General features: G+C 44.6%; 3 protein-coding genes and 1 non-coding gene across 7 annotated transcripts; 1 reads left to right on the top strand and 3 right to left on the bottom strand.

Annotated features, from left to right (window-relative positions):
* Positions 1-12,682: 12,682 nt before the first annotated feature.
* On the bottom strand, positions 12,683-16,992 carry PIN4 (peptidylprolyl cis/trans isomerase, NIMA-interacting 4). Its single transcript, XM_045839462.1, has 4 exons — positions 16,873-16,992; positions 13,696-13,769; positions 13,234-13,353; positions 12,683-12,862 (listed from the first exon to the last, which is right to left on the bottom strand). Exons 1-4 carry the CDS (start codon positions 16,913-16,915, stop codon positions 12,704-12,706), a joined length of 396 nt encoding a protein of 131 aa, XP_045695418.1. The 5' UTR covers positions 16,916-16,992; the 3' UTR covers positions 12,683-12,703.
* Positions 13,931-14,037, bottom strand: LOC123819152. The gene has a single exon (XR_006785790.1). It is a non-coding gene; the product is annotated as a U6 spliceosomal RNA (small nuclear RNA).
* Positions 16,993-40,257: 23,265 nt separating the features above from the next.
* On the bottom strand, positions 40,258-106,500 carry NHSL2 (NHS like 2). 2 transcript variants are annotated; one of them, XM_045839340.1, is made up of 8 exons: positions 106,134-106,500; positions 61,106-61,261; positions 58,178-58,305; positions 57,675-57,870; positions 55,715-55,846; positions 52,081-54,387; positions 50,224-50,356; positions 40,258-49,400 (listed from the first exon to the last, which is right to left on the bottom strand). In XM_045839340.1, the coding sequence occupies exons 1-8, from the start codon at positions 106,174-106,176 to the stop codon at positions 49,076-49,078; spliced, it is 3,420 nt and encodes a 1,139-aa protein (XP_045695296.1). In that variant the 5' UTR covers positions 106,177-106,500; the 3' UTR covers positions 40,258-49,075. The 2 variants fall into 2 exon arrangements, with proteins under 2 accessions (XP_045695296.1, XP_045695294.1); XM_045839338.1 differs by lacking the exons at positions 55,715-55,846; positions 57,675-57,870; positions 58,178-58,305; positions 61,106-61,261.
* On the top strand, positions 61,339-66,103 carry RTL5 (retrotransposon Gag like 5). 3 transcript variants are annotated; one of them, XM_045839342.1, is made up of 3 exons: positions 61,339-65,083; positions 65,323-65,418; positions 65,526-66,103. In XM_045839342.1, the coding sequence occupies exon 1, from the start codon at positions 61,790-61,792 to the stop codon at positions 63,470-63,472; it is 1,683 nt and encodes a 560-aa protein (XP_045695298.1). In that variant the 5' UTR covers positions 61,339-61,789; the 3' UTR covers positions 63,473-65,083; positions 65,323-65,418; positions 65,526-66,103. The 3 variants fall into 3 exon arrangements, with proteins under 3 accessions (XP_045695298.1, XP_045695297.1, XP_045695299.1); XM_045839341.1 differs by lacking the exon at positions 65,323-65,418; XM_045839343.1 differs by lacking the exons at positions 65,323-65,418; positions 65,526-66,103 and adding an exon at positions 65,171-65,306.
* Positions 106,501-135,235: the final 28,735 nt, after the last annotated feature.

Raw genomic sequence — 135,235 nt, 5'->3', positions numbered from 1 at the left:
TTCCTCTGCAGCCCCATTTCTGACTTCTCCCACAATTGGCTACACTTGCTAGCACTCCCATATCCTTCCAGCTGTACTGGGCTGCCATAGTGACTCTGGGTAGGTGTGGCCCCATGTCATGGAGCCAATCTTCTCCAAGTTGTCAGGCAGGCGCTGTAACTCAGGGGACCTGCCCCCAGTTATGTCTTGGTGGGGAAGTCACTTACATGCCCCTGGCTCAGAGTGTGGCCACAGCTATTTAACATATCTATGCAACCAGTTAAATGTTATAGATATGTTAAATGACCATGCCAGAGGCTAGCTGCAAAGCTGTTGCTATTCAAAACAGCTCTCAATGGCCCTGCTCCATGTGTCCCTTCCCCCAACCCACACCTGTGAGGGGTGGGTGAGGACATCCTAATATTTCCTGGACACCTTGAGTTCTGGGCCCTATTCCAAATCTCTATTTGGGGCCCCCCTCTTGGCTGCACCCTGTAACACTATCATTAAAAAATCTTGGTGGTAACTGACTCAGCAATTCATACTCGGCATCTAAATCCAGCTCCCCCTTTCCCTATGTAGACTTTGTTTATCAGTTCCTTCCATCAAGCATAGGAATGTTTTTGGAAATCAGCTGATGTTTAAAACAAGGCCTCAGCCTCTTACAATTTATTTGCCTGCTAGGGAACTTTAGGGGCCTGTATACATTTGATTGACATTGAGGCATAAGTCCTACATGTACAGTCATGCACTGCATGTTTCATTCAATGACATACTACATATATGACATGATGTCACAGGTGGGCACAGGTAACCAGGTTCTTGATGATCAGAACAAAGAATTGAACTGAACACCCAGAGTTTATAGCAGAGAACATGGTGATAGGGGAATCAAAACTTGGAAAATTTTAGCTTAAGGTAAATAGCCATAAATCTAGCAAGTAATGTGTATGTTAAGCTTTTTGTTTCAGAAACTACAGATGAGGCCCATCTGGCGCCTGAGGGAAAAAAAAAACTGACCTTCTGGAGTGCTGGCTAAAGATACCACCTGGAGACATCCCTGCCAGGCGACTACCCCTCCCCTTGGAATTTCAAAGACTCTCACTAACTCCTGTTTGCCCTCCCCCAACCCCCTTATAAAAGATCTGGCTGGGAAAAAAGAGGAAGATGGTTTGTTAGGGTATGAACCCGCCATCTTCTCGGATCGCCGGCCATCTGAATAAAGCGCCTATAAAAGATTCAATCACTGTCATTGCTTATTGGGTTTGGTAGTGACGGGCAGCCCGAACGCCGGTGTCTTTTCTGGTTACATATTTTGGCGACTCTGCCGGGACAGACTTTGGGACTCTCCGGTAAGTTTGGGTGTTTGGCGGGGAGTCCCATTGGCTGCCTGGACTGAGGGGCTCTGGGGGCTTGGAGTCAGAGAATCCTAAGCAGCTGCCAAGTGATTTCACTTGGGGATTCTCACCCCTTGCTCCCAGCACCTCTTGTCATGCATCACACTGGATTGAATCGTTGCGCTTTCTGGTTCAGGTTGAAATCCCGGGTCACAACTTAAGTTATCTGTTCTGTTTGGGTACCATCTGTTTGGAGCTCCGTCTGGTCCGAAAGGACATCTGTTCTGGTCCCGAAAGGGCGTCTGTTTGGAGCTCCGTGGAGTTCCGTCTGGTAATATGGGGGGAACCCTCCATTCCAAAAAACAGCCCGCTGGGGTGGGTTCTGGTAAATTGATCGCCGTATGAGTATATATCGGAGGCGTATGTTGTTTTGTTGTAGTACTGTTCTGTTTGTGTCCTGTATAATTTAGACTCAGGAGAGTGCTGGTCACTGAATGGGTCTTTAAATTACTGTATTATACTGTAACTAAAGTTGTTTTGTCAAAATCAAGGAAGTAGGACAAATTGCCTTACCTAGAAGTGTTTAGGTTTACATGATAAAGATGCATGCAGAGTTAAAAAGGAAAGAGAGGAAAGTCAGTTAATAGCTCTGAGAAAAGGGAATTTACATATGAAAGATAGAAGGTCAGAGGAGAGGGGCCAAGAAGATCTAGGTATTAAGACCAGCTGCAGGCTGGTCAGAGTTCTTGCAGCCCCAGGGGATCCACTCCTGTGAGTGAAATGGGAAAAGTGTGCCTGAACTGGCATCGCTATCTTGAATCACTCAAGAAACCAGATTTGGTGGAGGAAAATCCCCTACTGGGGCAGGGCAATATCCTTTTGGAGACTTTTTTCAGTGAGAGTAAAGCCAGAAGGCCAGTCTGCTAGATGTTATCTGGCACATACTCTGTTTTGTACATTGGATCTGTTAAACTGGAAAAGCTCAAACCCTTCTTATGGACATAGCCCTGCTAAAATGACTGATTTGATTGTGTCAGTTTTTGCCACTTATCATCTCAATTGGGCAGACATAGGAGCCTTATTGAATTCTTTGCTTCAGTAAGGGGGATGAGCAGAGGCTGGTGTTGGATAAAGCAAATGAACAGGCTCGGAGGTTAAGCCAAGAAAATCCAGATGGGGCTCTGGGCCTTCCCAGGGCAATACCTATAACTGAGCCCAATTGCGACCCTTAAGGGGATGGCCTTTCTCTCTTAGAGCATTATAAGAGATGCCTCCTTGAGGGAATGGGAAAGGTATCCCTGAACAGAAAGTCTGAGTAAGTGCAGGCTGTGCAACAAAAGTCCACAGAAGACTCCTCCCAACACTAGGAGACAGTTAAGGAGATTCCTGAGGATGGCAAGTGACTGCTGCATTGAATTCCAAGCTTTGGGCTCACTGCTAATCCACTGTGTGAGGCTCTGAAGGGACCGGAATATTGCCCTTTAGAGTGGACAAAGGAGCGCACTCTGGCTTTTGAGTCTCTGAAAGTGCACCTGGCTTCAGCACCAGCCTTGGGGCTTTCAAGCCTACTGGAGCCCTTTCAATGATATGTGTGTGAGAAACAGGGTGTTGCCCTAGAATTCCTCACCCAAATGCTTAGTGACATTTGCAATCCATCGCATAATTGTCAAGAATATTAAATCACACTGTCCTGGGGTGGCCAGCCTGCTTGAGAGTGGCAACCACCTGCAAGCTCTTGGAGGAAACTAAAAAGTTTGCCTTGGGGCAGCCTATGCCAGTTATGTGTCGCAGCAAGTGTTGAGCCTGCTGGAGCAAAAGGGACATATGTGGCTGACTGCTGAAAGAACGGGCAGGTACCAAGCCCTTTCTTCTTGACAATCCCAACGTCTCCCTCAAAACTGTAAGTAAAGTAATTCCTGCCTTTTTCTCCCAAACCCTGACTCGGCTGCACTAATACATGACTATGCTGAAATAACTGATGAAGTGTATTCTAGCAGAATTGATTTACAAAACCATCCTGTAGAAGAAGCAGACTGGACTCTCTGTGCAGATGGAAGCAGTTATATGGACAAAGGAAGCAGAGAAGCTGGATATGCAGTTGTGACTCTTCAAGGAATAGTGGAGGCCAAGGCCTTGCTGCCAGGAACCTCTGCCCAGAAGGCTAAACTGGCTGCATTGACAAGGGTACTGGAATTGTCTCATGGAAAGAGAGTGAATGTGTGTATCAACTCAAGGTAAGCTTTTTGATTTTGCATGCACAGGGTTCCATCTGAGAAAACAAAAGACTGTTAACCTCCAATAAAAAGGAAATTAAGCATGCAGCCAAAATTCTAAAGTTATTAGAGGCTGTCCAGGCACCCTTACAGGTGGCAGTCATGCACTGCCCGGGGCATCAAGGAGAGGGAACTGAAGTGGTTGGAGAAAGCAATCTGGCTGAGCGGGCAACAAAAGAGGCTAATAAAGGAATATTTATGATGCCATTAGTACTTGTTCTGGACTTGTCAAAAGTTGACCCTGAATATTTGACTGCAGACTTAGAAAAAGTTAAGGAATGGAGTTTTAATGAAGAAGGTCCTGATAGCCAATAGAAAAGAATAAGAAAGAAGCTATACTGTTTTCCTGAACATTTAGTAGAGCCAGTCATAAAGCATTTGCACGAGGCCACGCACTGTGGAAAAGACGCATCAACCACCTATGTCAACTGTGGTTCACAGGTCCTGGAATTTCTAAAGCAATAAGAAATATAACTGCTAGATGTGTTGTATGCCAAAAGAACAACCCCAAAACAGAACCCCACCAAAAGAAAGAAAGAAAGCAATATTAAGGACAGTGCCCATTCGAGGACTGGCAAATAGACTTTCCCCAGATGCCAAAGCTCCGAGGGAGGAAATATTTGTTAACCTTTGTGGACACCTTTTCAGGATGGGTAGAAGCCTATCCCAGTAGGACAGAAAAATCTTCAGAAGTAGTAAAAGCATTATTAGAGGAAATAATCCCTCACTTTGGTCTCCCTGACAGCATTCAGAGCAATAATGGACCTGCTTTTGTTTCAGAAATCACACAGAAGGTTAGTAAAATCCTAGGAATTAACTGGAGACTCCACACGGCATGGAGACCCCAGGCTTCTGGGAAAGTAGAAAAGATGAACCACACCTTGAAGAAAAATATAGCCAAAGTGTCAAGAAGCTCATCTTCATTGGGATCAAGCTTTACTTATTGCCCTGCTCAGGATAAAGGTGGCTCCTCGAAGTGGGATTCAGTTGAGTCTCTATAAAATTGTGTACAGATGACCATTTCAGGTCACAATTGGGGTGAAAGATATGTATATAGATAAAAATCTGAAGGTAAGAAAAAAAATATGTGCAATATTTAAATCAGACCTTAGCTGTGATGATTAACTTTGCCTGTATTAGGGACTTCTCTCCCATAGGTCCACTGCATTCGTTCAAATCAGGAGATCATAAGGTGCTGCTCAAGATTTGGAGAACAGGATCCCCAGAAAATCAACTAGAGGAAAAGTGGACTGGACCTTGGGATATACTCTTCACCACCCCAACTGCAGTGAAGCTGGCAGGAATAAAACCTTAGATTCATCACACCAGAATAAAGAGAGCACAGGAAGAAGATCTGAAAGTCATCTTTGAAAAACAGTGACTTGTGTTCTCTTCATTACCTCCTGTTTGACCCCTTGTTATGGACAACTTATTCCATTCAAACGGGATGAAAACATCTGGGTATATTTGGGGGAAAATGTCCTGAATATTTCTGACTTTTATCTTGCAGGAAGAACTTATGTAAAACAAACTTTCACTTCATGTCTTATAGGCATCTGTGCCCCTTTGGAAAGCTTTAAAAACTATACTGTGCTTGAGCATATTGAAAAGAAAATGGCCTACTCTGACATTTATAATTGGAGACCAGTGGTAAATATAAAAGACAGGGAAATGTTTTCATTGAAGGTTGCTAATGTAACCCCAGCTAGAGAATATGTAATTTTTGTCAACTGCACTAAAAACTGTCTTGTGCTCTCAGCAGGTGTGAAGATGAATTGCACCACCACCACTGATGTATGTTATGCTTATGCCCACGTTAAGCTGCCAATAGGATGGTTCCTGATATGTGGAATAACAGTTTATTCTTATGTTTCAGCAAACAGCTCTGGGGGACCGTGTTCTCTGGGAAGACTAACGGTGTTTATGCCTCAGAAGCCTCACTTAACCCGGGTTCGACAGGATGTCTCTCTTACACCTGATTGTATCAATAACTTACACCTTTTAGCCCTGCTGAATATGTGTCCTTAATTATGTTTATAATGTCAACCATGGTAACTTATTTAATGTAAAAATAAGCAGATTAGCCTGCGCTATGGTAAAAGCCTTAAATGCTACCTCTCAAACTATTAGTGCCATTAGTCAAGAACTAAGACAAGTCAGAGAAGCAGTACTGGAAAATCGTGCAGCTATAGACTACCTTCTTTTGAGACATAATCATGGATGTGAGGAATATAAGGGACTCTGCTGTTTTAACCTAACTGATACTTCACAGCTTATAGAGCATAAAGTAAAGCAAATAAATGATGTGGTGTCCAATATAAAACAGGAAGAAGGATTCTTTGGCATTGATTGGTCTAACCTAACCTCCTGGCTGCCCAGCATATCTGGTCTTCGAGAAGCTTTTATTGTTTTTATCCTTGTCATCTTCTTCAGTATCATAGCTTATTGTTGTATACAGTTTGCCCCCTTATGTAAGCCCACAGTTTCATGTATTCCTAAAACCCCCACTGAACAATCCAGTGTCCAGCAACAGGCATGGCAACAAAGTGAATACTTCCATAGGAAGCTGATCTCATAGAAATGAGATAGTTTAATACTAATGGTGGGGAATGATAGGGGACTCAAAACTTGGAAAATTTTAGCTTAAGGTAAATAGCCATAAATCTAGCAAGTAATGTGTATGTTAAGCTTTTTATTTCAGAAACTACAGATAAGGCCCATCTGGTGCCTGAGGAAAAAAAAAAACTGACCTTCTGGAGTGCTGGCTAAAGATACCACCTGGAGACATCCCTACCAGGCGACTACCCCTCCCCTTGGAATTTCAAAGACTCTCACTAACTCCTGTTTGCCCTCCCCCAACCCCCTTATAAAAGATCTGGCTGGGAAAAAGAGAGGAAGATGGTTTGTTAGGGTATGAACCCGCCATCTTCTCGGATCGCCGGCCATCTGAATAAAGCGCCTATAAAAGATTCAATCACTGTCATTGCTTATTGGATTTGGTAGTGACAGGCAGCCCAAACGCCGGTGTCTTTTCCGGTTACAATGGGAGCAGGCCACCTCCAAGCAGAGATTGACCTCATGGGCTGGAGAGGCTCTATTCTTATAGGGCAGATCCTTCCTGGCTAGTTTTGGTGGGCTTTTACTGCGCATGTACAAGTAGTTGTATTACTTTAAAGCTACTGCACATGTGGTCTCCCATGATTTTCCCTGATTGGCCACCAGGGAAGAGGGTCTGACAGTGCTACTGAATTGACCCCTCTTTCTCCTGGGGTCCCCCTGTACTAGGTTCACCTTTCCCTTCGCCAGAGAATTATAGCTGTCCATGTTAGAGACTGGTGAAAAGGAATTATTCATTCAAGTTACACAGACTTAAGAGTAATGATTTAATGTCTTCATCAAAATCCTAAAGTCCCTTAAAACGCCCACAAACACACACAGTCCTTCCTTCCCCCCTTTGCCCAGTCTGGGGTACCGTATCTCAGGAAAAGAAATAGAAGTCCACAGCTCAGGCAGCCCCTGGTTCTTCGAAGTAATCTGTGCTCGGCTGGGAGGCCTCCCTTGGTTCCCAGCACTACCAGCTGTGTCACTAGGATCTCCAGCTAAAGCCGCGTGGTGGTTCTTTGCTAAAGCCGCATGGTGATTCTTCTCATGGCTGCGGGGCGGGGGTGGTCCCCACTCTGCCAAAAGTGCATGGCTCTCCTCACTGCCACAGCCGCATGGTCCTCTCTTCAATGGCTGCTGAGTCTGGGTTTAAATCCCTTCGCCAGTCTTCCTCTGCAGCCCCATTTCCGACTCCTCCCACAATCAGCTACAGTTGCCAGCACTTCCATATCCTTCCAGCTTTACTGGGCTGCTGTCCTGAGTCTGGGCAGGCGTGGCCCCATGTCGTGGAGCCAATCATCTCCAAGCTCTCATGCAGGTGCTGTAACTCAGGGGACCTACCCCCCAGTTACATCTTGGGGGGAAGTTCCTTCCATCCCTCCTGGCTCGGAGTGGCCACAGCTATTTAACATATCTATGCAACCAGTTAAAGGTTATAGAAATGTTAAATGACCACACCAGAGGTTAACTGCAAAACTGTTGCTATGCAAAACAGCTCTCAATGGCCCTGCCTCCTGTGTCTCTTCCCCCAACTCACACCTATGGTGGAGGATGAGGACATCCAATATATCTTTCTAATGTTTCCTGGACACCTTGAGTTCTGGACCCTATTACAAATCCTTCTTTTGGGGGCCCCCTGGCTGCACCCTCCTACAATGGTACCATAAGATTATAATGGAACTGAAAAATTCCTGTTGTGTAGTCACAGCTAGCCTAAAACATTACTCAGGTGTTTGTGGTAATGCTAGTGTAAACAAACCTACTATGCTGCCAGTCCTATAAAAACATATAGCACATACAATTATATGTAGTACATAATTATTGATAATGATAAGTAACTAGGTTACTGGTTTATGTATTTCCTATTTACTATTATTTTATGTATTTATTTTTTATTTTATTTTTTTGAGAGGGGCAGGGAGGGAGAAAGAGAGGGAGAGAAACATCAATGTGTGGTTGCCTCTCATGTCCCCCTACTGGAGACCTGGCCCACAACCCAGGCATGTGCCCTGACTGGGAATCGAACCGGCGACCCTTTGGTTTGCAGGCCGGCACTCAATCCACTGAGTCACAGCAGCCAGGGCACTATTTGCCATTATTTTAGAGTGCACTTTTGCTACTTATAAAAAAAAGTTTGCTGTAAAACAGCATGTTGTTAGGCTGGGAGCAGCCTTGTACACCTCATGTTTACATCTTTTGACTGCATCATGTGCTCTTGGGCTTGACTTAATCTTGCTTTGTTTTATAAGTTTAGTGTAGCCTAAGTGCACAGTGTTGATAAAGTCTACAGTCCTGTACAGTAATACCCTAGGCCTTCACACGCACTCACCACTCACTCACTGACTCACCCAGAGCAACCTCCAGTCCTGCAACCTCCATCATGCTAAGTGCCACATTCAGGTGTACTATTCTATATCTTTTTAAAAAGGTTTTATTAGTTTATTTTTAATGAGAGGGGAAGGGAGGGAGAAAGAGAAGGAGAGACTGATGTGAGAGAGAAATATTGATTGGATGCCCCTTGCACGTGCCCCGACTGAGGACTGAAGCTGATACACAGACACATGTCCTGGCCTTGCAATACAACACCCAACTGAGCCACACCGGTCAGGAACATTCTATATCTTTTATACCATAATTTTACTCTAACCATGTGTTGTCTACAGTATTCAGTTCTGTAACATGCTGTCCAGGTTTGTAGCCTAGGAGCAGTACTCTGTACCATACAGCCTAGGTGTGTAGTAGGCTGTACCATTTAGGTTTGCACAAGTGCACTGTGATGTTCATGCAACAGTGAAACTGCCTATCAACGAATTTCTCAGGATGTTTCCCCGTCATACGGAGGTGCATGACCTTCTCAATGAAAAACAAAATGGTTCTTGTTTGTGTATTACGGCAATTTTGGTAGTGGAAATGCCTGCACACAGTAAATTATTCAAACTCTAAGGAAGGCAGGGATTTTTAAACTGGCATTCATGGATAGAATTCAGATGTCTGAATGTAGACAACAAACTGCAGAAGTATTAGCATTACCTGTGACTTTGTCACCGATAGAAATCACAGATTTCATCATTATTGCAGCTACCTTAAATACCATTGACAGTCATAACTACAAAATCAGAGTGGTTTTTCTTTTTATTTATTTTATTTTTTAAGTATTTTTGTTTATTTTTAGAGAGAAGAGAAGGGAGGAAGAGAGGGAGAGAAACAACGATCAGTTGGCTCTCGCACGCCCCCAACTGGGGACCTGGCCTGCAACCCAGGCATGTGCCCTGACTGGGAATCGAACTGGCGACCTTTTGCTCTATGGGGTGAACCCAACTCATCGAGCCACACTAGTCAGGGCAAAATCACGGTGGTTTTTAGATTTACCACAAGATCCTACTTAATAGAGTAACATGTATATTTTTATATTTATATATATAAAGCAACTTTAAAACTTTTGATTACTGTATTTCAGTATAATTGCTGTCCTTTGTAATCTTATGTATTTTACTTTATTCATTTAAAATCATTCTGAGAAGGGATCCACAGGCTTGGGCATGAGGCAAAAAGTCTCTGACCTGCCCCTTCCCCAGTTCTGGATTGCCATTTCCAGAGACAGTCTATGTATAAGCACCAGTATCTGTTTTATATTTTTACCGAAATGGTAATATACTATATACAGTTTGCACCTTTGTTTTTAATTTTTACATAGCTGCATACTGTTCTGTTGAATGGGTATACCATAATTTATCATCTACTGATGGACATTTTCTTTCTAGATGATGCTGTAACGAATACCCTTGTACATTTTATACATGTGATTACATCCACAGGATGAATTCCAAGAAATGGAGTTGCTGGGTCACAGGGTATATTTATAATGTTTTAAAGTTTTTTTAATCCTCACCCAGGGACATATTTATTAATTTTAGAGAGAGGGGAAGGAAAGAAGAGAGAGAGAAACATTGATGTGAGAAACATTGATCAGTTGCCTCCTGTACGTGCCTCAACTGGGGATCACACCTGCAACCTAGGTATGTGCCCTGACTGGGAATCAAACCCGCACAACCTTTCTGTGCACAGGCCGATACTCTAACCAACTGAGCCACACTGGCCAGAACTATAATTTGATAGGTACTGCCAAAATGTTCTCCACAGAGGTTATAACAATATACATTTGCACTATTAATGAATGAATTCTTGTTTCCCCATACCTTTACCAATGTTAAATTTTGAACTTTGCCAATCCAATAGGTTAAAAATGGGATCTCACGTTGTTTTCTATTTGTATTTTACTATGAATGGGTTTTTAAATGAGTTTTACTCTTTAAGCATTGAACTTAATGAAAAAGATGCAGTTTCAGAGCAGAATTGAATGCTTATGCCATGCCTTAATTTTTTCCCTTACCAAGTTCTTCAGAACCTTAGTTGCCAGTCAAAAGCTAACTTCCCAAAGGTTTACTTGGTGTCAGAGGCTCATTCCTACCCCACTTCCTCACAAACTAGCTGTAATTGTCATGCCACAGAAATTACTTTGCTTTTTTTTAGCACTCCAACTTCCTTCCTTTGTGGGTGACATACATGCAAAAGGCATGCACTTGGTATCCTGGGTAGGACTCTAGTTCGGGAGCGTCTCCTACGTATACAGCTTATCAGAATTTCATTCACGATTTTCAGAATTGATCGCCCATATTTATACCTTTTCTTAAATATTTTTATTTATTTTTAGAGACAGGGGAAGAGAGGGAGAAATAGAGGGAGAGAAGCATCAATGTGTGGTTGCCTCTCATGTGGCCCCCACTGGGGACCTGGCCCACAACCCAGGCATGTGTCCTGACTGGGAATCAAACCAGTGACCCTTTGATTTGCAGCCCACGCTCAATCCACTGAGCTACACCAGCCAAGGCTTATATCTTTTTAAAAAAGATTTTGTTTATTTATTTTTAGAGAGGGACAGGGAGGGAGAAATAGGGGGAGAGAAACATCTATTGGTTGCCTCTTGCACACCCCCAACCCAGGATCTGGCCCACAACACAAACATGTGCCCTGACCAGGAATTGAACTGGCAACCTCTTGATTTGCAGGCCAGCACTCAATTCTCTGAGTCATACCAGCCAGAGCTGATAGCACTTATTTAGAGACATTGTTTCAAATGTGGTTTTTAATGCAGTTTCATCTTATATCTACTATTTTGAATACTTCTATCATACTGGTATATCTGGATCCCAGGGGCAGCTTTTAGTCTGCTCAGTGGGGAAAATAGGAAGGCATAGCCTGCTGGGGTGCTCAGAAACCCTTCCAAAATGGGAAACATAGGTCTGGAGGTGAAGTTGCAACTATGTGGCATATTGTGGGCATGTCAAATGAGTGTCAAGAATCACACAGTTGTGTTGGTGAAGTTTCATTTTATTTATCTATTAATTAACTTATTTAAGTCCTCGCCTGAGGATATATGTATTGATTTTAAAGAGAGAGGAAGGGGGGAGGGGAGAGAGAGAGAAAGAAACATCAATTGGTTGCCTCCTGTATATACCCCAACCAGGGATCGAACTGTTTGGTGTATGGGATGACGCTCCAACTGAGCCGCCTGGCCAGGGCCAACGTTTTATTTATTTTTAGAGAGGGGAAGGAGAAAGAGAAGGAGAGAAACATGAGTGTGTGGTTATCTCTCACACACCCCCATGGGAGAGACCCAGCCCGCAACCCAGGCACATGCCCTGACTGGGAATCAAACGACAACCCTTTGGTTCGCAGACCAGCAGTCAATCCACTGAGCCACACCAGCCAGGGCCCAAAGTTTTATTTGTTAAGCAGTACAGTATTCATAATATTCTTTATGCTTTTTATATGTGATATAAATATGGGATTATAAAATAAAAAAATGTAGACACACAGAACATTAGTCCTGGAAAGGTTGGTCATACATAAACTATACACTTGAAGATGAGCAAATGTTTTCATACTGACATTTCTCCCTTTGACCAACACTTGGTGAATGGCTGCTCAGTCTAGTACAAACACCCAATAGAACTGAGTGCCTCTCTACCCCACAATAAACATTTATTTTAAAACACAGGAGTTAATGCTGAATGGCCATTTGTGTTCCATTAAGGCAATGGAGCTAATAATTGTCCTGGCAGATCACAGCTGGCTAACATATAAAAGAAGTGTTGTCTAGGAACCCATGTTATGATTTTCATATGCTTATCTGTCTTTTTGATGCCCGATTCAATGTGTGAATAGTGGGAGCTGATACCTGACTCCCCTGGAGATGGTTTCTACATTAACTTATGGATATACTGAGAATCAGATAAATTAGTTCTAAGAGGAATGACAAGTTAAAAGGAGTCTGCTTGATCCATCTTTGAGAACCACTGACTGAACACCTACTGTAGTGTATAGAAGCCTTTACCCGCCCAATTTTGCACTTACAAACCCACAATGACAGAGTTCATAAAATATAAGGATTATTTAACATCTTTTAAAGAAATAAATAGAATGTATAAAATATAATCTGCATTCCATACAATTTTATTTTCTCCCTTCAACCATAATGATATGATATCCAAATTTTGTCTTAACTGGAGGGTCTGTAAACACAGGCTTGTCCAGGCCACTTACAGGCAAAGCAAATGCTGCTTCTTGAAATGGTCCCACCATGGACCCTCTGGTCATCCAACCCAGGTCGCCCTGAAAAACCCAAAAGATATGTGATGTCAAATGGCTCTGCAGAGGGAACAGTTCTACCGTAGCTTGAATGCTAAGGTTCCTAGGTTTCTTCATTTGGGCTGTAAAGAAGTAGGCTAGACAGGACAAACGGACAGAGGTCCTACTCTGCACTGAATCCACAAGCAGTCACAATGTTGCCGGGTATCTGTGAGCTGTGCAATTTTGGTCATACCTAGGTTTAGACATAGGTGACCCATATTCAACTGTTTACAAGTTGGACATTTCTGTTTTTATGATCTTTAAACCCAGATATGGCTACAATTAATGGCAAAACATAGAAATAATCCCAAGTGTTGGGGGACAGCTCATATTAAATGATAAGAGTAACATACCCCTTGCCTGGCTTTATCTTCACTATATTGTGTGGCCACTTCATTGAATCTCATCCCAGACTTTAACTTTTCCAAGGCTTCCATGATTTTGCCGTGTTTCTCACACAGAATGTGCCTGACCTACAAGGAAAAAATACGTTTGTATAATACCTGGAGATCCAAACGATTCATTTCTTCACAGTACAACAGTCAGTACACAGTGGACTAGGAATCCAACCGGCGACCCTTTGGTTCGCAGGCCCACATTCAACCCACTGAGCCACACTAGCCAGGGCACATTTTTAAAAGGAATTACTTTTTGTGAGACTGGTCTGTAATTTCCAATTGTGTGTTATCTTGATTTTTCTATCAGTGTTGACCTGTTCCCTTAGAATGAGTTAAGCAAACTGTCTTTTCCTTTTATGTGTACCAAAGTAACACATGCTTACATTTAACGTGGAAAAAAAGGAACTAGTAACTCACCTTTACTGCATTGCCACCACCTTTGGGACCCTGAGACTTCTTGTCAGAACTGTCACTCCCAGATGCTGCTCCCCCTTTAGAGAAGAGATGACAGGTACTCATTTAAATGGCACCTTGATTACAGAAAGGTCTAACATAACAGTTGATACTTGTCACAGCACCAAGTTTCAAAAGGGAACGCTGCCAGATACTTGACTACATCAACCTAAATTAATGACTCACCTCCCTTTTTTACAAAAATATGGATTGCTTCATGAATTTGTGTATCACTCCTGCACAGGGGCCATGCTAATCTTCTCCATATCGTTCCAATTTTAGTGTGTGTGCTGCCAAAGCGAGCATTCACTTCTCTTAAAACAGGAAATTTGTGCCCCACATAAATCCTTTACTGGAAAATAGGTACATAGGTAAGTGTGCTGATGATTGAATGCGAGTTCCAGAAGCTGGGTGCAGTTCTCTGGACTCAGTTTGATATCCTGCCTTCTAAGTGAAAACCCCTGAGCTCTTGTAAAATGTCTAATAAGCACAGCAACTACGTATTTGAGTACTAACAATTCCAATATGTAAAATCCCTAGAAGTATATATTAAATAAAGATCAAATTCCCCACCACCCATAATTGCCTAAAGAATACATTTATGTCTGAATTCTCAGAGTCTGCTACATTGCTTATTGATAGCTTCCTAAGAAAAGTTATCAGTATTCTGATTAATGACTGGCAGAAACTTATGTTTTACTAGTATATCATTTTACTACATTGTCCACTTCTGTGCCAATGGCAACACACGTACTGTTAGAGGCTGATTTTCCTAAGAACTATCACTGGATTAAATGTTCAGTTCAATAAACATTTCCTAAATATAAGTACTAAGGTCCAGGCACTGGGACTACAAAGACAAATAAGCCATGGTACCTTTATTCACAGGGCTCATTTGCTCTCAGATATGCAAACAGATTGTTTCAGAATGATTTATGACCTATGGACAGGGGGCTGTGGAAGCACAGAGGGACATTTGAGCCAGTCAGGGAAGGCTTCCTGGATGTATAGGCACTGACCAGGTGAAGAAAGAACAAGGGTGAGGGGACTCTCCAGGGTGGAAGAACAGGAAGGTATGTGTTGGAAACTATGGACATAGCGTAATCTGAGGTGGGAGTACTGTGAGATGAGCCCAGGGGATGTGGCTGAGGGCTAGGGTGTGAGGGCCTTTAGGTCCCGTTACGGAACTTGGAATTTATCCTTGAAGTAACAGGGAGCCATTGAAAAGTTTTAATCAGGACACTCCAACATATACATAGCTCCAAAGGCTAGCACAGTGCCTGGCACACAACACTTGTTCAATAAATTTCAACTGAACTGAAAAAGCAAAATACTGTACTGACCACCAAATGCTGAAGAGCATATTACCATTGAAGGAGTTTCACTACATCCAACTCTTCTTTAACATTTATTTTTAAAGAGCAGGGAAGGTGGGGAGAAAGAGAGGGAGAGAAACGTTGGTGCATGAGAGAAACATTCATCGGTTGCCTCTCACACAGCCCGACCAGGGACCTGCCCGCAACCCAGGCATGTCTGCTGACTGGCAGTCAAAGCAGTGACCTTTCAGTTCGCAGGCTGAGCCACAATCCACTGAGCCACACCAGCCAGGACTCCATCAAACTCTTAAGTGGATCTGTTGCATAGTCACATTGAACAATGATGCCTTCTGATCATCCTATCCTCTTCCCTACTGGATGCTGTCATCTTCTGACTGTCACCTCACTCTGACTGACTGAGGACTTTGGCATCAGCTTCAGGCTTCTTTTCCACTCTCAATCCTGCCATCATCTTAGATGAGCTCACCATCTACACCGAGGAGTCATCCAACAACCTAACTGCATATTTCTGGACCTCCTTCCCAAATGTGCATACTGTCTATTACAGGCCACTTGCTCCCAGAGGCACATGATGAAACCAGTGCAGCTCAGAACCAGTAGTTCAGTCTTTGGCTCCAACTTCCTGTTCTTCCAGCTTTCTCATGCCTCATTCCCACAACACTACTAGCTCTTTGACTTCACAGAAATCACCCCCACCTTCAGTCCCTTTATCCAGCTATGCTCCCCTACACTCTCAGACTTCTCCTTCCCTTCCCAGTCTGGACCCCATGCTTGAATCATCTGAACTCGATCCTTTCCCACTAGCACCCTTAATTCCCTTGGGTGGTGACCCTTCTAGTATCATTGCCCAACAAAACCTTAACCTTGGCTCAAGGCTATTCCTAACTCTTTTCAATCCCATATTGTGCCAGTTGCCTGGTAGTAGGTAAATCATGACTGTGCAGAATGTGTCCTCTACAAATTCATGGCCTTCAATCTTGGGCTGTCAGCCCTCGAGGCAATCCTTTTATTATCCCTCCTCACATCACCTTCAGAGACTATTCCAAATCCTTACCACTCTCGGGACTTCTACTCAGTCCCTGCCCCTCAGTCTTAAAAATTACTCTTGCCTTCCACTTTATTAAGAACTCGAGGCCATGCCCTAACTGGTGTGGCTCATAGGTTGGTCGTCATCCCATAGACCCAAAGGTCGCCAGATGGATTCTGGTCAGGGCACATGCCTGGGTTGCGGGCCAGGTACCCGGTTAGGGGCGTGCGAGAGGCAACTGATGGATGTTTCTCTCGTGTATTGATGCTTCTCTCTCTCCCTTCTCCTCTAAAAGTAAATAAAGCCTTTTTAAAAAGTAAACTGAGGCCACTAAGTACAATCTCCTACGAACTCCACCTCTTCCCCACTCTCGGGGCCTAATTTTTACAACCACACCCATCCCCATCTTTATCCTTGTGGCCTCAAGCATCAGGTGTCCCTTCTCTTCAAAGCTCAACTGCTTCGCCTCTGTCCCGGACCCCGTTTTCTCCTAAATCTCACTCTTCTGTAACTTTACCTCTCAAACTCTACTGGATCCTTCACATCGGCCTCACTCCCAAGTTTTCCCCAAACAAAATTTTCTCTTAGTCCTTTGTCCTTTTCTACCTACCACCTAATCTCCATGCTTTTTTAATTAAAGCTTTCCAGAGACGTCCACAATAACCACTTCCGGGTCACTGACCACCCGCTGCCTCCTTCCCGGACTCCGGGGATGGCCGGTCAGGTCCCACCCCTCTTGCCCGACCTCTTTCTCCCTTGTTGCTCTGGCCGCTCTACCTTTTCCCCCTTTTCCAGAACCGCTTTTTCCTTTAGGTGGCATCTGCGAAACTTGACGTAGAACTCTCAACTGTCAGTTGCGGCGCAAAGCCCCCTTCAAGCCCCCCGGGCTTGTCCCACACAAATGCCTGAAAACGGCATCAAAATGGACCCTTTTTGCTGCGGCTCCGGAAGCAGGCATATCTTGGGGCAGGCCCAGGCCCAAGACTCTTGGACCAGTATGGCTGATGGTGCCTGACCAATAAGAAGCTTGGGCTGGGGCGGGGCCCAAGGTAAAGCGAGGCAGGAAACCCCGCCTCTGCGCTTTTTGTTCCCTTTTTCACATTCCCTTATTTGCGCGAACCCCGGTCTCCCGTTTCCCGGCTCCCCCAACCCTACACCCTTTACGCGTGCGTAGTGAAAGCCGCAGGCCTCTGCAGTCTCTCGGCGCCAACTCTAGCGAATCCCGCGTGGTCCCCAGACAAAGGGAAAGCGGGAAGAGCCTCGGTGGCTGCCCCCTCCTCCTGCCCCTGCTACACACTAGCCCGCCCACTCTTGCGATTTTTTTCATGTCTAAATTTTATTTTGCAGCTGTAGCTGATTGAGTTGAAAGGATACTTTTCAAAAAAAGGCTCTCACCCCTCTGCCTCTTGCAGAACTCCGTCATGGAGAAAAATCGGAAGCTGTAGGACATTGCTTAAAAAATGTTTCAACCACAGAAAAGGCTGTGTGCCATTTACAATAACGAGAGTAAAGCTGTCTGTATAGACACAGGAAATGACCTTAAGGAAGATTACTGACCAAGCTATAGAATATTCCTTTTTAAAAAAGTATATAGTGTACAATATATGCATATAAAGGACAGGAAGGCTACCTAGCAAAATATGACCAGTGGTGCTAACACAGGTTCTCGTGTTTGTTTCTGTGTATTTTCCAAAATTACCATAATGATGCAGCATAGAATAGTAGTTAAAAGCATGGATTCTTGAGCCAGACGCCTGGTTTCAAATCCCTTCTGCACCATCTGGCTACTAGCTCTGTGACCGTGAAGTTACTTCAGTCTCTTTGGCTTGGTTTCATCATCTGTAAAATGGAGTTGATGATAATAGTACCTACTTACAAGATGTTATGAGAATTAAATAAGTTCATATTCATAAAGCACATAAAACAATGAGTAGTTCATAGAGTATTAGCTTCAGATAAATGAGTTTTCAATTTGTGTCCTCACACTTTCTCCCCTAACCCGAAACCCCTTCCCCCCAATTTATATATAAGGTCAGGGCTTTTCCTCCACTCCATAAGATAGCTGTGCCAGTTTCCACTGCCAGCTAGATCCTATAGGTGGTTCAGCTCAGCAGTTAGTTTTTGGAGACAGCCACAGCCTTGATGGACTGGGATGTTTTGTGCTGACACCAGTGCGTCAGGTATTTCTGAGACCATGCCCACCTCCAACTCATACATAAGAAGCAGCCCCCTCATTTTGTGCTGCTGTGATTTCTGGACACGACACATCTTGGGTACACCTTATTTCAGATTGGTAGTGATCAACTGTGGGGAGCACACCCAGAACAAAAGGAATCATTGCTCCCCCACTTCTGAGGTGGATCCCATAGGAGACACGTACTGACCTGCCAAGTCCAATTGGGAGATGTGGGCTTTGACAATGACAGTGTGGCCTGATGTTTATCTGCTCACCCACAGCCAGGAGGCCTAGGAGGCGCCTTTACTTGTGGGTGTTCATCTGGAACAGTGTTTCCTGAGACCACTGGCTATGCAGTCTTGGTATGGGAGTGAAGCAGAGTTCAGATCCCAATGAAGAGCCAGTGTTCAATGGCTGGTGTGCTTAGTGCAGGGAACATTGTGAGAGCCCGTGCGGTCCAGTAGACAACAGCAGCAACAATAATAAGCGAGCCTGTGCAAGAGGCTGAATTTGCCCAAAATAGTGCCTAAAGGGCCAAAACTCAATGGAGAAAAAGATAGCCACAAGTCTGTTGGGGGGTTTCAGGGTTAAAAGCACTTTAGAGACAGATACAAAAGCATGTTTGATCTCAACTATACAGTGTGTGTCATAAAAATATGGGGAGGGAAATATCATAAAATCTTGTGTTCTGGAATATGATGAGTTTGTGGCTAATTTTCATTTTTTCCTGTTTATGTCAACTGGCATATTTTTTTTACTACCAAGAAAAAAGGCAATAAATGTTATTTGTAAAACAACAAAGAAGCTAGCTTCTATACAGGTTTAAGTCTGAACCAGTCTGTGGAGGCCAACTGTGGAGGAGTCTGTGGAACAGAGTGACGAAGGAACAGAAGAACAGGCGGGGGGCAGAGAGGAGAAAACTTCAGTCTTGAAACCATGGTAACGACTGCAGGAGTGTGCACAATGAGTCAGAGCCAGGAATGGCTGCCAGTTGTATTTTCTATTAATTATCTCCTCAAACTGATTCCTCCATGCATTTCTTAAACAAGCAAAAGCAGGAAGGGAAGCTGGCAGCTCTCTTCCCAGAAGAGAAGTTCACAAACCTTCACCCAGAGTTACTGTTCTGCCCAATCTGGTCTACAACCAAAGGGCTGTAGTGTCTTTTCCATTTGAGATTCCAGCAGAGCTTATTCTGAAAAGGGAGCTTGAAGCAACAAAACAGCAATCTAGTTGATCCCATTAAGAGGTAGTCAATGCATGGGGAGCTCTGGGTCCCAGACTCTGGGGACAGGGATAGAAAAAGGCCACACTTTGGAAATTGAAACCAGGAAAAATAAGTACACGGTGGATAAGATCAGCCACCTGCAAAAGTAGCCACCCATTATGGCAAATGGATTCGGGTATATTGCTGATTGGATAGAGGCAGCTCCTGAGCCTAGTCAGTGGCTGGAGAACTTTCTGTCCTTCATGATGTTGTTACATGCCTGCCATTAGATAACGGAGCTTTGAACAACTGGTTTTTAAGAAAGGGCTTTACCAAAGAACTTATATGTACAACCCATGGACATGAACTAAGGGGCCGGAATGCTGGAGGGTGGAGGGTATACAGGGTGGAGAGCGATAAAGGCGAGAAAAAACTTGGGACAACTATAATAGCATAATCAATAAAATATACTTTTTAAAACGGGGGGCTTCAGAGAAGATTCTATCTATGTTTATCCAGCATTGTCTTAAGCAAAAGAGCTGCAGTTTCTGGAGGCACTAATATTCCAGTATCTAGTGAGGTGGATTTTGTCAAAGGCAGTGTTCATTTGAGACAATGGAAAACAGCCAACACAAATAGCATATGTAGCATGACCCTGGAGCTTTCCCTTCATGATGTCTTTCAGTTTTCACAAGTCTTGTTACAGAGAATCACCGTGGCCATTTTAGAGCTGAAGAAACAAGCTCAGAGAGATTAAGAAATGTCTTTTAGGTTTTACAGCTAAGGACTGTGGCAGGGTTGGGCTCTGAACTCAGGTCTGTCTGACTCCCGAGCTGGTACCCTTGCTTTTTAGGGGATGATGACTTGCCTTGCGATCCCCTAAATGAAATCCAAGAACACCCAGTTCCCTTTGTTCTGAGTGCATGTTCCCCAAGTCAGCTTCCCGGGGATCTGAGGCCTCACAAGGGAACATGGTGCTCAAGTGGTGTCAAGGCCAAGTTACTCAGCCACCGTGGGACAGAGATTAAATGCTCCTCTGGCTTATGCACCAGTGTGTGTTGGTTCCGAGCAGTGAGGCAAGGAGAAGGAACACTGCCTGGGTGGGGGACAGTGGGCACAGCATTGTTACAAAGGCAGAGAGGGGACAGTAGGGAAGAGGTCTTCTGTATCCTCACCTTCAGGAACTGGTCTCCATGTCCAATGGATTCTGCCCCTGAAACAACTCTTCTCCACTGCTCCTCAACATTTTACAGTGAACAATGAACACTTAAGTAGGATTCACCAAACGTCTCCTGTGCTCATCCCCCACACTCTTTTCTGCTGCTACAACCCTTTGCACATTCTCTGGACCATTGGAACAACCTCCACATTGGCCTCTCAGTTGTCAAGTCTTACCACCCTCCAAACTACCTTCTCCAGTGTCTGACAGAGAGCTTTCAAAAACATAGATTTGATGCTCACTTCCTTAATTAAGTCTCTTCAGTAGCTACCTGGATGTTGAGAAGCTGCTTAGCCTGAAGACCCTAAGGCTATTCTGCTGCTATCTGCAGGCTTATCTCTTATTGGTCCCCAGTGGTCTCCAACCACTTTATTACCATTTATAGGCCCTCAAACGTGTAGTGCTGTCTTCAGACTTCATGCCTTTGCATATGCTCGTCTGTCTACCTGAATGCTCTTCCCCCATTTTTGATCTAGCTAACTCTTATTTACATTTCAAAATCCAGCTCAGCTGCTTCTTTCTCTTGGAAGCCTTCACTGATCCACTTCTCTACCTTCTCTCAGGCTAGGCTAAGTACTCCTCTGAACTCCCAAAGTGCCCTAGGCTTATCTTTAACATCTGTGATTTTGAGTAGTAGTCCATTCTATAGATGCAGCACCATTTGTTTAACCATTCACTCATTGAAAAACATTTGGGTTGTTTCCAGGTGGGACTACAACAAATACAGTGTCTATAAACATTGTGTACAGATTTTGGTGTGGATGCATATTTTCATTTCTCTAGGATTATTTCCAGGAGTGTAGTTGCTGAGTTGTATAGTAAATTGCATGTTTAATTTTGTAAAAAACTGCCACACTCTTTCCAGAGTGGCTATACCATTTCACAGTCCCACCAGCAATGTGTGGGTGATCTAGTTTCCCCATCTAATCAACAACATTTTGTGTTATCACAGTTTTTTTTTTATTTTAGCCATTTAGATAGAGGTGTATTGCTATCTCATTGTGATTTTTAATTTGCATTTCTCTAATGGCCAATGATGTTGAACATATTTTCATGTGTTAATTTGCTGCCTGTGTATCCTTTTCTGTGCAATGAATGTTATGCCTTTTGCCCAGTTTCTGATTGGATTTTTTGTAACTGTTGACTTTCGAAAGCTCTTTATATACTCTAGATATGAGTACTTTGTCAGGTATGTGGTTTGCAAATATTTTTTCCAAGTTTCTAACCTTGTCTTTTCATCCTCTTTAAGAGGATATCCTTCTTTTTTGTTTTCAAAACAAAAGTCCTTAATTTTTTTTATCATGGCTATGGTGACATATCTAAGAACTTTTTATCAAGTCCCACATCCCAATAATTTTCTCCTATGTTTTCTTCTAAAAGTGTTCTATTTTACACTTAAATCTGTGAGTTAGCCCTGGCTGGTACGGTTTGTTGATTGGTTGTAATTCTGCAAACCCAAAGGTTGCAGGTTACATTCCTGGGTTTAGGCCAGGTCCCCAGTTGGGGTGTGTGCAAGAGGCAACCGATCAATGTTTGTCCCTCACATTGTTGTTCCTCTCCATCTCTTTCTCCTTCCTTTCCTCTCTCTCTCAAATCAAACAAATCCTTGGGTGAGGATTAAAACTATTTGTGAGTTAGTTTCATCCATTTGAATTAGTTTTTGAATAAGGTGTAAGGTTTACATTGAAGCCCCTTTTTTGGGCCTATAAATGTCCAGTTGCTCCAACATCATTTGTTGAAAAGCTATCCTTCATTAAATTGCTTTTGCACTTTTGTTAAAAGTCAACCAGCTGTAATTGTGTGAGTCTGTTCTAGATTCAGTATTCTGTTTTGTTGATCTGTGTGTCTATTCCTCCACCAATATCACATATCATACAGTCTTTTAAAAAATATTTTATTTATTTCTTTTTAGAGAGAGGGGAAGGGTGGGAGAAAGAGAGGAAGAGAAACATCGATGTGTGGTTGCCTCTCATGCGCTCATCCCCCATGGAGGACCTGGCCCACAACCCAGGCATGTGCCCTGACTGGAAATTGAACCAGTGACCCCTTGGTTCACAGACCAGTGCTCAATCCACTGAGCCACACCAGCCAGGGCTGCAATGGCATACAGTCTTGATTACTATAGCTACATAGTAAGTCTTAAAATTGGGTAGAGTGATCCTTTTTCCACTTTATTCTTATTCTTCAAAATTGTTTTTAGCTATTATAGCTGTTTTTACCTTTCCATACACATTTTAGAATAATCTTACTGGTATCTACAAAAACATGTTGCTGAGGGATTTTCTTTGCATTTTTTAATAGGGATGGAGTTAATTCTATAAAACATTTTGGAGAGAATTGATATCCTTAATTAGTTGACTCCTCCAATTCATAAACAAAGTATATCTCCCATGTAGTTAGATCTTCTTTGATATTTATAGTTTCAGCATAAAAGTCCTGTGCATTTTTTAGATTCATATCTGTGTATTTTATTTGATGATTGTGGGTGATATTGTGGTTTTAATTTAGGTTTTCACATGTTCATTGCTACTGTTTAGAAATAAAATTGAGGTTTTTGTATGTTCTTATATCCTGTGACCTTCCTGAACTCATTTATTAATTCTAGGAGATTCTTTATTTTGGGTGTGGGTTTCTTGTGATTTTCTATATAGATCATCATGTCATCTCCAAAGAATTCACTTCCAAACTCAAGTGATTGACAGTCGTTTCCTTGAACCTGTAGGACCAAGATCCATGTTGTGTTTGTTTTTTCTGGCTGACAATCTGAGTTTCTCAAGGCTACTCAAATTCCTTGATACTTAGGCCTCTTTATCTTCAAGTCAGTAATGCTATGTTGTATCTTTCTCACATTTGGAATCTCTCTCAGTTCCTTCTCTAATACCAGGGAGAGAAAACTCACTACTTTTAAGATCTCAATGTGATTAGATTGGGTCTACTAGGAAATCTCTTTTGATTAACTCTAAGTCAATCAATTAGTAATCTTAATAATATCCTTTGAATCACTTTTGCTATGAAACTTAACATAATCATGAGTATATTATCAAACCATAGTCACAGTTCTTGGAACTAGGGTAGGAAGTCTTGGGGAGCCATTTTGGAATTGTACCTTACACTGTTAATATTTAGGTAGATGCCAGACATTGTGAATTTTTATACTGTGTGTGCTAGATTTTTATATTCCTTTAAGGACTCTTTTTAAAAGTATATTTTATTGATTATACTATTACAGTTTTCCCATTTCCCTTTATTCCTCTCCACCCTTCAACCCCCTCCCACCAGCATCCCCCCAACTTCAATTTGTGTCCATGGGTCATACATACAAGTTCTTTGACTTCTCCATTTCCTATACTATTCTTAACCTCCCCCTGTCTATTTTGCATCTACCATTTATGTTTCCTATTCCCTGTACCTTTTCCCCCATTCCACCTCCACTCTGCACTGGTAACCCTCCATGTGATCTACATTTCTGTGATCCTGCTGTAGTTGTTTGCTTACTTTGCTTTTGTTTTTTTTTTTAGATTCAGTTGTTGATAGTTGTGACTTTATTGTCATTTTACTGTTCATATTTTTGATCATCTTCTTTTTCTTAGATAAGTCTCTTCCACATTTTATATAATAAGGGCTTGATGGTGATCAACTCCTTTAACTTGACCTTATCTGGGAAGCACTTTATCTGCCCTTCCATTCTAAATGAAAGCTTTTCTGGAGAGAGTAATCTTGGATGTAGGTCCTTGCCTTTCATAACTTTGAATATTTCTTTCTAGCCCCTTCTTGCCTGTAAGTTTTCCTTTGAGAAATCAGCTGACAGTCTGATGGGAACTCCTTTGTAGGTAACTGTCTCCTTTTCTCTTGCTGCTTTTAAGATTCTCTCCTTATCTTTCATCTTGGGTAATGTAATTATGATGTGCCTTGGTGTGTGCTTCCTTGGGTCCAACTTCTTTGGGACTCTCTGAGCTTCTTGGACTTCCTGGAAGTCTATTTCCTTTGCAGATTGAGGAAGTTCTCCTTCATTATGTTTTCGAATAAGTTTTCAATTTCTTGTTCATCCTCTTCTCCTTCTGGCACCCCTATGATTCGGATGTTGGAATGTTTAAAGTTGTCCCAAAGGTTCCTAAGCTCTCCTCCTTTTTTTTTTGAATTCTTGTTTCTTCATTCTGTTCTGGGTGAATGTTTATTTCTTCCTTCTGCCCCAAATTGGTGATTTGAGTCCCTGCTTCCCCCCCTTCACTGTTGGTTCTGTGTATTTTTTCTTTATTTCTCTTTGCATAGCCTCCACCTTTTCCTCTATTTCATGACCATACTCAACAATTTCTGTGAGCATCCTGATTACCAGTGTTTTGGACTCTGCATCTGATAGGTTGGCTATCTCTTCATCGCTTAGTTCTATTTTGGGGGTTTTGATATGTTCTTTCATTTGTGCCATATCTCTTTGTCTCAGCACACTTGTTATGTTGTAAGGGGCAGAGCCTTAGGTACTTGCTAGGGCAGAGCAACCCAGGTCACTGCATTGTGATGCTATATGTGAGGGAGGGGTTAGAGAGGGAGCAATTCCACTTGCTCACTCTTGGCTGCCTTTCAGTCATGTCCCCCACTTCCCACAAGTAAGTTAGGCCCTTTTGGTGCTGATTCCCGGGTGGGTGGGTTTGTATATGTTTAGGATCCTATGGGTCTTTCCAATGAAATCTCCTGTGAGGCTGGGTGTTTCTCTCATTGCTGCAACCCCACAGGTTTTTACAGCTAGAGGTTTTGAGGTTTTATTTCCCTGTGCTGGAACCCTGGGTTGCATGGTCTGTCTCACTCTCCAGTTACTATTCCTGGTTTATTCACACACAAATGTGGGACCATCAGCCACTGCCTCGCCTGCTGGGTCCTCCAGCTGCCATCTTGACTCAGTTCCTTTCCACCCCAGCTGCCTCTTTCCGTCCCTCCTACCAGTCTGAATGAATGTTTTCCTTTAACTCCTTGGTTGTGGGACTTCCATACAGTTTGATTTTCTGGCAGTTCTTGTTTTTTTTTTTTTGTTTTGTTTTAAAATTTGCTGTTGTCCTTCTTTTGGTTGTGTGAGGAGGCAAAGTATACCTACCTGTGCCTCCATCTTGATTGAAAGTCTCTCCTTTAAGGATTCTTAAACTTTGTTCTAGGATGCAGTCAAGTTATTTAGAAACAGTTTGATTCCTTTGAGGTTTATTTTATTTTAGTTAAAGATTTTATTCATTTTTTTCATTTTTGGAGAGAGGAGAGAAGGAGAAAGAAAAGGAAAAAGAAACATCAATGTGTGAGAGGTACATCTATAGGTTGCCTCTCACACGCCCCCTACTGGGGACCTGGCCTGCTGTCCTGGCATGTGCCCTGACTGGGAATCAAAATGGCAACCTTTTGGTTTGCAGGTCAGCACTCAATCCACTGAGCCACACCAGCCAGGGCTGAGGTTTATTTTTCAGCTTTTTAAAGTGGAACCTAGAAAAGCGTTTAGTCTAGATCTAACTTAAACCCACCACAGATGCAATAGCTGTCTAAGGACTCTTATCAATTTCCCACAAGTCAGGAGTTTTTCAGCTCTTATTGGTGGGAACAAGAACTACTTAGGGCCCTTATGTGAGCTCCAGCAATTGTTGTCCCTGCTCCTTTCAGGCAGTTTCCTTCAAACTGATCAATACCCATCTGAATGCTTGAGAAATACCATCTACAGATGTCTAAGGTTTTCTCTTTCTGTACAGTGCCCTCCTCTCTGGAATACTGTCCTGCTAACTCTAGCTGCCTTGAATTCTCAGCTCCATTTACTCAACTCATAAAGTCCACTGGGCTGTAACTGGGTTCTCCCTTGTTGCATGATTGGCCTGGAAACTGTCACACAGTAGTAAGCTGGGGCAATGGTCGGGCTCACTTAGTTTGTTTCCTGCCTCTCAGGGATCACTATCCTTCATTTTCTAATGTCGTGTCTTGAAAAACATACTCCATAGATACATATATTCTGCCTTTTTTTTGTATTTCAGAGAGTAGGATAAATCTGGTCCCTGTTATTCCATCTTGACAAGACAGGGTAGTTCTGAACTTCATATAAATGAAACAATATAGTAGGTAGTCATCTGTATCTGGCTTCTTTTGTGAGTAGCAGCAGTTTGTTCTTTTTTAAATTGCTGGTAATATTCCATTCCATGAATATTTTCTCCCTTTTAAATGACTGCATAGAATTCTGCTGTAAAGATATATTATAATTTATTTCATACGTTTCCTATTGGTTGACATTTAGAGATGATTTCTGGTCTCTTGACAAACAGTGCTTCAACGGACATCTTGAATGTACATTTTGCACATATGTGAGTTATCTTTAAGATAGATTCCCACTCATGGAACAGTTAGGGGCAAATGATATGTGCATTTTGCATTTCGGTAGTAACTGTCAAACTTTCCTCCAAAGACAGGACCAGTCATTGTTTTCACTGACTACATATAAGGATGCCTGTTTCTTCACTCATGTGTTATTGTTAAAAGAACTGCCTTAGTTACTTAATTAGTTTATAGTATAACAAGATCTTCTTATAAAACATTTTCTCTGTGTCCAGGCCATGGGACCACTGCAGAAAGGAAAGTCACTATCCAGCAGGGGTTTCGGATTAGTTCAGGAATAAGCCTTCTTTGGATGCCATCCAAAGACTCTGGCCTAATACTAAATTGGCTTTATAAGGAACGCAGTCATGGCAAGGTTCCAATGTGGTAGTTCTTTGTTCTGCTGAAACATCTTAAAAAAATAAATTAATTGCAGGCCTTTGGGGAGCTTATCTCCTCTGAAACTAGAATTATACCTAAAACATTTCAAGATAGTGATTGTTTTTACTGATGCTAGACATGTTTCTCTTTTGTAACTTAAACAAAATGCTTCCTCCCAAAACAATATAAAATTTACATGGTTTAATGAGTCATTTTGGTGTCTCAAAGTTTTGCCTCTTCTAATTTAATGATGTGAAAGTACGCTAATGCTGCTTTAAGGGGTCAGTATAAACCAGGTAGTAATCAATGTTAATGGACTTAAAATAATATAAAAACTGATATATGATGTGCCTGTATATGTAAGTTTATAGTGAGTATAGTGCAAGTGGCGCTAGAGTCCAACTCTCTGGGTATGAATCCCAGTTTCATCATCTAACATTACAGGCAAATTTCTTAACATTTCTGGGCCTCATCTGTAAAACAGAGTAATACTAGTATCTTTCTCATAGGGTGTTGGGGGCATTAAAAGAATTAATTTCAATAAAGCACTTACAAAAATGCTTGACACATGGTGTGCTTTCAACAAACATAAACTATTACTATGTTTGCATGAGCCAGTACTTTTCTTCTGTGGACAAATGTATCAATTAACATAAATCTCTGTGAGTTGAGTTCCTGGTGGATGGTGGGTGTTTTACAGTGTAAGTTGCATTCTTCTAGCAAAATATATGACAACCCTTAGGAGCTATCAAAAAATAAAGGGGAACAACAGTCACACATACACAACAAACACATGTCCATAAAAGACAGTTTATGCAGGGACGCAGAGAAATCACCTCTGTGGTAGAAATTCCACTGCAACCATTTATTCCATGTATTTGCTGGTGGGGTTTGTTTATCCTAATTGGATACATAAAAAGACTAGCTGGAGGGGCAAGACTAGGGTCACAGCTGGAAGCAGGAAGGACCTGGGTGGAAGCATGCAAGTGTAAACAAACAGGGATGAAAGTTCAAGGACAGACTGAATAAGAGAGATTAGAGGGGCCGTGGATCTTGCGAAAGGTTTACATCTCTATCTCCCTTTGTGAGCCATGTGACAGCAGAGACGCCATATACTAATAACATCTCTAGGCTGAAGATGATTCAGTACATATTTGTTGATGGAACTGAATGGAATTAAAATTAAGCCAGTCAGGAATGGTGTCAAGGATCTTCAAACAAGTAGGAAAGAACAGGCAGAGTGGATTCTTACAGTGTGTCCGGGAACAGTATCTCTGAATGCAGCATAAAGTTGGCAAAACATCATTAGAAAAAAAATAGATAACAAAACACTCAGAAATTTTGGAAAAGCTTTCTTTAATCATATCTCACTACTAACAACTGCTGTCAATTTTGTTTATTCCCTTGTTGTGGTTGTGTTGTGGTTGTTGTTCCGAAGTTTATTAATTTTTTTCATTAATTCATTCAACAAATGTTTACTGAGCATACGTACCAGGCATTCTCGGTGCATGGTTGTACACGGTTGCAATCATAATTTGCATATCATTTTGTAGCGTGCTTTTCAACTTACTGTAGCATATGCCAGGATTTTCCTAGTGTGTTTTCCTGAGCACAAGCTGCCCCATGATCAAGAAGGCTCAGGAACACTGTCATTTAGAGCCCTTCTCTTGGCAGCTCACAACTCAATTTCCTTTCTTGGTTGCTCCTTCTGTACTGGATACCTAAACATTGGCTGACCCCAGGCTCAGCCTGAGCTCTCTTCTCTCCTCTTTTTACTTTTGCTCCTTAGGCAGACTCATCCAGTCTCAAGGCTCTTAACCATCAATATTCTAGGGACTCCCATATTTCTCTGCAGTCCTGACCACTGCCTGCACTGACAGTTTGTACATCCAGCAGCCCATCTGGCATCACCACCGACATGTCTAATAGATAATTGAGATTTAATATATATATATATTTAATATATTTATATTAATTTAATATAAATTTAATTTTATATTTAATATATTTATATTTAATATATTTAAATATATAAATATATATAAGCAATAGCCACTCATTCCTCCGTCCCTCCCAAACCCTCTCTTTCTCAAATCTGCATCATCTGAGACCCAAATCTGAAACCAAAAACTGAGTCGTTCTTTTTTGTAATAAAGATTTTATTTATTTATTCTTAAATAGGAGAAGGCAAGAGAAAGAGAGGGAGAGAAACATCGATCAGCTGCCTCTCACATACACCCCGGCTGAGGACTGGTCTGCAACCCAGACATGTGCCCTGACCAGGAATCAAACTGGTGACCTTTTGCTTTGCAAGACTACACCCAACCCACTGAGCTACACCAGTCAAGGCTGAGGTCTCTTTTTTTGATTCCTCTCTTTCACTTGTCACCTGCCTCCAACTTACCACCCAGTCCAGTGAGCTCAATATTCAAATATAACCCAAATCCCTCCATTTTCCCCTATATCCATGGTCAGCACCCTAGCCCCAGCCCCTGTCCTCTCTGCCTGGCCTGCAGCAATAGTCTCCTCAGTGGTCTCCTGCCTTCATTCTGGCTTCACTGCGATCTGTTCCCCACAGAGCATCCAGAACAGTATCTTTTTTAGTTAACTCTGCTTCTGATGGAAAACATAGTCTATAGAATATCAATTATATCCAATTGATTAATGGTGTTGAGTTTAACTATGTACTTATTTTTGTTATTTATTAAATTGTATTTTATTGTTTATGTTATTACAGTTGTTCCCATTCTTTCCCCCTTTGCCCCCCTCTATCCAACTCCCCCTCAGGCAATTCCCACACTGCTGCCCATGTCCATGGGTCATGCATATATGTTCTTTGGCTAATCCCTTGACCTTCTTTTATCCAGTCTCCCGCCCCCTGTGACAGCTGTCAGTCTGTTCCATGTATCCATGCCTCTGGTTCTATTATGTCCCTCAGTTTATTTTGTTCATTAGATTCCACATATGAGATTATATGGTACTGGTTTGTCTCTGACTGATTTTTTTTTCACTTGGTACAATAATCTCCAGGTCCATCCTTGCTGTGACAAAAGGTAAGAGTTCCTTTTTTATGGCTGAGTAGTATCCCATTGTGTAAATGTATCACAGCTGTTTTATCCACTCATCTACTGATGGGCACTTGGGCTAGTTCCAGATCTTGGCAATTGTAAATAACACTGCATTGTACATAGGGGTGCTTATGTTCTTTCATATTGGTGTTTCACCAGGATAGTTTTTAAAAGGTTAGATCATGTCGGTGACCTCCCCCACTCCACAACCCTCTGATGGCTTTCCTTTGCTCTTAGAAGAGATTCCAAAGCCCTTACTATGGTCACTGTCTCCCTCACTCTCCCCCAGCAGTGCTGGGCTTCCTTCTATTCCTTGAAAACAACAAATCCTGTCCCTTCTCTGGGTCTTTACATTTGGTGTCCCTCTGCCCAGAAGACTCCCTTCAGGCTCCTTGTGGTCTCAGCTAAAAATCACCAACCCAGAGGAACCTTCTGTGAGCAGCCCATCTGAAGTAGCTCCCTCTCAGTTCCCATGTACCATGCCACCTTGTTAATTTCCTGCCCAGCACTCACTGCAATCTGAAGTGATTTGGGGGTGTTTATTTGTATTTTACCTCTTCTGACTGGAATATAAGCATCAGGAGAGCAAGGATCTTATCTCTCTGATTTACTGCCTCACTACTCAACACCTGAGTGACATACGCAGTAAATACTTGTTGAATGAGTAAATGTATAATAAAGGCTCAGAGAAGTCCAGTGGTAAAGAAACCTTCGAAATCTGGTATGTAAAACATCTATTAGTGGGAGGGGAAGTTAGGGGGTGGAGGGATTGAGCAAAAAAGGAAAAAGGGCCCATGGACATGGACAACAGTGCTGGGGGTGGGGTATAAGGGGACTGAATGGTAATAGAAAAAATATAATAAAGATCATATAAAAAAATAAAACATCTATTAGTAGTGTCCTATGTTTTGTGGAAAATACTTCAAGAAATGCTAGCAGAACTATTTTTCATGTTTCAATGTAATGTAGTAAAAATAAAAGAGGTTTTATATTCAGACAGATATGTACTGAAATCTTGGTTCTTCCCATCATTAGCTGTGAGATCTTTGGCAAGTTAATTTGCTTCTCTGAGCTTCAGTTTCTCCATATTGAAATGGAAGTAACAATAAAAGACTTTGGATGTGGTTGCATTAAACTATATACAGTAAATGCACTCAGTAAAATATGTCAAATGTACCACCTATTATCATAATTATGATTTTACTTAGTGGCGCTTAACAAAGTTTATTCAATGGTTTCCTTGTGGAAGGATAATTGATTCACTTCCAGACTCTTGTATATATCTTTTTCCTTTCTTTGTCTAATTTTCTTAGTATAAATTCTCAGAAGAATTACTAAGTAAAAATGGTATAAGCATTTAAATTTCCTGATGCTTATTGCCAGATTTTATTTGAAAGGGATGGTATTTATCCATTGTGTTGACAGCCAGTCCTCAAGCATCATTTTGTTATTCCTTCCAGCCTGAAGTACTGCCATTTCTTCTGCCTTTCCCCAAGTTTTGCTACTACAATAGGCAAAAAAATGGCCATTTAGTTTTTAAAAATTTGTATATCTTTGCTCATTAAGGAAGGGTAAATGTTTTCCTACATGCCTGCCTCCTAACAGTATTTCTTCTCATCCATGCCTTTGCTCATTGTTTTCTTGTGCAAGCATATTCCTGTCATGGCTGTAAGGACACAGGCTGGTGGCTGTCAGCCCTGCTACGATGTGTCCTGCAGAACAGGGGCAGGGAAGGGTTGGTGCTATTATCCACTCCTGTTTGTAAATTCGGGAGCTCTTTCTCTCTTGGTTTGCCACCTGCCCTGTCTGTTTCCCAGACTCCTTTTCCTGCAGCCCTTGCCTTAAATTTGGTGTAACTCAGAGCTGTTTCTCGGGTCTTTAAAAAGATGTTCTTATTGTAAAATATAACATACATACATATGTACAGAAAAGTGCTTAAAACAAATGTATAGGTTGTACATTTGTAAAAATGGTTCCAAGTGAACACCAGTGTGATCACCACCCAAGTCCAAAAATAGAACATTGCCAAGCACCTTTGAAGCCTCCTGTGTGTTCGAACCAATTACAATGTACCCTCCCTCTTATAAGGAGCCATGCTCTTAAACTTTTAAAAATTATTTATTTATTTGTTTATTGATTTATTTATTTAGAGAAGGGAGGGAGAAAGAGAGGGACAGAAACATCAATGTGTGGTCGCCTCTTTTTTTAAAGATTTTATTTATTTATTTTTAGAGAGGGAAGTGAGGAAAAAGAGAGAGAGAGGGAAACATCAATGTGCGGTTGCTGGGGGTCATGGCCTGCAACCCAGGCATGTACCCTGACTGGGAATCGAACCTGCGACACTTTGGTTTGCAGCCCACGCTCAATCCACTGAGCAACGCCAGCCAGGGCTTGTGTGGTTGCCTCTTGCACGCACCGAGCTGGAAACCTGGCCCAAAACCCAGTCATGAGCCCTGACTAGGAATCGAACCAGTGACCTTTCAGTCACAGGCCAAGACTCAGTCCACTGATCCACACCAGCCAGGGCCATGCTCTTAACTCTTATGATGACAACTTTCTTTCTTGTCTTTATAGTTTTATCATGTATCTATGCATCCCTAAACAAGAATTTAGTTCTGCTTGTTTCTGCATTTTATATAAATTGAATCATACTGTATGTGTTTCTTCATGTCTTCTTTTGCTCAACTTTATACTTGTATACTCCACACATGTGGTTGCATGTCGCTATAGCTTACCATTGTTGTTTAGTGTTCCACAATTTATTCATTCTCCTCTTGATGGACTGTTTGGTTTCCAGTTTGGGCTGTTTTGTGTAATACTGCCATGACTCTTCTATATATCTTTCAGGAAAGATATGTATCCATTTCCCTAGAATATACTCATGTGTCTAGGAGTGGATTTGCTGAGTCCTGGGGGATGTGTATCTACAACTTTAATAGATAAAGACAAACTGTTTTCCCAAGTGATTGAACCAATTTAGATCCTCACTAGCAGTGTATCAGAGTTTCTGTTCCTACACATCTTCCTTAACACCACAGTCATACCTCGGTACTCGTTGGCTTCAGAACTTGTCAAACCCTGTACTCATCACATTTTGATAAGAAAAAATTTTTCAGCACTCACTGCTTGCTTGGGACTCATCATGCTTGCTAGAACTTGTATGGGTCATAATGCCGCCCCACAAGAGAAAGTGCTTCATCCTTCGGAACTCATCAATTTTGGCATTTGCCATGAGTTTTGGGAGTGAATTAACGATGAGTACCGAGGCAGCACTGTAGTTATCGTTAGACTTTAAAATGTTTTTCCAGCCTGATGGATGTGAAATGGTGTGTCATTGTGTTTGTGTGTTTTACAGCTTTATTGAAGTATAATTGTTATAACAAACTACACATATTCAAAGTGACAATGTTATGGCTAAACATCTGTGGAACCAGAAGCACAATCAAGGTGATGAACATATCCATCCTTTCCCAAAGCTCCCCTCTGCCCCTTTGTATTCCATCCTCCCTAATTCCTCACTAAGTGCCTTTATGTGCTTATTGGATATTTGGATTTCTTCTTCTATCACAAGTCCATGCACATTTCTTGCTCTTTTCTCTATTGCTTTCTATCCTTTTATGCTAATTTGTAGGAGTCCTTTGTTGGTAATATGTGTTGCAAATATCTTTTCCTTTTCTGTGGCTTGCTTTTTCACTCTTTAAGTGGTTTCCAAAGTGTAAAGTTGTTGAATTTTACCAGTTTTCCTTTATGGTTAGTGGTTTTGTGTTTTATTTAAGAAATCCTTCTCTACTCTGAGGTTGTGAAGATATTTCCTACCTTATCTTCCAAAAGCTTTATATTTTTGATGTTCATATTTAGGTTTTCATCTACATGGAACTGATTTCTTAGTATGATGTGAAGCTAACTAACTTTTTTATCGTGTGAAATAAATAAAATAGAAAATAAACTTCTCAATATTTACTGATGATGCAACAAGTGAAACAAGGAATAAAGGGATACAAGAGAAATGTACATGGTAGAATCTACAAAGCTTGTTGGGTGTAGGAGAGAAGAAGAGACATCTAGGAAGATATCCAGGCATCTGACTTGTGCAACTGAGTGGATGGTGATACAATTTACTGATGTAGGAAACACAGGGAGAGGAGCAGTAGATGTGGATGAGACCATTCAGTAAAAGCTTTTAGCCCTGGCTGGCATAGCTCAGTGGATTGAGCTCGGGCTGGGAACCAAAGTGTCCCAGGTTCGATTCCCAGCCAGGGTACATTCCTGGGTCGCAGGCCATAACCCCCAGCAACCGCACATTGATGTTTCTCTCTCTCTCTCTCTCTCTCTCTCTTTCTCTCTCTCTCTCCCTCCCTCCCTTCCCTCTCTAAAAATAAATAAATAAATAAAATATTTTTTTTTAAGTAAAAGCTTTTAAAGAAGGGGCAGAAGGCCTGGGATAGTCCTGAGAACACCAAGGTTTAAAAGAATAGTGAAGAAATAAGCAAAGGAAATTTTGAGGGAGTGGTCAGATAGGTGAGTGGGGAAACTAGGAGACTGCAATGTCAAAGAGGCCCAAATGAAGAAGCTTTTTGAGGAGGCAGTGGTCACCAGTACCAAGTGCTTCAAAGGTATAAGACAGGGTGAGTACTGAAAGCATCACTGGATTTTTTGACACAAAACTCCTCAGTGGTCCTTAAGACAGTGGACCTGTGGGAGGGATAGGGGCAGAAGTCAGTTATGAATGAGCCGGGCTGTTCAATGTTAACAATTATTTCATGACATTAGTTTTAAAGAAAGCAGATGAGCCACAGGATGGTGGCTGGAATGTGATGTGAGGCCCAGGAAGAGTTATTTTTAGGATGGAGAGATAGGGACATGTTTCTGTTCCAAGCAGAAGCAGTTGGGAGAGAGAAATCCCAGGACACTATATGTACCCCCACATTGACTCTTTATTTTCAGAGAGTGACCCACCCCCAAGAAAGCCACATCATCTCAACCGATGGCTTGGCTTCACCAAAATTAGATGCAGCCAGAAATGAACTTCCCCAGGCTCCTACATCCACACCAGACCATATGCCTGCTGTCCAGATACTCTGCCTCTGTCCTGTTACTATGGAAGAACTGTCCTCACTCCTATAAAACCCAAACAATCCTTCCTACTGAATTCAGAGTATTACTCTCTCCTTTTCAAGGGTTCCTGCTTCACCACAATTTTCCTTCACTACTGGACCACTGCCATCTGTATATAAACAAAGCACCCATGTCTCCCATCCTATAAATACTCTCTCAACATTTCCTCCACCAATTAATACTCATTTCTTTGTTCTCCTTCACAGAAGAGACTCTCAAAGGGCTTGTCTGTCGTTATTTTCTCCACTCCCTCTACTCCCATTTTTTATTCAACTAACTCCAAGTGAGGTTCTATTTTTATTATTATTATTATTATTATTATTATTTACTATTTAAGCTGCTATGGTTGTTCTCACTTTTCTCCCAACGTTCTATTTTATAGCTCTATTGAAACTTCTGTTATCATGTATTCAGTAAATCCATTGGTCACTTCTCAGTCCTCATATTACTTATCTCTCAGCAACACTTGACACGGCTGATCACTCCTTTCTTGTAAATACCCTCCTTTTTTGGCTTTCATGACACCACATCATCCAGGTTTTCTCTTTTTCCTCTGTCTCATTTTTCTTTGCTGACCTTCTTCTTCTATCAAGATTCCAAGTGTTGGTGGGCCCCACGGCTCTGGCCTGATTCTCTCCTCTAACTACATTCTCTCCCTAGGTGAGCTTATTTGGTACCATGGCATCAAATACACCTATATGCTTATGGCTCCCAAATTTATATCTCTAACCCTGATTTCTCTCCTAAGCTCCAGTTCATATAACCTGCTGTCTATCTGATATTTCCATTTGTATCACTAATAAAAGCCTCAAACTTAATGTGGTCAAAACACAACTTTATTTCCCTCAGCTCAAATGTCACCTCCTGACAAATGCCTTTCATGACCACTTTATCCAAAATAGTTGTCCTGTTTACTATCATAAAATACTATTGTATTTTTCTTAATAATCTAAAATGATCATGCTTGTTTGTTTACTAATGTGCTGTCCATTCCCTCACACTACAATGTAATGTTCTTAAAGACAGGAACCCTGACTGTTTTGATTACCACTGTAGTCCCAGATCCCAGCACAGTGCTTAGCATACAGTAGGTGCTCAATTAATATTCATGGAACAAATGTTCACTGAAAAGGAGAAGTTGCAGATACAGGATACAGAGGGGATAAGGAAATGTGCATATACATGTGGGACTGTGGATTTGTTGTTAGGGAGGTAAGGGAATTTCCTGTCTGATAGCTTCTACTTGGTATGGGAAGCAAAAGGCTAAGTCATCTGCTGGAGAGGTAGCAAGCAGGACGGGGTTGGCTAATGGAGGGTTTTAAGTCTGAGGAGAGTAGAGATTTGAGGTCATGATGAACAGGAAAGAGAGCTGATTATGGAAACAGAAGAATTTTTTTGAGCAGAGCTGAAGGTCCCCTTTCAGTAAGTGAGCACCAGTTTACATGACTGTGTATATTTTTCCCCAGCAGCCTCCGTGTGGGAACAGAGAATTTGACAGTTGGATGGACCTATGTTGGGTTGTGCCTGGTGAGTGGGAGGAAGGGCAATAAAACAAAAGCACTTGAGGATGTTTGAAAGATAGTGGTCAAAATGCTAGACCTAAACTAATTGGGGAGAAGTTAAAATAGAGAGAAGGGTTGAGAGATAAGGAATAAGACTGAGCTCCATGAGAGCAGAGATTGTGTTTGTCATATTCAAAGCTATACACCCAGTACTTAACAGAATGCTTAGTGTGTGATAGATGCCTACTGAACATTGAATGAATGGGTTAAGTTACTGGAAGTGTCAATGAAGCTGAACAGTGTAATTGAATGAGAGAATTGCAAAGATATAAGGTTGTGGAGGATTGAAGTCAGGATTTCAGTGATATAGCAGATCTGGAGGATAACAAGGTCCATTTGTGACCCTGAGAGTAGATGGCTGGAGCAGAACAGGAGGTCACCAGAGGTGAGTGGGCCAAAGAAATGAGAATCCAGGGTTTGCAATGGCTTTTTTCACATGAATTTGAAATGATCCTATATTTGACAAGTCTAGTGGTGGAAAGAAAAACTGAAAGAAGGGGAGTGACTGAGAGGTTCAACAATTATAGTCTGAAAGTTGCAGTGGGGAGTAAGGAAGGGACTCACTGTACCTCCAGATGCAGAAGTATTTACAGAGGGGAAAGACTCTTTGAGGACAGGCCTACAGAGGAAGCGTGATTCTCAGGAGAGAGCCACATTTCAGTTAAGGAAGGTGTTGGCAGGGCGATCTTTCTGCTTGGGTTGTAAGAGTATTCATCCCCAGAATTGGGGTTCTAGTGGGCACACTTTCAAAAAAGATGGGAAGGAAAGGAGTGGTGGGAGATTGAGTAGCAGATTGGAAGCTTAGAATAGTGTAAGGTAAGTGCTGAGAGAAAAGAGATGAGCAGAGGAGTTCATATCCAGGGTGAAGACCCCTAGAAAATAAACATGTGAAGCCTATTGGTCCTGGTCTGCAGGGCTGCCAAGTGAACTAGTCTCAGCAGTGGCCCCGCTGGATTGTAAGCTCCATGAGCACCAAACTGGGGTCTATATCAGTCACTACTCTACCCTCAGCACCTAGTACTCTGCAGGCCATGTGGAAGGAGCTCATTACATTTTTACCGCATGGATGAGTAAAAGAAGTGGATGGAGGAACACAGAATACAGGCCCACTTGTAGGTGCTTCATCGATTGCTAGTGCTTGATAGATGCTAGTATTATTCCTGGTATGTTATGATGGATTCACTTATCCATTTGCATATATGATATGCCCTTGGAAAGGGCTTGTTAATGGGCATTAGTAAGGGTTGTGAAACACCAAATCCAGTTAAGGCTACTGGCATGTATCCTCAGATGGGGACTACAATTTAAGAAAGCTATGAACTTTGATAAAGCTATCAAACCAACTGTAAAAGGAGTGGGAATCAGAAAATAAGAATTTGTACGTGTTTAACCTGCAGTGCTCCTTGGACCAAGACACTTGCAAGGGACACAGAACTCTGTTGCCCAGATCCCTCTTCAAGGGTGGACTTGTTGCTGGGAGTGCTGTCAGCAAAGAACCTTCTCTAGCTAACAGCTTCTTCTGGGATTGCCTCAGCTGGAGAGACTCACCTCATCCAAGGTCAGGGACTTGGTGGGTTGACCCACGGCTAGTTACTGACTGAGAAGGGTACAAAGGCCTGCCTTTGGCCCAGTGCAGGACAATTCTGACAGGTCATTTTGACACCAGGGCTTGCCATCGAATCAGCCAAGGTTTTGTGGTGCCTGTGTTGGTGCCATTCTCTCCTGCCTAAGCCTGTTTCTTCCCCTTCTCTGGCACAGATGTTGATCCCTGGGGCCTTTGCTAAGAAACACCTTGCATACCAAACTTCATTCCAGAGTCTGCTTCCTGGGAACCCAACCTGCAACAACACACTGACATGTGCAGCAACACAATCAGGCTTGTGTGATTTCAGGGGCCTGGCAAGGATATAAATGAATGAAGCTGATTGGATTGAATATAGCAGGGAGTGGTGGAGAACTAGATGAACTGGAGAGGTTGTGCCCTATCTAAATTTCTAAAAATTGAAAAACAACATTCTGTGCAATGGACAACATGTGTAAGCTAAGTTTAGCCCCTGAGCCCCTTGTTGATGACCTGTGCTTTAAAGGTGTACTCTCTCTTTGGTTAATGACTATACCAAACCCTGCCCTTGGTATGTCTTTTGAGTTTTCTTGCTGTGGGTTAGATACTAAAAGCTTCACCAACTCATGGTACAGGGTGAACACTAGACCCCGAACTGCAGGGTTCCACCGAGGCACTGCTTGAATAAGGCCCACCTTGACCCAGCCTCCTTTTTTGACCTTTATCTTAAATCTTAATATTTGCTATTGTCTGAGAGTAGCCCTGGCCTCTCTCCCTTCCCTTGTAAGCTTTCTAGCTTGTTTCCAGTTCTGTTGTGTCTTTCTGGAAGAGCAGCCTGGTGCTGTCTGGGGACATGAGCTGCATGGGGCCCAAGGAGACAAGGATGCTGGCTACAATATTTCAGAGGTCTGGGCCAGTTGGGAACAGAAAACAAGGGAATTTGCATGGGAATTGACCCTTGAATATAGGTGTCACCACCTGAATGGTAGGACCATACCTTTTCTGAGGGATGGAAGTGATCTGGCCCACATCAGGTCTGCGATTTTTGCTCCCAGCCCAGACTCACACTGGACTGCCCTGTTGGATGACTTCATTGAACCAGAGAACAAAGAGGGAGAACAGCCCTGAGCACAGTTGCTAAGGCAACTTCCTTCCCTCAGGAGCCTGGCAACGGTGACAGCCCACTTCACCAGAGCTTTGCCTCACCCACAGCCCCTTGTTGTCTCCTTGAGCAGTTGAAATCAAATCCTCAAGGCAAATCCCTCGAACATGCTTTACCTGACTGTATGGCTGAGGTTCCCAACTCAGTGTGCCAGGTTTCTGCTACACACTGTGTCCTGCATATCTATTCAGGGCTCTCAGAAGTTTATGAGAATTAGATTCCATGTGTGTGGGCCCCATACTTTTGTGGTCAGGAAAACATGCTCACAAACTGGGCTTAGTGACTGAATAAAGGCATCATTGCTAAAATGAAAACCAGAGGGGGAGACAGAAAACAATTTGAACAGAAGTTGTTTATTTTAAGAAGACACAAACAGCTCTAGCTATATAAAGAATACAATTCAATTGCTGGTAGCAAGCCAGTAAGGAATGGTTTTGTTAAAAAAAAAAAGAAGAAGAAGAAAGAAAGAAAGAACGACTAGAAAAACCCTTTGTAATATCACCCCACAGAGGGCTCCCTTCCATTTTGTGTTGGAATTATAACAAGACTGGGATTCCAATCCTTCTTGGTTTCTGTTGCTTCTTGAATTTTTTTTCCATGGACACATTCTCATTACTGAAGGGGTTACCTTATTTCTGCCTTCCAGTTTAGGATATTGGTTTGTAAATTCCAGTCTCCCTTATTTTCCTTAAGTGCATTGGTGGCACTCAGTGAGAATTGAACTGTAGTGCTAACTTCACCAAAGTCCATCTCCTGACTGCATAATAGGACTAGCCAATCCTCCTTCCTCATTTTGCTTTTGGCAAGTGTGGCTTTTTTGCTGCCTTAGAGTCAAAGGCACAAGCCTGGCTCCCTTCCTAAGCCTGGAAACCCTAAACAAAAGGCAGAAAGAAACTGTTTCATGGATGCTTTCAAATCAGGAAATCCTGAAAGTAACTTTGACTTTTTAAAACTTAGATTTCAGTGAGTGGGTAGATCCCTGGGCTCAAATGACAGATGGTAAGTTAAAGATCCTAAGAAGCAATTTGCTTAGATAGAAAAATCTGCAACCTGAGAGGTATGTCTGAGTGACCAAGTCCTTAATGAATGAAAGTCATAGCTTTCTGTGCGTTGGCCTGTTCAGAACTGCCACAGAAGAGTTTCTTCAACGGCTTCTTGGGAGAAGCCAGCACAAGCCAGTGGAAAAGACGAAAAAAGGGAAATGCCTCAGGAGTCACCATAATCCCTTTCTCCTTGACCAGCCCCATCAGACCTGGACCTAGACCAGAGAACTGCTGTGAGCAGTGGATGGGGCATGTGTGCACGTGTGTGTGTGTGTGAGATACATATATTAGGGAATGGGGACTTCACAGTCCAGCTGGAGAAACCACGTTTGCACACATAGGCATACACCTTGTCATTCACTCATTTCTCCTCATGTTTATATGAGCAAATATGAACATGTGACTCTGAGATTTAGACCTGCAAGTAATAACATTACAGATAGAGATGGAGCAAGATGGAGAGAGATGTGAAGGAACTTTAAGAAATCCTTTTAGAGGTGAAGGAAACAGGAGGTGGTAGTGTGTTGAATACCTGCTGATTTGGTGCTGCCCAGGGCATCCCAAGGAGCCCATCCCTTGGGGCAGGGACCCAGGAGGCAGGAGGTTTTGGCGGGGAAAGCTGGGGACACAGAATACCTTCTATAACTCTTGTTTTTCTTGCTAGGGTTGAGTCTAGAACAGGTCCAAATCACATTAGAAAATGGGCATGTGGGCATTCTGAGTTTTAAAACCAGTCATTGGAACCAAGAGAGCTGGGGATTTTCCTAGGGAATTGTATACTGGACTAGAGTCTCACGGCCTGAGCTACCAGACTCTCCAGAGACAGCCCTAAGCTTGTGATGGCAGTATGAGGCAGAGTGAGACAGATGAACCACAGTTTGGGGGTAATGATGGGACAAAAAAAATAAGAAAGCTCAGAAATCTATGCTTCCCTACCAACTTACCTTAAATTCGTGGAAGCAGAGGCACATTGGCTAACCTGGATAAGAGGGCCAGAGAAAACAATGAGGGTTCCTACACCAAGACAGTCAGTGAGAATGATAGATAGATAGATAGATAGATAGATAGATAGATAGATAGATCATAAAGGGCACCCTACTGAAGAGTACTGGTTGGCATAAGCAGCCGTTCTCCACCCACCTCTGTGAAGACTTGTCTGACAATGCAGGACATGGGAAGTTGGTGAGCCATATTAGGCAGTACACAAACCAGTGATCACATGGGACAGGTCACAGAAATGCCAGTCTCAGAGGATAGTCTGGACCAAGACTCAGCAAACTATGACAAGTGGGCCAAATCCAGCCTGTGGCTTTTATGGCCCAAGAGCTAATGATAGTATTTACATGTTTAAGGTGTAAAAACACATTTTGAAAGGTCAAACAACAAAAAACAATTTTCTACTGAGGCCATATGTGGCCCACAAAGCTTAAAATAGTTACTATCTGGCCCTTTATAAAAAAATAATTTATCAACCCCTGGTCTAATGATGGGGAAAATACCATCACCCTCTGAGCATTCCTGAAAAGGGAAACCAAAAAGGTCCAGGAGAATTAAAGGGAACAATGGAAATTACTGGAAATACCACTCCATACAACTAAGACAACCCTAAAGGGCCACTGCCTGCAACTCCACAGAATAATGAGGTATGCATGAACTATAGAGGGAAACCCAAGAATAGCTAGAGAGAGTTAGACTAATGAGCACTAGGCAAAGAATGTTCTGGAAAAGAGACTGCATGCAGAACTCGATATGGTTAGAGAATTCTGTTATTGTTGATAAGATGAAGATAGAATTTGAGCCCAGGGATTGACAAAATATCAAGCTAGGTGCAGTTTCTAGGACGCAACTAAGTATCTCATGAGCATGTAACAGTCTGAAAACCTCATAAAATTTAAGAAGGGAAAGATAAAGTAGATTCTAGGAAAGCCTATATTGGCTTGCTCTACTTTAAATAAACACCAATTACAAAAGTCCACACTAAAAGAAGAAGTAGAGGCTTTTAGGGGACAATGACAAGAGGATTCTTTGTTTTTCAAAAGAAATCACCAAAAGATTCCCTTACATAGAAAGCTTCTCTCCTAAAAATGGAATTTGATGCAAAAAATTCATTTTTCAAATAACTTTTAAGGAAAACATCCATTGTACAAAGTAGAACACGTATATTGAATTTGGAGGAAAATTAACGTTTCTAAACTGAAAATCAGATTTGTCTTTGAATTCATGAACTATAGAACTCTTGATCATTTTTCATATATATATGTATATATTCACTGAAATATCTGAGAAACACGTGTCATAAAAGCAGAAGCCAGTTGTAAGTCTTCTATAAATGTAGTGCTTTAAAATGAAAAAACACTGAACCCAAAGGCAGGAGACCTGAGATTGAGGCCGGGTTCTGCCACTGTGTGACCTTGGGTGAGTTATTTAACCTTTCTGGGCCTCAGTTCCTCATCTTTAAAATGAGAAGTTGGTCCCTTTGAGCTCTAGTATTCCATGACTACAGATAAATATAGAAATAAGATAAATACAACAATCTAGAAATAAGAAATATTCCCCAAAGTAAGATTTGGAGCCAGTAGAAAAAAGTAGCAATGAAATATAATAAAAAGAATAAAATTTTAACTACTAGCCAGAGTAAATATATCTCATTTAAAAATTAATGAAAGATTTGCAATTTACAATTGATCAGGAGAGATAAGAACATACACATTGATATTTCTTCACCATCATACATACAGAGGAGGAAATGAGTTTGGGGTGACTTGTACAATGAGCACGATGCTGTGTTTGCATGCATAACATTCTATAAAATTGGACATTAGAAAAGCTCAACACCACGTGAGGAATAAATTTCTATAAAGCTTGGCATTAAAGAGAGGCTAAGAGGAGTTAACTGGTTGTTCCAGTTCATATTTTGTTTGAGGATTTGTTGATATCAAATTCTTCTATTTAGGCAAAATCTTAAAATTGAATATACTTCTGCCAGAGCCCTTCTAGAGAACAGTAAGTAGTTGATTCAAACTGATGATTTCTTAACACCACACAACAACATGACAATATATATCACTTAGCCAGAGACTGATCACTTGTAATGATAGCAGAAATTATGGGAAGGTTGGAATCATTTGGAGAGTTGTGACTGTAGTGATCCAGGAGCTTGAAGAAGTAACATCACTGGAAGAGACACATGTGCATGCGCACGTGCCCACACGCACCCCCCACCCCCCACATACCTTCCAGGGCTTCTGCTGCTGCTGCTAGTCCTGGTACCATATTTTGAGAGGCACTAGTTTAGATTTGGGGTTTCGCTGAACAAAATACATACCTATTTCACATAACCCATTATCTATGCAAACTCCTTTTTGCTACACATATTACAAATGTCTCAAATGTGTGTCTATAACCATTTACTAGTGTATTCCTCTATAAATCTGTTTCCAAGTCTTCTAAAACTTTTTCAATTTAATGTCATTATTTAAGTAATTATCATTTTTGTTGCCCTTTGACAAAGGCAGCTGTTTGTACCTCTTTTCCTCTCTCTTGTCTGTTTAAATCCCTTATTACTTATAGCTGAAGTACGCACAAAGGGTTTTGGGGTGATCTGGTCTCATCCTCACACCAAGCTGAAGTGATAGCACAAAACATAGATGGCGGGGAGCAGAGGCTCATGTTCAGTAAACTTGTATCTCCAATAAGTTTAATAGTCACCACCGATACTGGACGACTGACATTGATTGGACAATATTGGACACTTTCACCTTTCACAAACAGGACACATCTTCACAAACTCTTTAAATTCTATTGTTTTTACTCGAATGATAAATATCATAAATTTCATTTGTGTAAAAATGTTAATGTACAATATGAATTATCTAGGCCTTTTTAGTGGCTTTTAGTAGCATTTCTGAGAGTCCCTTGGTTGTAGCTGTATTGAACAGCACTGGATATCAGGACAATTGAATCGATTATCAATAATTTACTATAATAATTCCAGGAGATTAATGTATTTGTCATATTCTGGAGTTAGCTGTCAGGGAATTTGGCCTTTCCATGGTGAAAAAAAAAAACACTTCTGCAACTAATTGATGCCTAAAAATTCTACAAGTAGAATTTCATTCCTTTGGCATAAGGTTTTTTCCCCTGTTAAACTGCAAACAACCTTCAAAAGAGGTAGCATTGAGCCTTATAACCTCAAAGTAAAGGAATTTATCCCTTTCCTGAGAGCACACTTTTCTTAGCTAGGAAGAGAACAAACTAGGAGGCACTCAGAAGAGTTGGTGCTGGGAAGAAGGTCTGGGAAGAATGGAGCAGAAAGAGGAGACCAAGGATCCCAATGACCAGACCTCCAACTCATTCACTATTTTGCTGATGGGCTATCCTGTCGGCATCCCTTACTAAAATGGGTACTAACTTGCCACTTGGAGCAGGTTACTTAGAAAGCAACCATGTTTTCTGATAATAATGAAGATTCTTTGACGGATGTAGGCATACAAAAGTTTAGAGTAGTGGAAAAACAGATGACAATAAAAATATCTGGTGCAACAACAGGCAGGGAGTTGCCCCCAAAGTCAGAAAACCATACTTGTTCTTAGGAAGAAGATAAACTGATAGTACTTTATGGAGTGCAAATCACAGAGCCAGGACAAGGGTAAGGCACTTGCACAGCCCTGAGAGTGGGCGCCTTCTTAAATGTTGCACCCCACACGCCTCACTTACCTCACTCCAGGCCTGGCCCTGGCAAATCATATTAAACTGAAAGCTCACCGTTGTGTTACACACTTGGTGCTACTGAAAGGCTGCACTGGTAAGGAAAAGAGCACTGACTATGAGCTCATCTTTTTAGGGAAGAGTGCATTTGTGAGGAAGAAGGCAGGTGCGTGGAGAAATCTGCTCAGATTGATAGGTACAGTGGGACCAAGATCCAAACCGTGTTGTCTACAGTTAAAATGGATGTTTGGTAACATGCTTGTTGAATCTCCTCTGTCTTTGCACATTCAAGGTGATGTCTCCAGATCAATTGGTCAGTCTGTGGTCATTAAGCTAACATGAATTAATTTGCTGCCTTGCTCTTGCCTCCTTCAAGGGTGAGTTGTCAACTACAGCTGCAGTTCACAGGGATTGTGGCTAAGGGGCAAGTTGGGGCCAGGAGGAAGTCTCAGGAGAGAGACTGAGGCAGGCAAAGGAGAGGGGACACCAGCAAAGCTTCTTGTTATGCTGAGAATGACTTGCCCTCTAGCCTCAACATCTGAACCACAAATATGTAATGAATACCCACCAAGAGCAAAGCACTCTTAACTACCGATTAACCTCTCCTGGGGATGACTTCCTGCACTCTTGACTGGACTGCCTGCTGATATTGGTTGGAATCAGAGGAAACAAAGGGACAGAAACAACTTGAATGGAAGCTGACCTCCTGGGGCCAACTTCATGTCACTTGCACCTCTTCTGTATTCCACCTTCAGAAATTGTTATCATTATTACTCATAATAGTAATGGTGGCAGTAGTAGGTTCTCTGAAAGCCTTTCTGGAGGGGCTCTCAGCCTCTCCTCTCCAGTCTCAGCAGAGTAGGTGCAGAAGGCAGCAAATACTGTGGTTTGTGCCTGGGTGGGAGAAAGAGTTGGTGTTATGATAATCAAGGGGAGGAGAGAGGTTGAGTGTTACGAGTAGGAAAGATGTTCACTGTTATGTTCATTGATGATTGGTAGAAATCAAACAGTTTGGTTGCTGTTTGTTGGGAACTAGGTCCACCTCTTGCAAAACATTAAATGAATATTTCTAGTCCTCCATGTTACCTCTAACCACACAATCTCTGCCTGAAATCCTCATGTGCTAATGGGAACACCACTGGGCATTTGAGGGTCACAGTGATGTAGAAGATGTTCTCAAAATTCCAGGCATACAGAGTGTTGTAGAGGAAAGTAAGACTCAAGGTAATTGAAAAATATACAGGTGTCTGGGTATTCAGCTTAGAATCTTTTGGGGAAACCACCAGAGGTAGCAAGGTGAGGGGAGAGGCAAACCCCACTAGAAGTAGCAAACAAGAAGCTTTCAGAAAAATCAGCAGAAATAATAAGTCCTATACTGCATGAGTCTCATACTTGGCTTTAGAGTTCAGCTGTTATTAATGGTTTCCAAGGAGAAGGACCTGGCTGTCTTTTACCTCTGTTAGGCAAAAGCACAAACTCTCCTTCACTTTCCTACTGAGCAAGATGTTTACGTCTTTTGGAATTCTGAGTCTGGGACAGACAAGGGTGGCATTCATATATAAATTAAGGCCAGAAATGAATATATTTGATTTCAGGTAAAACCCCTGAAATTAGGTCAGGTCTTTTAAACCAAATAATTTGAATACCTTCAAAAGCACCTGGAATTTTGCTGTTTATTATTTTAAGTGGCTTCTGTCTAAATCGGGGAAAGTGCTGATTGCAAGGGAGTATGTGGGTCTGGCCCATACTCAGAAGTCTAGAATTCAGAACTGTACCAACCAAGGGCCTAGGCCTAGGGCTTCTGTGTGAGAGGTTTAAATCTTCTCAGCACCCAGTGTGGTTTTTTAGGTGCTCTGTCCCCTGGAGTGTGGGCAGTTGTGTTAAGAGCTTGCTTCTCATTGGTGAGTAACATAGCCTATCAAAATCAAGATCTGCTTGTCTCTGGGGCAGTTTCTGCATCTTCCAGGAGGCTGACCAATGAATCTATTGGGTAGAGGGGGGTGAAGGAGGAAGGGGTCTGGGAACCCTCTTTGTGGAACAGTCTACAATTGCATGTGGCTTCTTTTTCCCTAAGAGATGGTGAACAATTACCCCTCCATTGCTGGTCAGCCAGTTTTCTTTATTCAGTGCTTTGTCTGTTCCCACCCCCGAAACCAGACATATGAAAATCCAATGAATCACTGCTCTTGCTTTGATTAGGAAATTGAACTGACAAGAACAGTTAGTGCCTATAAGCTTTGAGGTGGGGCTGGAGGGATCCCAATGATTGTTCCGAGGCTCCGTCAGCAACCCATTTGCCCAGTTCTTACCCTCTGTCCCCACATGGTTAACAGAAAGTTGGTCAAACAGCATAAGCTAAATGGCAAAAAGTAGGCTTTTTTTTGCGTGTGTTATGGGCCATAGCAACTTGCAAGGCTGCCTTTTAGATTCTGGATATATCCTTTTAGTCTATACGTTCTCAGTTTTAGACCATCATAAGACTTCCTTTAAACAAAACAAAGCCAACCACAAACTTACTTTCTCTCCTCCTTGAGCCTTTCATGATGCTGTTCCTTTAGCTAATTACTTCCTGTAATGAATGTTATATGCAAATGATATGAGAGTTCTTCGAATGCAGCATAAGCTGGGCACAGATCCTAGCTATCACTGTTGACAGACACTTGAAGGATCTGAAGGCGAGAGTGCAAGTCCCCTTGACGAGATCAGAGTGAACAAATGACTGCCTTGTTTGTTGGCCGAGCTTGGTTCATACAAAGCAACTTGACCCTGACCTTTTCAAGCTAAGGGGTTGGGGGAAGGATCTGTATGTTGTTGAAACTCATCACCCTGATCACCGTGTAGACAATCAAACTGCAGAAGGCATGAAGTTCAGGACAGAGTAACATTCATATTTTTCACAAAAGCCATACAATCAACCCCATGCCGAAGTAAGTGCACACCTGCAAACCTCTAGAGGGAGAGAGCTACACCATGGTTGAAGAGGCATCAGAGTCTTCCTGTTTTCCCACAAAGTCATCAAGGCCTCACCAGGAAAATGTATCAGCAATGGCTCCCCAGGTCCCCAGGTTTGGCAGCCCTCAGTCTGCTCTCACACTGTGCCCCTCAGTGACAGGAGCCATGGGTGGAGCAGCCGGTCATTGTTTTAAAAGATGGCATGTGTCCTTGTATCTGAGAATTTCTTCTTAGTGCATACCACTGGCGGGAAATAAGGTAAGGAGAAGATCCATAGTCAGTAATGGCAAGATGTTAAGTATGAAACCGTAAAATGTCTGAGCATGATTAAAGTGCCTGATGACTTTAATTCTAGATAAAGTGGTCTCTCTCCTGCTGTCCAAAATGTGAGTTAAAGTAAAAGAAGTGTAGGCTCTTTTGATATGTTCATGGTTTCTTTTTAAAAACTTTTCTCTTCCCCCTTTTCTACTCAAGTTTAGTACCCTACCTGATTAACTCAGGGCTTAGGTGCTGGGGCTATCGGTGGTGTCGTAGTCTTTTGAAAATTGTGCGATAATTCTCCGAGCCAGTGGGTTAGTGGTCTTCAGCAGTTCAGCTGCTGAGGGGCGGGACCTTGGAGTTGCCTTACTTCCCTTCTTCTGTAGCAAGGCCTTGAAATCATCATTTCTGCCAGCATCTAGACTGGCACTGCCACTTGACCCTGCAGAGGCAGCTGACTCACTAATTGGAGGATCAGCTGTGTTCCTTATTGGTGAGTAGGAGCTCGGTCTGCTGCCTCCGGCAAAGGCCTCCCCGGGCTCCTTCCAGCCAAGAAGCTTTCTTTTGGACCTAAATAAGAGAAAGTTTGCTTTGAGTGAATTCATGGGGCAGACATTTCCTAAGGCTTCATATAAGTTCATGTATACCAGTGACGTGATCTGGGAACTTCTATGCAGCAGCCTTGCAAGCAGTTGCACTCCCTACCTTTCTCTCGCTCCACTAAGTGCTTGGGATCCCTTTTCTGGTCCCTCTCCCTATACTCCTTTCAATGCCTGCAGCTGGAGTCATTGGCCTGTGCCTGTAGGCTCAGTCCTGCCCAGCTCTTGGGACTGAAGAAGAATTTAAGGAGTCAAGCTCAGTGACTGATCAAGACAGCCTGGGAACTGACCCTGCTCTAAACTGGTTCTCTAGCTCCAATAACTGGGTTATTTCCAGTTTCCTCCTCACTGAGCCCCTGATTTGTGTCCCTTTCCAATAACTGGGTCCCCATCTGGTCCCCCCTTCACCTAAGTTCCTGCCCTGATACTTGGCCTAGTGCCCCACTTTACTTCTTGATAAGATTTTTTTTGTACAAAGAATTCTGTAAAGGGTTAAATGTCTCCAACTGTAGACAAAGCTGTGAGAAAGCAGATGGAGCCACAATAGGCTGAGCAGTTGCTAGGAGACGAGGGGCCTCTCACTTGGCACCTGGTCCTCCCTTCCCCGCCCCTCCTCCACTTCACCCAAAGATGTCAGTGAATTGGCGACGTGAGGCCCTGGACTGCTTTCACATATGTGGGTATCTGAACTTGTCTCCAGTTTCAATTCTAATGGCTGCTTAGAGATAGCAGTTTGTCTTTTGGTATAGAAAGGGAAGACAATTACAACAGGAATTAAGGTAATTGGTCCAGACCTGTGTATCACAGTAAATAAATCTTCAGTTGTGCGTGAAGCCACAAACACGTCATCATCATCTTCTGCAATCCATTCAGCTGTTTTATCACTGATAACACTTTTCTCTTCGGTGCTGGATTCCATGGTACTCCCTAGGTATAAGAATCAGAAGGAATTACTTTGACCACGAGAGTAGAGACAAAGCACATTCTTGTCTGTATTTCATTTGATGTTCAAAGCAACTCTGGAAGAGCAGCAGGGTGGAGACTCTTAATGTCTCCATTCTGCAAAGGAACATGATGTTCAGAAGGTTAGTGATTTGGACAAGGTGGACTGAGTGCTGAAGACCAGCCTGGGTCCCTGCTCTCTCATGCCTGGTCTGTTACAATGGGCTGCTTGAGCATTCTCTTGTTTTAAATGGGTCCTTTTTAAAAATAAAAGAGTCAGAGAGAAATCTAAAGTAGTGACTCAACCAGTGGGTGGGAGTGGTACCTACCTGAATTTCAGAGTGAGTCTGAGGGGTTTGAGGAAGAATATTCTAAAATTATCTCTGACTTTGATTTGTTTGAATGTTTTAGTCACAATGATGTAATTTATATTGAAAGTCGGAATCAGCTTAAGGAAGGCCATAAGATTTTAATGTTTGACCCTGGCTGGTGTGGTTCAGTGGATTGACTGCCAGCCTGCAAACCAAAGAGTCACTGGTTTGATTCCCTGTCAGGGCACATGCCTGGGTTGCAGGCCAGGTCCCCAGTAGGGGGCATGTGAGAGGCAACCACACATTGATGTTTTTCTCCTTCTCTTTCTCCCTCCCTTCCCCTCTCTCTACAAATAAATAAAAATAACAACAACAAGAAAAAGATTTTGATGCTTGGTGTTGAGAGTTCAAAAAAGGAAGAGAAACATGGATGAACCTGGAGGACATTATGCTTAGTGAAGCAAGCCAGACACAGAAAGACAAATACTGTATGATTACACTTACATGATGTCCTGAGAGGAGTCAGATTCAAAGACAGAAAACAGAATGGTGGTTGCTAGGGCTGAGGGGAGGGGGCAATGGAGAGTTAATGTTTAATGGGTGCAGACTTCAATTTTGCAAGATGAAAAGAGTTCTGGAGATGGATGCTGGTGATGGATGCACCAGAGTGAGTATACTTAACACAACTGAACTGTCCATGTAAAATTGGTTAATGTGGTACATTTTATGTTATGTGTATTTTGCCACAATGAAAACAAAAAGAGACAAGGAAGAAACCCCCAAAAGATGAGAAATATTATCTAACTTAGTCTTATTATTCCAGAAAGAGCTAACCATCTAAGAAAGTGAGCCCCCTTTCCTGTCGAAAGCCTGCTACTGGTAATACACTTCATTGTTTCAGAAGCCTGCAAGCCCACCGTGTCACTTGAACTCAGCCTGGGAGGGTACCCAGTCTTATGCATGAAATTAAACTCAGTGTGGCTAGTGCAAAGTACTGTACAGCGAAGGAGAGAGAGAGACAGAGACAGAGACAGAGAGAGAGACAGAGAGAGAGACAGAGAAAGAGAGAGATCATTCTTAGGGCAAGCATGCCTGACTGGTAGATAGGCTCCTAAAGTCCTAGGATGCTAAGACCTAGTTTCATTTCATTACCTTGGTACTGGGGGTTCCAGGGTAGACTGGCTCAAACCAAGCCTTAGAGATCTGTCCCTGGGTCAGTTCCAATCCCAAGGGCAGTGAGGCCTATTTAGAGTAACCCAAACCCTTAAGATATGTCCTTACTGACTTAGGTCATCCCAGGGTCAGGATCATGGGGCACTGGCTTCTGTCTCTGGCACTCCATTCTCAGCCTCATCTCTCCTGGTATTGAAAGGAAAAGCCAGCAGATAGTTTACTAACCCAGAGGGCTTGCCTCCCTTTCACCATCAGCATGTGGTGTTGAAGTGGTCCTTGTACCAGGTGATTGCAGGTGGTCACTGGTTGGGGGACACTTGGCATCTTCCTCCAGGGTGATGATGGGGCTGACAGGCAGCCTTGGTTCAGCCCCGTAGGCCTCCACATGAGCTGTAGGTGAGGTTAGAGGCAGGTAGAGAATGCTGGGCTTTTTTGGTACAGGAGGTGGAATCTTGCCTTTCTTCTTCTCAGTTTGTTCCTGGCTCTGGAGACTAATTCTTTCAGGCAGAGCTTTTACCTTGGAGCCCTCATCCTCTGTGCTTCCCTGGGGAGGTTGCTGTGTTCCTGAGCAGAAGACACCAGAGGAACTGGCAAAAGGTGTGAAAACAACAGATGATGATGCTGTTGACTCCCCTGGGCTTCTGGTCTCAGGGAAGCTGAAAGACTTTGGTTTCTGTACCACGGTGTAGATGTCTGGAGGGAGTGGCCTCATGTGTTGAATTGAGCTCTTAGGGGTCATAGCCAATGTAGGTGAAGTGAGAGAGTGCTCCTCAGGGACAGATGGTGGCTTATGGACCAAGCTTGGAGGTCTTCGGGCCAGCGGGGGTTTCTCAGCTATGGGAGGTTTCATCTTTCTCTCTGGCAAAGTGAAGACTTCTCCTCCTGATTCCTCAGCATAGTCAGGGCTCTCAACGTCATCTTCTGGCTCAGATTTGCTGACTGACCTCAGGCGAACAGAACGTAGGTCAGACTGAGTAACCATGGGCATGATTGGCTGATTGGGACTAGTTTTCTGGAGCAGCTTGGCCCCAAAATTTGTATCTGAGTGATGCCGGCTCACCTTGGTTTTGCTTCGGATAGAGATACTCATCCCAGACAGATCCAGATAGGTAGACGAGGTCAGTGGGAGGTCAAATGATAGTCGTGACTTGGAAATTTTTTCCATTGGCGAAGTTGGGGGTAGTGATGACTTCCTCTCAGGTACCACTGGACGCACCCGACCACTGCCACTCGGAGGGGGCAAGTGGCCCAAGGTCAAGGACATGGAGACAGTGGGTGTTGGTGTCTCCGACTGACTGGAGTATCCACTGGAGGGTGACATCAGCCCAGTGGGTCTTCCTGGGGAGGGTACCTCCCTGGCTTCTACCTCGATGGAGAGTTGTGAAGGTGTTGTAGCTCTGGAGGTAGAAGGGGAGGCAAGAGACTCTGAGCTGCCCTGAACTGGAGTACACTCAATGACCGTGGTGCCAGTGGCAGTGCTGGAGCTGGACAAGGACTGGTAGGTGTCACCAGATTTCCAGTCAGTAAGATACCAATGGTGGGAGAATTGTGTACCTTCTGGGTCTTTGAAGGTAGGCACAGCTGGGTGACCCTGGGATGAGTGATGTCCTTGGTGTTCCAAGGAGAGGCAAAGGCTCCTGGGCCTCTGATCCTTGGGTAGTGCTGACCCACCTTCTGGCTCATCTTTGACCAGCGAGACACTGCGCATTGGTGGGGAAGGCTTCTTTTTAGCCTTCTTGAGTGAGATACTCTTGGATCTCTGCCTTCTATGCTGGGCCTCCTGTTGGGAACTAAGGGAGGCAATGTTGTCAGCACTGTTACTGCCCTCAGAACTTGTACTGGCATAAGGCAGGGCACAGGCTTCACTGGACTTCTGCTCTTCATTGTAGTCCACATCTGTGGTGCCTGAGTCTGTGGGCACAGACAATGACCGCTCCCGGAACCTGCTGGCCCCACCTGGGCCTGTCTCCATTCTTGAGGTACCACCACCAGTCAGAAGGCCAATCTTGAAGGGTCGCTCCAATACTTGCCTTCGTTGCATAGGGTGTTCAGAATAGCCAGCTGATCCACTGCATCCTGCTGGGTTATCACGAATGACAAAGACGGTGGCAGCCTCCTTAGGAACCAGAGGTGGCAGTGTGTGCACAGAAACCCATGCATTCCCAGAGGAAGGAGGTTTTCCATTTTCATTGACTTGATTGCTGTGACTGGTGGCACTTGGAGTCATATAGGTAAAGGCATCTCCCTTCCAGGAAGCAGAGAATGTAGATTCTGTTGGTCCATTGCAAGAACTGGGGACACTATATACCATTCCCACACTTTCCATGCCAGGAGGCTTGGTGCCACCACGCACCTGGAGAGGTTCTTCCAGATCACTAGAAGGATTTCTCAGTACTGGTGAACTGAGATTTGGGAAATGAACTTCCTGACTGACTGCAACTCTTCCATGAACGCCTTCTGGAACGGAATGACTGTGCTTGATGTCTGAGCTGGTTGAGCGAGCCACCTTGCCTGTGGGGCTGTTGCTGTGACCTGGAGGAGGGAAACACAGAACATTAGTGGTGCAACCAGGGATCCCCTAGCAGCTCCCGTGATGGCAGCACCAAGTTTTTGCCAAGAAACATTTGCCAACAACTTGGTCAGAATTCCTTGGTTCTTCCTTTCCATAGATGAGAATGCAGGGGAAGTTGGGACTTTGCCCATCACGACATGGTGAGTTACAGGGTGCCCTTGAATTATCCAAATGGCTGCCAAGAACTTTCCAGCTCTGATTATTCCTTTCGGAGCTGAAGTGGCAGGTGGGGACTACCTTGCGTTTTTCCTGGGCTTTCACCCCAAGCTCATGAAACTGTCATAGACCTCAGTGTTCACCTCTCCTAAGATGAGAGCAGAGGCTTTTGAACTATAAAAGACAGCACTGTGTGACTTTCAGCTCCAGCAATGAATTTGGAGTATGCCATAGCTGGAAAGCACAGAGTGTAGTTGCATTTTTGGCACCTGTCACTTTTTAGCTTTGCCACATGAAGACTTAAGATAAGATACAGATATGAGGGAACTATTCCTAAATTCAAAATCTCCCAAGATTTCTCATACCCACAACAGTTATTACTGTTCTGTCATCATTACTATTACTACTACTGTTGTGATAAAATTTATAGTAACAGGCACCATCTGCTGAATGCACACTATGTACCAGGCACATGGTAGGCAAATTATATACAATAACTCCAATCTTCATGACATCTCCATCAGGTTGGTATCATTATCCCCAATTTATAGTTGAAGAAGCTGAGGCTGAAAGAGGTTCCATAACTTGCCCAAGGCCTCATGCTTAAGGAATGGAGAGCCTGGGTTTGCATCCACATCTCTGATCTGTGCTCTTTGGATGGCATTCATTTAACAGCAGAAATGGTTCTGTTAAGATGGTGCTTTTAATGATAATTTCCCCCTGTACCTACTTAGGTAAACTTGACATATATAGTTATGTTCCATTTATAATGGGAAACAATGACATAATAAATTTATAGCCTGGGTGACCGGCTCTTCATGTTTGGTTGCTGCCCTTGACCAAAGGCCCTTGGTTATCTTTACTGGAGACCTGGCCCACAACCCAAGCACGTGCCCTGACTGGGAATTGAACCAGCAGCCCTTTGGTTCACAGGCCAGTGCTCAGTCCACTGAGCTATACCAGCCAGGGTCCCTTTGTTATCTTTAATTACCACATTGGCTTTTTCAGAATATCCAAAGCCCACCCCCTCAAATTATTCCTGTTCCCCATCACCACAATACCACCCAGGTGGCAGGATTGGAGGAAGTGAGCAAGGGGAAGGGTCTGGGGGATCAGCTGTGGTGGGGTCACCTTGGTCTCGCTGGGAAAAGTTAGAGAATCCAATAATGGTCCGCCTCCGCCTCAGGGTGGACTTGGGGTTCACGGCTGTCTCTGTATTAAACAATGAGTGTCGCAAACTTGCATGTTTATCAAACTGCTGCCCTGTAGCCAAAATAAAGACACTTGGATGCATCTTGGTTTCTGTTTACGGTATAGTGGAAATGGGCCTGAGGCAGAGAGAAGGGATGATGGCAGTAGCGATGAGCATGAATAGCATCCAGGCAGGTGGCCCTTCTTCCACATCCCTCCCAACATGACCCCAGATACCCAGAGCCCCAAGACATACATGCTGGCTTTCATAGGCCACACCCAGGGTCACCTGTGAGTATTAGGTGGCTGAGAGCCATGGTTTTCAATCCTGGCTACATGTGGAAATAAACCAGGCAGCTTCTGAAACTTCAATACCTGGATCCCAGCCCAGAACATTTAACTCTTTGGGAGGAAGGCCCAGGTAGAAGCTATTTCTCAAATTCCCCAGGTGGTTGATTATTAAGATGTACAGCTTGAGGCGGGAACCACTACTATAGATAGACAAGTTGAGACTAGAGGTCGCTTGATTGTAATCTTTTCGTAAAGAAAGCCTTTGTATGTGCCAGAGGACAGTGTCTCCAAGAGAAGCTGCTTCACTTCCCCCCACCATCCAGGAAGCTGCCTGACAGTCTGTCCTCCAGCCACGTTTGATGACATTTTGGTGGTGACTAAGATCTATTTCTCCTAAAGCACTTGGTCAGTCTTTGTTCCTGTGGCATTGCTGGGCCAGGGGCAGGGTGAGATGGGGGGTGAAGTCTACTGCTCCCCTCACCATCTCTCATTCAACAGTTGTTTAACCAAACCCTCCTCTGTCAGCCTCACAGCAAGGGACTCTGTGGACAAAATTCAGGGCCAGCCTTATTGCAGGTAAGATAGAAGTTTAGAAACAAAGTGTCCACTGTCACTTTGTGAGTCTCTCCTCTCAGCTCTTACTCCTTTTTATACATCTTCTTAGGCTGTGAGCTCTATTTCTTGCCTCTGATTTCCTGAGAGGACGCCAGTGGCGCTGGATGATCCTTAATCCAGGGAATGTGACCACATGTGGCCAGAGCTGTCCTCCTTCTCTTCATCAACTCTTCCCAGCATATCACAGGCCAATGTGGCTCACAGGGTGCCTCTGATCCTTTTGGGTCATGAAGTCTTTATTTCACCAGATCGCTGACCCTATCCCCTTCTGAAATAACCAACCTTCCTCCTCTTTCACTTACAGCCAATGGAATGTGGAGCACAAATTAATAATGTGTGTGGTATAAGTGTACCATATCACCAAAGTCATATCCAACTGAGCTAAACACACATCATGTTTCCCACTTTCAAGTTATTACTGGGCCCCTCTTTGGTGTTTTTGGCCTTGGCCTCTTTCTGTTACTTCCCTTATTAAATACTTGCCATACCAGTTGAGGAGGCCCACCTCACTAGAAGATCAAGTGTCAACTTAAAGTGCCATAGGCCCATGGCCCATACCCTGGGTATGAGCATTCCTTTTACCACAAGCATTCTGAACCGCACACTTTCCCTTAGAGTCCTAACCAGACATGGCTTCTGGCATAAGAAGTTTTCTTTCCCCAACCCAAATGTAGCTCAAACACTTCAAATTTCCATAGATGCTGCAAAGAGCATACAAGTTCATAGTTTCAGAGTTTTCTGTTAGGATCAATTTGTTTGCTATCAAATGGTCTCAGTTAACTTGCTAGTGCCAATAGAGGGTGAAGAAAGAGCAGCCAGAGCCCCCTCTTCTGCATGCCTCTGTTCCCTGGCAAGAGCTGTGGCCTTGACAGTGCAGGGTGAGCCAGTAGCAAAGAAAGTCTCGCTCCCTCCCCCAGCACCCAGTGCATTTGGAGAGGATGGTCTGTAGTTGGCATGGAAGGAAGCAAACACAAGTGGTGCTAAGCAACTCTACCAGAGATGTTGATGGGCACAATGTCAGAGTGCGTGGAGCAAGGCTGAAGCCACCGCTTCTCCTCTAGGATGGGCAGAGGGAAGGGGCTATTCCAGGCAACTTGCTTGTCGGCCGTGGTAGACAGGCTCAGGGAGGCCTCAGGGGCCCTCACACCCTGGGTGGTAGTCTCATCCTCGTTCAGCTGCTGTTTTGTAGGCTGTTGGGAAAGAAGGTGATGGAAAGGGTGTGCTCCTGACTGGAAATGAGCCATGCCCGCAGGATGGCTTGTCTAAGCAGGGTGGTTGGAGGCTTTGTCTGGGAGGCAGGAAAACATGGATAGGCTGCCAGGCCAGACACCTGCTGTGCAAGGCCCATATCAGCCAGGCCTCAGGGCAGCTCTGCTCGTGAGCAGAGGGGAGCAGCGGCTTCTGGTGGATAATATAAGCAGCTCAAGTCCCCCTGTTGATGGGTGCAGGGTGAGCTCTGCATGCTGGCTGTCCCAGGCAGGGAACGAGGCAACTCACCATCAACACAAACTCCAGACGCCTGGCAGACTGGGGCCTTGGGCTAGGGGTGGGCTCAGGGGCCTCATCAGCAGAGCGGAAGGTCTGCCCCAGCAGTCTGGCCTTCGAGTACTGTTCCTCATATTCTTCTGAAAAACAGCACAGTGGATACACACTCTAGGGGGCCGTGGCCTAGTGCTGGGCCGGGGAGGGTCCATGAGCCAGGGCTCCTGCTCTAGCTGCCAGGCCTGATTTGCATTGTTTCTTTAAGATATTTCCTGGCGTCTGAGCCTCTGGATTTGGAAATGGAAAAAATGCATACTCCCTGGGGCTATGAGAGCCAAGGAGAAAAGATAATCGATAAATTTGAGTTGTGCTGGTCCTGGAACTAAGCCTTTGCCTCAGTGGTCCCCACTGCGCTCAACTTGGAGAAGAGGCTCAGGACACAGACACCTTTTGCTACTTTATGCTGTAAGGTCCTCTCTTTGAAGCCTTGCAGCTTTTCAGGTTTTCTGCAGCCCTGTGTGGGAAGTGACCTGTGTGAAGCACAGAGAGACTTGTATTGGGAAGTCCAATGTGCAGTGCTCCCTTGGATGTCAAGAACTCTTGCTCGAGACTCCAAGGGCCTGGCTTCCTGCACCTTAGTCCCACTACAGGTGGTGACAAGTCCAGGGGAGCTTAGGTGAAGGAGAGGGAAGTCAGAGGAAGTAGCAGAGGAGGAAGAAGTTCAGGGGTATTGTCAAGGAGTAAGAAAGATGCATGAGATTTGAACTGGTTTCATTTAAGTGATGAATTCAAAGGAACTGAGGGAATCCGATGAAATGAAGGAAGTGGGAGTCAAGAATCAACAGGCAGGGGAGTCAGAAGTAGCCTCAAAGGTTGTCTGGTCCAACACTTCATTCTGGGCACAGACTTTCTCCTCAGCAGCCCTTCAGTGTGCTTCTTCAGACTCTGAACACACTGGCAGAGAAGGGGAGGCAGCCTTCCTCCCAAGGCCACTGATTCCATCCAAGGACAGCTGGGGCTGTCAGGTGTCAGGAAAGTTCTTCCTTATCTTGAGGCGAAATCTACCTCCCTCTAAGTTTCCTCCCACTAGTCCTAATCCTGCCTGTGCTGACAACACAGAACACACTGATTCTCTTACTGCACAGTAGTTCCTCTCTTATCTAAACACAAAGCTCATGGTGTCCCTTGGAATCTTGCTGCTCTAAGGTCACCACTGCCTTGGCAAGCAGGTGGGGGTTATGGCTGTAGTCCAGCTGAGTGGCTATCTGCCATTTTCTATTCTCCACCAGTGTTAATCCTCATTGGCATGAATAAATGAGAGCTGATGTCTTTTCACATTTAATTTAATGTTCACTTAAGATGTGTCTACTGAGCACCTCTTGGGGATCCAGCCCCGTGCCAGGTGCTTCTGGAAACCTAAGAGACATGGTTCTTTACGTTGACAAGCTCAGGCTGGTTAGGTGGACAAAGTATATATCCAAGGCTAATAGACAAATGAGTAAATGAATGAACAGATGAAAGAAAGAGCAGTTCAGAACTATGCAAGTCCTCTTGAACTGGATGGTACATAGTGCCTCATATGAGTGCTTATGGAGGGAATGGTGCAAAGTACAGAACTCGTGTTAAAGGTTTTCTTGGATGAGGCAAGAATTGAACTTAAAAGAAAGCGTAAGGATCAGAATGGGGTACAGGAAGGGCTTCTGGGCTTGGAAAAGAGGTCTGAATGGAACGAGGGGGCTTGGAGGGGGTATAGAGCTTGTGACTTAGCATTGAGGTTTTATGTATAAGATTTTATTGAGATATAACTTACCTATGGTAAAGTGCATGAATCTTAAGTGAATTCTTACATATGCATTCCCCCTTGTAACCTCCACCCAGGTATTGACAGCACACCAGTAGTCTGTCTCATAGGTCTGAGCTTTAATACCATGTACGGTGGATAAATCCCTCTGGTCAATGTGTATGGTTTTCCTATTGGAAAGTCTTATCAGGGATCATCTTGTTTTTTTCTTTTTTTTTTTCTTTTGTATTAGCTTTAGTATTGTGCTTAGCTCAGCCCATGTTCCAAAAGGCATGTACTGGGAGTTGATGTTACATCTCATCAGGGTGTCTCCAGCAGCAAGATACTCTTACTAAGCAATTTACTTCCACTCTATTTTTAGTTCTAACAGAAGTGTGCCATGTGGGGAATTCCCATTTTAAAGATGACTGATTAACTTGAAGCTCAGAGAGGGTGTTGTATCTGCATAATGTCACACAGCTAGGTAGGTGTATGAGTCGAATTAGATTCTAGCTCTGTGTGCTTTCCAAGTCTGGGTTTTCCTCCTCTGCCTGTGGGTGCGGCATGACTGCTCAGGCACTCTGACTGGGCTGTTTCTCTGGATGGGGAGGACCCAGCTTTGCTGCACTGCGACCTCAACAACACTGGGTTGGGAATTGGGGATGAACTGAGTGCAGTAGCTACCCAGGAGACACGTGGACAATGTTAATGCAAGAGTAGAGTGAGTGAAGCCCAGAGGAGAAGATTTGCAGGTGCCTTTTTTGGCTGAGTGACAGCATTCCAAAGGCATGCATGGGTGATGTGGCAAGAGAAAGTCTGGAAGGCTTGTGGGCCACACTGTAGGAGTCTCTCTCATCCAGCTGTCTTTGGAAATGATTTGACCCATTGCCCTGTTTCAGTTTCTGTCTTTTTCCCCCCACCATGGAGTACGGAACTAAAAAAGGGGGGGGGGGAGGGGCGTGGTAAACACCATAAAAATAGGACCTTTTGGAATTGTGAGTCGAGAAGGCAAAAGATGGAAAATGTGTGCTTTGTTTTTCAACGGGTTTTACAGTGTTCTCTCTTTTTCTCTCGCTGGTCCCTGTCCTCTCTTCTGTGCCTCCCTCCAGCCGCTGCACATCTGGCCTGTGGGGTCAGGCCGCAGCCCCGCTCCCTCTCGGTACCTTGCAACCGGCTCTGGAGATTAAGCTGCGCCTCGCGAAGCAGCTCCTCTACACTCGGGGGCCTGCCTGAGGAGAGGAACACGTTCACTGGCTGTCGCCATGACGACCTCGAGTGGGCAGTCGCTGTCGCATTTTCCCGACCCGAGTTAGCTGCAGCTAGGGAAGGAGAGAGTCAGTGAGAGGCTCAGCCGAGGGGTGGGCGCGGCGGCCACTGGGCGCCCGCGGTTCCCGAAGTCCCGCCCCTGCTGGGGTGGGGAGGCGGGGCGAGGCTGTGCTTAAAAGGCGGGGATCCCGCAGCCGCAACATTTTTCCTCGAGAGATCCTGCAGCAGTCTGCTCCATCCCGGCCTGCCTGGGGGCTGCTGGCTTGCCACCCGCGACTTCCGCTCAGCGCCTCTCGGCTCCCGCCGCCGTCCGCCCTCTCCGATCCCCGGACGAGGTAACGCGCCCCGGGCCCAGCCTCGGGGCTCAGCCTCCGGGCCTTGTGCCCGGAGCTCCCGCCCTCCCTCCTCGCCCCGGTGGGTGTGGCTCGGCCTACCCTGCGCTCGCCGAGGCACTTCGCTCCCCTCTGGGGCCCCACCGCATTTCGGCCTCCTTTCTTGGCCCCTAGCTCGGCACCCCCACCCGGATCCCCCACCCGGATCCCCCACCCTGCCTGCGAACCCAGGGCCCCAGGCGAGTCCAGATGTCCGAGGCATCAGGAAATCTCAATAGCCTTCGCATGGCGAACGTGGCCCTGCGCGAGGAATTAAATGCCCTTCGCGGGGAGAATGCCAATTTGGGCCTTCAGCTAGGAAGAGCCCTGGCGGAGGTGAATTCCTTGCGGGGCAATGTCTCCAGCTACATCCGCTGGCCTGTGCCCGTCCTTGCGGAGGAGAACTTTGAGTTCCCGCTCAACGACATAGACTCCTTGCCCGAGGGTGAAATGCCCTTCACGCGCTGGCCTCCCCCACGCACGGAGCCCGAATGCGCCCCGGAGGAGCTGTTGATCAGTGGGACCCAGGACTGCGGCACCTCTGATAGCCAGGTCGACCCTGTCCCGCAGCCCAGCCCGCCCCCGCCGGCACTGCCCCAGCCCGCCTCCAAGGAGCTGCCCGCGCAGCCTCCTGTGCCACCTCTGGAGCGGCCTGAGCTAGAACCCTTTTCAGGCGACCCGGTCTACCTGCCTGAATTCCTGATGCGGTTAGAGACCTTCATAGCCGACCATGAGGATCATTTCCCCGGGGGTGCCGAGCGGGTGGCTTTTCTGATCTCCTTTTTCACTGGTGACGCCAAGGACTGGGCCGTCTCAGTCACCCAGGAAGGAAGCCCCCTGCATGCCAACTTCCCGCGCTTCCTGGATGAAATCCGTAAGAAATTCTGTGGCCCCATCCCCCCAAGTGTGGCAAAAAAGGCCATCCGCAAGCTCAAGCAGGGAGACTGTACCCTCGGCAGTTATGCAGATGCTTTTCAGTTCCTGGCCCAATTCTTGTCTTGGGATGACTGTCGCCTTCAAAACCAGTTCCTCAAAGGCCTGTCAGAATTCTTCCGCAAGGAGCTCTTATGGTCAACTGAAATGGCCGACCTGGATGAGCTGATTCTCGAATGTGTGGAGATAGAAAGGAAAGTGCGTGTCCCCAAGCCAATCCCGCTCCCTGGGGTTCGCAATATCTTCTTCCCTTTTGCTGCAGACCCTAATGTCGAGGGCAGTGGAGAAGAAGAGCGCTACAGTGAGGATGAAGATGCAGAGGTGCGCAGGCGCAGGCTTCACGAAAAGGACCAGCGGAGGCGTGCGAGAGCTATTCAGCAAGAGATGAGGGAGCAGGAGGAGGAGAAGAGGAAGAAGGAGGAAGAGATGAGGAAGAAGGAGGAAGAGATGAAACAGAAACGGGAGGAGGAGGATGACGACGACGAGGACGAGATCGTGGTGGTGGATGTTGTGGACGAGGAAGAGGAGGAGATGAGGAAGAAGAATGAGGATGAGAATAAGGATGAGGATAAGGGCCAGGAACCAGGGCAGGAGCCAGAGCAGGAGCCAGAACAGGAGGAAGAGACCGAGGATGAAGCCCAGGATGACGACCTAGATGAGCTGATGGAGGTAGAGCCGACTTATGCCAACGCTTCATCCCAGACTACTGGCTACTATCATGAAAATTTCCTAGATACATCGCCTCCAATAATACAGCCCAGCAGACGGAGGAACCAGAATCGGGTCCCGCTGCTGGAGGGCCTTCCAGGTACCAATTCGCCTTTCTACAGTTCACCACCCCTGATTCGCCGAGCAGGTCGTTTGGGGCAACGCCATACTCGAAGACGGCCCCCAGTGCTATTCCGCCTCACTCCAAGACAGGCGGGGCACCGGGCTTCACGTGGCCGAATTCGCGTGTGAGTGCTGGGGTGAGATGGCCACCCTGAACACACCCTTCTACTGCGTTCCCTGCCCCTGCTATTGCTGCCACACCTGCCCCATTTGCTGACCAGTACTTAAGGGAGTTCCACACCTGAAGAACCTAAAGAAGACCTGTAGAACTCCAGACCATCTTGCAGCCCTGACCAGGGAGTGACACGTGCCCAACCAAAGCCACCTGGGAAAGGAGGGGTCAGCGATAGCTGTCCTCTTGACTGGGCACTCTGCTCAGTCCTGCCACAAGCTAACAAGCAGGTTTCTGGGCTTATTCCTATAAATGAACTGGTCACCCCCTCGTATTTCCCTTCTAGTTGTTCCTAACCCTGTGTCCTATGCTTTTATCCACTCTGACTGGCTCACCAGGACTTCACCCAATGCCTCACTGCTCTGCCCCAATGAGCAAAAGGACAGGCTACACTGAACTCCTAATGCCACTGGGGCCACTAATTATTAGACATAATGGACGGAGAGCAGGATGCTATCAAGAAATGTGCCTAGAAGCCTACACTTGCTTCAGCTTCCAGCAGAAGGGCCCTAAAGATGACCCTACATCTAGCCCAGTGAGGGTGGGCAAAGCTGCATGTCAAAGGGACAACTTGACTGAGGTTTGTCCTTGACTGACTGAGCAAGCTAGTTCCACCCTCACACAGACTACTACATCAGGGCCCTTGAATCAGCTTGCCAAATCTGGGGCCCTCTCTTACCACACTGCCCTCCTGGGCATCCCCGCTGGACAGAACCTAGTGTTACCGTTTCCCTTGATATTGCCTGGAAGATGGGGGAGGAGGAAGAGGAAGAGGACCAAAAAGAAGCAGCAACAACTCAGTTTGACATTGTGAGGAGTGACCGTTTCCTTAGGGACAGTGGTCTCCCTGGGCTGGGTCTTGGACAGCAGCACCCGGCCAAAGGTCTTTGCAGGAGACTTGCCATGCTTGGGGGTTCACAGAGGCCTAACTGGCCTTTCTTTCCTGGACCAACAAGGAGAGAAAGGGCCCAAGCCCTGCTCTTTAACTTCAATTTAAGGAGTTCCTTAGTTGTCAGAAGGGAGAGGAAGTTTCTCTCTACAGAGACTGCAGCCTCGCAGCCGAGACTGCAGCCTCACGTCTCTCCCATGGGTGGGAAGCCATGGCCTGATGCTGGGCTTCAATGAAACGGTAAGGCTTGACAGGGTGACGGCCTCCTGGGAACTAACTCCTGGGACCTCTGGGTATAAACCTCAGGACCCTTATAACGAGTCCTGCTGCTTGCCATGGGTCCAGAAAGCACTGCTTGTGCAGTGAAAAGGACATACTATGTCACTGGCCACAGAATGCCAGCCAAACCCACTGCTGGCCTGAACTGCCCTTGACACTGAGCCGCCTGCACAGTGCCTGGCAGCTGGGCAAGTGCAGCCAAGGTGTCTGTGGCCAGAGGGAAGGAGGCATAGTAAATTAAGCCTGTGTTCTTCACCGGAGTCCGATAGATAACCTCAGCCCAGCCTTAGGGTTTTGAGCCTCCTGGAAGCAAGAGGAAGGAGCTGGAGGAAGAGGAGTCACAAAGAAACTCAGTTCGTCTGCTGGCTGGTTGCTGGTGAGATCCGTTCATCAGCGGGAGGTAAGAAGCCCTTTTGTTTAGCATACATTTCTCAGCTGGGGATCAGCGGAGGTGGGTTCCTATAACCTGTTGCTACCTTTTCAAAAGGCATCCCCCTCCTCCAAAGAGAAAAGTGATGCCTAATCATTACAGAAAACTTGGACAACAGAGAAAACTATAAGCACAAAAAACACCCAAACATTCAGAAACCCAGCACACAGAGGCAAGTATTATTAACACTTAGCTGCCTTTCTTTCTAGTGCATCTTGTCAAAGCTGAGATCATCTTGCAAGCTCTTGATCAGCAAGATTTAAAATGGCTGCCACCTATGCAATGAGGCGTACTGAATAATTGAAGTATTCTCTTAATTCTTTGGACATTTCAGTTGCCTGGTTTCCCCGCCCTCATCCCCACCAGTGCAGGAGTGAACAACATTGTAAAGAAAATTTTGTCTGTTTTTCAGCTATTTTTCCAGGAGAGAGTGCCAGAAGGGGAGGTGCTGTTCTTCGAGGCTGTGAACCCTGTTTGCTGATGGTCGACATACTGGCCCTGCTGCCCATGTTCCTGCTGGAGAAGTGCAAAGGACAGGTGCCTTGCACCCCCATTTCCAGGGACCCCTTAGCACAGGCCCTGCCTGTTTCCGTGGTGCTTCCACCCTGAGATCTTGTAGCCTCAGCCGGGGAAAGAGTGGGTGAGCAGTGAGCTGGCTCCTGGCCCTCTGGTGGCAGGGGGCCTGGGCTTCCCTTTGACCCTTTTTCCCTGCTTTCCCAGATCTTCAATATTTGTTGTGATGTAACAGCTACAAGAGCTGTAAGAGGAACTATGGGCTTTGGGCACTTTCTTGGGCTGAAAGAGGGATGGTGGGTGGGGGGATGCATGCAGGGGTATGAAGGCAGCCCAAGGATTCCCAAAGACTCGGGAGGAAACCCGCTGGAAATAAATGTGTTATTGTTATTGTGTTATTGTTGCGTTACTGTGATGTGAAGATAAATTCTGTATGCTAAAGCTTTCTCCTCAATAAAAATATAAAGGGTGTGTAAAGACTGTGTCTGTCTGGGTTACTGAGCAAGCATAGATGGATATAACCAGTAGGCATCAGGTACTTCCCAGGCACTTTACCTGAAGCAATGCTAGCCTGAAGGTGTGCAATCCTCAGATGAGGAAACTAAGGCCCACTGAGGCCCAAAGGACCTACCCAGAGTCCTATTCATTTGTGTCAGAAGGAAGCGGAGGGACTAGGCATCTTAAAAATAGCATTAGTTCTCTGCTTGCTGGGATATAAAGGCATAAATGTCCCAGCCATACCATCTTATGACAGTGACGCGCCCCTCCCAGCCCCCCAAACACACACGTACTTTGAAGGGAGGGAGGGAAGCCAGGCTGGGTGAGGCAGGAGGGCCCTTCCACTTTTTGACGCTAGGTGGTGCTATGTGACACCAGTAAGCTAGCTGGTGGAGATTTTTTACCAGCCTCACAGCAGTTCACGCAGAGACCCTCCCAACAAGATTTCACTGCCCTCATAGCACGTGGGGCAGCAGACATCGAATCCCATTCTGGGGTTTGCTGAATTTTCCCAGCCATGAATTGGACATTTTTTTTTCCTGGTACAGTGGGTGGGAACGTTTATTGAGCCCCCTACTGGTACAAGTGCTGAGCCATGCACTGGACATCCATTATCTCAGTTCATTTACCTTCATCTTACCTATGAGGTAGGAAACAGGCTTAAAGAGAAGTCACCAGCCCAAGGTTCACAGCTGCTAAGTGGCTCTTTCTCAGCCCCGCAGCTGTCTAGGAGTTGGCTCCTCTCTGCCTCCACTCATAGGCCCTACTATCTTCCAGGTCTGCCCTGTCATGCTCACTCTCCTCTAAGCTTATAGGACTGCGGTGACAGACAAAGCCGGGTTTCAGAGGCACATTGGCTTTGACCTTTTAAGGGGAGGAGGGGAAGGAAGGAAGGAAGGAAGGAAGGAAGGAAGGAAGGAAGGAAGGAAGGGGGAAAGGGAGGGACTAAGGAAGGAAATAAGGAAGGGAAGGAGGGAAGCAACCAGTGCATTTCTGACCATGTGCCAGGCACTTTTACCAATGTCATTTCATTCTCACAGCAACTCAGACAGGTAATGTTTCCTTTTAGACCTAAGGGGTCTGCATCTCAGAGATATTAGGCTCCCTAGGGGACCCAGGTCTGTGTGACTCCCAAACTCAAAGTCCCTCAACTGTAATCTACCATGATGTTGCCCAGCAAAGCCCCTGATGAGCTCAAGCCTCAACCTGACTGGAGTCTGGGTCTTTGCCTAAGAAAACAGGTGTGCATCAGATGCCCTATCCCTGGAGGCTCCAGAGAAAGGCAGGCAGTGGTAGTGCAGTTTGTGGCAATGAGTTTGCAGAAGAGTGTGGTGGACTTTCCCTTCTTCGGAGGGATAGGACTGTGGGGGCCATGAACTGCATCCATGGGGAGCACTGGGACTCGCCATTCTGTTTCAGGGGGTCAGATAAGGTCTCCAGCATCCTTGGAGTTTCTCCTGCCCATTGCTGAGAGCGGTAGGTGAATCCAGGTTTTGTCGTGGCCCATCAGAGCAGGTGGGGGAGACTAAGACCAGCAGGGTGAGCCTTGCCCAACCCTGCGGCCGGAAGCCCCATGAGTATAGGGAACAGGGTCCTGGATTCCAGTCCGGCCCTGCCACTGACTCTATTTGGGACTTGCGTGAGTCTGCATTCCTACTCAGGCCATAGTCACCATAGGGTCCATTGGGCCTAGCACACTGCTGGGTACACAGTAGGATCTCAAGCCTAGTTTGATACATAAATGAAGAAGTGAATGAATAAGTGAGCTGCTGGATGGAGACCTAGATGCTGCATGCTAGGGGCATCTGCAGGTGGCATGAAGCCTGAAGGACTAGAAGCTCTTCTCCAAAATGGAATCGGAAGTCCCCAGATCTCCCTCACCTGGAAGGATGTGCAGAAATGACCTTTACTAGGTGCATGTGTGAGATCTTGCAGTCAGGTTCAGAAAACCAACTGGCAGGAGCCTAAGTGAGGGAGATGTGGCTTAGAAGAAACTTGTGAAAAAAACTCTAAGAACTCGAGTTGATGGGGCTCAGGATGAGTCAGCAGACTGGATGCCAGAAATGCTAATGCCTTCCTGGGCTGCTGCAGAGTGAGGAGAGTCCAAGTGATGGGCATGCCCCTCCCGGGGTCCTGGCCAAACAATGGAAGGTGATCAGATTGCACCTCACAGAAACTCTTTTGCATGCCAGGAGTAAGGAAATATTAAAATAAAAGAAAGGGAGAGGGTGGAAAGAGTGGGAGCAGTGGGAGAGTGACAAGGATGGTGAGGGTCATAAAAATCCTGTTCCCAAGTGATGGAGGAAGGCAGAGAAAATCTTGCTGAACCCACTGTTCCCCTCATTCATTCTGTGTTCTACGAGGAAACTGGCAGCTCAAGGTCACTTGCTTCATTTGCAGAATTCTACTGTGAACTCCAGCAGTTTGACATTCAGAACTCTTGAACCGGCACCCTCCACTCAGACCCACACTACCAGAGTGAGAATCTCCAGAAATTTCTAGTTCTAAAAAGCACCCTAGGCCAGTTTAATGCCCTGCCCAGCCAAGTGCAGAAAAGAGTCTCAGGGACTAATTAACCCAGTAATGGCCAGTTTGGTTCTGAGCCTTTTCCACAGAGCTCGCCAGAGGAGGTAACTGGCCTGGAGATCCTGCACTAAGCACATAGTAAGTGATCAAAAAATATTTGAACAGCCCTGGCTGGTGTGGCTCAGTGGATTGAGTGCTGGCCTGTGAATCAAAGGATTGCTGGTTCGATTCCCAGTCAGGGCAGATGCCTGGGTTGCAGTCCAGGTCCCCAGTGTGGGGCATGTGAGAGGCAACCACACATGGATGTTTTCTCCCTCTCTTTCTCCCTCCCTTCCTCTCTCTCTAAAAATAAAATAAATAAAATCTTTAAAAACTTTTTGTGCAATGGTTCCACCATGTCCCATGGTCTGGTGTGAACTTGCCCCTGCTGGACTCCTACTCAGACTGCACCCCCTGAGAGTGAGGTGACATAAGATGGGTGCAGAAGTCTGACCCTGAGAAACCAAGTTCATGGGAGCCTAAACCTTGCTCCTGACCATCAGAACTGACTAATGTGGGGCCCTTGCCCCACCCAGCAAAAAAGACAGGCATTACCAAGGCAAGAGATTACCCCAGAATCGCAGGGGTCTCCACCTCCCACTAGCATTTCCTGTATCCTACCCAGACTAGGAAAGCTCTGCAGGCCACTTCTCTGCAGGAATTCAACAGACACAGAAACACAAAGCCCAGAGTTCTTAGTTGCCCTGGTAACAACGGGACCTACTTGGAAAAAAAACACAGTTTCTGAAAGCCTTAAGGGCGTGGATATTTCCTTTGACAGAAGGCAGGCTCTGACCTGCTCCTCAAGTCCCCTTTCCCATTCCTGCCTGCCACACAAAGGGGTAGATCTGGGGCCCCTCATCTCTGTGACTCTCCTGGGGGTGGGTAAGGGTGACAGAAAAGAGGGCCCTGGCTTTTGATTCTGCTCTTGCAGTGGGCTGTTAATATGAGGAAGAGGCTAAAATGGAAAGTGTTAGCCTCTGGATTCATGGTGATTGTCCTCTGATCTGAGGAAGCCTTGCCTCACAGGACCCATACACAACCAAACCCGATGAGGGCAAGTGCTCCCAGCAACTACAGTTCTAACGGTTCCTCACCACATAGGAGACATAAACCAGAGTTTCCAGAGGTTCCAAACCTCTCTCCCCAAGGCCAGCGCCTCCTCACCTCTCACCTGAACTACTGAAGTAGCCTACCTGCCGGTCTAAGCAGCCTTTAGTCTCTACCCCTTCTAATCAATCCACCTTCTGCATGCTTGGCGGGGGCATGGTCCTTTGAGCACACACATCTGGCTGATCCTTTTGCTCTTATGCAAAGACCCTTCTGGGGCTCTCCATCCTCTGTGGGAAGACTTGTGGACCTGACGCTGGTGGTCTTCACTGTCTGCTCATACACTCTGTGTGCCCTCTCCTCTCCCCTCACCATCCTTCTTCCCTCTTCCATTCAGTCCAAACCTCAGACATTCTGAATTACTTCCTCCTCTCTTTACATACCAGGGCCCTTGCATACCCCATTCCCTCTGTCTTAAAAATTCACAAGCACTCCTGGCCCCAGTCCAACTGGCAATCTCCTCAGCTCATAGACCACTTCCTCCAGGATGCAGCCTTTACTCACCAGACAAGCTCCTGCCATCTGAGTCCCTACTCACTCCCCCAACCCCATTGCTCTGTGAGGCTCCAGTTGCACCTGGGACCAGGGGCTGGTTCATGACTCCAAATGAGTTTGTTGCTGCAAAACTGCTGTTCAGTGTGAGAACATGCACTCATCCCATTCGGAGGAGGTCGTGGGGCTCTGCATTGGCAGTGGCCTTTTGGAGAAGCACTGACTTCCTAAGATCTGGCTGAGGGCTAATGGTACACAAATAGATCTGGGAGCACCACTCCCCATCCCATCAAGCTGGAGATGCGGACAGTAGGAACAAGTCAGGAAAAGAAAGCAAGAGCTTGCAGAGCCGGTCGTTCATTCCCAGCTGAGCACCCTGTTGATGGCCTCTGCCTCTTTGTGGGGGTCATAACTCCCTTTCAGTGCGTGGTGGAGGGTGACCCCCACTGGGCTTCAGAGTCACACAGACCTGGCTTTGAACTGTGGCTCTGCCACTACCTTGTTGTGTACCCTTGGGGTGGTCAGTTTCCCTCTCTAAGTTCCAGTTTTCTTTTGCTAAAAGTGGAGATAACAATAGGATATATTACTGAGATAGTTGATATGAACCAAAGAGAACAACAGAAATAGCTAATACTTATTAGCCCTTACTATTTGTTAGGCATTAAATGCTCTACATTTATTAACTCACTGAATCCCCACAACAAACTTATAAAGTAGGTAGTGTTATTATTCCCTATTTTGCACATTAAGAACTGACACAGAAAGTTTAACTTGCCCAGTGTCACAGCACTAATATGCAGGTGCTTTCAAGCTTGCCGATCAGATAGGAAAAGTTCTGTGTATCAGAAATGAGGCCAGTGGAGCAGCAGAGCACCAAGATCCAGGGCAGGGGTCTTAATTTCTTTTAGGTCACAGATCCTTCTAGCAGTTTGGTGAAACCTCTATACCCTTTCTCAGAATGTTTTCAGATGCATATAATAAAATATATAGAATTACAAAGGAAACCAATCATACTGAAACAGTTATAAAATGTTTTAAAGAAATTGTGATCTCATTATAAGTCTACGGATTAGAAGTTTTGAAGTGATGCTGACCATCAGTAACTTTTTTGAGATACAGCTATAATGTAATATGAAAATATTTGTGCTTTCTGTTGGGAATAAAGTCACAGATACTGTTAATACTATTAATGGCCTGTTGCCTACATTCCTAATTTGAGGAAATACTAAATGTCTGTTAGAGGTCAGTGGGAAAAGATCAAATAATTTTCCCAGCCAAGATCGCAGACCCCCTAAATTCTCTGCACACAGCCCTTGGAGGTCCATGGAGCTCAAGTTAAGGAGGTTTGCCCTCAAATGTCAGAGAAAAGACAATGGCTGCACTGTCAGCTGTGAGGAGAAGCTGGGGGAAGGGAGGCTGGCAGAAAGACAAGTGTGTGGTTTCTCTTTCAAGAACTGTTTACAAAAATGGTGAAGTCTGGCAGATCCTCTTCCTCTTGGTCCTGAGTCAGCAGCCCAGGGTGGGGCCAAGGCTGTCACACTTGGTTTGAATATCAAGCTCGCCACACACCATTCCCTAAGAATTGATTCGTTGCCACTGCCTTACTAGTAAAATCTTGGTGGGTTTTGCTTTATGTTAAAATTTAGGCCTGCTTGCACTTACAGATTTCTCATTAGTCTGGAAATAATCTTTAAGCAGACATTTTATTGTCTGTAAGACATTTTCTGAGCTAATGGATGCTTCTATCCTAGCACCCCAGCCAGGCTTAGGCTTCCAGAGAGAAGGGGAAATATTATCAATTGTGCCATGCACCCCAGGACACCAGTCAGAATTGGTACTTTTCCAAAACACCAAATGCTTTTTCCTGACTTCCTGGCTTTGCCACCTGTCAGCTGAGTCCCTGCCAACCAAGGATAGCACAGTCCTGGGTGCCATGGCCAAGGAGACAAATGGTTGCAACAGCAGTAGGCCTCTGCTTTTCTAACTTGCCTCTGTTCCCATTCAATACTCAAAGAGAGCCCTGCTCATAAAGAATCAGGCCCCAGGTCTATTCATAATACCTTGTTTGGGGGTCCCTGCTGGCCAGGGTCCGTTGCCTTCTGCTATTCCTTAGGCCCTCTCATATTTACTCAGAAATGAGCAATAGTTGCCTGACAGCCATGCACTAAAAAGGCTACAGATTAATTTCCAAAGAGGGTGGGACTTTGATAACCTTATGAACTATTGTTGCTGGCTAGTAAAGAGCTGGTTCAGAATGAATATACTTCAGTTAGTTGAGAGAACAGAAGAGTATGCTTTGAGAGTTCAGGCTGAGAGCTCCACATGCTGGAATGTGAAGAAGACTTATTTTCTTGACTATAAGAGAAATATATGTATCCCTTAGATTGGTCAGGACTCCCAAACATAGGCTGAAGGAGACTGAGGACCAAATAAGAATTCAAAAGAACTATGGTTAGCTACATTGACTGAGAATAAAAGAGAGAAGACCCCAATTATTAAAATAAAAAATGAAAGAGGGCACATTACAATCATCTTTACAGAAATAAAAGGGTTATAAAAGGAATACTATGAACAATTATACGACAATAAATTATATAACTTAGATGAACTGTATAAATTCTTAGAAAGACAAACATTATTGCACATGACTGAAGAAAAACTAGAAACTCCAAATGAACTTATAATAAATAAAGAGATTGAATTAGTAATCAAAACTACCCATGAAAAAAAGCCAAGACACAGATGGCTTCTTTGGTGAATTATACCAAATATTTAAAGAAGAATTAATATCAATTTTTAAAATGTCAATCCTTTTTTAAAGATTTTATTTATTTATTTTTAGAGAGGGGGAAGGGAGGGAGAAAGAGAGGGAGAGAAACATCAGTGTGTGGCTGCCTCCCACATGCTTCCCACTGGGGACCTGGCCTGCAACCCAGGCATATGCCGTGACTGGGAATCAAACCAGCAACCCTTGGGTTTTCAGGTCCATGCTCAATCCACTGAGCTACATCAGCCAGGGCTTAATGTCAATTTTTAACAAACTTTTTCAAAATATAGAGGATGGGGATAGGTAAGACAGGGTAAAGGAAGGATAAATGGAGATGGACAAAGACTTGACTTGGGGTGGTGAACACACAGTACAGTGTACAGATGATGTATTGAGGAATCATGCATCTGAAACCTATATAATTTTGTTAACCAGTGGCACCCCAATGAGTTCAATAAAGAGGCAAAAAAAAAAAAACAACACAGAAGAGGAAGTAACACTTTTCAACTCATTCTATGAGGTCAGTTTTATCTTGATATCAAAACTAAACAGAAACATCACAGGAAAACTACAGAATAATATCTCTTATAGATATGGACACAAAAAATCTTCAGCAAAATACTCTCAAACTAAATCCAGCAACAGACAAAAAGGATCATACACCATAACCAAGTATGAGGATTTATCCCAGGAATGCGAAGTTATTGTAACATTTGAAAATCAGTCAATGAAATACCGCATATAAACAGAATAAAAAAAACAAAAACATGATCATCTTAGTAGAAATGCAAAAAGAATTTGACAAAAATCCAACACCTTTCATGATAAAAAACACTCAGTAAGCTACAAATAAAAAGGAATTTCCTCAACCCGATGAAGGGCTTCTCTGAAAAAAACAAACAAACAAAAAAAACAAACCACAATAACATCACAATGGTGAAACATTAGAAGCTTTCCCTCTAAGATCAGAAACAAGACAGAGTCCACTCTTGCTCTTTCTACTCAACATTGTATTGGATGTTCTAGGCAGAGCCATTTGATAAGAAAAAATAAAGAAAAGGCATTGGAAAGATTGCAAAAGAAGTAAACTATATTTGCAGATGACATGATCTTATTGTATATAGAAATTCTAAGGAATCAATTAAAATATATTTAGAATTAATAAATGAGTTTGACAAGGTAGCAGGATATGAAATCAATATCAAAATTGTATTGCTATACACTTGCAATGAATAATCTCAAATAAAATTAAGAAAGCAATTCCACTTACAATACCATCAAAAGAATTAAACAGAATTAGGCCCTGGCTGGTGTAGCTCAGTGGATTGAGCGTGGGCTGCGAACCAAAGTGTTGCAGGCTCGATTCCCAGTCAGGGTACATGCCTGGGTTGCTGGCCATGACCCCCAGCAACCGCACATTGATGCCTCTCTCTCTCTCTTTCTCCCTCCCTTCCCTCTCTAAAAATAAATAAATAAAATCTAAAAAAAAAAAGGAATTAAACAGAATCAAACAAAAGTGGTTCAAGACTTGCAGTTCAAGACACTGAAAAGTTACGAAACATGTTGAAAGAAATGAAAGATTGCAACAAATGGAAACATCTCATGTTCATGAATAAATATATCTAATATTGTCAAGATGGTAATATCCTCCAAAATGCAATCCTTATCAGAAGCCCAGCTAGCTTCTTTGTAGAAATTGACAAGCTAATCCTAACATTCATATGGAAATTCAAGGGGCTCAGAATGGCCAAAACAATCTTGATGAAGAACAAAGTTGGAGGGCTCACACTTCCTGGTTTCAAAATTTTATACAAAGCTACAGTAATCAAAAGAGTGTGCTGTTAGCATAAGGATAGACATATAGATCAATGAAACAGAACTGAGAGACCAGAAATAAAGTCATGCATCTGTGGCCAGTTGATTCTTGACAAGGGTGCCAATTCTATTCACTGGGGAAGGACCAGTCATTTCAACAAGTGGTGCTGGGATGACTGAATTTTCACATGCAAAATAACAAAGTTGAAATTCATCTTCACATTCATACAAAATTAAACCCCAAACAAATCACAGATCAAAGACTTACACATCACAGATAAAACTTAGAAGGAATTATAGGTGTAAATCTTTGAGACCTTGGGTTAGAAAATGGTTTTTTAGATATGACACATTACCACAAGCAACAAAAGAAAAAATAGATAAATTGGAATTCATCAAAATTAAAATAAAATTGTTACAAGTAATGCTATTAAGAAACTGAAAAGATAGTGTACAGAATGCCAGAAAATATTTGCAAATCATATCTCTGATGAGAGATTTATATCCAGAATATATAAACATCTCCCACAAATTGAAAATAAAAGACAGATAGCCCATACAACAAAATCCAGATAACTCTCACCTCACATGACTGTGGACAACTGACCAAAAGAGATGTGAAAGTGCCCAAGTTTATTGAAAAAGTAGCTGCTTCTATGTGATTTCTTTCAAAATGCACGTAAAAATCTTATAAATATATATTCGGTGCAATGTATTCTGAAGGTGATTTACACAAATGAATTAAGCTGTAAATTTAGTTCACCTTTATACCACATTTTGTAAAATCAGTACTTAAATACAAAATGATTTTTATAAATAAAGAAGCAAATATCATTGTAAAAAAAAAAAAACGGATAACCCAATTCAAAAATGGGCAAAGGATCTGAATAGATATTTCGCCAAAGAAGATACGCAAATGGCCAAGGAGCACATGAAGAGATATTCAGCATCGCTAGTCATTAGGGAAATTCAAATAAAAACTACACTGAGACCACACTTCACACCTACTAGGATAGCTATACTCCAAAAGTCAGATGAATGTTGATGAGGATGTGGAGAAACTGGGACCCTCTCACATTGCTGGTGGGAATGTAACATGGCTCGGCTAGTTTGGAAAATGTTAAATGTGGAGTTATCGTGAGACCCAGAACTTCCACTCCTAGGCATATACCCAAGAGAAGTGAAAACACATGTCCACACAAAGACTATATTAATACTGATTTACAATCATAGTTGTATTTACAATAGCCAAAAATTACAAGCAACCCAAATGTGCATCAAATAGTGAATGGATAAATAAGTAAACCAAATGAGGTAAAGGCATACAATGGAATGTTATCTGGCCATGAAATAGAGTGAAGTACTGATGCCTGCTACAACGTGAATGAACCTTGAAAACTTTGTGACATGTGAAAGAAGCCAGTCACTAAATAGCACATAGTGAATGATTCTATTTATAGGGCATGTCCAGAATAGGCAAATCCATAGATACAGAATAGATTAGTGGTTGCCAGAGGCTGGGGAGGGGTAAGGGGAAATGGGGTATAGGGTTTCTTTCTAGGGTGTTGAAAATGTTCTAAAATTGTGGCTATGGCCACACAACACTTTAGATATACAAACCCCCACAGAATTGTACACTTTAAGTGGGTTAATTGTATGGTATATACAGACACTATGTCTTAATAAAGCTGTTATCAGAAAAAAAAGAGCCTCAGTAAGTCAGAAACATACCACAATATCATACTCCAACATCAAAACAAAGGCCACAAAATGAGATCAAGGTAGCTATATGATAAACTGCAGAAATTCTAGTGCATCTTAGTAGACTCCAAAGTGAACAATGTATCAACTGGTATGCTGCCATTTAAAAGTCAAGTGGTTACTGGGGTGCAAAGAAATCTTCTGCAGAGACAAGCACCATACTCAGACCTCAGTAAATTTTTACTGGAGTGTCTTTGTTCTCTGTACCACAGTTTAAGAGGAAAGTGGAGTTGAGGGTGACACATGTCATTGGAGTTTCAAGTTTACCACACACCCACCCCAATAATCTGACCTGGATCCTAATCTTGAAGTCGGCTATCTTGTCCCTATGATTGATTCTATAGCCCAATCAGAAGTCCCTTGGTACCTAGAGATACATAGGCGGTGAGATGGTGCTGTAGATCCTGCCAGCTAGCTGTATTTACTCCTTTACAGGTGGAGGTCTAGTTGAAGCCCTCATCAAATATTCACACTTCTCCACAGTAATCTGCCAGGTCTTACAGCTTCCATGAGCATGCTGATTCTCAGCTGGAAACTTTCACACTTCCTGAGGATAAGTCCATTGCCCAGCCCTCACACTCACCTCCCAGGTGTCCTCACCAGGGCCAGCTATCCTCGATATTGTGATTGAGGCTCCCCAGATGGACCAGACTCGGGCTCACGTCTCTTCCTTTCTAACCCTCAGAACACTTGTGTTTTACTCCCATGTGACCTGATGAGTCCACAACTGCCTTTCTGTCCTGCAGTGGAGATGGGACCCATATGTGTCAGTTCTGTACCTTATGTCTTCTTGAATAGTTTTTATTTCAACTCTGTCCATTGGCTATCTGTGATCCAATCCACTTTTTGTCTGATTGAATTTATTCAATATTTTTATTCCAAAGATACATTCTATTTAACCACATCTCAAAAGTTTGCGATTAGAGAAAAAAATCACCCATAATTTTACCTTGTCCACAGGCATACATATTTTTACATAAGTATAATCACAATAAAGACACACTTCTGTACCATATTTTTTTTACTAATCAAATCATAGGAGCTTTAGGATACAGTGTTTTACTTACAACCACTGTCATGCTGAGGGAGCAGACAGAAGTCCTAGGCTCCATTATTTCCAAAGTAAACAGCTATTAACATCTACATAGATAGCCCATAAGCATTTCACAAATTCAATCTTCACAACAACCCCATGAGGCAGGTAGTCCTCCTCATATTTCTCCCCATTTGTAGATGAAGAAATAGTGACACATAGAGGTTAGATGGCTTGACCAAAGTCATGCAGCTAGTAACCCAGGCTGCCCACCACCAGAAATTGTACACATAACTCCTCCAGTAGGTCTCCAACTTTAGGGAGCATCAGAATTCCCTGGAGGGCCTACTAAAATGCACATGGCTGGACACTAATCCCAGAGTTTCTCATCAAGTAGGTCTGGAGTAGACTCCAAGATTCCGAATTTCTCACAAGTTCCCAAGGGACACTGAGGCTACTGGTACAAGGATCACATTCGAACAGCACCACCTCACAAGGCACAGCATCCCAACAACAGTACACATGTCAGAGATACCTAGATTCCCAAAGCAGTCATTACAGTGGGCAGAAACGGGCCATTGCTTTCCACTTCTCCTTCCCTCCGCCCTCTGCACTGGCAGGGCACCCACTGAGGAGTGCCACATCACAAGGGAGTTGCCTGAAGAGAGGACTTATTCATGCCAGTATTGGACTCAATTAGCTAAATGCAATCCCATCCATTAAATGGATGGATAAATCAGTCCCTAGCTGTCAGGCGGCCCCTACCACTGCTGTCACTTGTTTGTGCCCTTGCTTGCCTGGTGCCTGCAGCCAATCGATCTCCCAGGTTAATAATATTAACTCAAGAAGAACTCAGCAGAATGCCTGCAGCCTCCTATGTCCCCCCAAATTGGGGAGGCCCAGGCTTGTCTTTGATGCAGGAAATCTCTGCTCTCCTCCAAAGAGAGCAGCTTTCCAGGAGAGTAAGGGCCATCATGTGTTGCATCAGCTAAGTCCTATTTCACTTTGTGATTTGCAGGACTGAGACTGGCTCATCTGAAAACTGATTGGTGGGCGTGGGGAAACAGATTGGTTCAACATTAATGAAGAGGAACAGATTTGTCCATTTCATCACAAAACAAATCACTTGAAAGTCTGAGCAGCTGTGTCATCACGGAAGGAGGGTGGGACCTGGAGCTCAACAGAGCTGGCCCTGAGAATGTGCCTCATCACAACATAGCTGCTCTCTTGTGCTAGCTTTGGCAGCACATACACAACCTAGTTGTATCTCCTCTAGGAACCCAGGTTGCCTCATTGATAAAATGGGGCCAACAGTACTTCATCCTCTCTGTATTGCAAAATAATTAAAGGACACTAGGGAGCAAAGCCTGGAGCAATGTTTTGATTCCTGGGAAGCACTTAAACTAGAGGCTGGCCCAGGAGACAAATCAGGAAATAATGAGGTATCCCTCTTTGAAAATCCCCCTAATATCTGCCCATGACCTTGCCCTTCATGGAGGTCACCTCCACTGGGCAGTCCCCTTATAGTGGACACTGTGATGTACCATCCAGATCCCACCTCAAGGACAAACAACTCACTCTACTAAGTGTTGGCAGAACTGCCACAAGGCAGCATTGTGCCTGGTTTGGGGATTGCCTTGTCCAATGTCACATCTCCTCTGGGTGGTGGCTGGACAAGTGGGAGGGACAGTCTCAGCACCAGAGCTGGCTCTGACAATCTGCTTCATCATTTACCTAGCTTGTGTCTCCTCTCTGAACCAAGGTTAAATTGACTGAAGCCTTTGTTGAGACTGCAGTGTTATTTGGTTTATCCCCCTGCACAATTCTACTTCGTCACCCCTTTCCACAGTGGTTGATCCCCGGAGCATTCGAATAAATTTCCTGTGTACTAATCTCCATCTCAGAGTCCACTTTCTGGGGGAATCAACCTCCTCAGCATAGAGGGTGCTTTGTACTTTGAAAGGCACACTGACACAGTTACCGTGGGCTCCAGCAGTGATGGGGTGGGTTGCTACCTTTCTGGATCCCTTTCCTTGCTAACGGCCTGTAGGCAATGTCCCTATTTTAAAAACAATTGTCAACTCTAATTTCTTTGTGTCTTCCTTTTTTTCTTATTACAAAAGCAAAACATGTTTATCACAGTGAAAAGTCAGAATATACAAACAAAACGAAAGAGAAAAGTTATACACCACAGACAGGCAATGCTGATACCTTGGGTGTATATTTCTGGAAATTTTCCTATGCTGGCCAATGATGGGATCGTATTGTAAATATTTGTGGTTTGCTTAAAATCTCACTGCCACAGTAAATATTTTCTGCCAGCCATGTTCAGCCACCCTATGAGGATGGGGAAGTGAAGACCCAGAAGCCTGTGGGTAGCCCCTAGTCCAGCCCCCTCACAAAATAGAGATGTAGAAATGGAGGCCCAGAAACAGGAAGGGGTTCCTCTCTAGCCCCACATTGAGTTAGCATGATAGCAGCTCTTCCCCAGTCACCCGAGGCCATCCAGATAACCTCCTAACCTGGCCCTGAGCCTATCTTTCCAGATGTCTGAGTTACCCAACCAGGTTCAAGCCAGAAGAGGAGCACAAAATGGGCTTTGCATAAAATAAATGCAAGAAAAATGAGGATAGCATGTCTGTGTTTGTGTCTGGGTCCCGGAGCCACTTTGCAGCCTACAGAGTCCAGCCTTGAATCAGGAGGCCGAGATTTTGCATTTGGTGCTCAGCAGCATCAGCGAGCTTTGCATAAAATACCCTTCACTGCCACTATCATACCTTCTCTGGTTTGGTCATCTGCAGCCCTGCCTGCCATCTTTTCCCAGCACAATGGCCAGAGGAATAATTCTCAAAAGTTGGGGATGAGACAATGGATTCTTAGATATGACACCAAAAGCACAACAACAAAAGAAAAATCGATAAATTAGATTTCATTAAAATTACAAAGATGCCATCGAGAGAATGAAAAGACAACCCACAAACTAGGGATAATATTTGCCAATTATATATCTGATAAGGAACTTGTGTCTAGAATACATAAGAAACTCTTACAAATCAGTAATGAAAAGACAACCCAATTCAAAAGCAGGCAAAGGATTTGGATGGACATTTCCCCAAAGAAGATATACAAAGGGCCAATAAGCATATGAAAAAATGCTTGACACTTTTAGTCACCAAGGAAATGCAAACCAAAACTACAATGAAATCCTGCTTCACACCTCCTAAGATGGCTAGAATCAGGTATGAATAAGTAGTGGGAAAAATGTGGAGGAACTGGAACCCTCACACATAGCTGGAGGGAATTTAAAATGGTGTACCCACTATGGAAAACAGTCTGCGGTCCCTTGAACCATTAAATGTAGAGTTCAAACACAGAGTTACAATGTGACCCAGCAATTCCACTTGTACTTATTTACTTAAGGAAATTGAAAACCCATGTCCACACAAAATTTTGTTCATGAATGCTTATAGCAATATTATCATAATAGCCAAAAGGTGGAAACAACCCAAATGCCCATCAACAGATGAATTGATAAACAAAATATGGTACATACACACAATAGAACATTATTCAGCAATAAAATGGATGAAGCTCTGATATATGCACCTGACAGCAGCCTCCTAAACTGTGCAACTACCAGGGTTCAGGGTGCATTGCCCAGACTTGTTGGGTAGGAAGCAGAGCACTTAACTGAGGCTGGCCTCTTTGACTAACCCCTGGAGTGTCAGGCACTCTACTCCTTTCCTCTGTTGTCTCCAGTCCCTCAACTTTTCTGCTTCCCACTTCAAAGGCCAGTATTTCATGAGCCTGAGGAGCCCTTTGGAATATCCAAAAGGAAGGTAGAATCATGAAAGGGGAGCAGGGGACCTCTGAGGAGTGGCTGATCCACTGCTGGTTCTATCTGCAACACTTGCCTGGGTCAGCCAGTATCAGCATACACCTTACTGCAAGGTTTGTCTCCCCGCTCTTCCTTGCACTCCTTGATGGCATATGCAAGTGTAATATGTCCATGCTACTCTCAGAGCCTGGCACAGAGTATGTGCTTAATAAAGCATTTTAAGTTGGATGAATGAATGAATGAATGAATGAATGAGGGCATAAGTTCACAGCCTGATTTCATGTTTCACCTTAACAGTTCCTTTGTAACAGAGGCCACAGGTGGAGCCTAAGATTCCACTTACTGTATGACCTTGGACGAGTCACTCCATTAACCAACACTCAGTCTCCCTATTTGCACAATTGAGATGGTCATCCTGTCTGGCAGGGTTGTTGTGAGGATTGAATATGAATGTGTCAAGGACTCAGCTCTGTGCCCGCACATAGTAAAGACACAATCAAGAGTAGCTATTGTTAGTTTTCCTTAATCCTTCCACCTTCCCCTAATTCTGAGAAGCTGGGGCACTTCATTTTAGCTGAGTGGGGGGTTCCCTTGTATACACAGACAGTGCTGGACTTCTGGTCAGGACATCCTCTTCCCCGTAAGCTTCCTTTCCCACACATCCTTTATGACCTCAGCCTACATCACGACAGAGTGGCCCCCAGTGACCCTGCACAGGCCCACCCAGGCAGGACAGGCCAATACTCAGTTTGCCCTCATTCTCCTTCTCCAGGCAGAGCCAGGAGATGGGGACATGAGCTCACAACCGGTTTTCCACTATTCAGAAAACTCTCAGTCCCAAAACATTGCACATAACCTCCTCGGCCAAGTTACTTTCCTAATCCCGGTTGCCATAACAACGTGACTTAATGAAAGAGCAATTTTTTTTCTTAAAATAATTCAACCCGTTTCCATATCAACAGGGGTTTATTTTGGTTCCACACTCAGCCAGGGCTTGGTGGCCAGCACCCGGCAGCAGCTTCTGCCCCTTGGAAGGGACTTGGATTTCTGGGGGGCCATTTCAGAAGTGCCACAGAAAGTGTGGTGGCCATGTGTGCTGAGGAAGCCATGCCCTCAGTGAAGGGAGCAAAATACAGGGTATAGGCACCAGAAGTTCCTCCTGGGGTTTTGGGGGTGGGAGATGGAGGGAAATGGAGATGACAACCCTGTTCAGTGTCTTATCCAAAGTCTAAATTCTATATAGACAAACTCCCTATTGTTGGAACTCTCTCATGGCACCACAAGCCTGGAAGGAGTATTGGGACTGGGCCTCTGCATAGGGCAGCTTACAGGAGTGGGTGATAGGAGCAGGCAGGGCTGCACCATGTGCTTAGTAAATGATTCTACCTGTGCATAAGCTGTCTGCGTGTGACTTAAATTCCTTCAGAAATTTCCTCATTCGACCAACATGACTGACTGATCCTTCACTAGGTGCCTGGAACTGTGCGGGAGCCCTGGGGATATACCCACAAGACACAGCTCTGCCCTCAGGGAGCTCCAGTGTTGTGATGAGCCAGGCCACTCTCAGAGGCCACCCTTCTCAAATTTTTTGTGCATATGGGGATCTTGTTAAAATGCAGGTTTGAGCCCCAACTGTGTGGCTCAGTGGATTGAGTGCCCACCTGCAAAGCAAAGGGTCGCTGGTTCGACTGCTAGTCAGGGTACATGCCTGGGTTGTGGGCCAGGTCCCCAGTAGGGGGCGCATGAGAAGCAACCACACATTGATGTTTCCCTTTCTTTCCCTCTCCCTTCCCCTCCCTCTAAAAATAAACAAACAAAATCTTTTTAAAATTGCAGGTTTGAAGAAGTAGGTGGGAAGGGGAGAACATAAGCCAAGAGTGTGTATTTCTAACTAGCTTCCAGTTGCCACTGTTATTGCTGGTCCTCATATTGCAGTCTGAGGAACAAGAAGTTGGTGGAGAAAACACAGCAGGGCCAGAGGAAGGCATTTGGCTACTCTGTTCCTGGCACCCTCTAGGGGATGCTCAGTCCTAGGGGTTTCAGCTGCATCTGTCACTGGGGTGGGATAACTTTCTCATGGAGAAGGAACTCTGCTTTCTAAGCTACTTCTCTAAATCCGTAGTTTTTATTTTAATAAACAAGAATGAAAAAGTGGGACAACCAGTTTAATAAACAAGAATGAAAAAGTTAACAACCCTAGCTGAGAGGCCACCAGGGTTGCTTCAATTCCTTCCTGAGGAAGCCCAAATCAGCCGTTTGAAACAGTGTATGGGAGAGCAGAGCCTTGGACCTTCTCAATTAAGATCCTGTCTGAGGGAAAAGTGTCCTGTCTGAATGCACATTTTGGAGCATAAGTCAGGAGTAAAATATCAGCTCTGTTTGTTCATAAGTACTGTGACTCTGGGCAAGTCACTTCACTTCTCTGTGCCTCATTTTCCTCATTAACAAAATGGGATTAACAATCATACCTAACCCATAAGGATGTCTTCGAAATTAAATGAATATTTGCAAAGCACCTGACACACAATAAGTGTCAGAAATTCAACAAATTCTTACCCGGTCCTTTCTGTGCACTGGGCACACAGGCATTGGGGGATACTCTGGTGACCATGGTAGGCATGATCCCTGCCCTCATGGACTCTGCATTGAAGCAGAGGAGACCTGAATAATGAGAAGGAATCATCCATGCAAGGTGGGGGTGGGGCGCAGGTCTGGCAGGGACAGAGGGCAGGAATGGCAAATGCAAAAAACTGGGGTGGGAAATAATGACTGAAAGGAGCCAGCAGTCTTGGAGTGTAGTGAGTGAGGTGGAGTGCCATTGGAAAAGGTGCGGGAAAGGTGAGCAGGGAACCAGATCACTTCAGGCACCCAAGTGTGACGTAAGGAGTTTGGATTTGATTGGCAGCGCAATAGAAAACTATTGGAAGGTTCATGGTTTGGGGAGAGGAGAGGATCTGGTGTGGCCTGGAGCAGATGGCATAAGGTCAAATCCTTGCTCTGTCACTGATTAGCTGTGTGGCCCAGAACAGCCATGTTGCCTCAGTGAACTTCAGTGTTCTCATCTGTAAAGATGTGTAAAAGCAGTATGTATTTCCTTGGACAGTTGCATGGTCCAGTGAGTGACTCCATGGGAAAAGTCCTCTGGCTGGTACATAGTGAGTACTGTCTGGAGCCTTGTTGTCTGTATGGCTAAGAGCAGGGTGGGTGTCAGGAGGGAAGCTGGGGAACTCCTCAAGAAGCCGGTTGCCTTGTGCACAGACAGTAGGTGACTGTCCTTGGCTTTGAGATTGATATGTGTTAATAGATGGGCAAGTGCAAACATCACAGAACCCCGAATAAAGAGCAACTACCACTGTGGCCGAGGTCACAGAGCACATCAATGTGTCATGGTGTGTAGCTATTCCCTCCCACTTTGAGTAATCACCAGGACCTGTCAATCTGACCTCCTAAATCCCTCTTGAATCTCTTCCTGCCACCACTCACTGGCACGTCCCCAAATCAAAGCCCCATTACTTCTCACCTAACAATCGCAAGAACCTCCTGCCTGTCTCAGATCTTGTTTTCCATAGGGCCACCAGACTCAGTTCCTAGTCACACAAGTCACATTGGCACACACCTGTGCATCAAAACCTTCAAGATAAAGCACCAGCTCCTCAGGCCTGGCTGACAAATCCTCCTCCATCTAGTCTCCACCCCTCTCCTCTTTGAGTATACACTCCTTTAGAAGCGCCATTCTCTAGCACTTACATTTCTTTCCACTGACAAGCTGTTTCCCCGCTACTCCTGCCCCCCCTTTTTTTTAACCCAGTAGAAGTCTATCTGTACTCTTGGAATGAAGGTAACACATTCCCAACTTCTCTCAACTACATCTGTGGCTCCCTCCAAGGCCCCACAGGACTCTACCTTTTCTGTCTGTTGGTGTAATTGAGTCACCCATGTCTTGATTATTGAGTCCATGCCCCACACTAGCTGGAAAGCAGAGGAGGGCAAATGAGACAGTCCTTTGAGCAGAGCCACGATACTAGCTTCACTGGGTTGAGCATTCATGAACACAAATTCTGATATGACAGGGCCCACCCAAGCTAAGGCTGTCTGGGGCCTGAGGTGAACTCGAGAGCCCCACACGCACCCACAAGGGGGGAGCACTCTTCATTTTTAGGGCTCAGATCTTGATGTTTTTTAAAAAGTAAACTGGCAACTAAGTAAAAATTACCTTTTTAAAAAACAGCGACAGCAACAAAAAGTGGCTCTCAGGACACACTTGGTCTTTTGGTCTATCATTTTGCTAACTTAGAACCTGCTATTTGTTTATGGAATGAATGAATGGACAGATGAATAAATAGTTGTTGTTTTTTCTTCTAGATTCATGTTTCTTATGGCTACTATAAATTTCGAAGTTAGGGGAGACTTTATGCCGAATCAGTTCAATTGCTACTTGGTTTGCTTTTTTTGGGGGGGGGGGCGGTGTAAGGACATGAAAGTCAAAATCAAAAGTCAAGTTTGCACATTTCTGTCTTCCAAAATGAAGCCCAATCTCTTTTACTTGGCAATTCCAGCAGTATCATTTCCTGGGCAGCCCACAGGCCTTGTGACCAGGGCTCTAACCTCAATTGTGGTAATACCTCCTCTTTGAGATGTGGGTCACCCCAAGAGGAAGGGAGGGGCGCAGAGGCCACAGAGCCTGTTTCTGCAGTGGTTGGTTTGTTCAGTTTGGTGGCCTCTTCAAAACAAATTGCAGAGGATGGCAACCGCTCAACTCTCTCCAACTTCCCCCATCCCCTCCTACCCAGCTTAACCTCAAATGGGAAAGCTTGGAGGCGGTACTGAGGACTCTAAGTTTCAGACATCAAGGACTCAAATGCCTTTTAGGACCTGGCTCCCTGCCCCTGAGACTCCCATAATTGGCTGTGGGCTGCAGGGTAGGACTTGTTCAGAGGGCTGTAGGCGGGTAGCCAGTTGTACCTTCTGTAGAGCTGGGCAGCAAACCTTGAGCTGCTCAACTCCCTGTTCAGGACCAACACACTCTCCCTGCAGCTGCCAGGGATGTTGCTAATGGCTCACAGTTGAATCCTTCTCCAAGATAATGTCCCTTTCCTGAGGCAGAGGGCAGTCTTCATCCAACAACTAGTCAATAGATGGGGGCCAGGGTGACTATGGGATAAAGGCCCAGCTGCCTGTCCTCAGTAGAGACCATCTGAAGGACCGTCCCAGCTCAGAGCTTCCCGTGGGATTGGCTGAGATCTCTGATGTGACTGTATTGCAGGTCAACCCCTGCCTTTGATCACTCTGTGTCCCTTATTCCCACACAGGTGCTGTTCTAGAAGGCAGTCTCCAACCAGCCTGCATTCACATCTCTGTCTTAGATCTGTTTCCTGCAGAAGCCAGCCTATGACAGCCTCTTGTCTTGGCCTCTTTTCTCTCATTGCCCTTTTCTTCCTTCACGATTGCAATCACTCTAAATCCTTCCATGACCATCTTAAAGAATGACCCTCCAATCTTTTCTGTTGCCATTGCCACTCTCCTGGTCTGTCCACAGCTGGCTGGACAACTTCACCTGGATGTCCCTTTTTGAGTCCCAAATTTAATATATTTAAAATAGAACCTTCTCCCACTCCCCTCATCAGCCTTTCCTCCCGACTTCTCTATTTCTATTAATGCCACCTCCACCTTTGGAATCCCAGTCTGGAAACCCCAGCATCATCTTGAGAACCCTCCTGCTTAGAAAACTTTAGCAGCCCCTCAGCACCTACAGAACAAAGTCCATACTGCCTGGCCTTGCATTTCAGGCCTTCTTTATTGACTCAACTCGGCTTCTGAAAACTCTCTGATCCAGGACTTCTTAACATATTTATGGCTTGGACACCTTTGAGAGTCTGATGACACTTATGGGCCCCTTCTTGGAATGTTCTATGAGCATAAAATAAGATACATGGGATTGCAAAGGAAGTCAATTATATTTAAAGACAGCTATTAATATATATATTTTAAAGGTATGATAGAGTAACACATACTTGAATATTAGCACATTAAGTACCATGATCTAGTGGTGGGTCCAGTAACTCCCATACATTTGAAGTAATCATAAGTGTAAAAATGTTTCAAGACATCTGCAGGAACAGTAAAGAAATGTCAAAATCCCTGTGGTTCCTATCGGAAACAAGATCACAGGGATCACTAATATTACTGTATTGTGCTGCCTGAGTCCATAATAGAAGGAAAGGTAAAATTTCAACTGAAGGTTAGTAAAGATAAAGTTGTGACTTTTTTCTACCCAAGTACCTGGACTCCCCGGTCAAGCACAGCTGTGCTGTGGAGATTCTCGGCTGCAGCTCCAATTAGAGGCTCACATTCCCCTAAACAGATTCCAAGCTCTTCCTGCCATCCTGGCTGAACTCTGGGAAACTGGCATTGGGCACGGACCAAGCTGGCCCCGTTCTCCACGTGGGCTCAGGGCCCTGAGCACAGTGGCTCACTGCTGCCAGGAGCATACACCCCATCTGGGCAGCTCCTAAGGGCTGTCATTTTTGGCTTCTCTCCCCTCAGGTCCCAGGCCCTGTCTGAATGACTTAACATATTTCTGCTGGCTCAGCCAAGATTACCTAGAAATCGTGAAGACACCAGGCTCATGGGACAGCTCATGGCCATCAGGTCCAAACAGAGCTCTGAAGCATTTAGTTGAAGAAGTCACTTCCAAAATGCCACCTGCAGCTATGAAGTGCCACCACCCTGCTCAGGCCCTTCTCCTGAGTTTTGATAGCTGAGACTTCTCTGGCTCTCAGGCTTATAGGGTGCACCCTCCTCTTAGCTTGCTTCTAGATGCTAAATGTCCTGCAATGCATGGGACAGTCTTATGCAATAAAGAATGATCCAATCCAAAAATAACAATCATGCCCTCAGTGGGAAACACTGAGTAGGCACTCTATAAATGTCTTCCTAGTGCCCCAGTGGTCCTTGTTGGCCTGATGTGTCAGCTTCTGAGGCATGGCCAGTCAATGGGCATTTCTCTTGACTCCACCCATATCCCTCTGGCCTGAAATCCCAGTGACCTTGGCAACTAGAGTTGGGATTGAGTAGCAGATATATAGGGAAATGAAAGTCCCACCCCCAACTGTGACCGTCACAGCTATCTCTTCCAAATTGGAGATTTGTTAGGCCTGAGTCTTTATTGGGTCAAGGGGAGCTGGGCTTGACAACTGTCACTAAGGAGAGAAAAGCTGGCAGACAGCTAGCTGTTTTCAGTTCCCTCCAAGTGCCTGGTGACCTGGGATGCTTGTTCCTCTGCCCCTGGGAAGAAAGGCCCATCCTCGGCTGTCTCTGCCTTGGAAATTGAACCAGGGAGTGGGCACTCTGATCCAGGTCAGAACAAGGTGCCAATTCTTACTGTGCTCATGTAGGTAAGTCATTTCCAGGTAGGAGCTGCCATGAGCCATCCTGCCTCTCAGCTGTATTACTTTCCATGAAGTGGTCTAGTCTCCTAAAAACACCTGGTCCACATTTCCCAGGCCAAACTGCTCCAGGAAATACTGGTGGGCATGACTGGCGGAGGGGTGCTGCTTCTGTTAATATTGTGTACTCTGATGAAAGGGATTAGTGAGTCACTTATTGCAAAAATTATATTCTGACTTTCAAATTATATTCCTTAAGAATAACAAATACTTATTATAGTGCTTCATGCTTTAGAAAGCATTTTACTGCCCTGGCCGGTGTAGGTTGGTGGATTGAGCATGGGCTGCAACCCAAAGAGTCATTGGTTTGATTCTCTCCCTCTCTTTCTCTCTCCCTTCCCCTCTCCCTAAAAATAAATAAATAGCATTTAAAAAATAAGAAAGTACTTTACACATTAGGTTGAACCATACAGAAGTGTTGATATTTTTAAAAGATTTTATTTATTTATTTATTTATTTTAGAGAGAAGGGAACGGAAAGAGAGGGAGAAACATCGATGTGCTAGAGAGGCATCGATCGGTTGCCTCTCGCATGTGCCCTGACTAGGAATCGAACTGTCAACCTATTGCCTTGTGGAATGACACTCAATCAACTGAGCCATACCATGAATGGCCAGAATTGCTGATATTCAATGGTTTGGGGTCAATTTCATAGGGTTCAACCTAATATATTTTCTCATTTTTTGGTTCCATTTTACAGCACAGAGTACTAAATCTCAGAGAGCTGAAAAGACCTGTACTTATAACTAAGGTTGCAATCAATAAGAAACAGCAGGGTTGGGCCTTGACAACCCCCATGCTCTTGATTCTCAAGGTAGGATGATTCAGCCCAGAAGACCCTAAAAGCATTAATGTGAAAAGAGGCAATGTTGGGAGATCGTTCTCCCAGCCTACTCTCAGGAATCCCTGTGTTGGCTGTACTTATCACCTTTTCTTAGTGGAGATTAGTGGGAGACTAGGTAACTGGTGTAGCAGGCACTGGAAGTGATGATGTGATAAATTTTAGTTTTATGGCTTTAGGAACAAATGGTACACCAAAGACAATATCAGAGCACATTAATCTGTACATCCTGCCACCCAGCCACCTGCTCCCACGCATGTGTCAAGCTGTACACTAGGTGCTGAGCTACCAACATTCAAGGAAGTCTTAATCAGCAAGGCTTCCACCCTTTGGCAAGCTGGGGGAGGGGGCTGGAGTGGTGGAAGCTGGGGTGAGACCACCACGTGCATATGGGATTTTGATTTGCTGTGAAGTTGCTCTGTATTCTTGGTCTTTTTCCTCTGGCCCAGGCCCAACTTGGTGGGAGGCTCCTGCTTATGTGACCACAGAAAGCAGATGGCTTTGCATGGTGCTTCAGGATTTGGATACACCTGAGAGTTTCTCTGGGGCAAGGCCTAGAGGAGGCAGCAGTAAGAGTGAAAGAGGAATGCTGGTGCCCCACCACTCCTCCAGGCAACAGGAAACTGGGAGGTGGTGCTGATGAGGAAGAGCTCACTCCCAGGCTGCCATCGGAAGATATTCCTTTCTACTCTACCTGAGTCCACTTTGAGCCCTTGGCCCAGCCCAAGGCAGAGGGCTTGGTACTTGTGTCTGGCCAGTGGGAGGAACGGTAGGGTGGGGTAGGTTTGGTTTGGAAATTTGGTCTACCAGTGGGCATTGGGCCACTGCCTTTACCCAGGGACAGCATGCTGCCTGGGGGAGATAATCACAATTCTCAGCTTACTGTGTGGGGAAAGGGTGGGAGCCCTCAAGCCTGCTATAAAGTCCAAATGCTCCCCAAACCTAGCCTGGCTCAGGCCAGGACAAAGCTAGCTTCCCAGGCCCCAGTGCTCTCCAACCGGCCAGTCAACTGCCTCCCTCTGTACTGCCAGAACCCAATCAAGTACCAACCCCCAAACTCAAGCCTCAATGCGAATCCCCTTGCAGTATGCAATTGTGCCCATGCTCACCATTCCAGGTTGTAGGCTGTGCCGCCATGGCTGTCACCACTGCTACCAGGGACCACAGCAGCTCTGAGGATACTGGGTTGAGATCTAACAGTTGAGTAAGCCACAATGTGGGTTCCTCCCACCACACCCTCCCAGGGCTTTCCCCAGAGCCTCATTACCACACTACTCTGGTTTTGAAAAAAGGAACCAGGGGCACTAGGTCTTGAGAACAATGCAAAGTACAATAAGAGGCTATGAACAGAGCCACCTCTGGAGGCAAAGAAAGAGAATCACCTCCTGAGCACTCAGGGCTCTTTTCTTATTTCTTTTACAGCCAGCAGAGCTAGAGCCCATGGTGGGGGGGTAGCGGGTTATGGGGTGGGAGTGAAGTTGGGGAGGGTAGAGGAGTAAGGCCTTTTATACCTTACTCAAAACAGGTCAGCTGTTCTGCCCTGCACAGGGCCAGCATGCAGTGAGTTTCTGGGGATCCACACACCAAGGTCCCAAGAGGCCCTAGGAGTTGCCTGGATTGTTGAAGTTTTTGTCTTCAGCTTCTGTCCTTGTGATCCACCCCTACCCACCACAGACACACAGCTCAGGTGACATTTCAGACTTCTGGCTGCTAGATCTTTGCTGTCCAATACAGTAGCTCATGTGGCTCATGAGCAACTTGAAATTGGCTAGTCTGAATTGAAATGTGCTGTGTGTACAAAATGCACACCGAATTTTAAAGACTTAATATGAAACAAAAAATGTTAAATGTCTCATTAATAGTGTTTAGTATTTATTTTATGTTGAAATATTTTTGATATATTGGATTAAATAAAATATATTATCAACATTAATTTCATCATCTTTATTTACTTTTTAAATGTGGCTACTGGAAATGAGGAATACTGGTGTAGAAATTGGCAAATCAGTGAATGAAATAAAATAGTCCAAGACAAACTCTCTCTCTCTATATATATATATATAGAGAGAGAGAGACAGAGAGACAGAGAGACAGAGAGACTATATATATATATATATATATATATATATATATATATATATATATATATATAGTCATTCAGAGTATAATAAAGATGGCATTTCAAAACAGCAGGGGGGAATGTGGTTAATACCAGAATATTCAAAATTCCATATGTGGCTCACAAGTAAGTGTTACCATAGATAACTTCTTTTTAAAGATATTGATATGAGAGAAAAACATCAATCAGTTGCCTCTCACATGCACCCTGACTGGGGACCAAACCTTACCCTGACTGGGATTCAAACCAGCAACCTTTCACTCTACAGGATGATGGCCAACCAACTGAGCCACACAGGTCACGGCCCCTTCAGTAGTATTTGAAGTTTTAAGAACAACTGTGATATTTTTACAATAGTGAAACTATTACGTGTATTTATATTTTACACATGAGAATATAATTTATTATAATAACTTATATAATAGTATAAAACATTAATATTTTCAGTAATAATTCAGCTTCTATTATTTTCATAGCTTTATATCTACCTGCAAACACCCCTCTCACCTCCCTCTTTATTATTCCTCCATTTCTGCCCTCTTATTCCCTCACCTTCTCTTTCCTCTCACCTTCAAAACCCCCAAGGATCTGTGAATGGGGAGCCATTGCACTTGTCTTGGCTCTGCACTCAGCTTCAACCTAAGGCTTTGGCATCTCCTGCTATATGTCTTCCCATAGAAGAGGAAGGCACTGCTGCATTAATGTTCAACTACACATACAATTACTTAAGATGACCATGTCAGCCCTATCCACTATGGAGACAAAAACCTATCCAGGGAAACACAGCCTACCATTTCCCCCCAGCAATTTCACCACATTCATGTTAAGAGAAGATAGCTTAGAAAGAGAAAAATATTCACTTAGGAAAATGAGTGTGTTTGAATTTTTTCCTTTCCTAGTTAAGGAATGGGTAGAATCAGGGTAAAAGCAGTGGACTTTGCAGAGAAGGCTTGGCTTCAGTTTGGGAAACCAATTTAATTTGCCATCTGCAGTTAAAAATCACTAAGAAGGTCAAGTGTTTTCAAAAGACAACTATAGAAATTAGAAGAAGGGAAAAATTTCTCCAGCTTCTGGGAAATAGGTATAACAAAAGATTTGTTTGCTCCAGGGCAGATGGGAACCTCTGTCCTTAGAGTTTAATTGAGAAAGGAAAAAAAAAGACAAGAGTCTCAGCCAATTGTCAAGCAGATAATAGCTTCTGAAGGCTGGGCCAGCAAGGATTGAGAAATTGAAAGCCCTGCTGAATGTGTGGGGGACAAGTGGTGTGGGAAACTACCAATTTTCTTTTAACAGTCATTCTCAATGCAAATGGATAAATTGCTTCAATAAAGAAAGACCTGGAATGCCTATTGGAACTTTTTTTTTTCATAGGGAGACCCACCCCCACAAAAAATTAAAGACCTGGCATCAAAATAAGTTAAAAAAAGCACAGGACTGGGGGCCAGGAGACGGCTCTGGTCCCGAATTTACAAAACATGACAACAAATAATTGGTATGAGATTCCTTTGAAAACTACAAAGTGTGGTTAATATTGTTATGGAAGTCAATCTTGTCTTTGGCCCTTTCCATCTCCCCCTCCCTTCTGAGGCCCTTTTGTCTTCCACAGTTTCAGAACCAAAAATATGAGCCAAAGGTTGGAAAGGAATCCAACTTAAAGAACATCTACACTCATCCCTGAGGATATACCACCTTGACTGAAGAATTTTTTCCAACATCCTAAGTTAATGGAAAGTAAGCCAGAATGCCATATATTTGGTGTTACGATTTACACAAAATATTAAGTACTAGGATCTTATTTAAGCAAGTCTAGTGAACTAATTTGCAAACTCAAGAACTGGAATTGCACTGCTCACAGGAGGGAGAAGAGGAAAACGCAGCCTCCACACAGTATCCCTTGGTAGCCTCGGGACCCTCTTCGTGGCCCCAGTGGCCCATGTCCTAGAACACAGTTAGCTAAGATACCTCCTTGCCTCTTCCTCACTCCCAAACATCACTCCATCATCAAGTTCCTTTGCTTTTACCTCCAAAATAGATCCAGAATCTGACAATTTCTCCCTGGCACTGTCACCACCCCAGTCCAAGACATCATCGGCGGTAGGAGCCTCCTAAGTGGCTTCTAGTCCCCTTCCCTGCCTCTCACTCTACAGCAGCCAGAGTCAGCTCTTTTAAAAGTGTATTTTATTGATTATGCTATTACAGTTGTCCCATTTTTTCTCCCCTTTATCCTCCTCTAGCCGGTACCCCCTCCCACCAGCATTCCCCTCACCTTAGATCATGTCCATGGATCGTACATATAAGTTCTTTGACTTCTCCATTTCCCATATTATTCTCAACCTCTCCCTATATATTTTGTACCTACCATTTAGGCTTCTTAGTCCCTGTGCCTTTTCCCCATTCTCCCCCCTCCCCCTCCCTACTGATAACCCTCCATGTGATCTCCATTCCTGTGATTCTGTTCCTGTTCTAGTTGTTTGCTTAGTTTGTTTTTGTTTCTGTTTTTTTTTTTTAGATTCAGTTGTTGATAGTTGTCAGCTTTTTAAAAAAGCAACTCTCCCCTGTTTGTCCACTGCATGGACCTTAGATGGGTGAGGCTTTGGTTAATGTCTGCCTTGTTCCACTCTGCCCCCCTGCCCCCTGTTCCCGACCCTGGGGTTGAAAGCTCCATGCTAGCTGAGACTGTGTCTGTCTTGCTCACCTCTATACCCCCAGAACTGGCCTCAGGACTGGCATGTAGTGCACAGTTATTTGTTGAATGAAGGAATGAATTTTAACAACTAACATTTGTATAAGCTTTAAAGGTAAACATCTTTTTTGATGTTCCAAATAACCCTGTGTCATAGGTATCAATGTTGTCATTTTACAGGTGAGAAAGGTGAGGGTCTGAGCATTGTCAAAGTTGACAAAGTTGATGTAGAGCATATTGAAACTCATGTCTGTGGGGATCAAAACCTATGCTTTTGTGGCCACACAGCCCTGGAGGGCTATACCCAGCTGTGGAGAGGTACCCCATGCAGAGAGGCTTGGGCATTTCTTGGCTGTATAAGGGGACACTTTGCTCAGATTTTTGGAGCCTAGGGGCAAGCCATAGGAAATTCCCTGCTAAGCAGTGAGAGCAGAGTGAATTCTAAATCAGCTTTTCCTGGATGATTTAGAGAACTACTATAACTACAGTGACCTTACTTTCTAAATCTGAAATCAGGATTCTTGGTGTGACAAACAGAACAAAACACTTGCAACTGGGACTTTTCTGGAAAACGCAGACCACACAGTTGCTATGCACATAACACATGGAAGCTACAATAATGGGTACTTCTCAGCTAATTCTGATGCAGCCTCTCAGTCCATCACACCTCAAGAGGATTCCTCAAAACAACAACAACAACAACAACAACAACAACAACAACAACAACAACCCTGGTTTCTGGGTCTCAGGTTTCTATACATAAAATTCTTCTCCATCCATTATTTGGATTTGTTTATAATTACTTCCCTACTTTCTTTTATCTTTTCTGTTAACCCATTTCTCCTTGGTCTGCCCCGAAGAGATTCTAGGTCCTGCTTGCTGATGGATACTGTGAATGGTTGAAGGAAACAATAAGCAAAAAGTGCTTGGGGACCATGGCAACAGAGGCCATGGCAACAGGCCAAGCACTGAAGACGCCCTTTCTACCACTCTTAGTTTCAGTTTTAGACCAAGTGCTGCTGATAAGGCCTGATAGCCCCATTGTGTCACCTAATCAGGGCAATGCTGCTTGCAGGAGACATTGGTGCAAAATTTCACTTCCAGAAAGAGCTTTGCAATGCTGTTGCTTCGCTGCACCGGTGTTGCAATGGCAGCCTCATGGTAAAGGCTGTTGCCAAATCCAGGATTGGATCTAAGATTTGCCTCAAGCACTCATCACACTCCATTGGAGTGTACCCAGAACCACTAGATGGGTGGGCAGGGAGTGAAAATAGCAAAAATTTAGTGGTCATTGTCATCTCCTTGGGCCTGGAAGCTAAGAATCTTAAAGTTACTACCCAAACAATCCACTCCAAGATTTTATACTGGAGTCTGAGACAAGGGAGTTCTCAGTGAATTGGAGTGTGAAATCTTGTCTCATAGATGTTATTGGTCTCTCTGATGTACTGGGTTCCCCTAAACCAGAGGGTGGGCTCTGAAGCCTCAATTTCTTTATCTGTAACAAAGGAGCAGCAGGAATCTCTGCCCTGCTTTTCTTTTCTTCTTTTTAGATGATGAACTATTTTGAGCATACAGAAAAGAACTGGGAAAAAACAAATTTCCCCATATTTGTCCCATAACTTTTTCTGAAAGAAATAAAATTTTACACGTTCAGTTGAAGCCCCTGGGGTACCTCCCCAGTCCCAGTCTTTTGCCCCACAGAGGTAGCCATTCTGCTGAATTGGGTGCCTGTGATTCGCATGCATGTTTTTAAATGTACTATGCCCATGCTCCTAAACAACATGCAATACACAGTATTGTTTTGTGTGTTCTTAAACTTTGTATAAAATTTATCAAACTGTAGCTATCTTTCTGCAATATACTTTATTTTCTCAACATTAGGTTTGTGAGAAATATTCACATTGATGCAGGTAGCTCTGGTTCAGACATTTTCATGCTGTGTAGTATTCCATTATTTAAATCTACAATTATTTTATTTATCTATTCTCCTGTTGTTTCTTTTGTTATATATATATGTTTCTGTTGTTCCAGGATGGCTCAGAAGCCATGAGATGCCCAGGGAGACAGCAATAAGGAGAAGCCATAGGGAGTGGGCAAAACAAGGCTGTGGGGAACAACAAGAGAGGCCAGGACAGAGTGGTTGAGTGGTAGAATTAAGTGGCAGACACTTTGCTGGTCTTGTCCAGCACTCAACTGTGAAAAGTGGGGGCTGTCAGAAATGGCTTCCTCTCCTTCACTTATGCATGAATGCTGACACTCATGACCTGTCACCTAAGGAAATTGAAGCACACCTTTGTTCTTACAACTTAAAAGAGGCCAACCAACTTGCAGTCTGTGGGAACGAGCCCAGACCCCACAGGAGCTGTGATTCACAAAGCCTGGGACAGCACTTCCTAACCTGGGTCTTGATTCTGTCCTCTTGGGGGGTGTGTGTGTGTGTGTGTGTGTGTGTGTGTGTGTGTACACAATGAATGTATGCTATCCAGCCTTCCTTGTCCTGGCTGGTGATGCACAGAAGGAGGTCCAGAGGAGGTCCTGCATGAAGCTGGAAGAGGGTGACAAGAACCAAAAAATCTCCTTTGGCAGTGAAGTAGCTATGCCACATGGATTTGTGGATCATGGGTAATTCGTAGGTTCCACTGGATACCTAAGGTCTTAGGGACACAGTGTTTGTGGGTTACATCCACCACTGGGCTGTTATGAGAGCCTCAACCATATCCGTGGGCAACAACTGGGCAATTTCTGCATTCCCTGACTACACTCCCACCTCTAAAACACAGCAAGGAGTTACAAGAGACCAACATGGCTGGCAACGAGGGCAATGAGACTTAAAAGCTTTCCAAATCTCTAACCAGGCTAGATTCCAGAGACTTCTGCGAGCCAGTTAGGGAAGTGTGGGTTACGTCAGGAGTCATTTCAATTCTGTGTGTGGGAGGAGCACAATGGAAGGCATGTTTGGAAAGATCAGTGTGCAGTGATGTGCAGCATGGACTGAAGTAGGCCTGACAAATGTCCTGGAACTACCACTTGCTGGATGCCACATAGCAGATGCCACCAAGATGTTAATGCCACATGAGAGTTGGCCTTGAAACTAAGTTAAGATTCCTTCATGGAGTTCCACATAGGGATTGTGGTTTGTCATGTATTATTTGAGGTGTTATGAAAAATTATCTAAAACTTGACAAGGCAAAAAAGATTACTTCATGTCTTTTCAGGAACATATGAAAGCATCACCCATGTGGTTGCTTGACTATTCATTATTGATAAAGGCCCACTATAAAGTTAAAAGCAAACTTGTGGAAAATTGATAAGTTGCAAATTATTTTTGTCTGATAGAAATAAAAATTGTTTCTGTACAATAGGAAAAATAGCACCAAAATTTGCAGTTTTATTATCCTATAGAACTACCCAGTTTTGTATCCAACTTTTTAAAAAGAATTTTTATTTATTTCTTTTTAGAGAGAAGGGAGGAAGGGAGAAAGAGCAGGGGAGAAACATCCATGTGTGGATTAGAAATTCACTGTCCTCTATAACGAAACAGTATTACATTGCATGGATACACCATATTTTGCCCCACACCAGGGACCCAGCCCACAACCAGGCATGTGCCCCAACTGGGAATCCAACTGGCGACCCTTTGCTTTGCAGGTCCATGCTCAATCCACTGAGCCACACCACCCTGGGCATGTAGCCAACTTTTAAAAATTCTTATTCCATCATTATTCAGAAATTGTATTTTTCATTTCTTCCTCGTTCTTGTTTATAGTTTCTATTTCCTTTCTCATACTGTTACAGTTCTCAGTCAGTTCCTTGTAGTTGTCTGTGAGTTCTTGAGCATCCTTATAGCCGTTCTTTTGATTCTATATCTGATAGTTTACTTGCTTCCATTTCAAAATCTTTCATATCTTTTGGTATCTGTCTTTTTATTTTTTTACTATTTTTATTGTGGTAAATATATATAGCATAAAATTCATCATTTTAATCATTTTAGGTATACAATTCAATGGTATTAATTTTGTTCACAATGTTATACAACCATCTCCACTATCCATTTCCAAAATTTTTCATCACTCAAAACAAACATTAAACAGTAATTTCCCATTCCCCCTTCTTCCTAATCCCTGATAACTTCCAGTCTACTTCCTCTGCTTATGAATTTACTTACTCTAGATATTTCATGAAAGTGAAATCATGTACAATTTGTTCTTTTATGACTGGCTTCTTTCACTTAACATAATGTTTTCATCCTTGTAGCATAGATTAGAAATTTACTGTCCTCTATAACTGAACAGTATTACATTGCATGGATACACCATATTTTGTTTATTCATTCACCTGTTGATGGACATTTGGGTTGTTTCAACCTTTTCTCTATTGTGAATAGTGCTGCTGTGAACATTCATGTTCAAGTACCTATCCAAGTACCTGTTTCACTTCTTCTGGGTCTATGCCCAAAAGTGGAATTGCTGGATTATATGGTAACTCTATGTTTAACTTTTTGAGGAACTGCTAGACCTTCATATGTTTTTTAAAACCAGCTCTACCATAATGCTGGTTCACTCATCAATGAGTTAAATAAATCTTTGATATGTGATTACTATATATTTCACTGAGAGTCATGATTTTAACTCTTTGAAAATGACACTTTGATAAGGGTGATTCATTTACCTTGCTAATCTTTAAAGCATAAAGTTGAACCCTGCTGCCCCCCCATTGCCTATTGCAAGCTCCCTACAAGGAAGTCAAGGAAATAAATAGAAATGAGGGGTCCCTTGCTTAAACTCATGAGGCTAGCATGGTATTTTTGGCACTTATAAAGAGAGAGGAAATTTTAATTATGGTCCTATGATTGTGATGACAAATGAACTCAAGCAGGACTACTTATGGACAAAGAATGTGTACATCTTTATTTTCTCTGGGAGCATAAGACTTTTCTGCTCTGGAATGTCAAGCAACTGTTGATTTTCTACAGCGTGACAGCTTCTATTGGGAAAACTCTAGATTTCTCTAGCTTGCTTAAACAACCTCTGGGACCAGAAAAACTACAATCGAACCAATTGGGAGAGATACTAGAATTCTTTTTGTACAGACTTAAAATTTGTTTTCAGCTCTGGGTGATGTGGCTCAGTAGATTGAGCACCAGCCTACGAAACAAAGGGTCACTGGTTTGATTCCCATTCAGGGCACATGCCTGGGTTGCAGGCCAGGTCCCCAGTAGGGGGCACTCGAGAGGCACCCACACATTGATGTTTCTCACCCTCTTTCTCCCTCTCTTCCACTCTGTCTAAAAATAAGTAAAAAAATCTCTTTTTAAAAAATTGTTTTCATTGGCATTTGACAGGAAATCTTTTAGGCAGGAAATGAAAAGAAGAGACTTGGCCTGGCGTTTGAGGAGGGTGGGCACACAGGTGGGCAGAGGGCACAGCCTAGGGTTGGTGGGGCAGGAACAAGGAGCAGGTGCCCTGCCCATGACCCAGTTCTTCGAGGAAGATTTTTAGTTGCCTCTAAGTGGCCTTTTATTCATACTATACAACCCTCCAAAAAAAAATCTCTACTAGAGTATTAATCACACATAAAATTAGAAGTATTCTTGGTTTCATACATTTTTAATGTTTCAAACCAAGAAAGTTTTGCCTATTTGAGTGTGGCTGAAATTTTAAAAAACAAAAAAATATATTTTCCCCCTCACAGCTCAAAACGAACTAACAGGATTTTGATCACAATTTTCTCACATTTGAGACAAAGCTATGAAAGAACAGATGAGTGTAATGGAGGAATTTCACAGGTGGTTAAGAATGTGTAGGAAAAAAAACAGAATAAAAAAGAATGTCACTGTTATAAATATAATCAGAATATATCTATTTCTGCAAGCATACTAGACAGGTTAAAAAAAATAAAGATAAAACCTACTTTCTTCTGAAACTCTTATTCTTCTCCCTCACAGGGCTGTGACAAGATGAAATATATGTAACAAGCACTTCACAAACTTCAAAGGACTGCTCTGAGGGGGGCAGGTGGTGGAGGGAGAGGGCATGGGTTATGAAGCCCAGTCTTCCTTGGGGATGGCCTGGCTTGGGGATCTCCCCAGCAGTGAAGGCAAAAGATAATCCAGCATGCTGACCAGTGTGGCTTAGTGGGTTGGACATTGTTTCTCAAAGAGAAAGGTTGACGGTTCGATTCCTATTCAGAGTACATGCCTGGGTTGCAGGTTCAGTCCTGGTCAGGGCTCAAACTAGAGGCAACTGGTGAGTGTTTCTCACATTGATGATTTTTCCCGTCCTTTCCTTCTCTCTAAAAATAAATAAATAGCTCTGGCTGGTGTGGTTCAGTGGATTGAGTGCTGGCCTGTGAACCAAAGGGTTACTGGTACCATTCCCAGTCAGCCAGGGCATGTGCCTGGGTTGCGAACCAGGTCCCCAGTAGGGGCTGTGCAAGAGGCAACCACACATCAGTGTTTCTCTCCCTCTCTTTCTCCCTCCCTTCCCCTATGTAAAAATAAATAAAATCTCAAAAAAAAAAAGAAACAAAAATCCTGAGGCCTTAGCTTTCACATGTGTAGAGTAAGCACAGTATTTCATGCCTTACACGGTTGTTGATAAGGCCTTCATGAGGAGCAAGAACAAAGTACTGTGGAAGCATGGTCTTTGGTACACATTGTAGCCCTTACCACATTGTTCTGGGACAGTCTCTTTACTATTAGTAAATAGTCACCTCAATTATACCAGAAGTTCCTTGGGACTTGTTTGCCTCTGCATTGTCTTTGCCTCTAAGCACAGTGCTTAGAACATCATGCTTGGCCATTCCTTCTTTTAACAAACATTTATTATGCTTCTAGCCAACAACTCTTTATTTTTTAAGATTCTATTTATTTATTTATCTATTTATTTATTTTTACAGAGAAGGAAAGGGATGGAGAAAGAGAGGGAGAGAAACATCGATGAGAGAGAGAAACATTGCTTGGTTGCCTCTCATATGTGTCCCAACCAGGAACTGGACCCGAAACCCAGGCATGTGCTTCAAATGGCAACCTTTTGCTTTGTAGGATGACTCTCAATCCACGGAGCCATACTGGCCAGGGCCCAGCCAACAACTCTTCACAGCCATATTCTGCCCTCCAAATCTCCTTGCCTTTCCAGCACTTAAGCCCCAGGGTGGTCATACAAGGACCCTGTGGTAGACACAGGGATATACCCTCCAGGCTTCTGAGGACCGAGTGCTGCTGCAGACAGTCCTCTTTGGGGATTGTCCAGCCACCTGCTCAGAAGAAACTGCCTCCCCCAAGGCCATGCACACTCCCTGGGGGAAGCCTGCATCTAGTGACTTGTCCATATGGGGTATAAATGTCTGGTCTTCTCATCGTAACTCAGAACAACTGTGAAGGGCCAACCTAGCTCCAGAGTTCTTCATGGGTCAGCTGAGGCGAGGCATTAAGATGGTGTCCCAGCCCAGCTTCTCCCTCAAACAGTCCTGCCTACTTGTCTTAGACCTCAGCTGTTGATCCCAAAGGCACCTCAATCAACTTGGCACAAGAAACCTGCAACAGCTCCTCCAGTGGCAATCCCCAGACTGGTTTTGTGGCCTGTGTAGGCTCTGACTCAGCATCAGGGAAGCCTCCATTCCAAATAATCCCAGGAACTGGGACAGTCCCCAAGGCCCAGTCGCTGTGCCACTGTGCACAGGCATCACTCACAGTTCTCTCTCTCTCTCCCTCTCTCCCTCTCTCCCTCTCTCTCTCTCTCTCTCTCTCTCTCTCTCTCTCTCTCATTTTTCTTATCAAATGCACTTGGAACCACTACTGTGAAACATAAAGGCTTAAAAGCAAATAATTATAGCAATGGGAAAGACAATACAATAGAGAAAAAATGAACCTCATGTTCAGCTGAAGGAAAGCTTTGTAGAGGAGGGGGCCTTTACACTGAGTCTCAAAGGATCAGTTGGGGTTTGATGCGTGGACAAGGGATGTGAAGTAACATTGCACAGAGAGAGTACAGCATACTCAAAAGCTGTCAGGCCTAAAAGGGCTCAGGGTATGGGAAAAAGGGGAGGAAGGAACAATGAAGCCTGGGGCACTAGTAGGGGCAGATCATGCAGAGCCTTATAGGCCACTTTGAGGAACTTGATGCTGAACCAAAACCATGTTCCAGCGTTGCCTAAGCTTCAGCCATTTAGGTACCACTTCCACAGGTTTTGCCCTATTTGGGTCCCACTGGTTCTATTTACTATTCACTTTTTCCTGAAATAAAAATTTTTTTCTTACATAAATTTATAGTAAAATAAATTTTATATGGCAACAAAAACCAAAGCAAAAGGAGTGTCATTTGCCAGAAATAGAAAGTAATTGTAAAAATAAATACAAAGGAAACAGAACAGAGTAATTAAATTCTATGTAGATATCCCTGTCTGTCAATGTCTTTGAGCCTGAGGCCTGCTCTAGCTCTGTTCCAAAGGATTAGCAAACATTACAGAGGTTGAAGAATAGCACCATGCTGAGACTTTCTCCTTGATGTAATCAGAAAGCTGGAAGGAGAAGGAGGCGAGAATCATTTTCTCACCATGTAATTCAATGTTCTTTAAAGCTGTACCATGTACCATTAGGATCACCTTGGAGTTCCCCTCCCTACCACCCCGCTGACTGTGAAAGCAGTTGGTAAACAATAAAGTGCCCTACAAATGTGCTTGTTATTACCACTGTATTGTTTGGTCCATTGGCTCAAGGGCAGTCACTTCCACATAGCTGTCCCTTCTTTGGCTCAGCAAGAGTTTCCAAACCAGTGCCTGTGGCGATCATCATGCCCCACATTGTGTGAGAGAAAGCAATAAGGGTGGGCTGGGGGGTGGCAGAACCGTGGGAATCCCAGGCTCTTAGAACTGCAAGGGCCCTCACAGAGTATCCTATCTTCCCACTTTACAGCTGGGGAAACTGGGACCACAGGAGGGAAATGATTTATCCAAGGCCACAGAGGGTGTTAGCATTAGCAGTCCAGGTGACACACAGAGGGAAAAAATAGTATAGCTTATTGTTTGAGGCCTCTGGTTCCAGTAGTTGCCATCTGTGAGACAGAAGAGAATAGAATATAGGAGCAGAGGTGGGGAGAAGTGAGTCCATCAGGATTGAGAGCACAGGGGCACTCTCCAAAAATCAACCTTCTAGGCTGGGCTCCTCAACTAGGTGCACAGGTTGAGGTGGGCCTGGAGCCTGGGTGGTGGGAAGTGAGGAAAGAGCCTTCAAGGGGCTGAAGTGTTTGTGAAAGATATCCAAAGAACTGAGGTAGGCCAGATCAACAGAACTGATCCAAAGGGCAGTACCAACTCAGCCAGGACATCCTGGGACTGTGCAAAGCAACATGAGTGTGAGATTTGCCACATCTGGGTTCAATCCTGGTTCTCTCACTTTATAGCTGTGCATGCCTCTGGGTAAGTCACTGAACTGCTCTGCACCCCAGTCTCCTCACGGGAGTATGACGTGGGTAATAATAGTACCCACCTCATGGGATTGTTGTGAAGATCACAAGAAGCAGTATATGCAAAGTTTCACATACAGGGCTTTTTACTGTACTTATTGTTACTTCCTCCCACCGACTAGACCTCTGCCAATACATTTTCTCCTCTTCTACCCACCCCCACCGCCAGCCCAGATTCACAGCCAGCACTTCCCAGCCCTGAGCTCTGTCCTATTCTTGGGCTCACCTGGCTGTCCCACTTATCTGGCTATGTGGTTCATAAGGAGGCTTTCAGGTATTTGCAGATAAGAAAGCTTGAGGGGGCATGTTGCAGGGGGTGGGATGGGGTCCTCCTTCGCCTAGAGACAGAGGGCAGGCCAAGCAGCTGGCACCATCCTGCTGGAGAGAGAGGCCAGCTTTGGCCTGGGAGAGAACAAACAAAAGGCTCAGGTCTCCTGTGGCGTTAGAAGGCAGTGCCTGAAGCAAGTCCCTTCATTAAAAGCTAGCAGGCAGAAGGTTAAATATAGCCCTTTCCAGTTGTCTAGGACATATATTTGTAAAATGTCAGAGCTGTGTTAGAGTGAGAGAAGATCTTGTCTGTGCTCTGTCTTTATAGAGTAGGAAGGAAGTGATAAAGGAGAGAAAGAAACCTTGACTTTCACCAGTGAGTAGTAGGCAGCCATTGGAGGGTTTTGAGCTGATGGGTCTGTTTTTTAAAGTCTTGCTTTGGCTGAAGAATGCAGAATGGGCTCGAGAGGGGCCAGAGTGGGAGCAGGGAGCCCAATCATAGGGAGAGTGATGGGTGTACCAGGTCAGGGTGCTAGCTGTGGACATAGAAGGAGGAAATCAACTCAAGGTGGGCCAGGCCTGCATCCCAGGTGAAGGCGGCACCTCCTCCCTCTCTTGCCCCAGTCTTTTGAAGGACTTGCCCCATGAGTTAAAAAAAAACAACCAAAAACCACAACCTGCCTAAAGACAGCCAGACTCCTCACTCCCTTTCAAGGCACCCCTTGGCAAGTCTTTTAGGAAGTTTCTTCTTGTCCATAGGCCCCAGCTCTGCTGCCTGAACCCCCTTCAGACCCCATCTACTCCCTTCATCCTGTGACAGCCCCTCAAAGACTAGAACACCAAAGACCACATTTCTCTGATCCTTCTCTGTGCTAAACAGCACGTGGTCCTCACAGTATTTAATTCTCAGTCCCATCGCTCTGGTTTTCAACTACTAAGCTCCTAAACTCCTTTTGAGCCTACTCCTGCCGCAATGGATCAACCAGAACTCCAGAGACATGGCATGGACTCATGGTCTGTCTTACTAGCTACCTCTGCAGCCTTAACTGTAGTTTCTAATACATTTTCTGGGGCATGCAACTGCAGTGTCCTCCCCCTACTCCTGCTATCACCTTCACATGAGCCAGAGAGGGGTCCTGGTGTGGCCAGGGACCCTAAACTTGATTGTACCCTACTGTCAGCAGGTCTGGATTGAACTTCATTACAAGGTACTTGGTCCTTTGATAAAAACCTGTGCGGACAGATGACCAGTGATAGGCACCTCTTCCCTGCTCCTCCCTGCCTCCATGCTTCAGTATTTCAAAAACAAAAACAAAAACAAAAACAAAAACTGAAACCCCCAGAATTTTAGCAGGAGTCTAGGAGGTACGTAAACACTAAGAGTGGCAGACGGTATTTTCCACCATCCATACAACAAGACCTTAGAAGGCATGGTAAGTCAATTTATCAAAAATAATAGATATAGTATTTCTTACACACACACACACACACACACACACACACACACACACGCTCCCTCATTCACTTTTATCATCCCTAGAATCCCAGCTTATCAGGGTTTGGATGTGATCACATCCACACATTCCTCCCCCAGAGCCACCCAATTTTGAATTCTTTTCATAGCTTCTGCCAAGTAGCCAGCCTGCCCTGCTTTGCATACCTCTAGTACTCGGGTACCTGTCCCCCCGCAAAGTGGTCCAAATTGCCTCAGGAAAACTCTGAGTGCAGAAAACACATCCTCCTCCTCAACAGACCCCAATTCCTTTCCTTCTCCTCTCTGCTGAGCAAGCAACCCTGTTCCCCGAAGACTCACCTCCCAGGCTCCAGAAGAGGGTCATAGACTCAGCTCTTTCCATCCTAATGGTGTGGATGGCCAAGACTCCACATTTAGTAAATTTTCATGCAAGAGAAAAACGTGTGGTGGGCCCACACTGGGGGCAGGGAGCCGATGGGCTCCACGTTGTTCTGGACACCTTCCCCAGGCCCCTCAGTGGACGCCCAGGCAGTCTTCCTGATGCCTGTTTCCCAGCGTCCTGTCTGGGTCAGTTTGGCCCCACTGGTCACATGCTCCGTTGCCCTGCAAAGTTGTTCCTGGGCTGCCCAGGCAAAGTGAGGCAGGATTCAAAAAGTGAGTTTCCTCTCTTTCCTTTCACACTTATTTCCGCCCCCACCGCCTGCCTGCAGCCACACAGGTCCAGTGGGTCCCGTCACAGCAGACCAGTGAGGGGAGCTGTTTGAGTTGGTCTGGTCTCTCTCTGGGTAATGTTCTCAGCCAGAGGCCCAAGTCAGATCCCACAGAGGGCTGACCTCCCGCCCTACTGCTGTCCTGTAGCAACGGGAAATGAGCAGGAACTGGCTGTCTGAGTCAGCGCCCCTGGTCTATTGTCACTGCACGGGCCCCTTCCTTCCCAGTGGAGAGACGTGCACAGAGATAGGCCTTGTTTTTCACAAGTCTCTCTTGCATATACACACTTTCTCTCTTGGTCTGGAATGACTCGGTGCACTATGGCTGGATGCAATTCAATTCGGTTTCCCCAACTCCTAGCAAGTACTTACTGTAGCAGAGGTCATGCCTACCCTACACAGAAGTCATTTCTCAGCATCCTTGCCACAGATCGAGGAGCTAACAATGACAGTAACAAGGGAGAAAACTGAGTCTCGGAAAGGGAAATGGTTTCCCTGGGTCCAACACCACAAGAATAGTGATATTTGGAACCCAGCCTAGCTTGCCTGCCCACCTTCCTCACTGGTTCTCCCACCTTCACCCACCAGCATATTACAGATTTTAGGAAAGCCAATTTCTTAGGGCACAAAGCATTAAAGAATTGTTCGCTTTAAAACATTTATAACATACCTTGTTCAAATTCGTTTCTGTGTGTTTAGAAGGTCAAGGGCCCAGGAAACAAGTCACATGTACCAGAAGCTCCTTACAAAGGGACTCCATGACCATACTGGCAAAATGAGTGCAGCCTGAAGGGCTGTGCCTTGTCCCAGTGACCATCTTCTAACTGGAAGAGAGGCATGGTGGGTTCTTGCTCACACAGTAAAAAAGAGCCCTACTGAAGGTTTATTCTCTTTCCCATTCACTCCCCGCGCAGAGATGCTGAGAGACAAGGAAATGGCTTGAGGGAAGGAGTTGGGAACCGCCCCTAGAGGAGCCACCCTATTGCCTCGAGGGTTCTGCACACCTCCAGTGCTGACCAGACTCAACTCCGTGAGGGCAGGGCAGGGTTGTGGGTCTCTGGAAGCCCCATCTTCACAACAGACTTGTATGGCTTCATAGAAAAAGCATTCTAAAGACTGAGGTGAAATTTCCAGACAAGGAGATTGCGTGGTGGTGCGAGAGGGGCGGTTTCTAAGATCAGTGCCCAGTTGACATCATCAACTGCATTCAAGACTTTAAGTAGGCTGAGGCCCAAGAAGTGAATGTTCTCTGTGGCAATATTGAGAGGTTAACCTTAGCTAGGTCAGCTTCCCAGACACCAGACCTGCTTTCCAGAAGCCAGACCACAGCAGGTTAAGAAGGGAAATGGGAGGGGAGTGGAGATACCTCTCAGGAAATCTGGCTGTGGTTACAGAGGAAGGAGATAAGAGCCATGGCTGGAGGCACAGGCAGAGCTGTAACTAGGAGTTCGCTGTTGTCAGGATGGGGCTGATGCTATGTGTTTTTAAGTGGAGGAGCTGCTGCTCACCGTACCTTCCATACACCCTGCTGGCTGGATTTCATCTCAGACCAATTAAGCCAGAATTTCTCAGAAGCGGGATCCAGACATTGACAGTGTTGTAAATCTCCCCAGGTTGAGAGCCACGACACTAATTCTTGTTAGAGACTGAAGCCCAGTCTTAGCCCAGCTGGTAGATGGAGGGCAAAGGTGGCCCAACTGTCTTAGCTTCTTCACGTTTGCAGGTCAGCACAATGGCAAAGACAGACTTGGTGACCCTAGTGTCTGGTCTCACCTGTGTACTCATGGGCAAGTGGCTTAAACTCTCTGAACCTCAGGTTCTAATCTATAGATTAATTGCATTATTTACAATTTCTCTTCTATGTATGACCTTTAGTAGATAATAAAAGTACCTATACCATAAAGTTGTGTAGATCAAGTGAGTAAATAATATCTGCAAAGTGCTCAGAGTGCTGCCTAGCTTGATATGAGCTGTGCTGGGACTGGCCTGTGTCTTCTAGTGGCCCTTCTACTGGACCTCTGGCTAATGCCCAGGAGGACTTCCTTTCAAAACTGTTGGTGGTCCTAACAACTGCTGGTGAGGATGTGGAGAAAAGGGAACCTTCATGCACTGTGGGAATGCAGATTGGTGCAGCCATTGTGGAAAATGGTGTGGAATTTCCTTAAAAAATTAAAGATGGAACTGCCGTATGACCCAGCATATCCACTTACAGGTATTTATCCAAAAAAATCTAAAACGCTGGTTCAAAAGATATATACACCCTTATATTCACTGCAGCATTATTTACAATAGCTAAGATTTAGAAGCCACCTAAGTACCCACCAGTAGATGAGTGGATAAAACAACTATGGGACATTTACACAATGGAATACTACTTGGTCATTAAAAGAAGGAGATCTGACCTTCTGCGACAGCATGGATGGACCTTGAGAACATTATGCTAAGTGAAATAAGTCAGTCAGAGAAAGACAAATATCAATGATTTCACTCATATGTGGAATCCAAAGAACAAAATAAACAAACAAAATGGAAACAGACTCATAGGTACAGAGAATACACTGGTCATTGCCGCATTGGAGGGGGTAACGGGGGATGGGTGGAAAAGGTCAAGGAATTAAGAAGTACAAATTGGTAGTTTCAGAATAGTCACAGTGATATAAAGTATAGCACAAGGGATACAGTCACTAATATTGTAATAATTGTATGGCACCAGATGTGTACTAAACTTATTGCAGGGCTCACTTTGTAAGTTATATAAATGTCTATCTACTATGGTGTACACCTGAAACTAATATAAAATAATACTGAATGTTAACTATAATTGAAAACTTAAAAATGATTATAATATACCAGTAAATTAACAACCAGGATAAATTAGTGTAAGTACAATTTACTCTCAATAATATAAGTATGCAAACACTCTACTGGAAAGAATCATATCACACTTTTTTCCTAAAAGAACCCACCTGATTTTATTTTATTTATTTTTTTTAGAGACAGGGGAAGGGAGGAGAAAGAGAAGGAGAGAAACATCAATGTGTGTGAGAAGGATCAGTTTGAGAGAGAAACATCAATTGGTTATCTTTTGTACATGCTCCAACTGGGGACTAAAACCACAACCCAGGGAATCAAACTGGCGACCTTTTGGCTTGGGAGACCATACCCAACCAACTGAGCCACGCCAGTCAGGGCAATGTATCACACTTTGATCAGAGTCTAAGGATTTACCTTAGGAAAATACCCAGAGAAGGGTAAAGTGGGCTATATTTTAAAAAACAAAAAACACTGTTGGTCCTGCCATTGACTTGGTCTCCCATCAGCCATCAACTGTGGTCTGACAGGCCTGAGTCTATCATCACTTCAAAAGCCACTTCTCACCTGGGTCCCTGTGGGCTGAAGCTGGCTGCTGTTGCTGTGATAGGAACTGTCATTGTGTATGTCCAGAGCTACAATGCTTGGGATGGAAAGACTTGAATTAGAGTCTCAGCCAAATCTTGACCTGTGCAGTTCAGTGGGTTGGGCTTTGTCCTGTAAACGGAGGGGTCGTCGGTTCCATTCCTGGTTGAGGCACGTGCCTGGGTCCCATCACATTGCATGTCGATGTTTCTCTCCCTCTCTTTCTCCCTCCCTTCTCCTCTCTCTATAAATATAAATAAATAAATAAATTAAATAAATAAATAAATAAATATCTTTAGAGTCTCAAACAATATTTATCTATTGTTCCTCCAACTAAAATTTTGAGTTCTTTTGGCTGGAGTCGGGACAAACTGTTGTCCCATGGTGGGGAAATGGTTGGTGTGTGTCAGCTTCCATAACACGGACTTCATGTTTGGGGGGTTGGAATCCTGATGATGGTGGGGTTCTGGGCTGGCTTCATCTTCAGAACCAGCAGTGTGATTTGGGGCTCTAGATTAAGACTCTGGCTTGGGTGGCCACTCAAAGAGACCTCAACCTTTCCAATTTTGCTCTTTCCTGAGCAGACAGCTCCCATCCCCCAAACCAGGCCTTGCAGCACTGAAAGAATAGGAGAGGGCTGGTGATAGAACCAAAAGTTGGAGCAGATGTCCAGGTAGCCAGTCATGGTGCAGGGGTAGGGTAGTCAAGAGTCCGGGAAGAAAAAAGGTACAACATCAATGTTCAGCAGTTAAAGCCAGGGCAGAAGTGTGAGGAGCTAAGCCCTAAAAGCCAGGTGCCCAAAGACAGGTCTCTGAAGCAGGAGCAAGGTCTCAGGCTGTGTCAGAATATTTAAAAGGAGCAGTGTGCTAGAGATGGCATGTGCTTTTTATGTCCTGTGTGGCACGGGAGGATGCACATCTTCTCTGAGACAAACCTAAAGCCTAAACAGCAGCCCCCACCTGGACCTCCAGGTCTACAAGTTCCATAAAAGGAATTCATGGAGGTGGCTCTGGGCCACCCTCTTCAGTGCCAGAAACAACTCAGAGTACACACTCCACCCAGATGGCAGGGAGCAACTAGAAGCCTCATCCTGCTTCTCGGACCCCACACCCCTTCATTTACACTCTTGGAGAATTTGCCAGGAGATGGACTTTCCAAATAGAAGATGTACTGTTGAGAGAGATGGTTTCATAAAAAACCATTTACTCCACAGGGCTTCAGATGACAGTTAAGAGGCCACATTAGACTAGCATGTTTGGAAGTATTGCCTGGGAGTGATGCAGAGCTGATCTTGTCAGTGTGCAGGACTCCCACCAGGAACATCTTTCCTTGTCATCTCACACATTATTTTTTGCCTCTTCTCAATGTCAGAGTCTTGTCTGGTTCCTCCCAGACAAGAGGTCATATTTGATAATGGTCATATGGACATGACCATGTGGTGCAGAATGTCTCCACCAAGGTGATGAAGAAATTCTAGGAGACATGAGTACAAGTCTTGAGCAGTGTGTGTGTGTGTGTGTGCGTGCGCAATGGCAGGATAGGACAGCTGGATTCTGGCCCACATTATTCTGTGAGGATGGGTGACCTTGGGCACATCGCCTCACTTCTATGGGTCTATAAAATGAAAGTTTGTAGGGGACGAGTGGACATTTCACCTTTATTAAAATACCTGGGTGTCATCATGATAGACAAGAAGTCTGCTGTTTAATGTTGGCATGCAAAAATAATAATATATGAGGTGAACCCCCCAAAACCTGGAATTCTGTTCTGGAGGGTGGGACCCTCATAGTACAGGCTTCCCGCACTAGTTGAGTGTTCTAGGAACCCATCTGTATCAGTGTACCAGCTGGCATTGTAAGAGTGCACTCAGCTTCGGTGAAATTTTTTGAAGATTCTTTGACTGAGTTTGCCCATTTCATGATGGGTGATTTACGAGCACACCTGCCCACACCACACTGAGTGTTCAGCAGTTTTTGACCAAAAATGGCATGATTCCTATGCCCCACCCTCCCTATTCACCCGGTTTCACCTCCAGTGACTTTGTTTTTGTTTCCTTGAATAAAAAAAGTCCTTAAAGGGAAATGTTTGCTGATGTGGAAAAGGTGAAACAGAAAATGGTAGAAGCACTCAAAGGCATTGAAATTGATGAGTTCAAAAACTGTTTTAAGCCATAGGAAAAAAATGTCTTGATAGGTGTATTGCATCAAATGGGGAGCACTTCGAAGGTGACTGAAGTTTAAACATGTCAGAATAAGTACAATTTTTTTATAAATAAATTCTGGGTTTGGGGAGTCTCCCCTCATACACACACTGTGCTCCCTGAAGACCCCCTCCACACCCTTCTCAGCACCTGTTGAGAAGCCCTGGATCATAAATCCCTAGACACCCTCCCTCTCTGCCACTTAGAAGCAGCAATAACAGCAGCACACTGTGCTCCTTGCTTTCTACCTGCCACATGCTTCACATGCAGAGCACCTCATGTCATCCTTACAACCACCCTCTGAGGTAGCCACCATTCATCCCAGCACACCAAACTGGCAGCAGAGGCTCCAGAGTTTAGGTCACTTGTCTAAGGGCATGCAGTTAGTAAGTGGCTAAGTCTGGCTGAGAAACCAAGCAGCTGTGGCAGTCTTCTCCATGTCCTTTATCAATAATTCTAATCTTCTCGCCATGAGCTTAAGCATTTTAGAGGAGGAGAAAAAAACACAACATTTTCCCAATTATTCCTCAACCATGGCTAAAACCACAAAACTTCACTTGCTTAATCAAATTTTAATGGTACCCAGCATTCATAGGAGACAAGGTGGCTGCCATCTGAAGCCACTCAGAAGCACATACGCAGCCTGGCTTCACTGTTAACTGCTATGGGACAGTAGCAACATTACCTAATACTTTGGTTTAAAAGCATTTGTATATATCCCTTGATAAGGCACTCTAGTATGCAACATTTTATACCCCACAAAACCCTTGAAACTTCCCCCCACATCATTTGCTCCTCATCACAGCCTTGTAAGGTGGTGATGGTGATTACTGTTATTCTTACATTGCAGCTCAAGAAACTGAGGATACAATGGTGAAATAACTTTCCTCAAAGAACCAAAGTGAGGGTCAGAGCTCGGATTCAAACCTGAGGCTGCCCACATGAAATCCACACATCTCATTCCCTGCAGTTGCTTCCACTTTTGCATTTATGTCTTTCAAGTGTGTTTGCTGGCTCAGGGAAATGATATGATTTGGTCTCTCGGCTTGACAGAATGATTTGCCAGTGTAATTGTTCTATGTGTTAATGGCTTTTATTTTTCATTGCACAAACAATATTATAATGACATTAATGGAAGTCTAAGGGAAAGAAAAAATTCACCAACAAGCCTGCCACCCACAATAAATCAAGTTTTGCTTTTTCCACAATTCCCTCTCAGTCCTTACTCATGTGCAGACACACTTTCGATAAGGTTTCTAAAGCTTAGCATTGGTACACTTTTGTTTTGTGCATTTTGTGTTATACTTTATTATAGACATTGTCCATGTTGCTCAACAGTCTTTGTAATTAGCTCTTTAGTGGTTCTACCACACTTCAGTGAGGTTGGATACATCAGATTTCCTCAGATATTTCCCTGTTATTGGATATTAGGATGGCCATTGAACTATTTTATACTCACTTTTTTGCTTCCTTCTAGTTTTGGCCCAGGGAATGTGGGAGTATTATGATTGGCCTCAAGCCCCTGGGCCCATGCCTCTACCTCCAACGCATCTCTCAGTGTGGGAGGTGAGGATTGCCAGGAAATATTTTGTTTGGTGGTCTAGAGTTTCAGCTTCTGCCATACTTTTCACTGGGCTCATGAAGTTAGGTTAGGAAATATTTCTTTCAGGAGAAGGTCCCCAGGGAATAAGGGTTACTTGACTTCTGTATAAGTCTCTGCCACTTTAACATCTAGCATATGGAAATCAAGGATTGTGAGAATTTAATAAACTTGTCGATATAATAAGGCCAGGTCAACTACAAAATGCCTTGCAAAAACAATGAGCTGATTTCTTCATTTTGTTAAGGAACAGAGAAGAGAACAGTGCACTCATTTTCATCTGAAAATATAGGTGACCTTGCTCACGGTGGTGGTGTGGTTACTTGGGGTGGTGGGGGACAATTGGAAAGCAGCATGATGCCAGTTCTCCGTGAATCTGAAGCCCTTCTCAGCATCTGGTTTAGGCCTAAATTTAAGAATCCTTCTACTATCCTGCTAGCTTAGGAATCCTCAGCTGTAGCTTCTGGACCCAACACAGAGCCTCCAATGAGTTCAACACACATGTGCCATCAAGGAGACATATGGTGGGACATCTCTAAGGCTGAGAATTACAGTCCTGGTTGCTATAGAGATTTGCGAACCCTTCCAGAACAGAGCCTCAGCATCCTCCTTTCATCACATCCAGTGCCCAGGGTTACTAACTCTTGCCACAGATGCAAAGATCCTGAGAAGCACATGAAAAGATACAATAGACACAAGCCTAATAGTAAGACAGACTTGGGCTCAAATCTGGGCTCTGCAACTTCCTGGTTATCAGACCATGGTGCAGCTCTACCCTTGAGTATCAGTTTTCTCATCTGTAAAATGCCATCAACAATTTCTGCCTGGACATTGTTTTGAGGGTTAAGTGAAGTTGTGGATGGAAAGCACGGCAGACAATAGGTGTGTCATATTGGTTCCCTTTCCCTCCTCTGCAGGACAGTAATTCAAATTGATGGTTCTTGTATGCACAGCCATGCACATGCTGTGTAGTCAGGATGGTTCAAGTACATATCTTCCCCAAACTACACAGATTCACAAAGTAACAAGACTATGGTTATTCAAGAGGTGAAAGGTAGTGGGAAAGTTGGGGAGAAATCAATTCTAACTCGTGATCTTGACAGACAAGGCTTTCCAGTGTCAAAGCAACCTATGCTCTAAGGTCGTGTTGGGTTTCCACATGCTGTGACTATCCTACCGCTACCCCACCCCACGCCCACTCTCACCCACGGTGCAGCTGTACTAGTTGCTGGGAGCACCTCAGCCTGGTGCTACGTGTGGCCCCCCTATACATGCTGGGCTCATTTCTGGTTCTATTCTCAGGGCAAGACTCATGGTGTTCCCTCCATCTGCAATTGCAGTCACTCTTTTTTTACTTGAAAATCTTTCCTAGCTATCTCATACCACATCTCTCCAACAACCCTGGGGTGTGTGTAGTAAGATCACCTCTAAGGATCTGCAGCTTTTTATAGGCAAAGGATGGAAATAGTGGGGGAGAGTGACTTGTCTAAGATCACCCTGCTCATTCATGGACAAGAGAGATCTGAACCCAAGCCTTTAAGTCCTGTTCAATGGCTCTTTACCACATTTGGTTAAGTAAGTTTTAGCCCTTGCCCTAAAAAAAGCTCACATTTTACTAGTGGAGATAAACATGTAATAACAACCATAAATAATGACAATGCCTGAAAAAGTCAATCTGAAAAGGCTATATATCATGTGATTCCAACCATATGACATTCTGAAAAAGGCAAAACTATGGAGACAAAAAGATCAGTGATTACCAGAGCCTAGCGGGCAAGGGGGCGGGATGAATAGGTGGAGCACAGACAATTTTTAGGACAGTGAAAATACTCTGTATGATATTATAATGATGGACATATGTCATTATACATTTCTCCAAACCCATAGGATGTACAGTGCCAAGAGTGAACCTAATATACATTATGGACTCTTGGTGATAATGATGTGTTCATCACATGTAACAAATGTACCACTCTGTTGGGATGTTGATCATGGGGCAAGCTGTGCACGTGCAGAGACAAGGGTAGTATAGGAAATCTGTATACCTTCTCATCAATTTTGCTGTAAATTTAAAACTGATCTTAAAATTAAAGTCTTAATTCAAAAAAGACAATTCCAGCAATTGGAATTGGCTGATAAAATTATGTACAAAGCACTAAATTAGTACAGAGGAAGGAAGGATGAACTCTGTTAATTTTGTATGGTAGAAGGTAAGTCAGGGAAGGCTTCAGAGAAGAGGTGATAGCCAGTCATGGTTTTGAAGGATGAAAATGAAATACCCAAGAGAAAATGGAGGTTTCAGGGGAGGGGGATTCCAGGCAGAGGAAAGTGCATTTGTGAAAACATGGTAATATTGAAAAGGCATGGTGTATTTAGAAAGCCACAAGTCATTCAAGATGGCTGGATCATGGAGTTCAACAGGAAATGACAAGGGGTAGGGTTGGAGAAGTAAGTAAAGCCTGATCCTGGATGGTCTGTAAGTTGTGGTAAAGAGCATAACTTTACACCAGGAACTGGTGCTTCCCAAACCTCAGGCAATCATGTCTCACATCCTCAACTTTTTCCATTTCCATGCACCACCTCTACTACTATTTACTTAGCCATTTTTTTAAAAAGACTCACTTTGAAAACATTTAATCTTGCCCTAATTAAAAAGATGAGAAACCATGGGTTAGATTTACTAGCTATATTTTTTCTGATACACATTAAAATATATACAAAGCTCTGAAAGGTAACAAAACTTTTTTTTCTTTATCATCTACAAATGATCTCCTGGGCCACCTGGGACAAGCAGGACATATTTTGGGAACAATCTCGATCTCCCTTCCCCAAATTAACAAGGTTTGGTTTTATAGCAAGGGAGTGCAGGGGCAAGCCACTCTGATGGCTGTGCTAGGCATGGTCAGGAGAAGGGCAAAGGTGGAGGCAGGGAGCCAGAGTTAACAAAAATCTAGACTCAGGCATTGACAGGAGGACAAAAGGACAGGCTGCCAAGTCTCAGAAGAAGACTTAACGATAAATACTTGTTGGATGGATGGATGGATGGATGGATGACTGAAAATTGTAAGCATGAGGTGAGGGAGAGAGAAAAGCAAAGGATGACCCTTAAGTTTCTACTTTGGGTTACTGGAGAGATGGTGTCACCAACAGAAAATGGAAGAGAGAAAGGGGAGCTTTTCTACAGGGGTGGAGGATGGAACAAGATGTGCTTAGCTAAGAATGAGGTCCTTCTGGGACATTCAGGTGGAGATAGAGCAGTTAACTCAGTAGTCTCCGCTGGAGACAGACATTTGGAGGCCAAGTGTATAGAAGCAGACTTTGGGTGTTGCCTTGACCACCAGGGGAGAGGGTGCTGAGTGAGTGGACATACATGCCCAAGATGGAGCTCTGAGGAAAGGACATTTGTGAGTAAGGCCACACAACAGAAGAGATGCTTCTCCCCTCCATGACCTTTCCTGGAGACCTAACCTTCTCTCTTAGACCATTAGCTGACTTTCTTGTGCTTGTGTCCTCTCCTTGACCAGTCTGTGGGTAGCCTGGGACTGAAAAGCTAACCAGTCTTTCTATACATAGCCTGGAGGGGTGAGTGTTAATCTAAGGCTTCTGGGACTCCCTAGAGATGGTGAATGAGCAGTGCAGTGTTGGGGGAAGATGAGGGCCAGGAGGCAGAAGGGAGAGAGGGGACAGTGGTCATGAGGCCACCTCATCATGCTGCCAGAGCTGGTCCAGGACCTATTACTTCCAGGATGACCCTGGGTCAGATTTGGCATTGAAGATGTAGAGCATTTTTTAAGAAATGAAATGGCAGCCAGTAACTGTCCTGAGCTGCATCACCAGGAGTTATGCAGAAAGTTATCCTCAGGCTCCTGTACTGGGCTCTGCTTTGAATACCAGCAGGTCCTGAGCCTCCAGCTCTATGACAGAGAAGCAGGATGCTATGAGGTAGTGGTTGGGCCATCCATTTAATGCTGGACTTAGAAGAGCATGTCCACAGAAGATTCCAAAGACACTTCAACACCAGAGCCTTCACCACAGGGTCAGTCCACCACAGGGGCCAAATTCCACCCATTCAGGAAGCCACAGCAGGCCTTGCTGTAGCAGGTGGGCCCAGGGGTAGTTATCTGCCTGCTAGCACATCCCAGGTCACTTTTCTGTAGCCTCCCTTCCTCCCTCACACACCCTGGTAACCATGATTGGGGGCTGCCCCTAGGACTGGCTGGCCCTGGACAACTCCCTTGGCTACATGGTCAGCCAAGTCCCCAGAGAAAGGCAGAGGCAGCAGCTCTTTGGGCCTGAGCATGGCAATGCTTATGGCAACACACCAATCCGTTTGTTGCTTTCTTATGGTAAACTTGAATTAAACTTGACAAAACTTTCACTTCATTCACACTGACCTGAAAGGTGGATGAGATCCTCCCAAACAGGCACAGACAAAATCATAGGCTTCTCTATGAGGGGTGCTGAGAAGGGCAAAGAGGGGGCACCATCACACCATCAGTAGACAAGGGCAGGAAGAGTACCCCTGTGCATGTGGCCTGATTTGAGGCAGCAATGGAAGGTGCTTCCCTATGGCCAAGGAACAGACAGGAGGAAGAAGAGTTGGTTGGGTGGGGGTGGTGGTGAATGGGACGAGAGAAGTTGTGTCCACATACTCTTGCACTGCCTGGGAACGCGAGCTAGGAAAAGTTGTCTCCAGATTCTATGTCCCTAATTTCCATACTGTCAGCAGGTAGGAAAGGCTTGTTGGGGAGAATTATGCCAGCCTCTTGAGTCCATGTCTAGAGAGGGCCAAGGGGGCAAAACAGGGCACGCCCAGGATAGGAGGGCAACAAGCTCAAGGCTGCCACATGCTCCTGTCACCCATGCAGTATGGAAGGGCTCTCTGTCAGGGCTGGGGCAGGAGGTGGGGGCAGGGCATTACACAGCAAGAAACAGATTCGTCTGGATCATTCCGTGCATGCAGCATAGGAGGTAGAGCCAGGAGAGGTGTAGGTGTACAGTGCGGGTGGGAAGTCGGCTGGGGGAGATGAAGGCTTGAATAACAAAGGAGACTCGGAAAGGATAAGCCATGCATGCTTCCAGGTCTCTGCCTACTGGATCCAGACAGAAAGCACAGTCCTAGCAATAAACTTCAGTCCACAGCACGTTGCTCACTTCCCTGACGCTCCAGCCACCCTCCAGAGGCTGCACGGGGTTGCTGGCCAAGAGGCCAGCCCTACCAGCTCAGGAATATTGGACTTATGCAATTCAGGCTGGCGCGGGAGCAGGGGAGCTGGGAGTTCACCCGCATCTCCCTTGGGCTCTCTCCCCGCCCCCTGCCAGCTCCTGCAAGTCACACCAAGGGTCAGGGGCCCCGCGGCTGCAGCTGGGGAGGCCCTGGCTGTAGGAGTCGTGAAAAAAGGAGGGAAGGGAAGAGAGTACCTGTTGCTGAATGCATCCTGCTTTGGCTCTTACTCCTCGGTTGCTTGTGGTGAGAGTTGCCCATCATTCTGTTCTGGACTGGCAGCCGCCCCGTAGCCGCCGCTGCCGCCTCCGCCTCCTCCTCCTCCTTTTCCTCCTCCTCCTCTTCCTCCTCCCCCTCCTCCTCCCCCTCCTCCTCCTCCTCCCCCCTCCTCTTCTTCTGCCTGTGCTCCTCCCCAGGTGCTTACATCACCTCAGCTTTGCTTCTCACACACATGGCTCACCCAAATCCCACTTGTGCCCCTGGCACACAATTGTCCAGACCTGACCCTCTCACTTGGACTACAGCCTGCTAGGAGCTTCTCTCAGCCTCTCTCTCTCCTTCTCTCCCTCTCTCTCCCTCCCTCCCTTCCTCACTCCCTCCCTCCCTCCCTCTCTCCCTCCCTCCCTCCTTTCCTCTCTGTCTCTCTCTCTCCCTTCCCCTCCCCCTTGCTTAGTGCTCCTCAGGTTGAGCAGCTCAGGTTCTAGAAGAACCCTAGCAAGCCCTGAGCATGGCCCCCGCCTCATATGCCTCTGCAGATGGGGCCAGCACGGGATCCCTCGGGGATCCGACTCGCCTGCCCTCACTGTCCCTGGCTGCCTGTGCTCTCAACGCTGTCATTTCTGCTGCCGCGAGCTCACTCGTCTGCAGAAGCTTGCAGGAGCGAGGGGCCAATAACAGAGCCTAATCCAGGAGTGTGACAGGGACCAGTGAAGGAATGTGCTACCCAGGAATTCTAAGTCACACAGCTCCCTGCTCCATTGGGGGATGGATCCAGTTCTGTAAGTGACAGCTGCCAATGGACTCTGGGCTCCAGTCTTGACAGAGACTTGCAGAAATTTAGGTAAAGCATGAGGCTGCCAGGCTGCAGGCTTGGAGCTAACACAGCTGGACGCCTCTTTCCTGTCAGACACACCTGAAGCCTCACTCCACTCACCCTTCCCTTGCTTGCTTTGCCTTCCCCAGGGGAGGACAGAACTGGCAGCCCAGAGATTCACAGACTGGAATGGGGACCCTCAGCAGCCAATGAAAGGGCTCCTTCCATGAGCCCCACTGTAAATCCACACGCATACTCTCAATTTGTCTCCCTCTCTCTCACACGCACGTGAATGTGCACATGCAGCTGCTCACTATAAGTGCTGCAGCCCTGTGGGACAAGTGACACGGAGCAGGCTGTGCTGGCTCAGTGGCTCATTCTAGCTCCAGTACCCTGGGAGCAAGGAAGGGCCATGATTCCTGGAATCAACTCTGCCAGAGCTAGACAACCTTGAGTGACTTCACTTACTTAGCAGAGTTTGGTACTGCCCAACGCTAATGTCATCAGACACCTGCACATGTAGACAGGAGACCTGTCTGTCATAGCCACAGCCACAGAGCACATTGGTGCAGGTCTAGCTAGGAGGTACCTTCTCAGAGGAAGTGACCCTTGGCTGGGTTATGAAGGATGAGGCAGAGTTGGGCAGATACAGAAAGGGAAAGGGCACATTGTTAAATATTTGAGATATTACTCCTGCTAGGAACCACTCTCACCAGGCTCCCAGCTGTCAAGGGTCTCTTCAGTTCTCTTCAACAACCCCACAGGTCCCTTCATGCCAGCAGACCGAGGCTACTGAGGGAGGCAAACACTGGCTTCCAGGCTGCCCAGCTTAGTGGAAGAGACAGATAATCACACAAAGAAGTCACAGGATGGTGTCACCCTTGCTTGGCTTTGTAAGTCATTGTAGAATGTGGCAGAAGGCCTCCAAGGGGTCCTGCCAGAGGCCAGAAAAAAGTTGTGAAACAGAGGTCCCAGAGCAAGTGTGAAGGGTGAAAAGTGAAGCATCTTGGGAAAATAGACTTATAAACATGGTAAAAATCTTGAAGAAGAGGTTTGAGAAATATTTGGCCATTGCCCTCTTATCCACTTGTGATAGATCCTAGATATGAGTCTTGATGGGTTTAAGGTTGTCCTTATGGACTGAAAAATGCTTAGAGAGGCTACAAGAGACAGAACTATGACATCTTGAGATGGTTCTAAACTGTGTATGGATACTCTAAAAGTCAAAATAGAATTGGACTCAACTGGGCTGTGGACTTGAGACCCCAGATTATATTCCCGAGGACCAGGTGTGGAAGCTGGACTAGGAGTAAGAAGATGGAGGGAGAGGCTGAAGAATGAGTGAATGATCACAAACTGAACACCCCTATGGACCCACTACTCAGGTTAAGAAGCTGAGCCTAACCAGGACTGTAGAAGCCTTCCTCAGGGCAGTTTTTAGGCATCATCATGATCATTGCAGATCTTCTAACAACAGCTCTGTAGGGAAGTGTAAATAGTTCATTCTGCTTTATAGACACCTGAACTGAGGTGAGAAAGGACAGACCAAGGTCCCCATTGGCTCCTCGCACTGGGTCTACACATGTGTTCAAGTGGTTCTCAGAGTAGAAAAACCACTGACAGAAAACAGTAGACACAGAACCCTCCCTTTTTCTCTTTGTACCTCCACTTTATCATTCTTCTCTCTCTTTTTCTTGTCTGAGCCTCTCCTTATGAGAGTCTCAGACAAGAGGTATGAGACTCTCATACCTCCCTTATGGGAGTCTATACCTCGTATTCCACGTCTTCACTTCCCTATCTCTGCTGGCCCTACCTGCAGCCCCAGCCCCTCCGCATCCCCAGCTGGAGCTCCCCTCACCTAGTCACCAGTGTCCCCATGGCCACAACAAGTAGCTGCTTTAGCATCTTTTGTCATTGGGCCTCCCTGCTCTGTTTGCCACTGGGGATTACACACTACTTGCCAAAACGGACCCAACCAGTACACGGGGCAGCCAGGATTTGAAGCCCTGTCCGTCTCTCTCCAAATTTTGTACCTTTTCCACCATAACTGTCTTTATAATCTGAAGTAGATGGGGAATGCCTTTAAACATCTTTAACATTTTCCTCTGCCTCCACTAGCCTTTTGCTGAGTCATGTAAGTTGTTCCTTAAAACTCTCATATACAAGTTTCTCAAGTGTTACCTTCACTTCCCTCACTGTGGCCCCAACTACAATTATTCCTTCTCTGGGCTGCTAGGGTGAACATCCTCTTCACTGGGCTCCCTGCTTCTGCCTCTACATCTTATAATCTATTCTTTATACCGCAGCCAGAGTGAGCATTTACAAACATAAACCAAATCACATCAGTCCATTGCTCAGAACCTTACCATGATCTGTTGTTGAAAGTGTTAAGTCCATGTTCTAGCTGATACTCAGAACCCACCCCATCTGACCTCTTCACCTTCTTTCTTTATTCTCTGAAATAAACCGCTCTGAGGTTTTGAGGATTCAAATCCTCACTCTGTCATTTCTACCTGTTGTAATCCTACAAAGTTACTTATCTTCTCCAGGCTCCATTTCCTCATCCATATAATGGGCTATGGAAACATCTAACTTGCAGGCACCAGATACACAGTGGATGCTTGACAAAAAGTCCTTCTCATGCCCTTCTCACTATCTCTCCCTACTGTTCCCAAATTCTACACCTCCTCAAACCTCCAACCCTACCATCCCATGAAAGCCCTCTCCCCACCCACAGCTGGTCTGCAGGGCTCACTCCCTCTCCCAGATGCCTTCAGCACTGGCTGTCTGAGCCACTCATTTGTCCCCAAACATAGATGTCCTGAACTTATTGGAAATCTTCCATGTGTTCATGGATCCTCCCTGGTCCAGCAGCTTCTTAGTTTCTTGAAGGGTGGGTCAGAATCTGAGTCTTTCAGTAAGCCCTGCAGAGGGCCTGGAGCAGACAGTGTGTCAGTTAAGTGTTTGCTGGCGAATCAGGACAGGCCAAGCCACCTTGCCCATGCAGACCCCTTCTCTCTTCCTCTTCCTCCTACCTCTCTTTTGCTCTCTAACAATCCTTCCAAAAGCTTCACAGGTTTGGTCCTTGTGCATCCACCAACCCAGGGGTCCTCTCAAAATGTTCACACCCATTCCTACTTACCAGGTGGACATACAGGCTGTGTGTGTTGCTGGTGGCAGCTGTTTTTGACCATGCAAAGGTGTTAAACCAACTATTTTTAGCACTGAAAATTGTGCTAGGGGTTGAGGCCAGCCAAGGTGTAGTGGCATTAGGAGGGCCCTAATCCCCCTGAAGTATCTTCCTGGCACATGCGCAAGCCAAGGCAGACCAGAAGCATCTTTGTTTATGGAGGACAGAGGGCCAGGCCACACCATTCCACTGGTCCCTGATCCAACTTGGTACCTCAGATGCACCAGGACTGGGGGCAGAGAAGTCTGAGGTCTGAAATAAGTAACTCTGGGCCCATCTCCCCAAATTGATAGTGTTTAGGTTCATTGTTGTCACCTCATCAGCCATGTCCAGCTGTACTCAGGGCTGGGGGTAGGGGGACAGGGCAGTACTATCACTAGACTATATTCCAGAGCCCAGGAGATGGGACAAGACTCAGCTTGTCACTTTCATCATGCTCTTGCTTACTCCTCATAACCATCCTGTGACTGCATATTTTGAGTCCTCATTATCTAGATGAGGGAATGGAATCAGGAAAAGAGGTGAACCTGGTAAGTGGCATGGTTAGGACTAGAACCCAAGTTATGCTGACTCCCTACCTGGTTCTTTATTACTCTGTTGGCCCCATCTGCCATGACCAGTATATACACCACTCCTAGGTAAGGAATCTACAGGTACATGTTCCCTGAGGAGAAGAGAATTCTAATACACAGCAATTATTCTGACTCCAGCAGGCCATAGACGGGAGGCTGGCCCTTGGCAGTTCACACAGCATGCTGTATCAGAGACACTTTTCAACTGCATGTCAGTCATAGCCCCTCAAGCCTAAAGTACCAACCAACTCATCTTCCAGCTCCAAATACGTGCTGTCTGCTTTCTGTTCCTTCTGTCTGGAATGCTTTTTCTTCTACCTCCATCTCTGCTTGTGAAAGGTCATATAGTGTCTCAAAACCCAGCCTCCTCCTCCATGAAGCTTTCTCTCACCCTTGCAACCAGAGTAAACTCAGTTCCACATGGCCACAGCCTCTTCATGAATGTCAGGTCCATTGCATATGCTTTCTCACCCTGCTTCAAGCTTTTTCCAATCTCTCCAAATGTAAACAGGTTTCTCCTCTGTTTATTCCTAAAGCACAATACAATGTTCCCTAAAGAGCAGTATGCATTCATTAGTGGTGCATGAGGTCATGGTATGAGAGGGAATTTTATATATGCATGGATGGGCTTTTTAAGTCTAAGAGTCATGAATTTTTCTAATGCATATTAGACTCTAATAATAATTAGAGGAAAAATTAGTGCATAAAATGTGTAATTTCTTGAGTATTCAGGCTGAATTAAATGAGTTGGTTTAAAGAAAAATAATTAGATGTCTGTAAAGTGGATTGAACTATTTACACTTTCCCACAGAGCTGTTGTCAGAAGATCTCCAATGATGCCTAAAAACTTCCCTGAGGAGGGCTTCTGTGGTTTTGACATAAGTAGTGGGTCCACGGGTGCATTCAGTTTGTGATCATTCATCAAAGCATGCACTTTAAAAAAAAAGATTTTATTTATTTATTTTTAGAGAGAGGTGAAGAGAGACAGAAAGAGAGGAAGAGAAACATTGATGTGCAACAGAAACATCAATTGGCTGCCTCTTGCACGCCCCCAACTGGAGACTTGGCCCCCAACCCAGGCATGTGCCTTGACTGGGAATCAAACCAGCGACCTTTCAGTTCACAGGCCAGCACTCAACCCATGGAACCACACCATCCAGGACAAAGTATGTGCTTTTTTGGTGTGTACTTTTGATGTGTGCACTTTTTGGTGTTTATGTAATCGTCCATAAAAAGTCTAATTTTTAAACTTTATTTTTTAATCCACACCTGAGGATATGTTTATTGATTTCAGAGATAAGGGAAGGGAGGGAGAGAGAGAGAAAAAAAGAGAAACATTGATGTGTGAGAGAGAAACATCAATTGGTTGCCTCTCATACATGCCCCAACTGAGGATCGAACCCATAACCTAGGTATGTGCCCTGACTGGAGATCAAACCCACAGCCTTTTGGTGTATGGGATGATGCTCCAACCAACTAAACCACACTAGTCAGGGCAAAAAGTCTAATTTTTAAAAAGTGGATGATACATAGTAGGTCCTCACTCAAAGGGAGTTAAACACTTTGTATTTGGGATCCAAGTGACTAGAAGGGTGACAATGCCATTAACATTCAAGGAAAGGGGGTGTGGGGGTATAGAAAGTGGGTTTAGGGAAGGCAGGAAGCTGTGGAATTGTGATTTGGGACATGTTTTCCTTTTTGGTCCTGTCCAGGTGAAAAAGCCCAAGTGCCTCTGAGAGCTGATGCTGATGAATAGCAGGCCAAGGCCAAGGCCATGGAGTCAGAACCAGCCAAGACCTGGATCATAAATGAGCATAAAACCTAGGAGCTAAGCAGAGAGGCTGGCACAGGGGGCAGAGTGCTGGCTGTCTGTTTCATGACCTTACATGTGTCCTGGGCCTCTCTGACCCCCCATTTAGTTTCCACTTGGGCAGTAAAATATATAAACCTAATTGCTTCCTCATGGTCCTTTCAGCTCAGATATTTGGAAAGCGGTTGTCTTATGTACTGATATTAATCAACAAGTAAGTTCTCAAATGACTTGATCACCAATATTGTTAGGCAGTGTTCCAGTCACAGGGGACACAAGAATGAGAGGCCCCAGCGGCTGCCCTTAGGGAGCTCCTAGGCCTTGGTTTTTCTCACATCCTTGCCCCTGGAGATAGACCAGCACCAAGTTCTAGAGTACAAGGGTCTTTAGAGACTTGCAAAGGAAACCCTAGCTGGGGTTGGAAATGCACATGCTTCTGAAGGTCAGGAAGGGCAGGGAAGTTTGTGAAGTAGGCTGGAAGAAGCAATAGGGGGTGGTGGAGAACTGAAGTGTGTACACAGCCCACCCCCACTCTGGTCCCCAAAGCACTTAACCTCCAACCTGAGAAACCTCTAGCTTGCCCAATCCACTCTATATGTAGTCCACGTGCTGCCTACAGCTTGCCAGTTTGCATCCCGCTAGCTGTGGTCTCCAAGTCTTTTTGAGCTTATCTCCTGACATATGGATATTTATTTATAAATGGCATACATGTAATACTGTGCTAATCGATTTTGTAAATTATGAAACATAAACAAATATGGAAATTAAGTATAAAAATGAATTTTGATAGGAATTTTAATATTTTCTTCCTGTACCCCAATAGATTATGCACCCACTTTGGAGGCCACAGGTATATTGAATCACACTCTGCCTTTTAGCCAGATGATGGAAGGAGGGCAGAAGAAGGGGTTAAGCATGTGTTGGACAGGACAGACACAAGGAGCTTACAATCTAGTCAGAGGAGACAGGCAATGACCACATCTACTAATAACTAAGGTAGGGCTAGCTTGTGCTAAGCAGAAGTGCAATGAAGAAAATCAACATGGTGATATGATGGCGAGTGATGGGGTGGAGGTGGAGAGCTAGTTTAGATAAGTGATTGAGGCTGGTCTTTCTGAGCTAAGAACTGAGGATGACAAAGAGCTAGCAGAGGGAGGAACAGAAAGTACCAAGTCCATGAGGTGAGAAGGATGTTGATGTTTTTGAGAAATGGGAAAAAGGCTAGCATGTCTAGAGTGGAGGAGGTGAGGGTGGATTTTGTTTTAAGTGCAATAGGACATTATTTGAGAGTTTTAAGTAAGGGAGCAGAAGGATTTGATTTAAATGTTTAAAGACCACCATGTCTATTACGTGGACAATAGATTGGAGGGGGTTCAAGTAGAAATGGGGAAGTCAGGTAGCTATTGTACTGTTCCAGGCAAGAGATGATGGACCAAGATCAGGGAAATAAATGGAAACAGTAAGCAGGCAAGCATAAGAGATATTTCAACTTCATAACAATCTTACAATAATGCCCTTGAAAGGCTACTATTATCATCCACATGGCACATATGAGGAAACTGAAGCCAGGGAAAGTCAAATAACTTGTCCAAGATCATATAGCTTGTAAGTGGTAAAAGCAGGAATTCACCCAGGTCTGCCTGACTTCCTTCCCATCCTACTCAGAATTCTAATTATGTTTCCTGCTCCAAAGAATCATTCACTAGGACAATGCAGGGTCTTCCTGTTTCAATCCTGAAAATCACTGGGCATCCTGAACAGAGAAAAGGGCATTGAAGACTATTTGACCTAGCAACCATCCAAGGGTATAGAAGTGATTAGAACAGTCCATTTGTCCTGTTTTCTTAAACATGCTGAGTTCACTGGAGCTCTAAGTAAGGGAAAAACCATTCTTTCCTTTGGAGGGGGAGTGGACAGGAGGGGGCCAGTGAGGGTATATTTGGAAATAGAAAAACCAAAAGCTGCCAACTTGTGCCTTCAAGGAAAGCCCAGGAGCGCAGGCCAAGGGGAAGTCACTTGCCAAGTCCCTCACAGCCCCCAAAGTTATCCATGTAAAAAAGAAGGCAGAATTGTTCTTGCCAAAGACATGGAGTCCTTTACAGAGCACTTTGTTAGCAAAGCCTAGCATCCCTGTCACTATGCAAAGCACGTTGGACTGTTGCCATGGCAATAGGCAGCTGGGCGTCTGAATCAGCTCAAGGCCTGCCTCAGCAGAGAGGACCAAGACTGTGGGGGCATCTCCCAGAGGGTAGGGGGAGTTGTGTTTTGTGTATGTTGATGAGGAGCCCTGAGCCCCCTTCCAGGTTATCAGGGTCTACAGCCTGTGTCTTCAGGAAATATTTCCTGTTGCCAGACACGCCTAACTCCACAGCCCCCCAGGTTGGCATGACCTGACCCGTTTGCATGGTTCTCTCCGGGTGGGGTTTTTCACCCTTTCTTCTTTGAGTGTCTGGATAATGAGCAATAAATGGAAACACCCAATGGCTGTAAAACAAAACACCCTTGTGTTACAAGTATAGGAAGAAACCAAAGTGCAGAAAATAAAAGTGACTCGCTGAAGGTTGTGCAACGTTGGTGGTACCACAGTCAGAGCATAGCTCCCCTGACTCAATGTCACACAGCTAGACAGAGCTGGCATTAGACTTCAGGCCGGTCCTTGTACTTCAACCCATGGCCTCATACTTCCAATGCCAAATGCACTCCCCACCCCATCCCCTGTGTGAATGAGACACACAATTGCAAGTGATTCTAGATGATGTCCCTACTCTGCCACTTAATATGTAAGGCAAGAAAATGTTCTGCAGTAAAGACTAGCAGCCACTGCTATGCCTCTGTGGGTCTCAGTTCCTTCATCTCTAAAGGAAGATAATGCTACTTTGGGTTTGTTAGAGGAATGAAATGAGAATTCATATAAAGTGCATGGATCAAGTTCTGATGCATAATAAGTGCTCAGTAAATGTTAGTTGCTATTAAGATTATTCCTTTAGGGACCAGCCCTAATTCTGCCACCTTAGTGGCTCCAGCCCTCATTTGATGCAACTCAGCTTTCCCCAATCATCCACTAATTGCCAGTTGCCAGCACCTGGAAGTTGAATTCCATCTGTCAGAGGAAGGGGAGGGCATCAAGAAAAGGTGATACTGAGCTAGTCCTTAAAGAAGGAAGCAGCATTTACAATAAAATGAAGGTTGGAGAGAAGACATTCCAGGCAAAGGGGACATTTTGATCAGGAGCATAAGGTATGAAGATATCTGGTGTTTGTGGAGAAAAAGGAGTGATTTAGTATAGTCAGATAGAAGGTGAGGTAGTTGAGACCAGACCGCGGAAGCCTTAAGTGTCATAATAAGAGGTGTGAATTTTATCTTGAAGGTAACAGGGAACCATAGAAGCTTTTAGGAGAAGTGACCTGTAGATCAGTGTGGGGGCTGCAATGTTGAAGGCTGATTGGAGAGAGCTGGGAAGAGCATCAGGGAGCTGTGGAAGGCTGTGGATGAGAAGTGATGAGGAGATGCCTTGAGAGAGTGATGGTATAGAGAGGAAAAGCAGAGATACTAGTGGGACATAGGGATAGAACTGGTGCTGCCATTCTCCAAGTTAGGGAGCCCTGGGAGAGAAGCAGGTGCAGGGAAGGGGAGGAAAGACCTTAGCTTGGCCACAGTGCATGCGGTACCTCTGGGATTGTCTGTATAGTCGGGGCTCAGCAGAGGTGGCTGGAGATAGAAAAGGAGCAGTCACCAGTTCTCAGAAACATGTGGAGCCAGAGTGGATGAGACACTCCAGGTTGAGTAGAATGGAAAGACAAGAGAGTACTGATGTGTGAACTTTGCATCATGGCATTTTGGGTCTCTTCCTGGATCTGCAGTGGCTGCTTTCCTGATGCACCAACCCAACACTTTCATGAAACCCCCTGACATGCAGAATAAGGCACCCTGGCAACTCGTCCAACAGAGATGGTGCAGGTTCTCATGCATACAGCCTTAGCAATCCAGGCAGGCAGCGGGCACTCTTGACATGAGGATTTTCTGGAAGAGGGGCTTGATAATCTCCATAGGTCATAAAGGATTAAGGGACAGGCAGAGGAAGCCTTTAAGTATTGGGAAGCTGTCAAGCCCAGGGTGGCAGAAACAAGCTTTCCAAAATTCTGATTTTTCACTTGAAAGTTCAAATTTTATCTTTGGTGACAAACACTGTCAACTGTTTTCCTTGAAGCGACAGATTCACTCCATTCATTTTTGAGAAAATGTCTGCCAGGCACCCAAGTCTGAAAAACCATAGTCCGTCTCATCTGTCAGTTGTGCTTTCAAGTACAAATGAAGTTGCATGAAAAGAAGCCTGCTGCGCTCACCCTCAAACAATTGCACAAGCGCCTTTCCTCCAGACAACCACACACTTGTGGTTGTGTTCAGCACAAGCACTGGGTGTGTTCTTCCCGCTCCATCACACAGATATGGAAAAGTGCTAAACTCAAGGGTGCAGATGTAATAAAATGAACAAGTTTTACTGCTTTATCAAAGCCATTCTTTTGTGAGACTGGTTTTTTTAAACCTGTGAATGTGTGGTGGTAAAGTAGACACTGACCAGTGCTACAGGTGGGTACCACTATTTGGATTCAAGTCAAGTTGTCAGCAGTTTTGCCCTTGGTGCAAACATCAACCTTGTGAAATAGGCAAATACCGGCTTAGAATTATCTTGAAAACAGCTCTGACCTTGCACACCTCTGAAAGGGTCTCAGGGACTCCTGGGGGAGGGGTGTCTATGGATCATATGTTGAGAACTGCTAATTTAGACAAATTCTTGCCCAGGTCCACAGGGGCAAGTTAAAAAAGTTTATTGCACCATTATTTTCGGTTACAGGGAGTTGACCAAGATGTCCAGTATCAGAGGAACAGAGAAGTAAAATGTGTCAGATACATGCCATGTCAGAAGTGATAAACTAGGTGTGCACACAAAAACATGGATAGACCTCGAAAACAAAGAGAGAGAGAGAGAGAAGGGAGAAGAGAGAGAGGGAGCGAGAGAAACATTGATGTGAGAGAGAAACGTTAATCATTTGCCTCCCGTATGAGCTCTGACTGGGGATCGAACCCACAACCTAGGTATGAGCCCTATCCAGGAATCAAACCCACAACCTTTTGATGTGTGAGATGATACTCCAACCAACTGAGCCACCCAGCCAGGACAAGACACTATATATTTCTCAGAGACATCTATATATCCAGGAACACATAACAACCCACTGAGAGGGGATGGAAGTGGGGACTGTAGATGAAAGGGAAAAATGAAATAAGACTAAAATTATTTTAAGTCTTGCATGGATAGATAATAGTGTGTAAGCAGTATATTCACTGTGCCCTTGAGTGCAAATAAAAACAGAGTGAATAGGAGACAAGATATTTTACTCTTTCAAGAGCTCTAATGGTGAAAGGAAGGGGGATTGCTGGAGAAAAGTACAGGGAAAGAAGTGGGTGGAATATCTGCTTTTTGCCTCCTGTCTATTCCCCTTACCTACACTAGCTTGCATTACCACGGGCCTGGTTCTGAAGCTTACAGAATGAGGCCCAGAAAGGTAGGTGAGGGCATGGCAGGAACTCCCACTTGCTGACTCCTATTTTCTCTGAGAAGTAAATGAGATCATTGCTTAGAAGTAGGTGGTATGTAGTCAAGGCTTGAAGAGCTGGGGAAGATGTGAAGCAGCTGCCATAGAGACTAGAGACAAATACAAGTATGTACCGGCCCAGCTGGAGATGAGGGACATTTGAGATGGATGGGAGAAAAACTGCCTTCATTTTTCATTCATTTATTCAGCCAGTTAGTCAACAAATATTTATTGTCTATTGTGTGCCAAGCACCTTACAAGGTACTTAGGATACCATAAGGAGTATCTTCATGGACCTGCCAGTTGTGTGTGTGTGTGTGGGGGGGGGGTGTTAAGCAAACATGCAGAAACAAATATAATTAAACCATGATAACTACAATGAAAGAAGACACAGGGTGCTGAGAGAGTATGTTAGTGAGGACTGATGCAGTCTGGGAAGCATGCTCAACAGTTCCATAGTGCCCCACTGTTGAGATGCTCCGTAATTTAGTTAGCCAGTTGCTTATTGCAGGGCATTTAGAATTTCTTCTCCTTCTCTCCACATCATAACCAACATTTTTATGTACATCTTTCTACATTCATTGTTGGGCACTTGTTTGATTTCTTAAGCATGCATTTTTAAAAGTAGAATTGCCAGTTCAAAGGGTATGCACATTTTTAAGGCTTTTGAAACATACCGTCCTGCAGAAAGGTTGTGCTGGTTTACACTGGAAAAAGTATGCTTTAAACAAAAAGGTGAACAGTAGTCAGATCTAAGAGATAAAAATTCCTTAAAGATTTTTCTTTTCTGGATTGTTTACATTTAATTTCCCCCCATTTCTCGACCTTTTAACCATTCTTGTGTGCATGTGTGTTACTCATTTAAAATATTTTTGAATAGTTAATGCATACACATGGCAGAAATATTCAGAGAATGCAGAAGGGAATTCAGAGAAAAGTGAGTCTCCTTGACCCCTAGTCCAGTTTCTTGGGCATTCTGCCAGAGATGTTCTGTGCATATACAAAAAATTAGATGGTAGGGTCAGATTATACACATTTTTCTGCGCTTTACACTTTTCATTCAACACAAAGAGCCACCTCATTTTAAAGGCTTCATAGTATTCTATGGTTATTTAGCTATTTGTACTCTTTTCCCATTACAAATAAAGTGTATCATTTATTTAACAACAATAAAAAAGTGGAAAAAGAAGGAAAAAGAACGTCTACTGAGGTTACAATATATCTCCATTTCTTCCAGTAATATGCTGGGTGATATGAATAAAACGCTAAGAGATTTTTGTTAGTCTCCAGAAAGAAAAAAAAAAGCAGATTTTTTTTTAGTCTCAAGGTTTGGAACTCTCATGCTTTTACTAAACAATTGATTTGCTTTTTTTTCTGTGAATCTTGTAACTGACCATGTCTCCTCTTCTGTTTTCTGCCATGAAAGAATTTAAGACTCATATTTATCAAGGAGGTACTTCCTGATATTCACTTTCTATGATGACTTCTTCACCAGTTCCCTTTGTTCTCCCCTTGCCTCATCTTTCTCTCCCACATCTAATTTAGGCTCTCTCCAAGTATTGGATGTATCTTCATAAGCCACCTTAAATCCTTTTTGAAATAAATCAGGTATAAATAATTTTTGACTAAAATTTAGTTAAATGCTTGAGTCTCTCTGGGACGCAGTCCTCAAGAGGGATAGGCAAGACATAAATGGAAGGTGCCTCAAAGAAAACGACAAAAACCTAATCGGAGGTCAATCGATTTCTAGGCTACATGCGTCAAAGCTGAGGTCTTCAGCTTCCAAACACGGAAAGCAATTTAGCGCTGGTGTTCCCATGGCAACGGTGCCTGCTCGCCTGAGAAGAGGCAGGAGCGAGGCCTGGGGGTTGCTGGAGGAGCTCTGGCTGCTGGCCCCATGACTTCTTCTGGTCTGAGTGTTGAGATGTTCTGGGACTTCCCATTAATGGGGGACGCTGGCTTTGGACCTAGTTGAAAATGTAGTTGCTGAGCAGAGGTGAAAAGCGTACAGTGGAGGTGGGGTGACAGCAAGGTAGCCCTCCAATACTTGAAGTTAGATCTCACTTCTTTTCTTCCCTCTTTCCGGCTGCTAAGAAGGAGGGTAGGAAGCAGGAGATAGAAGTCAGTAGAGGGATCACACCAAGCAATCCTCTCTCAAAGGGGCCAAAAGGGTGAGTGGGGCAGACACCGAGAAAGGGTTGACCTCATTAGCATATTTAAAGCCTCCGACTAATTGAGTGTTTTGGCCTACAGTGAAAGAAGGTTGTGTTAGCCAGCTGCAGGGGGAGGGACTGCTTGAAAGCTGGAGGAAGGAAGCCCAGAACCACAAGGAGGCCAGGTTGGGGTGAATGGCTCCCTCACCAATAGGGGAGAATATAATATAGATGAGCATTCATCTGACCTGGGAAGACAGAAGACTTTCTAGGCATACAAACCACAAAGGAAAACAGCAACATATTTGGCAGCATCATTTAAAAAATAAAATGTTGGCACATCCCAAAGCACAATAAACCCAAAATCAAAGACAAAACAGGGAAATAAAAACTTATCTCCAACACAGGGTAGAAAAAGATTTATATCTTCATTATATAAAGAGTTTTAAGTAATAAGCTCTTCATCAATAAGTAAAAAGACACATGTTTTACTTTTATAGTCAGAAAGACCAACTTTGTTTGAGAGGAGACCAGAAGAATATGTCATTCTCTGAAAGGGAGTCTATTAAGAATACCAGAATATAGCTCAGCTCACACAGCTGCAAAAGTAGCCCAAGGAAGACAGTTTGAAAATGTCCTGCTTATTGCACTGGGGAGATGGGAGGGGGGTCACCTAAAGCTTACTGCACCCATCTAAAAGTAACCAATTTAGAACAACTTATCAAAAGGTACTGGAGCCTGTCACCAGCCTGTGCAAACAGGAGGGCTCTGCTTCCCATACAGAGTAGAGAGAGGTGTATGGCTGAGAATGTACTAAAGTATCTCCATGGCAAAAGGGTTATGGTATCTCCCCCATACCCAGAGCTGACTGTCCTGGAATAAGAGTGTGCTCAATGATGCCTTGCTGTGAGAGTCTGAGAGGTTCTCTTGACAATGACCAAGTCCTGAGATGGAGTCCCTGCCCCCAAGCAGCCTGCAAGGGACTCACCTAGGGGAAGAGACCCACTGTGTCCAAATAGGTGTTTCCATAGGTGGCAAAGATTCATTTCTCCAACAAACACCACCTGAGACCTATTATGAGCCAGGCATGAGCTAGAAGTAGAGGAATACACCCCAAATGAAGAAATTATTACAAAGAGTTGCCAGTCTATTGGTGGAGACTGGCAACTTCTGAAGGAAGCAGCTTTTGAGATTGGTTTTGAAGGTTGGGTAGGAGTTCAGTTAGCAGAGGTGTAGTCAGGGTGGAGATAAGAATCGGGAGTGAAGGCAAAGGCTGTGAGTGGGTGTGATGATCTCTCAGGACCTTTTCAGCTCTGCCAGTCTATGTTTATGAACTTCAACTTCATCCTAAGCAATCACACGTCTGTGAAATCTTAGATTCGATAGGTTGCTTATACTTTAATATGTAAAAAGCAAATACGTAAGTATTCAAATAAAAAGAGAAGTTCTTGAACATCTTTAAGGCATTTCAATTAAAGTCAGTGAGAGAGGTTCCAGGTTTTGGGAAATTGTGCCACAGGTAATAAGGAGCCACTCAAGTCTCTATCTCCAGAACCAAGAAGATTGGAGGGGGAGAGAATGGAGGCAAGCAAACTGGTCAGGAAGTTATCGTGAGAATCCAGTGAGAAGAAATGGGGTCCTCAACTCAGGAAAAATGGCCCAGAGGCCTGGAGTGTGTGGGAGAAGTGACCGACTAAAGAACAGTTTCCCAATTCCTGGTTTGCTGCACTCAAATCCTAATGAGTCAGGGTTCACATTCAGTTCTGGCCATTACGTTCTTCTCAACATGGAGGGGTATTGTTTTCCATTTCCCTTCTCCAAATTGGGACACATTGTTATGGCTGCTTAAACAAGGTGCCAATCCAACTGGGCAGTGGCAGGAAGTATTTTCCCACAGGAAAGGCTCGCATCAGATTCCTGCTGCCTTCTGCAAGTGGGAATCGAGCCTCCTCCTGCAAA

This window comes from Phyllostomus hastatus, unplaced genomic scaffold (genome assembly GCF_019186645.2).
Source record: "Phyllostomus hastatus isolate PE091 unplaced genomic scaffold, TTU_PhHast_1.1 phas_contig_30, whole genome shotgun sequence".
NCBI lineage: Eukaryota > Metazoa > Chordata > Mammalia > Chiroptera > Phyllostomidae > Phyllostomus > Phyllostomus hastatus.
Note: the sequence above shows the minus strand (reverse complement) of the source record. Positions and strands in the feature narration are given on the sequence as shown.

Bases quoted from the DNA above. Each gene is read 5' to 3' on its own strand.
- PIN4 (XM_045839462.1), bottom strand. From the start codon at position 16,915: ATGCCACCTAAAGGAAAAAGCGGTTCTGGAAAAGGGGGAAAAG. The intron at 13,770-16,872 runs GTAGAGCGGCCA...TCTTCTCTAAAG, and splicing joins TTCTGGAAAAGGGGGAAAAG to GGGGAGCAGCATCTGGGAGT. The intron at 12,863-13,233 runs GTATGTTACTCT...TGGGTTTTTCAG, and splicing joins AAGATAAAGCCAGGCAAGGG to GGCGACCTGGGTTGGATGAC.
- RTL5 (XM_045839341.1), top strand. From the start codon at position 61,790: ATGTCCGAGGCATCAGGAAATCTCAATAGCCTTCGCATGGCGAACGTG.
- NHSL2 (XM_045839340.1), bottom strand. From the start codon at position 106,176: ATGGAAAGAGCTGAGTCTATGACCCTCTTCTGGAGCCTGGGAG. The intron at 58,306-61,105 runs GTACCGAGAGGG...GCTGTTTTTCAG, and splicing joins TCTCCAGAGCCGGTTGCAAG to AAGAATATGAGGAACAGTAC. The intron at 55,847-57,674 runs GTAGAGTTGCTT...TTTTGGCTACAG, and splicing joins TGTGCCCATCAACATCTCTG to GGCAGCAGTTTGATAAACAT.